The 144,179-nt window shown below is 39.7% G+C and overlaps 4 protein-coding genes and 1 long non-coding RNA gene across 8 annotated transcripts; 2 read left to right on the top strand and 3 right to left on the bottom strand.

Annotated features, from left to right (window-relative positions):
* Positions 1 to 21,845: 21,845 nt before the first annotated feature.
* On the bottom strand, positions 21,846 to 26,287 carry DEFB108B (defensin beta 108B). Its single transcript, XM_037983508.2, has 2 exons — positions 26,230 to 26,287; positions 21,846 to 22,209 (listed from the first exon to the last, which is right to left on the bottom strand). Exons 1-2 carry the CDS (start codon positions 26,285 to 26,287, stop codon positions 22,046 to 22,048), a joined length of 222 nt encoding a protein of 73 aa, XP_037839436.2. The 3' UTR covers positions 21,846 to 22,045.
* A 10,320-nt stretch (positions 26,288 to 36,607) lies between these two features.
* ZNF705D (zinc finger protein 705D) lies at positions 36,608 to 42,076 on the top strand. Its single transcript, XM_073018629.1, has 5 exons — positions 36,608 to 36,941; positions 38,635 to 38,761; positions 39,546 to 39,641; positions 40,174 to 40,253; positions 41,310 to 42,076. The coding sequence occupies exons 1-5, from the start codon at positions 36,930 to 36,932 to the stop codon at positions 41,892 to 41,894; spliced, it is 900 nt and encodes a 299-aa protein (XP_072874730.1). The 5' UTR covers positions 36,608 to 36,929; the 3' UTR covers positions 41,895 to 42,076.
* A 2,813-nt stretch (positions 42,077 to 44,889) lies between these two features.
* LOC119618921 (uncharacterized) lies at positions 44,890 to 118,302 on the top strand. Of its 4 annotated transcripts, XR_012093641.1 has the most exons (6): positions 44,890 to 45,024; positions 50,637 to 50,810; positions 58,454 to 58,519; positions 77,287 to 77,361; positions 97,103 to 97,243; positions 116,332 to 118,302. It is a non-coding gene; the product is annotated as an uncharacterized lncRNA (long non-coding RNA). The 4 variants fall into 4 exon arrangements; XR_012093642.1 differs by lacking the exon at positions 97,103 to 97,243 and having other exon boundaries at positions 116,332 to 118,276; XR_012093644.1 differs by lacking the exons at positions 58,454 to 58,519; positions 97,103 to 97,243 and having other exon boundaries at positions 116,332 to 118,258.
* Positions 94,964 to 97,754, bottom strand: LOC103215312 (proline-rich protein 23D1-like). Its single transcript, XM_007961626.3, has 4 exons — positions 97,678 to 97,754; positions 96,847 to 96,908; positions 96,536 to 96,603; positions 94,964 to 96,307 (listed from the first exon to the last, which is right to left on the bottom strand). The coding sequence occupies exons 1-4, from the start codon at positions 97,752 to 97,754 to the stop codon at positions 95,675 to 95,677; spliced, it is 840 nt and encodes a 279-aa protein (XP_007959817.2). The 3' UTR covers positions 94,964 to 95,674.
* A 130-nt stretch (positions 118,303 to 118,432) lies between the features above and the next one.
* On the bottom strand, positions 118,433 to 132,861 carry LOC140712175 (putative zinc finger protein 705G). The gene is made up of 4 exons (XM_073017929.1): positions 128,070 to 132,861; positions 126,245 to 126,371; positions 124,878 to 124,970; positions 118,433 to 124,387 (listed from the first exon to the last, which is right to left on the bottom strand). Exons 2-4 carry the CDS (start codon positions 126,321 to 126,323, stop codon positions 124,281 to 124,283), a joined length of 279 nt encoding a protein of 92 aa, XP_072874030.1. The 5' UTR covers positions 126,324 to 126,371; positions 128,070 to 132,861; the 3' UTR covers positions 118,433 to 124,280.
* Between the last annotated feature and the right edge of the window lie 11,318 nt (positions 132,862 to 144,179).

Genomic DNA, 144,179 nt, shown 5'->3' with positions numbered 1-144,179 from the left:
AAAGTCCTAGGGCTTGTAAGGAAACATTTCCATAATACACACTTTTTTTTTTTTTTTTTTGCAAGAGGGACAAGAGTATTGCCTAAGGTCCATTTATGAAAAGCTATTTTTTTTTTATTAAGTTAGTCCTTAAAAGAGAGGCTGTCACTTGTGTGAGGTGTTCTTAATCACATCTGAAAGGTGGATACACTTAATTCACATTGAAAACAAATATTTTTAATTGTTATTGATCCACTGTATAATTATCTCATACAACAGGACAAGTAAGATCAGGAGACTTGAAAGATAAAAGACAGAGTAAAGTGCGCAGCTCCTGTCAAAAGACTCTGAGCCTATAGCTTAAAGAGATTCCCTAATCTTTCACCCTAACCCACCACATAGCAACAAAACATTGAAAGCTTAACAGCATGCCTTTAATCAAGAATCAATTGACCAAAATCCAACTTACCCAAAACAAATTTACCTTCTGATCAATTCCTTATTGGCACATTTCCCTGAATTGAAATTTTTTTAAATTTGTAAACTTTCATATATGGTGTCAATCTTTTTTGAAAAATTCTATATACATAGATAAATAACTTGTATATAACTTTTATTTGACTACTTTTGATCATTTTCATGTTAGCTGATGTATTTTCGAGCATTTACTAATTTATTTCTTTATTAATAATTTATGCCTTAATAATTTTAGGTTTGCATAAATATTCCAAAAGACTAATATTCAAAATAATTTTTCAAAAGTAGAATAAAGACAGAGAATTTAGACTACCTTGTTTCAAGACAAAGCTACAATAATGAAGACATTGTGATACTGGTATAAGGAGAAACATACAGTTCAACAGAACATAATAGAGAGTGAAGGATAAGACCATCATATGAATGGTCTGTGTATATGAATGGTCTACATATATATATACACACACACACACACACACACACACACACATATATATATATATATTTTTTTTTTGAGACAGAGTCTCACTCTGCCACCCAGGCTGTCATGCAGTGGCACTCAATCTCCTGACCTCGTGATCTGCCTGCCTCAGCCTCCCAATAGCTTCCACTTTTAAGTAAGAGCATGTGGTATTTGGTTTTCTGTTTCTGTGCTAATTTGCTTAGAATAATGGCCTCCAGCTGCATCCATGCTGCTGCAAAGGACATGATTTTTTCTTTTTTATGGCTGCATAGTATTCCACGGTGCCTATGTGCGACATTTTCTTTATCTAGTCCACTGTTGATGGGCATCTAGGTTGATTCTATGTCTTTACTATTGTGAATAATGCTGCAATGAACATACACATGCATGTATCTTTATGGTGAAATAATTGATATTCCTTTGGATATATACTAAGTAATGGGATTGCTGTGTCAAATAGCACTTCTATTTTAAGTTTTTTGAGAAATCTTCAGACTACTCTCCACTGTAGCTGAACTAATCTATATTTCCACCAGCAGTGTATAAGCATTCCCTTTCCTCCAAAGTCTCACCAGGGTCTGTTATTTTTTGACTTTTAATAATAGCTATTCTGACTGGTGTGAGAGGGGATCTCATTGTGGTTTTGGTTTGCATTTCTCTAGTTATTAGTGATATTGGGCATTTAAAAAAATATGTTGGCTGTCTTTCTGTATGTCTGCTTTTGAGAACTGTCCATGTTTTCCAAATTTTTAAATAAAGGTTTTTGTTTTTGCTTGTTGATTTAAATTCCTTATACATCTGGATGTTATACTTTTGTCAGATGCATGGTTTGCAAATATTTTCTCCCATTCTGTAGTTTGCTGTTTACTCTGTTAATAGTTTTTTTTTTTTTTTTTTCTCTGCAGAAGCTCTTTAGTTTAATTTGGCTCCACTTGTCAATTTTTGTTTTTGTTGCAGTTGCTTTTGAGGACTTAGTCATGCATTATTTCCCAAGGCCAATGTCTAACATGACGTTTCCTAGATTTTCTCCTAGAATTCTTATAGTTTGAGGTCTTACATTGAAATCTTTAATCCATCTTGAGTTAGTTTTTTGTATATGGTGAAAGGTAGGCATTCAATTTCATCCTTCTACATATGGCTAGTCAGCTATCCCAGCACCATTTATTGAACAGGGAGTCTTTTCCCCATTGTTTATTTTTGTCAACTTTGTCAAACAGCAGATGGTTATAGGTGTGCAGCTTTATTTCTGTGTTACAGCAATCTTTATCTCTGGACTAGAGATTCTGTTCCAACGGTCCATGTGTCTGCTTTTGTACCAGTCCCATGTTGTTTTGGTTTCTGCAGCTTTGTCATATAGTTTGAAGTCAGGTAGTGTGAGGCCTCCAGTGTTGTTCTTTTTGCTTAGGATTACGTTCACTCATCAGACTCTTTTTTTTTTTTGGACTCATATGATTTTTAGAATAGTTTTTTCTAATTCTGTAAAAATGTTATTGATAAGTTTGATAGGAATAACACTGAATCTGTAAATTGCTTTGAGCAGTATGGCCATTTTAACAATATTGATTCTTCCTATCCATGAGCATGGAATGTTTTTTCATTTGTTTGTGTCGTCTCTGATTTCTTTCAGCAGTGTTTTATAATTCTTATTTAGAGATCTTTCATCCTCCTGGTTAGCTGTATTCTTAGGTATTTTTTTTTTTTTTTCCAACAATTATGAATTGGATTTTGTTCTTGGTGTGGCTCACAGCTTGGTGTATAGAAATGATATTGGTTTTTAATACAGTGATTTTGCATCCTGAAACTTTACTGAAGTTGTTTATCAGCTCTTTGGGCAGAGATTATGGAGTTTTCTCATTATAGAGTCATATCATCTGTGAAGAGAGATAGTTTGACTTCCTCTCTTTCTATTTGGATGGCTTTTATTTCTTTCTCTTACCTGATTGCTCTGGCTAAGATTTCCAGTCTTTCAACTAGTGGTTCTGGAGAGGAAGATACAAACAGAAGTCATATAACCTTTTATTATGTAGCCTGAGAAATCAGAAAGCGTTATCTGCATTGTATTTATTAGTTAAGGCAGTTACAAAGGTTTGCCTCAGATCAAGCAGAGGGAACATAGACTTCAACTCTCCGTGGAGGCGTATCAATGTTACATTATAAAAAGATCTTGTGGGATGGAATATATATTTTCAGAAACCTACAATTTTTAGAAATGCATTTTTGAAAAATACAATGTGCCACTGTAGCTATAATTTTTTTCAGTTTCAAAAATGTCAGTTTTAGATGGTTCAATCCATTATCCTCTTGACTAAAATTACGAGAATTTTATTGTCCTTCATTTTCAATATTGGGAATTGTTGTGACTAATAAGTAGTAATAATAGTACAATGAATAAATTATATGGTATAAATAGTGTAATAAAAAGGTTGTGGTGTAGTGACATCAGCAAAAATGGAATAAAAATTTTCAAAATTTTATCTTTATAAAATATGCTAAAACACTCGCAACAACTGTTAAAATAAAGCTTTTTAGAACTCTGAAAACTAACCTAAGGTTTTCAGCAATCTAGGGAGTGCTAATTCAAGCAAAATATCTGGTTTCAGTAAGAACATCGATTTGTGGTTTTTAACTTACCCTGTTTCCATTCTTCACTCCGTAGATAAGCGGTAGGCTTGAAAATAATGCCCAGATTCTTAATATCAATGCCAGAAGAAACAGCATGGACCTCATTTGTGAAAAATTGATCTGTCTGTGGACTCCCTGGAATATATTCTTAAAAGCCTTGTTTTTTCACCTAATCTGGACCTCACTCACTGGTAAAGCTGCTACTTGGTGGGGTGGGGAGGTGAAAACATTTACAGAATACAGGATGAAAACATTTACAGAAAAACATTATAAATGCTGCTGCCTGAGCACTAGGGAAAACAATAGACTAAACAAAAAACTTGAGAGAAAGTACTGGGAATGAGATGCTTTGGGGAATATGGGCTTTGAAAAGTTTCAACATATTTCTGAGAATTTGAAAAAACTATGTATGTCAGGGCTGTGTGCATGTTCAGTAAAAACCTGGGAAATTTCTACCTTCCCTGCACAAGCAGAAAGTGTAGGCTAAGGCACAGTTGTAAACTCTCTGGCTGAGTGTTGAAAGCAAGTCCCAACACATATACAAAGCCCTTCTGCAAGGACTAGATTTTCAGTTCCAAACATGTATGGAAATCTTTGTCAAATTATTAGCTGACCTCTAAGTTAATGAAAAAATATTTTAATGAACATAGGTGACAAAAAATAGAGACCACAAAGTTTATTCAGAAAAGACACTAAATGAACAAACAAATAACTACAACAAGGAATACAATGTGGAAAGGAGGGAGACTCTTGTTTCTAGAGTGGCCACATTATTATGTTTAACATGTCTGGTATCCAAAAAAATTATGAGACATACAAAAAGAAAAAACTCAAGAAAGTATGGCACATGGAAAAGAAAAAATCCAGTTAATAAAAACTACCCCTTAGGAGATCCAGACATTGGTCTTAACAGAAACAAGCTTCAAATCAACTATTTTAGATATGTTAAACAGCTAAAGGAAACGATGTCTAAGGAACTAAAGAAAAACATGAGAATGATGTCTCACGAAACAGAGAATATCAATAAAAGACAATTTTAAGAAAACATGAGAATGATATCTCACAAAATAGAGATTATCAATACTTTTTTTTTAAAAAAACATTATTTATTTTATAATATATTTTTTAAAAGAACCAAATAGAAATTCTAGAGTTGAAAGGTAAAATAACGGAAATGAAAAATGCTTTAGAGGGCTCAACAGCAGATTTGAGGAGGTACAAAAAATTAGTGAACTTGAAAATAAGTCAGTTGAGATTACCCAGTTAGAGAAAATCTCAGTTAGAGAAAAGAATGAAGAATAATAAATGGAGCCTAATAGACCTGTGGAACACCATCAAGATGTCAACATATGCATAAATGGAAGTTCCAAAAAGAAAACAGAGAGAGAAAAGTACAGAAAACATATTTGAAGATATAATTGTCTAATACTTACCAATTTTATGATAAATTTAATCTACATGCACAAGAAGCTCAATGTACTCTAGATGGATAAAACCAAAGAGGCCACCCGAAGACATATCATAACCACATGGTTCAAATCCAAAGCCAAAGAGTAAATCTTGAAAACAGTAGGAGAGAAGACACTTGTCATTTACAGTAGTTCCTTCTTATCCATGAGGTATACATTTCAAAACTCCTAGTGAATGCCTGAAACCATGGATAGTATTAAATCATATACATATTATGTTCTTTAATACATACTTACAATGACATTTAATCAACGTTTAAAATTTGATAATTTTAACATATAAATTAGGGGGAGTACTCTTGCATTTTGGGGCCATTAGTAAATAAAAGAAGGGTTACTTGAATACAGGACTGTGATAGTGTGACAGTCAATCTGGTAATCAGGACCGGTGCTAACTGACTAAAGGGTGGGTAGCATATACAGGATGAAAATGGTGAACAAAGGAATGGTTCACATTCCAAGTGGGATGAAGACAGATAGCGTGAGATTTCATCATGCTACTCGAATGGCATGCAACTGAAAATTGTTTATTTCTGAAATTTTCCATTTAATATTTTCAGGCCAAAGTTGACCGTAGGTAACTGAAGCCAGGGAAAGTAAAACTGCAGATAAGGGAGGACTAGTTATTAATGATTCACAATAAATTTACAGCTGACTTCTTTTAAGAATGCAGTGGGATAAAAAATTCTACGAGCAGTTATTTGGGCTGAAATGAAAGAACATTATATAGTAATTTCAAACACATAAAGGAATAAAAATGCTGGTGTGTGTGTGTGTGTGTGTGTGTGTATCTTTAATAAAGGTAACTGTAGTACATATAAGAAATATCCTCTTTTCTTCTGATTTAAAAACAACTGCACACTGCAGTATTACTCACAATACCCAAGATGTTGAAACAACCTAAGTGTTTATGAACAGATGGATAAAGGAATTATATACGTAATAAAATATCACTCAGTTTTATAAAGAAGTTTCTGTCATTTGCATCAACATGGATGAACCTAGAAGACATTATGCTGATAAATCAGGCACAGAAAGAAAAATACTGCATTATCTTATTTATAGGTAGACCCTAAACAAAAAAGCCCACAAAAGCCCTAAGAATTAGAAAGGTTAGAAAGAGGTGGGAGGTGTGTGGAAGATGGAAGATGAAAGCCAAAGAATATAAGTTTCAGCTATATAAAATAAATAAGTCTAGAGATCTCATGTACAACACAAGAGCTGTAGCTAATAATGTATTACATGCAAGAAATTTGCCCAGAGTAGATTTTAGATACTTCTATCACAAAAAGGTAACTATGTGAGATGATGGATATGTTGATTTGCTTGATTATGGCAATCATTGTACTACATAAATATGTATATATACACAAACATAATACTGTATGTCTTAAATACAATAAAAAGAAAGTCAATGCATAAAGCAATAAATATAAACCTATGCTGATGATCATACAATGTATAAATATGTGATTTAGGCTGGGCCCGGTGGTTCACGCCTGTAATCCCAGCACTTTGGGAGGCCAAAGCGGGCGGATCACCAGAGGTCAGGAGTTCCAGAGCAGCCTGATCAACATGGAGAAACTTTTCTGTGTCTACCAAAAATACAAAATTAGCTGGGTGTGGTGACCCATGCCTGTAATCCCAGCTACTCTGGAGGCTGAGGCAGAAGCAGCACTGGAACCCCGGGTGGCAGAGGTTGCAGTGAGCCAAGATCGCACCATTGCACTCCAGCCTGGGCAACAAGAGTGAAACTCTGTCTCAAAAAAAAAAAAAAAAAAAAAAAAGATGTGCTTTATGACAATAACAGCATAACGGAGGGGGCAGAACTATATAGGAACAAAGTTTTATATACTATGAAAATTAAGCTGGACTAGACTGTTGTAAACTAATACGTTAATTTTAATACCCAAAGCAACCACTAAGAAGACAACTAAAAAATATGTAGTACAGCGGGGGCAGGGCCAGGATGGCTGACCAGAAATGCAGCAATGGGAGGCTCCCATCAAAAAGAACCATAACAGCTTGGGAATCCCGCACCAGCAACCGAGGCATCCAGGTTCTGTCATCAGAACTGACTAGGTATCTGGCCTGACCTACAGAGAGAAAGGAAAAGCAGTGTGGTGTGGCGACCCATCTGAGAGCCACACAGGACAGGGGAGCCCCTACACCCATCAAGGGAGGCAGTGAGTGAATATGCTACCCAGCCTGAGAAAATGTGCTTTTTCCACGGAACCGTGTAAACCATGGATGGGAAGATTCAACTCGTGAGCCCATGCCACCGGGGCCTAGGGTCCCAACCACGGAATTGTGACGATCCTAAACAGCCACTAAGCTAGAATCTGCTTAAGCCTGCTGAGCTCCCAGGGGGTGGAGCGACCAGCACTACAGCTGTGGCTGCCTGCTGACTAAGCAGGTTGAACCCCTTGGGGGAGGGGCGACAGCCAACGCTGGGACTGGTAGCTGCCTAACACACTAAGCTCCCAGGGCGGGGGAAGGGCAGCAGCTATCTCTATAGATCCAGGCCACACTTTTCCCCTGCTGGAGCCAGCGAAGCTGGATAGCTTGGTCCTAAGAGGTATTCTTCACAGCCCAACACACTGACTGTGGCCTCTTCAGGCCCCACCCTGACCCATCCCTCCTCACTGGGTGAGGCCTCCCTGTAGGAATTCTGACAACTCCAACCACAGGCTCAGGGACAGAATTCTGATCTCCCTGGGCCTGAGCCCCTAAAAGGAGGGGTGGCTGCAGTCTCTGTGGACCAGTAGACTTGGTTTTTCCCCTGCTACTTCTAAGGAATCCAGGCAGCTCAGACAAGTGGGTTTTCCCCTAGTGAAGCACACCCCCTCCACCAAGGGACAAAGTGCTTTATTAAATGGGTCCTGCTCCCCCTGCCATCCAACTGGGTGAGACCCTCCAACAGGGGTTGTCAGACACCCTATACAGAAGTGTTCCTACAGGCATCAGGTCAGTGCCCCTCAAGGTCAGAGATCCCAGAGGAAGGAGCAGGCACCCATCTTTGCTGTTCTCCAGCCTCCACAAGTGACATCTCCAGGTGCAGGAGTGAACCAGATGAATAGGGCCTGATGTGAAATTGCCAGCAAATCGCAACAGCCCTACAGAAGAGGTACCTGACCATTGCAAGAAAAACAAACGAACAAACAACAACAAGAGCATTAGCAAAAAATGTCCCCACGAAAACCCCATCCAAGAGTCAGCAGCCTCAAAGACTGATACTAGACGAACTCACGAAGATGAAAAAGAATCAATGAAAAAACACTGAAAACCCAAAAGACCAGAGTGCTTCTTCTCCTCAAAATGATTGCAATGCCTTTCCATCAAGGGTGCAGAACTGGATGAGGATGAGATGGATGACTTGACAGAAGTAGGCTTCAGAAGGTGGGTAATAACAAACTCCACTGAGCCAACGCATGTTCTAACCCAAAGCAAAGAAGCTAAGAACCTTGTTAAAAGGTTACAGGAGCTGCTAACTAGAATAACCAGTTTAGAGAGAAACATAAGTGACCTGATGGAGCTGAAAAACACAGCACAAGAACTTCATGAAGCGTACACAAATATCAATAACTGAATTGACCAAGTGGAAGAAAGAATATCAGAATTTGAAGACCATCTTGTTGAAATAAGGCAGACAAGATGAGAGAAAAAAGAATGAAACAAACAAACAAAAACAAACAAAACCTCTGAGAAATATGGGACTATGTAAAAAGACTGAACCTATGATTGATTGGAGTACCTGAAAGAGAGGGGAAGAATGGAGCCAAGTTGGAAAATACACTTCAGGATATTATCCATGAGAATCTCCATAACCTAGCAAGACAGGCCAACATTCAAATCCAGAAAATACAGAGAACACCACTAAGATACTTCACGAGAAGAGCAACCCTGAGACACATAATCACCTGATTCTCCAAGGTTGAAATGAAGGGAAAAATGTTAAGGGCAGCCAGAGAGAAAGGCCAGGTCACCTACAAAGGGAAGCCCATCAGACTAACAGCAGACCTTTCAGCAAAAACCCTACAAGCCAGAAGAGAGTGGGGGCCAATATTCAGCATTCTTAAAGAAAAGAATTTTCAACCCAGAATTTCATATCCAGCCAAACTAAGCTTCATAGGTGAAGGAGAAATAAAATCCTTTCCAGACAAGCAAATGCTAAGGGATTTCATCACCACCAGGACTGCCTTGCAAAAGCTCCTGAAGGAAGCACTCAATATGGAAAGGAAAAACTGGCATCAGCCACTGCAAAAACACACCAAAATATAAAGACCAATGACACTATGAAAAAACTGCAACTAGTGTGCAAAATAACTAGACAGCACCATGATGGCAGGATTGAATTCACACATAACAATATTAACCTTAAATGTAAATGGGCTAAATGCCCCAATTAAAAGACACAGACTGGCAAATTGGATAAAGAGTCAAGATCCATCCATATCCTGTATTCAGGAGACCCAGCTCATGTGCAAAGACACACACAGGCTCAAAATAAAGCGATGGAGGAAAATTTATCAAGCAAATGGAAAGCAAAAAAAAAAAAAAAAAAAAAAAAAAGCAGGGGCTGCAATCCTAGTCCCTGACAAAACAGAGTTTAAACCAACAAAGATAAAAAAGACAAAGAAGAGCATTACATAATCATAAAGGGATCAACGAACTCTCCTGAATATATATGCACCCAATACAGGAGCACCTAGATTCATAAAACAAATTCTTAGACACCACAAAGAGACATAGATTCCCACAGAATTAACTTCGTGAAGCATACACAAGTATCAACAACTGAATTGACCAAGTGGAAGAAAGAATATCAGAGTTTGAAGACCATCTTGTTGAAATAAGGCAGACAAGATTAGAGAAAAAAGAATGAAACAAACAAACAAACAAACAAAAACGGACTTGAACTCAGCTCTGGATAAAGTGGACTTAATAGACATCTACAGAACTCTCCACCCCAAATCAACAGAATATATATTCTTATCAGTGCCACATAACACATATTCTAAAATCGACTATGTAGTTGGAAGTAAAACACTCCTCAGAAAATGCAAAAGAACTGAAATTGTAACAAACAGTCTCTCGGACCACGGTGCAATCAAATTAGAACTCAGGATTAAGAAACTCACTCAAAACCACACAGCTCCATGGAATTTGAACAACCCGCTCCTGAATGACTCCTGGGTAAATAATGAAATTAAGGCAGAAATCAAGAAGTTCTTTGAAACCAATGAGAACAAAGACAACGTACCAGAATCTCTGGGACACAGCTAAAGCAGTGTTAAGAGGGAAGTTTATAGCACTAAATGCCCACATCAGAAAGCTAGAAAGATCTCAAAATGACACCCTAACACCACAATTAGAAGAGCTAGAGGAGCAAGAGCAAACAAATTCAAAAGCTGGCAGAAGACAGGAAATAACTAAGATCAGAGCAGAACTGAAGGAGATAGAGATACGGAAAATCCTTAAAGAAATCAATTAATCCACAAACTAGTTTCCTGAAGAAATTAACAAAATAGATCACTAGCTAGAATAATGAAGAAGAAAAGAGAGAAGAATCAAATAGACACAATAAAAATGATAAAGGAGGTATCACCACTGACCCTACAGAAATATAAACCATCACCAGAGAATACTATAAACACCTCTATGCAAGTAAACTAGAAAACCTAGAAGAAATGGATACATTCCTGGACACATACACTCTCCCAAGACTAAACCAGGAATAAGCTGAATCCCTGAATAGACCAATAACAAGCTCTGAAATTGAGGCAGTAATTAATAGCCTACCAACCAAAAAAAGTCCAGGACCAGACTGATTCACAGCTGAATTCTACCAGAGATACAAAGTGAAGCTGGTACCATTCCTTCTGAAACTATTCCAAACAATTGAAAAGGAGGGACTCCTCCCTAACTCATTTTATAAGGCCAGCATCATCCCGATACCAAAACCTGGCAGAGACACAACAACAACAAAAGAAACTTCAGGCCAGTCTCCCCAATGAACATGGATGTGAAAATCCTCAACAAAATACTGGCACTGGCAAACTGAATCCAGCAGCACATCAAAAAGCTTATCCACCACGATCCAGTTGGCTTCATCCCTGGGATGCTAGACTGGTTCAACATATGCAAATCAATGAATGTAATCCATCACATAAGCAGAACCAATGGCAAAAATCACATGATCATCTCAATAGATGCAGGAAAGGCGTTTGATGAGTCAACATCCCTTCATGTTAAAAACTCTCATGAAACTAAGTACTGATGGAATGTATCTCAAAATAATAAGAGCTATTTATGACAAATCCACAGTCAATGTCATACTAAATGGGCAAATGCTAGAAGCATTCCCTTTGAAAACTGGCACAAGACAAGGATGCCCTCTCTCACCACTCCTATTCAACATAGTATTAGAATTTCTGGCAAGGGCAATCAGGCAAGAGAAAGAAATAAAGGTATTCAAACAGGAAGAGAGGAAGTCAAATTGTCTCTGTTTGCAGACGATGTGATTCCATATCTAGAAAATTCATTTTCTCAGCCCTAAAACTCCTTAAGCTGATAAGCAACTTCAGCAAAGTCTCAGGATACAAAATCAATATGCAGAAGTCACATGCATTCCTATACACCAACAAAAGGCAAGCAGACAGCCAAATCATGAATGAACTCCCATTCGCAATTGCTACAAAGAGAATAAAATACCTAGGAATACAGTTAACAAGGTAAGTGAAGGACCTCTTCAAGGAGAACTACAAGCCTCGGCTCAAGGAAACCAGAGAGGACACAAACAAATGGAAAAATATTGCATGCTCATGTATAGGAAGAATCAGTATCATGAAAATGGCCATACTGCCCAAAGTAATTTATAGATTCAATGCTATTCCCATTAAACTACCATTGACATTATTCACAGAACTAGAAAACACTATTTTAAAATTCATATGGAACCAAAATGAGCTCCTATAGCCAAGACTAATCGTAAGCAAGGAAAGAAAAAAACAAAAAACAAAGCTGGAGGCATCATGCTACCTGACTTCACACTATACTACAAGGCTACAGTAACCCAAACAGCATGGTACTGGTATCAAAACAGATATGTAGACTAATGGAACAGAACAGAGACCTCAGAAATAACACCACACATCTACAACCATCTGATCTTTGAGGAACTGGACAAAAACAAGCAATGGGGAAAGGATTCCCTATTTAATAAATGGTGCTGGGAAAACTGGCTAGCCATATTCAGAAAATTAAAACTGGATCCCTTCCTTACACCTTATACAAAAATTAACTCACAATGGATTAAATACTTAAATGTAAAACCCAAAACCATAAAAAACTCTAGGAGAAAACTAGTCAATACCATTCAGGACATAGGCATGGGCAAAGACTTCATGAAGAAAATGCCAAAAGCATTTGACAAAAGCCAAAATTGACAAATGGGATCTAATCAAACTAAAGAGCTTCTGCACAGCAAAAGAAACTATCGTCAGAGTGAACAGGCAACCTACAGAATGGGAAAAAATTTTTGCAATCTACCCATCTGACAAAGGTCTAATATCCAGAATCTACAAGGAACTCAAATAAATTTACAAGAAAAAACAACCCCGTTAAAAAGTGGGCAAAGAATATGAACAGACACTTCTCAAAAGAAGACATTTATGCAACCAACAAACATATAAAAAAAGCTCAACATCACTGATTATTAAAGAAATGCAAATCAAAACCACAATGAGATACCATCTCCTGCTAGTCAGAATGGTGATTATTAAAAAGTCAAGAAGCAATAGATGCTGGCGAGGCTGTGGAGAAATAGGAAAAGCTTTTACACTGTTGGTGGGAATGTAATTTAGTTCAACCATTGTGGAAGACAGTGTGGTGATTCCTCAAGGATCTAAAACCAGAAATACCATTTGTCTCAGCAATTCCATTACTGGGCATATACCTAAAGGAATATAAATAATTCTACTATAAACACATGCACATGTATGTTTATTACAACCCTATTTACAATAGCAAAGACATGTAACCAACTCAAATGCCTGTCAGTGATAGACTGGATAGAGAAAATGTGGTACATATATAACATGGAATACTATGCAGCCATAAAAAGGAATGAGATCGTAATCCCAGCACTTTGGGAGGCCGAAGCGGGCGGATCACAAGGTCAGGGGATCAAGACCATCCTGGCTAACACTGTGAAACCCCGTCTCTACTAAAAATACAAAAAATTAGCTGGGCATAGTGGTGGGCACCTGTAGTCCCAGCTACTCGGGAGGCTGAGGCGAGAATGGTGTGAACCTGGGAGATGGAGCTTGCAGTGAGCCAAGATGGTGCCACTGCACTCCAGCCTGGGCAAGAGTGTGAGACTCTGCCTCAAAAAAAAAAAAAAAAAAAAAAGGAATGAGATCATGTCCTTTGCAGGGACATGGATGAAGCTGGAAGCCATCATCCTCAGCAAACTGACACAGGAACAGAAAAACTAACACCACGTGTTCTCACTCGTAAGTGACAGTTGAACGATGAGAACACATGGACACAAGAAAGGGAACAACACACACTGGGGCCAGTCAGGGTGTGGGAGGGGCAAGGGGAGGGAGAGTATTGGGATAAATAGCTAATGCATGTGGAGCTTAAAACCGAGATGAGGGGTTGACAGGTGCAGCACACCACCATGGCACACGTAAACCTATGCAACAAACCTACATGTTTTGCACTTGTATCCTGGAACTTAAAGTAAAATAAAAATTTTTTAAAAATGTAGTACAAGAACAAGATAATTAAAATGATACACTACAAATATTAAATACAAAGGAAGGCAGTAATGGAGGAATGAAAGAAGTGAAGAACAAAAAAGATATAAGATATATAGACAACAAATAGAAAAATGGCAGAAATCCTTCCTTATTAGTAATGATATTCCATGTAAATGAATTAAATTCTACAATTAAAGGCAGAGATTGAGAGGATATATTTACAAACATGATCCAATTATATGTTACCTATGAGACTCATTTTAGATTAAAATACACAAATAGTTTGAAAATAAAAGAATGGAAAATAATATTTCCTGCAAATTGTGACCAAAAAAGAGCAGAAGTAACTATATTAATATCAGACAAAAAAGACTTTGAAACAAAATTTTGTAAAACCAAAAGGATATTACATAATGTTAAAAGGGTCAATCCATTAATAAGATGTTACAATTATAAATATATATGCACCTAATAAGACAGCCCTCAAATATGTATATGCTAATATAACTGAAGAGAGAATAGCTAAAAAGTAATGGATATTTTGATACATTAAATTTAATAATACAGAATAACTAGATAGAAGAGAGAATAGCTAAAAAGTAATGGATATTTTGATACACTAAATTTAATAGTACGGAATAACTAGATTGAAGATGAGTAAAAAAATAGAAAATTTGAACAACACTATAAACCAGTAGACTAACAGACATCTGTACAACATTACAATTAACAACAAGGGAATACATATTTTTTCTTAAGTAAACACAAAACAGTCTCCAGAATAGTCCATGTTAGGCCATAAAATAAGTATCAGAAAATTTTAAAATATTAAAATCATACAAAATACTTTCTCCAACCACTGTGGGGCAAAACTAAAAATCAATAAGAGAAAAAAAATTCACAAATATGTGAGAATTAAATACCATACCTCTACACAACCAATGGGTCCAAGAAGAAATCACAAAGGAAATCGAAAAATACTTTGAGAAGAATCAAAATGAAAATACAATAAGGGATGCAGCAAAAGCTAAGTATAAGCTCAGATAAAAATTTATAGATGTAAGCTCTTACCTTAAAAAGGAATGAATTAAATAGATAGCTAACACTCTAAATTCAGAACCTAGGAAAAGAAGAACTGACTAAATCCATAGCAAGCAGGAAAAATAAAATAATATTAGAACAAAGTGAAATAGAGAATAACAAAACAGTAGAGAAATCAACAAAACCAAAAGTTGATTATTTGAAAAGATCAAGAAACTTGACTTGCCTTTTGCTATACTGACCAAAGAAAACAGGAAGAACACTTAAATTACTAAAATCAAAAATAAAGGCCGGGCGCAGTGGCTCACGCCTGTAATCCCAGCACTTTGGGAGGCCGAGGCAGATGGATCACGAGATCAGGAGATGGAGACCATCCTGGCTAATACAGTGAAACCCCATCTCTACTAAAAATCATACAAAAAGTAGCCGGGCGTGGTGGCGGCGCCTGTAGCCCCAGCTACTCGGGAGGCTGAGGCAGGAGAATGGCGTGAACCTGGGAGGCAGAGCTTGTAGTGAGAGGAGATCACGCCACTGCACTCCAGCCTGCGCGACAGAGCGAGACTCTGTCTCAAAAAAAAAAAAAAAAAAAAAAAAAAAAAAGAGTGGGGATACTATTACCAAACTTACACAGATAAAAGGAATTATAAGTGAACACTATGAATAATTGTATGTCAACAAATTAGGCACCCTAAATAAAATGATGGACAGTTTCTACAAATAAACTACCAAAACTGAGTCAAAAAGAAATAAAAAATAGAGATAGACATATAACAAGTGATGGTAGTGAGACTGTGATTAAAAAAAATGCAGGACCAGATGGCTGTACTAGTGAATTTTATCACGTTTAAAGAATAATGAAGGCTAATCTTTCTTACAGTCTTCAAAAACTTATAAGACACATTTCCAAACTAATTTTATGTGACCAGTATTATCCTGATAGGAAAACAAGACAAAGACATTACCAGAAATGAAAACTAGTCCAGTATTCTTTATAAATAAAGATACAAAAATTCTTAACAAAATACTTTAAAATGGAATCTAGCAATATATTAAGAGGATTATACACCACAACCAAGTGCAATTTATTTTGAGAATCGACTGTTGGCGATGGCTCCTGCCTGTAATCCCAGCACTTTGGGAGGCTAAGGCAGGCAGCTCCCTTGAGGCCAGGAGTTCAAGACCAGCCTGGCCAACATGGCAAAACTCCGTCTCCACTAAAATATGCTTTGTTCACATTTTCTTATTCTTTTCTCTTTGTCTTTGTGGGATTGGGTTAATTTGAGGACCTTGTCTTCAAGCTCTGAGTTTCTTTCTTCTACTTGTCCAATTATATTGCTGAGACTTTCCAGAGCATTTCACATTTCTAAAAGTGTGTCAAAGTTTCCTGAGTTTTTGATGTTTTCTTTAAGCTAGCTATTTTGTTGAATATTTGTCCCTTCTCTTCTTGTATTATTTTTTAGATTTCCTGGCGTTTGAGTTTGCCTTTCTCTGGTCCCTCCCTGATTAGCTTAATAACTAACCTCCTGAATTCTTTTTCAGATAAATCAGGGATTTCTTTTTGGTTTGGATCCATTCCTGGTGAACTAGTGTGAGTTTTGAGGGGTGCTGATGAACTTGTTTTGTCATATTACCTGGGTTGGTTTTCTGGTTCCTTCTTACTTGGGTAGGCTCTGTCAGAGGGAAGGTCTAGGGCTAAAGGTTGTTGTTCAGATTTTTTGTCCCAAAGGGTATTCCCTTGATGTAGTACTCTCCCCCTTTTCCTGTGGGTGTGGCTTTGTGTAAACTGAAGTGATTGTTGTCTCTCTTCTGGGGTCTAGTCTAGCTGGCTCCAGGCTGGTACTGGGGGTTGCCTGCACAGAATCCTGTGATGTGAACCATCTATGGGTCTCTCAGCCGTAGATATCAGCACCACCTGTTCCAGTGGAGGTGCAGCGGACTCCATGGGGGTCCTTAGCTTTGGTGGTTTAATGCTCTATTTTTTGTGCTGGTGGGCCTCCTGCTGGAAGGTGGCGCTTTCCAGAAAGCATCAGCTGTAGTAGTGTGGAGAGGGACCAGTGGTGGGCAAGGCTCTAGAACTCCCAAGATAATATATTCTTTGTCTTCTGTTACCAGAGTGGATATGGAAGGACCATCAGGTGGGGGCGGGGCTAGGCGTGTCTGAGCTCAGACTCTCCTTGGGTGGGTCTTGCTTTGGCTTCTGTGGGGGATGGAGGTGTGATTCCCAGGTCACTGGAGTTGTGTACCTAGGAGGATTATGGCTGCCGCTGCTGAGTCATGCAGGTTGTCAGGGAAGTGGGGGAAAGCCGGCAGTCTCAGGTCTCACCCAGCTTCCACACACACTCAAAGGCTTCTCTCACTCCTACTGTGCCCCCTGCAATTGCCCAGAGTCCGTTTCCTGGCCGAGGGCGAATCTTGGCTTGATAACTTACCTGGGGCTTTCTGCCTCCCAACTGTCAAAGAAATGGGCTTTAGTTCTTACCCCGCCTGTGAAGTCTGCAAGCCAGATTCACGCTCTCCCCTGAGCTCTGGCCAGGAGGCTTCTCACCCTGTTCAATTTTTTACAAAGTTCAGCTAGAGAAGTCCTTCTCCCTGTGAAGTTTTATCCCCTGCTCCTCTGGCCACTCTCCTGATGGATGACGGTGGTGCCAGGCGGGAACGGACTACCTGGGGATCCAGCAACCTCCCAGTGCCTTTCTGCTACTTCCTCTACTCCTGTATGTCACTCAGCTCTGCTCTCTAACTTGACTCAGCTCCAGGTAAGGTCAGGAACTTCTCCCACAAACAGACCTTCAGCTTCTCCAGTGGGGGTGTGTGTTCAGGAGCTGAGGGTCTCCCTTTCCCATTTCCGCGGTTGGGGGACTTACAGTATTTGGGGTGTCTCCCAGGTCCTGCAAGAGCAATCTGCTTCCTTCGGAGGGTCTGTGGGTCCTGCCAGGATTGTGGTCTGTTCTTGCAGTCCGTCTGGGGCTAAAATTCACAATGCAAGCCTCCGCGTGCTGCTCTGTCCGGAGCTGCAATCTAGTTCTGCCTCCTGTCTGTCATAATCCCTTATGACCCTTGAGCTTTTTTTTTCATACGATTGTTGACAGCATGTATGTCTTCTTTTGAGAAGTGTCTGTTCATGTCCTTTGTCTACTTTTTAAAGGTTTTTTTTTGTAAATTTAAGTTCCTTGTAGATGCTGTATATTGGATCTTTGTCAATTGCACAGTTTGCAAACATTTTCTCCCCTTCTGCAGGTTGTCTTTTTACTCTGTTAATAGTTTCTTTGTTGCACAGACGTTCTTTAGTTTAATTACATCCCATTTGTCAATTTTTGCTTTTGTCACAATTGCTTTTGGTGTCATTCCTATAAAATCTTTGCCCTTGCTTATGTCCTGAATGGTATTGCCTAGGCTGTCTTCCAGGGTTTTTCTAGTTTTAAGTTTCACATTTAAGTCTTTAATCCATTTTGAGTTAATGTTTGTATATGAAGACCGATCTTTATGTTTAGAAATTCTTTCATCTTCTTCATCTAGTCTGTTGTTGAGGTTCTCAAATTGTATTATTTATTTTATTTATTGAATTCTTCAATTTCAGCTGTTAAATTCCTTTTCATTCGTTTTATGGAATCTGTTGCTGGAGAATTATTGTTTTTCCTTCAGAGATGCTATGCTTCCTTGCTCTTTAATGTTTCTTATGTCCTTACATTGATATTTGAATATGTGGTAAAACAGTTGCTTCTTCTAATTTTATAGATTGGCTTTGGTAGTGAAAGACTGACTACTGTAGCTGTATCTATACTGTTGAATCAGTAAGACACTTTGCCTTTAGTTCTGGGTTGGTTCAGTAGTTTAGATTCCTATGATTTCTTCAGCTCTGATCAGCATCACCGATGTCTGTGAGCTCCTCAGTGGCTTAGCCTTTGTTGCTAATGGAGGCTGTGGTGAGATTTTGCTGGGGAAAGACATGCCAGGCAGTCTGGTCTTTGGGCACCAGTTGCATTGGTCTTTGAACTTGTGGGTGATGTATGTGGGCACTAGTGGTTGAAGTTTCAGGCAGGCCATCCTTGGGCCTTCAGGTGACTTTCTTTTTTTTTTTTTTGAGACGGAGTTTTGCTCTTGTTGCCCAGGCTGGAGTGCAATGGCTTGATGTTGGCTCACAGCAACCTCCGCCTCCCGGGTTCAAGCAATTTTCCTGCCTCAGCCTCGAGAGTAGCTGGGATTATAGGCATGCGCCTCCACGCCTGGCTAATTTTGTATTTTGTATTTTTTTTTTTTCTTTAGTAGAGATGGGGTTTCTCCGTGTTGGTCAGGCTGGTCTCGAACTCCTGACTTCAGGTGATCTGCCCGCTTCAGCTTCCCAAAGTGCTAGGATTACAGACGTGAGTCAGGTGGTTTTCTCAGGTGCCAGCAGTGACAGTGGTGGGCTAGGTAGACAGGCATGCCCTCAAGACCTTGGGTGGCATGTGTAGCCTCAGCAATTGCAGTAGTCATAGCAGGTCAACTCTTGTGACCCCAGATGGCACGTGCAGACACCAACAGTTGTGACAACATGATGGACAGAGTAGTCCCTAGGCTTTCACCTGGTGCAACTATGTGGGTGCTGGTGGCAGCGGTGATGGCAAGCTGGGAAGTCCTATCCTTAGGCTCTCAGGAGACACACAGGTATTTGATGGTGATAAGCACGGTGGATTAATCCCCAGGGTCTCAGACAATGTGCACAGGCACCACCAGGCTGGGTGGGCTCATACTCAGGTCACAAGAAGGCATGCACAGGTGCCAATGACAGACAGCAGTGTGGGTTGATCCCCAGGCCCCTGGACAACGAGCTTGGATAGTGGTAGTGACAGCAATGGGTGGGATGGGCCTGTGCTCTGGCCGTGGAATAGTGCCCAGGCAGGTGAGTCCCCAGGTCCCCTGAGGATGCCTGCAGGTGTGCAGTGGCCCTGCTCCTGGGAGTCAGGATTGCTGTCAGTGTCAGTGGCCCCGGGAAGGTGACTCTCCACCTGTGAAGAGTGCCTGCTTCAGCTCCCTTGGTTCTGGTGGCCGCCTCCCTAGTGAATTGCACTGCCAGTTCCCTGGAGTATAAGACACTGTGTAGGCTAGAGTGATGGGGACCAGGCTACACTGGTGAGTTCAGCTGGTGTTGTGACTCTGCAGGCCTCTGGATGGACATGAGGGAATGTTACTGGGGGTCCAGAGATGTGGAGATGCAGAGGCTGTTGGGCCCCAGAGCATGATATAGTCTGTTGGGGGCTGGGCTCTCAAAATGACACTGTGCCACAGCTGCCTGTGTCTGGGGGCAGGTGCAAACGATCCAGTGCTAACTCCTTCTCTGGGACAATGCCCATCACGTGCACCCCAGGCAGCTCCCTAGAGTAGTCTCAGGGCCTGCGAGGGCCGAGAGACTCTCCCATGGCTAGGATTGCAGGTGTCCATGGTGGGAATATGGACCACTGGAGCTCTCTTTCTTACCTTTACACCACACTGGAGAGTTTGTCCTGGCTTTAAGCTGATTCTGGCTGGGCTGCTGCTTCACTTTCCTTTCCTTCCATACCTCAGAGATTCCTTGTCACTGTGCTGCTGAATTCTAGTGCCGTCTTTCATGCCCCATTCAAGGTATGATTATCTACTTGCTGTTTTGGTCTTTCTTTGTGGAGGACATAGTGCTTGGTGCCTCTAGTCAGCCATCTTGAAGGCCACCTCCTAGCAATGAGAGGATAATATTCTCTGTGATGGCTTTAATATATGTGTCCAAACTGCTTCTTTTCTAGGGAAGCACTTACTCCAAGAAGTAAGTGTTATATTGTGCAAAAATGTTTTAAAGGGTCAGTTGGTGATGTAATTTCAAGAGTAGCACTGAGGAAAACTTGGCAGTTCCACAGGGCTGAGTTGGTTGGAATATATATCAGTCTCTGAGATTTTGAACCCAATGTTTTGAACTTTTTGAGATTTCAAGTAGCCCATGTATCGTAACTTAACATTCTTTCTTGGTCAAATCAGGCATAGTGAAAAATAAAATCCAGCTTATATACTTTTAAATATCTTGATTCTATACTCTTTCAGTGACCAAGGGGGAGGCCTCCACTACTTTACACAAAAACGAAAACTCTATGAATGAGAATCTCTTCACACAAAGCAACTAAAATTGTGTCTAGATGGAGCAAAATGGTGACAGGTGGGAAAAGCACTCGGTGGCTGTGGTAGGCAGAATAATGTCAGATAATACATCTGTGTTGCTTTAAGCCACTAAGCTTGTTGTAATTTGTGATAGCAGCCTTAGGAAGCCAATGCAGTGTTTTAAAAGATGGAAGAAAATGCTGAATGATTATGTCCAGTGAAAGTTGGGAACTAAAGGAATTCCCTGAATCTCGGCCAGGCATACATGTACAAACCCAGGGAATTGGCCTTTGAAAAGGGTGTGGAAGAAATTGCCTTTAATCTGAGTGCAACTCTTTTTTTTGTAATTTAGATTTCTGATGAAGTCTGGTTGATGTGGGAATACGTGATTGTGCAAGTTTCCCATGTGCTGCACTTTTATCTGGGAGAGACAAACCCCTGCAAGGTTGCATGGAATAGGACAGTGCATTTTCCCGGTAAAAAAGGGAAGTAGTCTTCCCAGACGCAGGATGAAGGGTTGCAGTGCTAGACGAAAGCAATGGGTATGGTGAAAATTCCCCGACCCTGCTGTAGGTCATTTTCGACTAAGAGCTCATCTAGATCGGATAGAAGGATACTGGAAACCAAACAGTAATCAAGTCACAACATGTAATATAAACTTCTTTCTTTCTTTTTTTTTTTTTTTGAGACAGAGTCTTGCTCTGTTGCCCAGGCTGGAGTGCAGTATTGTGATCACGGCTCACTGCAGCCTCCACCTTGTGGGTTCAAGCGATTCTCCTGCTTCAGCCTCCTGAGTAGCTGGGATTACAGGAGCCCGCCACGACGCCTGGCTAAATTTTTGTATTTTTAGAAGAGACAGGGTTTCACCATGTTGGCCAGAATGGTCTTGATCTCCTGACCTCATGATCCGCCCACCTTGGCCTCCCAAAGTGCTGGGATTACAGGTGTGAGTCACCGTGCCCAGCCGGTAATATAAACTTTTAAAAGAGGTTTTGTGCTTGTTGGTTTTGCTTTATTCTTTATTGAGGATTCAATAAAAATCCCTGTGAGAAAAAGGGAGAGAGGGAAAGGGAGACAGGGAGAGGGAGCGAGAAAAAGAACACAAAACATCCAGCAAACAACAGGCTTCAGTCCATTTTGGGTGTAGTGCTCTCAATTCGTGGTTGATGCCCCAGAGGCAGGCAGCAGGGTCGGCTATTTAAACATCTCCCAACATGGATTTCTGTTTTGAGGCAAAAGTCCCGACAGGAGCCATTTGGACGTTCACAGATCTCCTTGAATTTGCCGCTGGCTGCACGCAGAAGAGCATTATTGTAACCATTCATCAGTCTTTCTTACTTTGTATTGAATTACTTGGACGTAGGGGGCAGTGCCTGAGGATAATCTTGTGTGGATTTTTTTTTGTGTGTATGTGTGTTGTTATTTGATTTCTTAAACACTTAAAAATCTGCTGTCCTACAAAAATTTGGATTTTTTGGTGTTCTTGAAAAATCTGAGAATATTGGGTGCACCTACATGACAAAAGACTGGAGGCGAATAGCCTGCCCCCCTTTACAAGTTCTAGAGCATGCACATTTCAGTTTATTTATTCCTTATTATCTCCTAACACTGATGGGAGATATCAGCCTTTTAAAAAATATAATGTCTTATGCTATGGATTTTCCTGGAGTGAAAGAGAAGAAAATCTCTTTTGGCTGCTCTCTTTTTATTTCTACACACACACATACACATACTATATGATGGGTTACAATAGGTGTATCTTTCAAAAGTAGAACTGAAATATAGACCTAAAAGATCATATACTTTAAGGAAATTGTTAGAGAGGATATTTTTTTCTGTGGAAGGGAACAATATTCCTATGTGTTTAACACACAAATTTATATGTGCCAGTACTTGTTACACCCTGTGACTTCACTCACTTCTTATAGCTCTGGCACTGGTCTTTGAGGTTGCAATTTTTCTCTAGAAACCATTGCACATATGAGGGGTGAAACATTCAAGGTCTTCTTAGAGGCTCAAAAACTATACTTGTTGAAAACATTTAATAGTATTTCCTTTATGTCCCAAGATATCACTGCCCTGGGGATAGGCCACCCACATTGAGATGTTTAGTTTGAAAAGTGTTTTAATTCTGAGCAGTCTTTGTATGTAACACAGAGCACTTCTCCATGACAACTTCTTGACAATAAGAGAGGTATAAAAACCAGCACTTTTTTTTTTCTATTCTGGAACACAAAAACCAATTCTAGAATAGCTTTCAATCAGTACAGCGATTTTAATATACATTCAGTAAATGCCTATTGAGTTACACTGAAATCCAAATGCATTAGATTCAATTTAACTTTTCAATGGTCACAAAGCAATTAGTGGATTGATGTGAAGACCAAATACATGCAACATTGTATTTCTATCTATAAGGTAAATTGCAAAATAATTAAACGTGATGCTTTTTTAAAGACAATGATAATTCTAAGTGTTGAGCACTTGGTAGAAACAAGCTGAAATCTGAGTTTTTGGATCCCTGAACTTTCCGTCTTTTCCTTTCATCTGTAACTAGTCAACTACTATGTATGTAGAGCCCATTGGCCTTGGGCTAAAATTGGCGCTTTGCAGCTGGAAGAGTCATGAGAGATTAGTATAGTGTAGAGGATGAACCACTGACCTGTCTTGTGATATGTGATAAATCACTCTTGAACATCCCTCTGTTGTAGTACTTCCAGAATCTGATTCAAGTCTTGGCTTATAATAGGTATTCAGTAAATGATTGTGGAATAATTGATTAAAATACAGCTAGGTTCTATCTTGTAACATGTTTGTGTGGAAATTTGTTGTTACACTTAGTTCACAGGTCTTTGAATCATGTGTACTATTTTACTATACTGGACTCTATTGAGCATTTTATTTTCAAAAAACTTAATACAGAACTACCATTTGACCCAGTAATCTCATTACTGGGTATATACCCAAAGGAAAATAAATTAGTCTTGTAAAAAGACATAAATTTGTATGTTCATCACAGCAGTATTCCCAATAGCAAATGTATGGAATCAAACTAGGTGTTCATCAACAGTGGACTGAATAAAGAAAATGTAGTATATATATATCATGGAATACTATGCAGCCATAAAAAGAACAAAATTGTGTCCTGTGCAGCAACATGGATGCAGCTGGAGGCCTTTATTCTAAGCAAATTAGCTCAGGAACAACAACCCAAATACCACACATTCTTAGTGATAAGTGGGAGCTCAGCAATGAGTGCACATGGACATAAAAATGGGAACAACAGAGATTGGGTCCTACCAGGAGCGGAGGGAGAGGGAGTAAGGTCTGAAAAGCTACCCTTTGGGTACACCCTACCTGGGTGACAGAGTTATTCATACCCCAAACCTCAATATCACACAATATACCCATGTAACAAATCTGCACATGCACTCCCTGAATCTAAAATAAAAGTTGAAATTATTTTAAAATGTTCAAATTACAAAGGACTTTGTAAAATTATGATGTACCATTGTTCATTTGCAAGAATTCAGGTAACATTAGGGATTTAAAAAATATTTTGTTTTTATTTGTTCTTTGCTTGTAAACCTTGTGTCTTGCATATTGTGGACACAATGTCTTTTCCAGCTATTTGCTTTAGGAACAAAAGTTAGAGTTACAATGAACATCAAAGCCTGTCTTGTCTAGTCCCTTACCTTAAAGATGAGGAAATGAGCTGAGGGAAAGGAAGAAACTTGCCCAAGATCACCCAATGATCGAGTGAGGAAGGTGATAGGGACGGCACTAACGCTTGGTATTCTGAGCTTCATTCTGTTTTCCACTCTTGCCCCCTCTCTGTGTCCTCCTTTCCTCTCTAGCCTTCTATAAAAAGTTTGCAGTTCTGCTGCAAAGTCTACTTAAGGACATCCAGAGGAGACACCACCTTTCATCAGACTGCGTTCTTTAGTACCGTCCTGCGTGTTCCTCCCCAGTCTTGTTGTATCCCATTTTTGACTGTAAGTAGTGCTTCTGCCTGTGCCGTTCTATCCAATTAGTCTCTTCTATTTCGATTGAGTGACAGTGAAAACAAACAAACAAAAATTTGTTTATCCAAATTTGGAACTTTTAAACCTTGATTAAAAGCATTGATTTTCTGGGGCTATAGAAGTAAGACACATATTTTAAAATATTTTTAACTGATTAAAAAAAATCAAACCCACGTATTTAACCAGGGTGACTGTTTAACAAGTACCAGTCAGATAGGTCTTCAGTAATGCCACAAGGATAACAATCTCATAAGTCAGTCCCCGATGTCGTGTGCTACTGAGCTCATATAATTGGATATAATTGGAGCTCACCTATTATCAGGCTTTAGAAAGTCTCACAAAGAAACAGCACAACAGAACCCTAAGGTGGGATGTACAGGGAAAGCCAGGATATTAAAACAAAGCATTGACTCTGACATTTACCCCACTGTTGGGAAAAACCTTCAGTTTCCAGGGCCTTAATTTTTTCCTCTATAAAACAGCAAAAATAGAAGCAATAAGTTGCTTATTCATCCTTGAATACACATGTTCAGGATTTTCCAGAAAATTTTCGGATCTACTTTGGTTGTCTAGTAACCTCCTTGGGCAAATCCAAGAAGCCCTATACACACTTCTCCAAAGCATGTCTGTGCAAGGGGCCTTATACCTGCGATTAATGTTTGCTTGCTGAATGCAGTAGGCTATGCTCTGGTGTGGGGTCATCCCTGGTCCCTGTGTTTAAGTTCTACATTACAAGACTAGATGCTGAGAAGGAAGAGGGAAAGCTAGGGATTGAGATGGAGCCTTAAGAGGAAAAGTCAAGCCCCAGGGACCAACAGTACTGGGGAACAATAAGTTAAAGATTTCTTCGACTATAGTAATATTTTCAAAGAGACTTCTTCCACCAATCCCTTCTGTCTGAGCCTACCACAGCTTTGGAATAGCTCTTATGCCAGTGTCTTAGGATAAATAACTTCTGCTGAAAGAAACTGGAGGAGTTTTGGAGACTAAGATTTAGTAGAATAATGCCTGATTTTTAATTTCTGAGGTCTAGTAACTGCTAGTAAACTTGCCTAATTTAGAGATGGAATAAGAGGGTTTCAAAGACTTGAAACACGATTGACTTCATCTAAGTGAGTTGCTATGGAGAATTAATGAATTAGGTGGCTGCAGGCTCCTCAGCCAATGTGTCTTCCAGATTTCCTATGAGATCCCCTATCTGGTCATAGATAATGGTGATTTCTCTTTGAGTACTGAATCCCCGTAAGGTGTTAGGCACTCCATTCTTACCAAGTTTATTTTGTTACCTGGTAGAACTTGGCTCATAAAGAAGAAAATGGTGGAGAGGAGGACAGGAATCCTCATGGCTGAAGAAAGAAGAAAGTTTGGCTTCATTTCCAGGAGGCAGAGAAAACTTCCGTCTGTGGCTCTCTAGCACCAGTGGAATGTCTCTGTTTGGATAATAAGAGCCTTTCTGTACCTCATTAGGGATGTTCATAGATTGAGGTGTTCTATGCCTGCAAAACTGCTTCTATGGGAGGACTGAGAGTCCTTTTTTTATTGGACAGCCAGTTCATTAGAATGATGTGGGTGCACAGTTTTGGCCAGAAAACCTTGTTCAATGGGAACATAAGCTACAAACATTTTGGCAAAAGATGAAAGTTTATGAACAAACAACCATTTATATTGTTACAATAAATTAGACTGTGTTAAAAAACCAGTTGCTTTCGTTAATTTTGTTAGTGAACACTTCCCAGACTTTACTAGCCCTGCGAAGAATTAATCACCCCACTTGCTCCTGGTCTGAAACCCCTAAGTGCTTTGTTGATGTTACAGTGCTTACTGCCTTGTATGTTAGATTAGTGAATGTATATTTGCCTCTTCCACTACTGTATGAGCTTCTTGCTTGCTAGGACAAGGCTATATTCCTCAGAGCAGAGGAGGGAGTTGAATCATGTGGCCATTTATTCTGAAATCCTCTTCACCAAGTGGAACAAAACAGAACAGCGAAAGACCACTGCACATGGAAGCAGGAGGTCTGGATTTGGGTTCTAGATCTCTAGATCTATTACTAACTGGAGGTATGGATATAGTCAGGAAAATTGTCTTCCTTAGGTGCTTCCTTAATACCACCTATAAAGGTTGAGATCCGTTGGATCTAGATCAAGGGATTCTCAATCATTACTATGCATAAAATCACCTGGGAGAGTTGCTTTGCAATACAGATGCTTAGTTCCATCTCATGATGTTTTTACTATTTTTTAAAATTGATCTGGTATTTTTCATTAAATAATGTAAACTTTCTTAGTCTACATCTAATAAAACTCCCACCGGCATACAAATACATTGAATGATATTAGCAGCAGAATCTTTAAATAAAGTAAACACATACAACTATTAAACCACTTTTTTTCATTACTTATTATTTCATGCTGTTTGTCACCATTGTCATCATAATCAGCATCATCCTACATTGCAGAACACCCATTACGAACCATATGGCATAAACATGTTTCCTACTCGTAAGGAGCATATATTCTCTATACGCATACGAAATTAATGTCTGAACAAAGTGGCTTAAACAAGGCAGAAGTTTGTTTCTTTCTCACTTAAATCTATAGTTACACCTATCGTGGCTGGTACAGATGCTTGCCAAATTCATTAGGGACGCAGGCCCCTTCCAGCTGTGTGCTCTGCTGTGCTTTAGAAGAGGCTCCAGTTTGGCTGTGAAATCCCCAGCTATCATTTTTTAATTCCAGGCAGCAGGAAAGAAAATAGCCAAGAGAGAAAAACAAGGGAACCTCTACCCCTCCTTTTAAATTTTTTAACCAATCCCCTCTTTTTTTTTTGTAACCCAATTTGTTGAGCTATGATTACATTTAAAAAGCTGTCCATGTTTAAGGTATGCATCTCAGTGAGTCTGGGGATAAGTATACATCGTGAACACAACTACCCTTAAGGTTATAGACATATCCTTCACCTCCCAAAGTCCCCCCCATTATTATTATTATTATTATTACTGGTAAGAAATTTTGGTAAGAACACAAAACCACCCTTTTAGCGAATTTTAAGTATGCAATACAGTATTCTTAGCTATAAGCACTATGCTGTATGTGAGACCTCCAGAACTGACTTATATGGTATATCTGAAACTTTGTGCTCTAACCACATCTACCCATTTCCCCTGCACCACGGCCCCTGGCAACCACCATTCTCCTCTCTGCTTTTGTGAGTTTGTCTATTTTAGATTTCAAATGCAAGTGAAATCATATAGTAATTGTCATTCTGTGGCTGGCCTATTTCATATAACGTAATGCCCTCGAAGTCCACCCATGTTGTCACAAATGACAGGGTTTCATTATTATGTAACACTGAACAATATTCCAATGCATATACGTATTACCCATTTATCCTGATACTCTCCCTCCACCTGCCTCCCAACAGGCCCCAGTGTGTGTTGTTCCCCTCTCAGTATCCATGTGTTCTCATTGTTCTGCTTCCACTTGTCAGTGAGAACATGCAGTGTTTGGTTTTCTGTTCCCGGGTTAGTTTGCTGAAGATAATGGCTTCCAGCTCCATCTATGTCCCTGCAAAGGACATGATCTCATTCCCTTTTATGGCTGCATAGTATTTCATGGTGTATGTACCACATTTTCTTTATCCAGTCTATCATTGATGGACATTTGGGTTGATTCCATATCTTTGCTATTGTGACTAGTGCTGCAGTGAACATGTGTGTGCATGTATTTTTATAACAGAATGATTTATATTCCTTTGGGTTTATACACAGTAATGAGATTGCTGGGTCAAGTGATATTTCTGGTTCTAGGTCTTTGAGGAATCACCATACTGTCTTCCACAATGGTTGAACTAATTTACACTCCACCAACAGTGTAAAAGTGTTCCTATATCTCAACAGCCTCATCAGCAGGTAGTTTTATGTAAAATTTTTTTTGAGAAACCTTCATACTATTATCCAAAATGGCCATAGTAGTTTGTATTTCCACCACGAGTATACAAGGATTATCTTTTATCCACATCCTCACTAATACTTGCTATTCATCTTTTCGATAACAGCTATTCTAAGAGGTGTCAGGTGACATTTCATGGTGGTTTTTATTTGCATCCCCCTGACAATTAGAGATGGTAAGAATTTTATCACATATTTGTTGGCCATTTGTATCTCTTCTTCTAGGAAATGTCTATTCAGATCTTCACCTATTTAAAAAAAAATTTCAACTTTTATTTTAGATTCAGTGAATGCATGTGCAGGGTTTTACATGGGCACATTGTGTGATGCTGAGGCTTGGAGTATGAATGATCTTGTAACCCAGGTAGAAAACATAGTATTTCATGGTGTATATGTTTTTCAGGTCTTGGTCCCCACCTTCCCTTCCCCTTCTAGTAGTCCCCAGGATCTGTTGTTCCCATCTTTACATCCATGTGTAATCAGTGCTTTGTTCTTACTTATAACTAAGAACATATGGTATTTGGTTTTTTCTTCCTGCATTATTTTAGAATAATGGCCTCTAGCTGCATCCATGTTGGTGCAAAGGACATAATTTTTTTAATGGTTGCATAGTATTCCATGGTGTACATACACTATATTTTCTCTATCATTGGATAGAGAAAATGATAGAGAAAATATTAGATAGATATAAATAATAGATAATCCAATGATAGAGAAAATATTCATGTCTTTGCTATTGCAAATAATGCTATAATAAATATATGAGTGCACATGTCTTTATGGTAGAACAATTTATTTGCTTTTGGATACAAGGGTCAGTCCCCATGGCTGCTGTCAAGGGCTAGCGTTGAGTGCCTGCAGCTTTTCCAGGCTCAGGGTGCAAGCTGTCAGTGGATCTACCATTCTGGGGTCTGGAGGATGGTGGCCGTCTTCTCAGAGCTCCACTAGGTAGTGCCCCAGTGGGGACTCTGTGGGGGCTCCTACCCCATATTCTCCCTCTGCACTGCTGTAGTAGACATTTGCCATGAGGTCTCCACCCCAGCAGGCTTCTACTGGACATACAGGCTTCTCCATACATTTTTTGAAATCCAGGTGAAGGCTTCTGGATTTGGATATGGTTTGGCTCTGTGTTGCCACCCAAATCTCACCTCAAATTGTACTCCCACAATTCCCACATGTTGTGGGGGGACCCAGTGGGAAATAATTGAATCATGGGGGCAGTTTCTCCCATATCGTTCTCGTGGTAGTGAATAAGTCTTACGAGTTCTGATGGTTTGATGAGGTGAAACCAGTTTTGCTTGGCTCTCATTCTCTCACTTGCCTGCTGTGATGTAAGAAATTCCTTTCGCCTTCTGCCTCCCCCCAGCCATGTGAAACTGTAAGTCCAATGAAACTTCTTTCTTTTGTAAATTGCCTAGTCTTGGGTATGTCTTTATCAGCAGCGCGCTCCTGTACTTTGTGCAACTGCAGGTTTAATATCCCATGGAAATTGCCAAGGCTTATGGCTTGCACCCTCAAAGCAGTGACCCAAACTGTGTCTGGGGCCTTTTTAGCTGTGGCTGGAGCTGGAGTGGTTGGGAGGTAGAATGCTGTGAGCACTGTCCTGCGCTTGCCATGGGTGGTGCAGCCCTAGGCCCAGCCCACAAAACCAGTCTTCCCTTATAGGCCTCCAGGCCTTTGAAGGGAGGGGCTGCCACCAGCCAAGGTCTCTGAAATGCCTTTGAGGCCCTTTCTTCATTGTCTTTATTAGCGTCTGCTTTCCTTTTAGTTATGCAAATGTCTTCAGCCTGCTGGAGTTTCAGAGGATACCAATGGCCTTACAAGTACCATATGACCCCTAACACTTCCTGACTTCATTTCTGCAATATATTTTATTTTTTTACATCATCATGAACATTGAAACTTTTTATATCTATTCACTTTCCATTTGTTTTCAAGTCCAGTTTACTTCCAAATAATTTTAGAATATAGAGTCTCCATAAGACTCTAGTTTGTCTGATTTCTTGCTGTACCCCATGACTGCGAATGCTTTCTAGTACGTATAATGCACTCGAAAGTACTTATGAGGCCGGATGCGGTGCCACGCCTGTAATCCCAGCAGTTTGGGAGGCCGAGGTGGGCGGATCACGAGGTCAGGAGATCGAGACCACCCTGGCTAACACGGGTGAAACCCCGTCTCTACTAAAAAAAATACAAAAAAATAGCCGGACGTGGTGTCGGGCACCTGTAGTCCCAGCTACTCGGGAGGCTGAGGCAGGAGAATGGCGTGAATCCGGGAGATGGAGCTTGCAGAGAGCAGAGATAGTACCACTGAGCTCTAGCCTGGGAGACAGAGCAACACTCCATCTCAAAAAAAAAAAAAAAAAAAGGTACTTATGAATGAAAAAAGGAATGAATCTTCCTATTTTTCCTTCAAAATAGCCTTAACTCTTTGGTTTCCAAGTTGATGTGGGGTTTTTAGTAGTTGTCTCAAAAATCCAATCAAATTGAACCGGGTGTGTCTCCAGAATGCAGTTTTGATGAGGTTCAGTATCTGTGCGATCAGGGCACGTCTCTTGGAATGTAGTGCTGATTAGGTTTATTAATTGTTTTTTCCTATATAAGGGGAAGCCAATCAGAGGATGCGTTTTCCCAGAGAAGGAGCATCAGAAGAGTTTAAGACCTCGGGGGAAGAGAGTCTTGCTGCTTGCTTGTGGGACTTGCCTTGGAAGGTAGATAAGTTCACAGCATCCTCCAACTTTTTATTTTTGGTGAGTTCTCCGAGCACTGAGATGTGAACTGGCCTCATTCCCTTACAATGATACTGTTACCAGTAGAAGAGATTCGAGTTACTGGCAGCATATCTGCATGGGTCCATAAGCAACTTCAGTCCTTGCCTCCTCAGAAGAAAGAGTTCGACTGAGGGGCATACAGCAGAAAAAGAGACTAAGTTTCAGAGCAGGAGTGGAAGTTTATTTAAAAAGGCTTTAGAACAGAAAGGAAAGGAAAATTATCTTGGAAGAGACCCAAGTGGATGCCTGAAGGTCCAAGAGAGAAAAGAGAAGGGCCTTTAACCTTGATCCTGGGTTGGGCTTGCCTCTTTCCCATGATTCTTCCTTTAGGGAGAGCTTCCGGCATGCACAGTGCTTTCCTTACCCTTTGGAATTGAGCCTGCACGGTGTGTTTAGGGAGTTATATGCATGTCCATCTGAGGCTTTCTTTCCTTTTCCAGTGGAGTGTGTCCCCGGAAGATTATACTTTGCCATTTTTGTCTCTTAACATACATGCCCAAGAAGTTGCTTCTTCCTGGGGTCTGCATTTAATTAACATTTTTGATGTTAACAGGTGTAGACCGTCAGGAAATGGCCTCTCTCTGGTGCTGCCTAATTATCGTTTTTAGAGAGGCAAAGTGATAATGAACAGACCATCACCTGACATTTCTAGTGGTTAGGGGAAGAGCCCTCTCCTGCCCTGCTCCTGCTCTTCTACCTGTAACAAGACAAGTCTTGAATATCATCAGACATGTGTCCTATCAAGGCAGCATCTCATTATTAAATTTTACTGTGTGGATTGTTACTTCACATTCTCATATTCTGTGTTCACTATTTGTGCGCCTTTTCCATTTTTGTTTTGACCATATCTCATTATTTTAACTGCCTTCTCCAAGATTCTAGATCTGCATTGGCCAATAGAGTAACTACTAGTCACATGTGGCTATAAACTGTAAATTAATTATAATTAAATAACTAAATGGCATATCCTTAGTAGTAATAGCCAAATTTGTGGCCAAACTAGAAATTCTGTAACTACATATGTGTGGTAGTTACTGCATTGGACAATGTAGATATAGAGTATTTCTTTCATCACAGAAAATCATGTTGGGCATGTTGGCTGCCACTTATTTTTATTTTATTTTTATTTTTTATTTCTTTGAGACAGAGTTTTGCTCTTGTTGCCCAGGCTGGAGTGCAATGGCGTGATCTCAGCTCACCGCAACCTCCGCCTCCCAGGTTCAAGCGATTCTCCTGCCTAAGCTTCCCTAGTAGCTAGGATTACAGGCATGTGCCACCATGCCTGGCTATTTTTTTTTTTTTTTCTATTTTTAGTAGAGATGGGATTTCTCCATGTTGGTCAGGCTGGTCTCAAACTCCTGACCTCAGGTGATCCGCCTGCCTCTGCCTCCCAAAGTGCTGGGATTACAGGTATGAGCCACTGCGCCCGGCCTTATTTTTAAATTCTATTTGTGTGGTTTATAGTTAAATTATATTCTGCTTCTCTATATTCATTTCCTTTCACAGATATTCTCAAGCAATTTTTAAATTTCATTCATTTACCTTCTTGAGGAAAGTACTTAGATCATTTTTTAAAAATAATGTACAGCAAATAATTTTTCCACGGATATTGTTTTAGCTTTATTGTGTTGGTACTTTTACATACTGTATTCAGGTATTATTATTTTTCATAACTTACTTTAAAAATTGTGCCAAGTTTATTTAAAAGAGATTTCTCCCTTGATTTTCAGAGGTCAGATTGTGTCTTCCATTGTTGTTATTTTAGTTTAATTTTATTTTATTATATGTAAATATGTTGCATATTCCTTTTTTAAAAATGTGAGATTTTTTTCTCTCTCTTGTTACACAAACTTTGTATGCAGTGTTCATTATGCACTTTAAAAATAAATATTTTGTTTCAGGGCATGGTGCTTTCACACATGCAACCTTAGAATAATTTGAAATTCCATTCCACTTCCACCATTCCTGAACTGCTTTGAATATATTGGATGTTGGAAGCCATGAGAGGTTTTGACTTGCAATCCAGTCAACATAATAGGATTTTCCATTTATAGTGTAATCTGATATATATTTGTTTTGGTTTCATACTTTTAAAAAACCTATTCTCTTTTACTCTGTGGTGATCTTTGCTTTTCTATTTGTGCATTGCTAGAATGTCAGCTGCTGTTTCCCTAGCACCTGAGATGTTACTCAACACTGTATAGCGCTGGTGTTGAGAATTGAGAGAATCTACTAAATAATAGCACTTTTCGAGACCGCAGTTCTGAATTAAAAGGAAGGGAAAGGACAGGCAAAAGAATATAGACATCAGCTATTTTTACTGAAGATCTGTTTGAGAACATGGTTTTGGTGTCCAGGAACTTGAGACCTAATACTGCATTCCTAATACTTCACTAAGGTGTGCCTAAATAGCCCTCAAAGGGCTAGGAAGTCACAAGTCAGCCTCTTAATTGTTATGGGTGTCCTTAAAATATTAAGGGAATATTGAGGATGCAGAATGGCTCCTTCCTCATGACTTTTTAAGAGATCTGGGCCGGGCACTGTGGCTCACGCCTATAATCCCAGCACTTTGAGAGGCTGAGGTGGGTGGATCACCTGAGGTCAGGAGTTCCAGACCAGCCTGACCAAAATGGAGAAACCCCGTCTCGACTGAAAATACAAAATTAGCCAAGCGTGGTGGCGCATGCCTGTCATCCCAGCTACTTGGAAGGCTGAGGCAGGATAATAGCTTGAACCTGGGAGGTGGAGGTTGCAGTGAGCTGAGATTTCACCATTGCACTCCAGCCTGGGCAACAAGAGTGAAACTCTGTCAAAAAAACAAAAAAGAGAGAGAGAGAGAGATCTGGAGGGAGATACTAAGCTGTGCAGGCTCTCATCTTGAAGTCACCAAATACGTAAGTTGTTATTCCTGCTCTGGTGAGAAGTTTGTCAATACATTTTTTCCATGAATTAATGAAAATTTTAGACCCATAACATAAGTTTTAAAAAATTTATCCTAAAGATTGCTTGTGTATGTGTGTGTTTTGAAATATATTTAATCTCTATATCTTGAAATAGTTTTTATAGATTCCACACAAGAGTCCTTTAGGAAATAAGTGTGCTTTAATTTTCTTATAGTATTTGTCCTTTTTTGTCCCTGGCACAGTCTGTATATGACCACTTAAATTACTTTTAGTTCATGTTTGGGTTATAATCACACACAAATATTCTCTAAAATCCAAATCTTATTTTGATATTCGAGGAAGAGTTTACATGGTAATAATATTAAGGGTTACAGCTGGTTTCACTGGAGCTTTGTAGGCATTCTCTAATACCTTATTTTTTTGAAGGAATATCTGTTCTGCTTGAATTATAGACTACATAATACATGTACTGTCAGGTACATTCAAGGAAGGGACAGGCAGATGGAGTCATATGTTACTGGAGCCTTGATGAACAGATGTAGGAAATAGTCCAAGGAATAAGAAAAAAGTTGATATTGAAAAGTGCTTGTTGAAGTCTGTAAATGTGCATTAAAATGTGGCCGTAAAAATAGACACAGTGAAGTTTGGGAACTGGGGTCTAAATCCTGGAGTCCCCAGAATCGTAGAGAACCTTGGTTAGGGGAGTAATTTTGTAAAAAAGCAAGAAGAGGCAGTGACAAGGCAGAATATAATTAAAAGTATTGCTGTGTCATTTTCTAGTTTTGTAGTTTTGTCATATTTTTCAAACTCTGTTGATCATTTATTAAACTGGTAAATAAACTATAATCAGCAGGGTTATTATAAGGGTTAAATAAGGAAATTTATGTATATCTGTAAGCACAATGTCACAATTAATACAAAGTTACCCTTTTTATTTTTCCTGGACTTCATGTACAAATGGGTCAGTTAATTTTTTGTTTATGACACATAATTATCATTTGTACATGAAATATATTTAACTATTTTTATATTTTTAGCAGGGAAATAATACATGCATGTTTTCCCCCTGTCTCAAACACATGCATTCATAGAAACATATGCATCTATATACCTACATATCTATGTATGAATATACACATGGACATCAGTATTTCTCAGCAAATATGTATCATGATAATCAGAGATATTGCAACTAACGAAGACTAATATAAACCATGATTGCAAGAATTTTAGATACCACCTTAGTAAAATATCAGATTGAGCTGCTAAATTTCTCTCAGTCCTAAGTCATTTTGTATTTTCTGAGCATCCCAGAGGATTGTGACTGTATACACAGGACAGAAACACCATGACCCAGGGTACTGCTGCGAATTTCTGATGCGGGGGATTTTAAGGGCTAGATCAGCAGGATGGGAGTGTTGACCCTCCAAGTGAAATAAATTTCTGAATTGATTATCCCCATCCTAAAACAGATTTTTTTTTTTTTTTGGATACAGAGTCTCGCTCTGTCGCCCTGGCTGGAGTGCAGTGCTAGGATCTCGGCTCACTGTAATTGCCTCCTGGGTTCAAGCGATTCTCCTGCTTCAGCCTCCTGAGTGGCTGGGATTACAGGCAAGCACCACCATGCCCAGCTAATTTGTGTATTTTTAGTAGAAATGGGGTTTCACCATTTTGGCCAGGCTGGTCTTGAACTCCTGACCTCAGGTGATCCACCTGCCTTGGCCTCCCAAAGTGCTGGGATTACAGGTGAGAGCAAACGCACTTGACCCTAAAACAGATTCTTACTTGATTGATTTCCGAGTTCCAAGGGGAAATACAAAAGTCGAAATTGAGAGAAAGTAAAAGTGGAGTGAGGCTTCAGAAGGCTGTGATTGGTGTTGGAGAAACATTGCTACGGCATAAAGCTGGGATAATAAAATCTGAGAAATCCCACAGTGTTTATCTGCAGGTGGAAATCATATTCCACATGTGAGCGGAGTCAGGGATCCCTGTGTTTTAAAATCAGTGAGGGAATTGAATATCTGGACTTGTGTCAATTGACATACAAAACTCAGTGCTTTTGATGTTCTCATTCACAAGATATCTGTGTTCCTTCTTTGTCAGAAACCATAGTCATAGGCTTCCTAATTTTGACCGTGGGAAAAGAGGAGAGGCCTCTGCGTGTTTGTGTCTGTTGGTCAGGCTGTGGTGCAGGTGGTGTCACACTTCAGTGAAGGTCTGGCTTTTCATCACAGGTTGGTCTGAAAATTATGTACAAGGCTGGTGTCTCACGTGTTCTTTCTCCAACCTCAGCTTTTCTTAGTGCCTGAAGTGTCTGCAAGTGGAAATCCAGAAGAAGACAGAGAGAAACTGAGTTCTTGACAATGCATTCACTAGTGAGTAGGGGATGCCTCTTTCTACTGAAATTATACCCATATTGCTGGCAAATGGGCAGTTTTCTCCAGTTTGCATGGGTGTTTCATTTTTATTCTTTTTGTTTGTTTGTTTTTATGATGCAAAATCCACCCAGCCTGGGTGTTCCAAATGCAATCAGGAGACTTTCAAGTATCTGGCCTCCAATTAAGTTTTCTCAGGACTCTGGGTTGGGTATCATGTGTCAAAGATTCCTAAATTATCAATATAATTTCTAATATTACACTACTTTATTCCAGCCCCTATGCAGGCTATTTACAAAAAAAGACATGAGAGGTCTCATTTATGTATTTCTTTTTCTTCTATCCATCCTATAACCTCATAGGGAAATAATTGACCCATTAACTATACCGTTGGCTGAAATAGACAGAATTGTGATGAATGTAGGCAATAGAGATGCGTGAAGAGCAGAAGATCACAGCCCAATAATGAGGCTGAGGTTCTAGGAGCTGAGTTCAATAAATCCCGTGTGATAGGCCTTGGGCAAGAGCTACGCAGTGTTGAGGAAAAAGGAGAGTTTGATAAAATATATTTGCGCTTTTAAAAATGTTGCAGAAGGACAACTAAAGAAGTCATTATTATGCTTATCTCCATTTGTTTTACCTTTTGATAATTAACCTTTTTGCCTTCTGGTAACTGAAAGTAGCATATAAAAAATACAATTACTTAATTATGGTTGCACACTCGGAGAAGGAATATAGTAGATAGAGTACAATTTAGGGTTCTGTGGAAATGCTCTATAAGGGCTGGTTAGAAAAAAACAAAACAGTAAAGAGGCCTTTTTATCCTTGAACAAGCCAAGTGACAAGGGAAAGTTAAAAGAGAGGCAGTGATAACTGATGTTTGGGTTGCCCAGAGAAAGTTGAGAACAGGAGGCTTCATATGACAGGAATCATCAGACTAAGACTTCCTCAGTATAGCAGCCTCAGCGGGCTTGTCTTGTGCGGCTGGACTGTCTTTAAGCCTTGTCATGAACACCTGAATTACATAACATTAGAGTGACTATATGTATGAATTGAGTCCTATATTCTGCATAAAACTTATTCAGTTCTGAAGAATGCTGGAGTCTGGTTCATTACTTTCTAACTTTTTAATGAATAAGGGACCAATGACCTGTATTTCATAAATATTTGCTAGATAGGAAACATGTTTTCTATTACTTCTTTAGATTTTTCAAAGCACATAATAGGTCTTTTAACCATTTGATTGGTGAGAAACCTGTGGTTTATCTAGAGAAATAATTCATTTAATCACAGTCATGTTTAAAAGTAGTAAATCATGGTTATTTGCCTTGTGACAAATCTGTAATTTACTTGAAATTCATGGTAAATTTGTTTTATTTATGAAGGTTCAAGTGAAAATTTTATAATCAGTTATGTACAGGTGATTAACACGTTACTGAAAAATATCTGGGCTATATTATGCCCCACCTCATGTGATATTTCTTTATAGTAAAGTTTAATGGATTAAGAGTGGGTATGTCTCTGTGAGTGGATCTGAAAGGCAGATACCAGCTTAGTATTGAGAATGAACTGGCTGGAACCTAAAACCCTAAGTGTTCTGCATACCCAGATCCTACCTATGTCATCTCAGCCTTCCTCCTCTGGACATTAAAAGGGATTCTCTGTCTAAACTAAAATGTCTGTGATGTTTTAGAACAAAGTGACTTTTGAAGATGTAGCTATTGACTTCACCCAGGAAGAGTGGGCCATGATGGACACATCCAAGAGAAAGCTGTACAGAGATGTAATGCTGGAAAACGTCAGTCACCTGGTGTCCCTCGGTGAGTCCCTCCACCTTCACATACGTATGTAGACACACATTGACTCATTCATTCAATAAGTGTTGGAACAGCTTCCCTATATCTCACTCTAATCTCTTCTCTGATTCTCTCACAGATCTTATCTGAAAAAAGTTTGAGCTCTCTAAATCTGTCTGAAAGAAATATCTTTATTTTATTTTATTTTGTTTTATTTAGTTTGTCACTCAATTAGAATGTAATCTTGACAAGGATTTCATGGTTTCTTTGGTACTCAGTGTCTAATACTCAGAACAGACCTGGGAACTTAATGAATATTTTCAATGTATTAAATTAAATATTTTCTAAATAACTCTTCTGCTTTAGTCGCTGTGCTTAGGCTGAGACCAATTAGTGAAAACAATAGCAATATCTTTTCTGTATAGAACACCAATTATTTTTGTAAATTGAATGTTCTTTTTTTGTTCTGTGTGAGAATAATAATAAACATACTGTGCAGAGATTTAATTAATCTGTTTCTGAAAAGACTGTGTATTATGCATTGTGTCTTGGAACTTAGGCATGGACTCAGCATTCATAGGTCCTGACTGTTTTGAATTTCCTTTTCCTGATGGACCTTTCGTTTGGATTTATTTTCTAGTCTCACATTGGGTCAGAAAAATCCTGGGGAGTTTTCTGTGTTCTAGGTCTTGTGGCCTGAGCTGACCTTCACTGTTTTTATTCTTCCTTGATAGCCTGCCTCACAGTTGGTGATAATGCACATTTATTGACAGTGAACTCAAAACACATGTACTGTTTCCACTAACAGGGTACCAGATAAGCAAATCCTATATAACTTTGCAGCTGGAGCAAGGAAAAGAGCTCTGGCGGGAAGGAAGAGAATTTCTCCAAGGCCAGAATCTGGGTAAGCAACAGGGTCCTGTGCTCTAATAGGAGGAGGTGCTTTGTCAATGAATAATATCAGTCAAATATTAATTAGCGGTTTTATGAAATGAGTGGTAATTTCTAAAATGTAGGTTAAGCTACTGGAGCAGAATTCCTTGGATGTTATTATCATTTTGTTCATATGTCAGATGCTACTCTTATGTCCTCTTGCCTTTTCTTTTACTTTTGGGAAAAGGATAATTCATTTACTTTTTGGAGTGAAACTGTCACATGCTGACTCTTTTCCCGATACCCCTGTGAAGACTATCCCTCTATTTACCTGCCTGATATCTCATGTCCATTTTAACTCTTTTCACATTTTAATTTTAAAACTCTTTTCCAATTGCTGACGCTGTACAATCTGTTTCTTCTATTGAAGTATTTTCTTCATTTGACACATTTGCCACATCTAAGTGGCAATTTTTGAAAAAAAAGTAAATGGGCCTTGGGGTTTTTCAAACAATTTTATTACCATAATACCAAGATAACAATTTATTTTTCAATTATTTCAGACAAGGAAAGTTCCCTTAAGAAAAAACACACGATATCCATGCATCCTATCAGAAAAGACGCATCCACCGGTATGACAATGGTGAGTTTTATAGCTGTGTACACCAGTCATCTAAGTTAAAGACCTGGTAATGGGTTAAGTTAGTAATGACGCACAGTCACCTGAGTGTAATTAGGCTGGCATTAAGTGCTTTCTAAGCAAAAAAAAAATTTGATACTTTGAATTTAGTGAATAAAGTGACCTGTGTTCTAAACCATAACATGAGATCTGTAAAATAGAACAAGTGCATACACATTGCTCATGCTCAGACTTTGAAAGATATTGATATCATCACAATTAATGGAATAACTCTGCAGTTGGGATCTTACAAAAGAGAAAATATCTGTGTCTGCAGGAGATAATGTGTACACAAGTGTCAATCGAGAAAAATGATGAGACAAGTCTCAATCATTTTAGGAGATTTATTTGCCAGAGTTAAGGACATGCACCTGGGGGACAGGTGTATACCTTTCTCCAAAGATGATTTTCTTTAAATTTAAAGGGGGAAAGGATGGGATATTGAGAAGTACACAATTTTCATGTAAAAGGTGGGTAGAAAAAAATAGTCATTCATGCATTTTTCTGGCTCAGTGAATCTGGATTTTTTTACATAAGATGACATAAGCAAATGAGGCAGAGGAATAATGCAGGAAAGCTGCATTTTATATAAGACAACATAGGCAAAGTGGGGCAGGGAAACAATTGGATATGCATTTGTGTCTGGTGAACTGGGGCTGACTGCGCCTGTAAAGACAAGCTATCAGTTGGCATTGCCATGGTGTAATTTTAACAGCTCATCAGGAATTTCCTTGTGGGCAAAATATGGGGGAGGCATGTAGCTTTTCATCTTGTAGCCATATTATTTAGGAACCAGAAGGGGGAGGCAGGTTTGTGTGACCCTGTTCCTAGCTTGATTTTTCCCTTTGGTTAAATGAGTTTGGGGTGCCAAAATTTAATTTCCTTTCACACAAGTAACATTGGAAAGATTTCAACTGAGCTCTACCACTGAATGGTTGGTCTGGGATTCAAAGGTGGTGAAATGAATGTATAGATGTATGTCAATAAATCATTAAGAGCTTTTAATCTTTGTCCCTAAAGGAGAACTCTCTCATTCTGGAGGATCCCTTTGAATGTAATGATTTGGGAGAAGATTGCACTCACAGTTCCACAATGACTCAGTGTTTGTTAACTCAGAGTGGAAAGAAACCCTACGTCAGCAAACAGTGTGGAAAATCCCTTAGTAATCAGTTGTCCCCTAAACCACACAAACAAATTCACACTAAAGGTAAATCATATCAATGTAATATATGTGAAAAGGCCTATACTAATTGCTTTCACCTTAGACGGCACAAGATGACTCACACTGGAGAGAGGCCATATGCATGTCATCTATGTGGAAAATCCTTCACTCAGTGTTCTCACCTTAGAAGACATGAGAAAACTCACACGGGAGAGAGACCGTATAAGTGTCATCAGTGTGGGAAAGGCTTTATTCAATCCTTTAACCTTCGAAGACATGAGAGAACTCACCTTGGAAAAGTGTGTTATGAATGTGATAAAAGTGGGAAAGTCTTTAGTCAAAGCTCTGGCTTTAGAGGACACACAAGAATTCACATTGAAGAGAAACCACATGCTTGTCTTTTATGTGGGAAAGCCTTCAGTGTAACTTCTGACCTTAGATGATATGAGAGAACATGCACTGGAGAAAAGCCATATGAATGCCATTTATGTGGGAAAGCCTTCAGTCAATGTACTAATCTTAAATAACATCAGAAAATTCACCCTGGAGAGAAAATTATAAAAGTCTTCAGAACATATTCTGACTTTAGATGACACGGTGTTAGGAATGACAAATGTAAGGAATACGGAAGAGACTTCAGCTGTAGTTGTAACATGTAAACATGCCAAAGGACTCACATTTTGAAGAATTACTATAACCAACATGGATGTTACTTCAGTTACCTTTATTCTTCAGTCCTCATCAATAAATTCATATGGAAGAGAAATTGTACGACATGTGTGTACCAAAGACTTGTTAGTGATCTGATCATAAATGACATGAGAGAGCTGAAACTGTCAACATAATAAACTAAAAGTCTTCAGCGACAGTTTTAATAACTTAAAACGTGTGGGACTTTCAGGTAGAGAATCTCTAGTTCTGCGTTCAGTGTGAAAATGTTTTTATGTGCAATTTGTTGTCAAATAACATAAGAAAACTTTACTTGGATGAACCCTTTATTTGTATTTTCTGTGAATAAACATTCAGCCAAGCACTAGGCTTGATGTTCACAAGAAAACACAGTGATAAAATGCTGCTAAAACGGAAAATAAGAGAGGAAATCCTTTATACGCTAAATAAGAAGGGAAAGTCTTTCCAAGGGCAATGAATTCTCTTGGAATGCCAAACACTTCTTACTGGAGAAGTTATGCCTTGAAAAATCATGAGAAATCCTTTCTTCACAGAGTAACACTTGTGGCACATGTGAGATTTCACACTGGACAAAACACAGTTAGCATCTTGAAAGGAGAAGATTCTTTAGTGGTAATTCATTTCTTAGTTGACATTAAGTTTCTCACATCGAGGAGCTATCAAACTTGAAAATCACTGTGGAGAAACCTGATAGATTTCTCATCAGAAAAGTGAGTCAAGAAGGTGGACCTCTAGAAAAAACTCTTAACACATAGTTTAGCAAAATAATTCAGAAATTTGAGAAAATGTCTATTCATAAAAATGCAGCACGTAAATGTATAATAGCAAAGTGACCTGAGCATAAATTGAATGCAGAATTATATAAGAAATCTCATTAAATGTTTCCAAAAGATCAATACTTACAAATATTGAAAGAAAACTATTGGTTGTTGAAAAAACTTAGTGTGTTGGCGAAGTCCTTCTTTCATTTATGCAGCCCTAACAAATCGGTTTGCATCTGCACTCCTTGGCTTATGGGTCGAGATTCTACCCCAACTTCTGAGTCTCCCCAGTCTTCAATGGCTCTTTCCTCACAGCTCACCTCCCTTTACTTCAGTGTCCACTAAAACCACTTGTTTCCATCCAACCCTGGAACTGACACATCAGGGATCTTCAGCCCCACTTGCCAGATTTCTCAGTGTGTCATTGCATAGATTTAGCAAGCAAATGGAGGCGGTATCAAAGACACCTAGTATATGCATGTGGGTGTCCCCAGCCCTTGCCTCTGTCTCTGAGTAGTTACCTGGGATCAGAGAATAAGGCAGCCCTGCTCTTCTATCCCTCAGAAATCTCTTGAAATTTTGTCCCTGAAGCCTCTCTAAGTGGAGGTAGCAGTTCATCTTATGACATTCCAGAGTTTATTCAGGTAAGTCCTGAGTTATTACACAGAGACAGACACAGCTGTGCTCCTTTTACTTCTGTCCAGAAGATAAAACACCAGCATGATAAAACAGCCGAACCTGTCAGCCGCCATGCAAGCCTTTCCTATATTTGATTCAATGTACTTTTCCAGAAGCAAAATGAAAGTTCTCACAGAGGGGCCTCCTCTGCCTTGTCCTCAGAATTGGAAAATGTATTGTCCATCGAGGAGCCTCAGTACTGAACCTAAAACTCAAGAGAAAACGTTTCCTGAATAACAGGTGGGATGATGACTTGAAATTTTGCAAAACAGGCACAATCTTAATACGATAGGCCTTACTAAGGCTAAATGGCCTTATCCATGGTTGAAATTGACACATCATTATATTAAAAAATCTCCACAAGTGATTGATTCTACTCCGCAGCCAGGGTTTACGTCAAGTGTGAGGATAACGAGCAAGAAATTCGAGCCCTTGGCAAACTGGTTGGAGAGGCAAGGATTGTGTCCAGGCAGAGCTCATAACATTATTTATTGTTTAATCTATTTAAATAATATGTCATTTACCCTCAAACTGTGGCTGACATTATATGTAGTCCTGAGCCACATAAAGATGTACTATTTGTGCTGTGAAATTCTACGGGATTTGACAAATGCATGATGGCAGATCTCCAGCATTAAAGCATAACACAGAATGCTTCTGTTATTCAAGCTCTTCTTCCCTTCACATAGAAGGAATCAATCGACTTTTGTACACTAACTTTCGAATCTGTTTCTTTATTCCCATCTTCTTTAATTAAAGCACAAGATATCGTACTCAATTTCCATTTGATCTTCCAAAAGAAAGGTACTGAATAATCCATACCTGAATTTCAGTGATTCAGACTCAGGTCCACCGCTAAAGGCCAAACGTCGTGTGCTGCCACCTCATGGCCGGCAGAGGGCAATGAAACCCATCGTTCCGGCCATGCAGGGCGCATGCTCGATCTGCTTCCCGCGGGGAGCCGAGTCTCCACGGAGGATCCTCCAGGGTGAGGGAGGCGCCGCCGCCCTGGCTTTGGGGCTGGGGCCTCCGGGGAGGTTCCGGGAGGGGGCTTTGAAGAGGCCGCTCTTTTTGCAGGGCCCAAGATGGCGGGCCCTGCGCAGGCCGCGCTGTTCCGAGCCCTCAGGGCGTCAGTATCCCGTTGGGGTCGGATGCCCCCCTGGGCCCGGAGCATCCTTGGCGCTGCCCTCGCAGAGCGGCGCTGAGGCTGAGATGGCGCGGGGGCCCGGGCTCCGCGAGGAGCGGTGGCAGCGAGGGCTGGAGGACCCGGGCTCCGGGGCTCCGGGGTGTCTGGCCTGGGTGGGGCTGAGCCCATCCAGGGACTGGGACTCCCGGGTTCTGGTGCGGGTGGATCCTGGGCAGGCTCAGGACCAAGTCCCTCTCCTTCCACCAAGGAGCATCCAGAGGCCGGCGGGAGCTCCAGGTTCACCTCCTCCTCCTTCAGGTGTTTACTTTTCCTTGATTTCTGTAAGGCCAGAAATTGGCGCCATCCTTCACATTGGTGAATCGGGACCCTAACAGCCATTACCTCAGGTTTATTGTTATTGCCATTAGCAGTGTTGGTGGCATTATCACTAAGATCATCATTGTTGTTATTGTCATTCATGATTATTAGCAGGTGTGTTCATCATTTTGTCTCACTATGCATTTTTTTTTTTTTTTTTTTTTTTTGTGATTGGTTTTGTATGACGTTGAATTGAACTTCTCTAATCTTGACTAGTGTTGTCAGATTCCTGAAGCGCATTCTGGAGGACAACTCCTGCCTTTAGTGCGGCCACAGAATTTCGTGGGCACAGGAGAGCACCTAGAATATTCCCCTTTCATTGCACAGCAGCTTTGGGAAATGGTGGCTGCCTGGCTCTGAGATGAGGTGGAAAAGACCGGATACTGGGGCAAGTGACAGCACCTCCACTGGTGTTTTGATGAAGCCAAGTGCACTGTCTCCCACGTAGACTTAGAATAAAATCTGATGGCTCTAAAAGGCCATGTTTGCCCTTCCTGGGAGCCTTTAAACCTTGTGTGGTTCCTAGAGTGGCTAGGTTGCCATATCTGTGCCTCGTATGGCAGCTCCAGTCTTTCTGGGCCAACAAGGGCACTTAGAATGTTTCCAGAAGCTCAGGCATGCTGTCTCTGTTCCTCCCTTTTGTTCAATGGCAATTCACTGGGTCCTTGGCTGACATAGAACATCCTACAGAGGGATGGGCTTGGGTGACTTCCTGGCCAGCCTTTCCAGGCAGTTATCTTTGAAAAACTTGAAGAGACTCACAGAGGCCATTCACTGGTATTTCGTGACTGCAAGTGGGGTTTCTGGTTCCTTGAGTTTACTTAGAATATTTGAATGGCTCTGAATGGCCAAGAAACCCTCCCTGGTCTTAGAAGCTGCCAAAAGCTATTACTGGGCCTCTGAAGAGTCTTTAAAATTGTTCCAGGTACAGCTGAGAATAGGAAACTTTTCCAGGTCTAGCCCAACCAGCTCAGGTCGAGTCCTGAAAAACTGGTGGGTATTGGGGGAGCTCATCTTATGAAAGAGCGATTGGTGGCAAAGCTGGGTCTCCAGGACAGCTGTGTGTATATATGTCTGCAGAGCATGCCTTGTAGTCGTCTTTAGTAACTGAACACCATTTGTGAATGGATAAACTATATTCCTTGCTGTACAATAATGAAAAATCAATATTAACAATGGTAGTCATAAAAATATTGATGAATATTAACAGGAATGATGATCATCATGATACTAGTACTAGTGATTATAATACTGATAATAATACTAACCCCATGGACTTGGGACATACGAGTTTTCCCTAAGTGGATAATAGGCATAAATATTTGGCAGTGTAGGGTTATTTCAAGTCCCAGAAAGCAAGGATGAACATCTAGAACGAGAAGAAAAACAATCTGGACGTTGGCATGTGCACACCTGGAAACTCCTGTGTTAACTTCTGGTGTTTCAGCCTAAGAGGGAATGTTAATATAACCCTGGTCCTGCAACACCATGCTGACCAACACCTACCAGCTTTCAGGAGATAAGATAGCTGGCTGATGGGGCAGGGATCCAGAGAAGGCACAGGTCCAGACCAGTACATGTTGCCCAGTGGCAGAGTTCATGACAAGCAATAAACCCCAGGACAATGTCATTCCCAGCCACCTGGCTGTCATCTGCTCTTTCATGGCCCCTCTCTACTGGTACCTCTAGGCACTGGCATGTCCTCCAGAGGCTGCAGGAGGGCATCATACTCAGTACTCTCCCACCTGCAGGAGGCAAGAAAGATGGAAAGAGCTAAATACCATGGCTTCTGGATTTTTTTTGGTGGGCATGGCATATTTTGTATTTGCTTTAATAATGGTGGAACCCAGTCAGTAGTTTGCAATACAGCTCTGGATGACTCTGGACACCTGTAGAGATTTTGACAATTTCCAGAAGGTCACAAGTTCTTGGGGGACTTTTTCATGAGTTCTTTGACTGAAAAGGTGGTTCAAAGAACTACTGTACTGACTTAGAAAATGTTGCAGAGGCTGGGCGCAGTGGCTCATGCCTGTAATACCAGCACTTTGGGAGGCTGAGGCGGGCAGATCTCGAGGCCAGGAGTTTGAGACCAGCCTGAAACCCCGTCTCTACTAAAAATACAAAAATTAGGCGGGCGTGGTGGCGGGCACCTGTAACCCAGCTACTCAGGAGGCTGAGGCAGGAGAATCACTTGAACCTGGGAGTCGGAGGTTGCAGTGAGCCAAGATTGTGCCACTGGACTCCAGCCTGGGCGACAGTGCGAGACTCTATCACAAAAAAAAAAAAAAAAAAAAAAAAAGAAGAAGAAAAAGAAAGTGTTGCAGAGACTCTGGTGAACAGGTAGTCCCTCTCCTGCCACTCCAGGTAAACGTTTCTTGGCCACAAACCTGATTTAGCAGTATCCCTTCATCTTAGGTGGGTAACAGAAAGCCATTCATGACCTATCCAAGCATGGAGGGGGAATTTGACTTAGAAAACTTTTAGGTGGACTAGTTGGTGAAAGAAAGTGCATTCTAGGGCTCACAGGCCTACTCATAGAGTTGCTAGCACATAAAGCATATGTATGAATTCTTTCTGAGCCCATGGCAAGATCAGGGTGCACTTCATCTGTCTCCTATGCTGGTATGAATAGGTACTTGCCCGAAAAATAAAAGAATAACTCAGGAAGCCCATTCTTCTACAGGACACCAGGTGGTACAGTAGGAGTCTTGGGGTTACTGTGGTATGTATGTTTTAAGGTTGTCTTTTAATCATCTTCAGCAAATTCAACAGTCTTCAGAGCATAAAAAAAATTATTAAACATTGCATAACTACCACAAATATATCCGTGATAAAGAACTGTACCCACGTAATAATAACATTTATAACAATCACAATGGTGATGATATAAATGTCATTTTAATGAAGAGAATAATAAAAAAGCATGTATTTAAGAGCATATTCCTGTAAGCCTGTGACATTGTTCCCATATGAGCCCTCATGTTATTGATTACAGGGAGAGGCTTGGGGCTGCATCTTGAAATATCTTCTGTGATGACAAAGAAGAGTGGCAGTAGGGAGAATAATTCTGAGCCACACGAGGGCTTGGGCAAAAGTGGAGATGCCTGTGCCACGTGGAAATACATTACAAATGGACTATGGAAAAGGGTCTGGCCAGAGTCCTGCCTGACACAGGTCATACAAAAGCTTTCAGTAGTTCACCCCAAGAAATGGCTGGTCCAGGCTGTAGATGAGAAACACTGGGCGGACAGATCCACACCTGCTTCCTGAGTCTCAGAAGTCTGGTGTGCATTGAACATTAAGCCCCCAAGCCTACTGAGACTTCACCTCCTGGCTGGTCTTCTACCATCTGATTCTTGAGCCCCATCACGTCAGTGCCATCTCCATACTGGAATTGCTGACAATGTCTGATGGAGGGTTTCACCCTGGGTACTCAGTACCAGCAATGGATGAAATACCAGAAGGGAGGCTCCAGGGCTTCCATAGAAGACACATTCTAAAGTTGCTTGGGTGATCAAATGGTCATCTCATAGATTTTCAGCAGAACTGCAGCATTTTGTGAATACCTGAGTGAATGCAGAAAGTATCCATTCTAGGAAGCTCCCTGTGTAAATCAAATACAAGGAATATCTACCTCTGGGCTCAAAATCTAACTTAGAAAATAAAAAAGTGAGATGCTGGCAGAAGGCAAATAACTCCACTTCAGTTCCTGAGAGAAAAATGGTTCTGTAACCTTTGAGTTTATTTAGAAAAAGTTTGGAGCCTCAGGAAGACCAAGTATATCATTCCTGATGTTTCCAGGGAAGATTGGACTGCTTAGGCCTCTGGGAATATTCTAAGTCCTCTCAGGTTTCCATGGGAGACTGTAACTCTACTCCTAGAGCTCACACCACCCCTGAGCAAGCTCATTGTTTTCTAAATATCCCAAGGAAGTCCATGCAGGGTATGCCTGTATTGGTGAGTTTCACCTTGGACTGGCAGGAGAACACTGAGAATGATACATCCTGACTTCACTTGATAAAGGTAGGGGAGCCAAGAAGTCCAGATCTGGAGAGCACCTGAAACACCAGATGACAGAGGGACAGTAAGGAGGTGAAGTCAGCTATGGAGGTGGAGCTTCATGTTTACTGCATGTAGGAGTCTGAGTTCCAGGACTGATGGGCTGGTGGGGATGAGATCCATGTCTTCTTTGCAGGGAGCCAGGCCAAACCAGCCATCTGGTTGCACTACTGAAAGCTTTTGTGTGCCCAGTGGTAGGCAAGACACAAGCCAAACTCTCTTCACCTCTGGCTGGTAGTCCTTGACTAGAGAGGTTTGCACACAAGTGGTCCTGTTAGCCCGTGCTCTCCTGTGGCTTGCTTTCCTTTCACCTCCTGTTTCTCATGTTTGCCATCATGGAACACATTTCATAGTGAAATTCTTTGACTCTGACTCCAAATTACACAAGGAGGACCCAATTTGTGAACTTTTCGTATATTTAGGAGAATCTCCACATTGATTTTTGTATCCTTATGTTCATATTGTCACCAGTATTAAAATTCTTACTATTTAGGTCATTGTGTTCATTACCATAATTATTATTTTTCATTTATCATTTATTTTTATTGGTTAATTTTTGTGGCAGCTGTTATATAACAATCACTAGAGTTTCTCTATTCATGAAAGATGTCCAAGTTAATGGAGGTAACTAGGAGTGTTACTTTACAGATATGTAAACACAGATAATCTTGGCTGAACCGTGGCTATATTGTCTGGTGTCCCTTTGAAGGTGAAGCCTCTTGTGTTATTCTAAGTGACCTCTGGAGACAGAAACTGTCTCATAATTGCAGGGACGACTTGAGAAGGCATCCTGAGCCTATGCAGAAATGCAGAAACACTTCCATGATCTAAGCAACCTATGTGAAGGCCTGAAAGCCAAAGCAAAGCTGTCCAACAAAAAGTTTTCCTAGTAACACTGGAGGTCCATCAGTCACTCCTCCTGGTCTGGAAATGCCAGAAATGTCCTCCATGGTCCTTGTGAGAGTCAAGATCTTTTCAAAATCACCTCAGGAGCCACAGAACCACTCCATCCTACCTGAAATTGCAGAATGACTCTTCTTTTGACCAGAGTCTCAAAAATATATTCATTGATAGTTTTGATTCCTGGGAGCCACCACTGCTTGCAAAAGATGTGCGAGAGACTAGACATTTTCTGTCTCCTCACTTGTCCGGAGAAGACTGAAGTTTTTCTGAAACACAGAAATGGGAATCTGACCCTCTGAGCAGCCTCAGGATTTTCTAAGTCTTCCAAGCAGAGTGGAAGTTCTGGTGAGGACCCATTGTACCCCCTGATGGTCTGGAATCACATAGGATGATGCGTTTAAACAACTCTAGGTGGAGATATATTTTCTGAGATATTCCAAGGAGGAGGGACACAACTGGACCAGATGTTAAAAGGGCAGCTGAGCATTAAGTGCCTATGTAGTGTTTGCAGCTTAATGTCCCATGCAGAAGGGGAATCTGGGCTCTTGTGTTACAGTCAGTGTAATTCTGGGGTCCTGCTTTTCTTCCAGGAAATCCCACTTCCATCTGGATGTCTGGATGAACTACTGAAAGCCACTGAGTATCCTGCAGCAGGTGAACTGTGGCCACAGCCCAAGGATGAAGGGGGCTCCCTCTGTCTGTGACTGTGAAGAGGAAGCCTGAGATGTAGCAGACCCAGGCCCCAGAAGGATGGAAAAAATGAGGTAGGGAGTGAGGGGACCTCAGAGGAAGACTGAGGTCTGCAGAATCCCAGGGTCAAGGAGACAGTGCGGTGTCCTGGTGGTGTCCTTGGTGTTCCAAGAGGGGCGATAATCCATCTCCTGAGTAAAAGCTTCATATGGGGTGAGAAGGGGAGAAGTGAACAGAGAGGAAGCAGGGAAGGCCAAGACAGCGACCAGCCTTAGAGCAATTTTAACCAGAAATGGACACAGACCCTGGACCCCATCGCGGGGTTGCAGGCCAAGGACGGTCTCTAGGCGATGATAGCTCCCTTGTCAGGTTAGTGGGAGTAGGGATTGTGATGTCTGCAGGGGTGTGGAAGGCTGGGCGACGGGAGCAGCTTACTGGGCTGGACCAGAAATACTGAACTTCTTTTCCATCAGTGAAATCCACTTCCGGGTCAGAAAAAACTGCAAGTTCTGGAGGGGCAGGGCCTAGGAGGAGGTCAGGGCCTGAGCCTTCCTGGTTTGACCCCCCTACCCCCCGTGTTTCTGGGTCTGTCCTCACTTCCACCCAGCGGATCTTGAGTATCCTCCTTTGAGTCCCCACGAGTGTGTTGTGTGCAGTGGGGCCAGGCTGCTTCATCCACTGCACGTTAAATGTTTCCAATACTTTCTGGCTAAAGCTTAGAGTTGTCAGACCACTGACTTTGAATGTTGACCTGGTTCCTTTTGAACAGAGTAAAATCTATTGAAGTTTAAGGTCACCTCTTTTCATGCATGGTGAAGAGGCAGGCTGTTCAGGCGCAACTGCCCTCAGGTCTGGAGGGCGGCAGAGGTCACTGTGGGTGGTGGGTGAATCCGGAACCTCTGTGGCTCTAGAATTTCAAATATTTCATTTTTTCTTTTGTAGTTTTTGTTTGTTGCTTGCTTTTTTTTTTTTTACAATGGGAACTGGAATGTAAGATGCCAAACTAGCCTGTGGGGGACATGGATTTTCACAACAGTAACCACAGAGTGTAGTTTCCATTTCTATTCCCTGTTCATGTGGGAGGCAGAGAAGGAAATCAGGTGCTCAGTTCCAGGGACATCACAGGACTAGGAAATGTACAGTGAGGGTGGAAGGCAGAGGCATTGCTTTAGGAGAATAAAATTACTGCATGCACACACATATGTATGTATATGGATGTATGTACACAAACATGCATATTTATAGGTTCTGTTCTCCCTCTCTCTATATAATTTTCTTTATTTCACACTTGATATGATTTTTTTTATTATACTTTATGTTCTGGGGTACATGTGCACAACGTGTAGGTTTATTACATATGTGTACATGTGCCATGTTGGTGTGCTGCACCCATTAACTCATCATTTACATTAGGTATATTTCCTAATGCTATCCCTCCGCCTCCCCCCACCCCACATCAGGCCCCAGTGTGTGATGTTCCCCTTACTGTGTCCAAGTGATCTCATTGTTCAGTTACCACCTATGAGTGAGAACATGCAGTGTTTGATTTTCTGTTCTTGTGATAGTTTGCTGAGAATGATGGTTTCCAGCTGCATCCATGTCCCTACAAAGGACATGAACTCATCCTTTTTTATGGCTGCATACTATTCCATGGTGTATATGTGCCACATTTTCTTAATCCAGTCTGTCATTGATGAACATTTGGGTTGGTTCCAAGTCTTTGCTATTGTGAATAGTGCTGCAGTAAACATACATGTGCATGTGTCTTTATAGCAGCATGATTTATAATCCTTTGGGGATATACCCAGTAATAGGAAGGCTGGGTCAAATGATATTTCTGGTTCTACATCCTTGAGGAATCACTACACTGTCTTCCACAGTGGTTGAACTAGTTTACAGTCCCACCAACAGTGTAAAAGTGTTCCTATTTCTCCACATCCTCTCCAGCACCTGTTGTTTCCTGACTTTTTAATGATTGCCATTCTAACTGGTGTGAGATGGTATCTTATTTTGGTTTTCATTTGCATTTCTCTGATGGCTAGTGATGATGAGCATTTTTTCACATGTCTGTTGGCTGCATAAATGTCTTCTTTTGAGAAGTGTCTGTTCTTATCCTTTGCCCACTTTTTGATGGGGTTGTTTGTTTTTTTCTTGTAAATTTGTTTGAGTTCTTTCTAGGTTCTGGATATTAGCCCTTTGTCAGATGAGTAGATTGCCAAAATTTTCTTCCATTCTGTAGGTTGCCTGTTCACTCTGATGATAGTTTCTTTTGCTGTGCAGAAGCTCTTTAGTTTAATTAGATCCCATTTCTCAATTTTGGCTTTTGTTGCCATTGCTTTTGATGTTGTAGACATGAAGTCCTTGCCCATGCCTATGCCCTGAATGGTATCGCCTAGGTTTTCTTCTAGGGTTTTTATGGTTTTAGGTCTAACATTTAAGTCTCTAATCCATCTTGAATTAATTTTTGTGTAAGGAGTAAGGAAGGGATCCAGTTTCAGCTTTTTATTTATGGCTAGCCAGTTTTCCCAGCAGCATTTGTTAAATAGAAAATCCTTTCCCCATTTCTTGTTTTTGTCAGATTTGTCAAAGATCAGATGGTTGTAGATGTGTGGTATTATTTCTGAGGGCTCTGTTCTGTTCCATTGGTCTATAGCTCTGTTTTCGTACCAGTACCATGCTGTTTTGTTTACTGTAGCCTTGTAGTATAGTTTGAAGTCAGGTAGCGTGGTGCCTCCAGCTTTGTTCTTTTGACTTAGGATTGTCTTGGCAATACGGGCTCTTTTTTCGTTCCATATCAACTTTAAAGTAGTTTTTTCCAATTCTGTGAAGAAAGTCATTGGTAGCTTAATGGGGATGGCATTGAATCTATAAATTACCTTGCACAGTATGGCCATTTTCACGATATTGATTATTCCTGTTCATGAGCATGGAATGTTCTTCCATTTGTTTGTGTCCTCCTTTATTTCATTGAGCAGTGGTTTGTAGTTCTCCTTGAAGAGGTCCTTCACATCTGTTGTGAGTTGGATTCCTAGGTATTTTATTCTCTTTGAAGCAATTGTGAATGTGAGTTCATTCATGATTTGGTTCTCTGTTTGTCTGTTATTGGTGTATAAGAATGCTTGTGATTTTTGCACATTAATTTTGTATCCTGAGACTTTGCTAAAGTTGCTTATCAGTTTGAGGAGATTTTGGGCTGAGACGATGGGGTTTTCTAAATAGACAATCATGTTATCTGCAAACAGGGACAATTTGACTTCTTCTTCTCCTAATCGAATACCCTTTATTTCTTTCTCTTGCCTGATTGCCATGGCCAGAACTTCCAACACTATGTTGAATAGGAGTGGTGAGAGAGGGCATCCCTGTCTTGTGCCAGTTTTTAAGGGGAATGCTTCCAGTTTTTGCCCATTCAGTATGATACTGGCTGTGGGTTTGTCATGAATACCTCTTATTATTTTGAGATACATTCCATCAATACTGAATTTATTGAGAGTTTTTAGCATGAAGGGTTGTTGAATTTTGTCAAAGGCCTTTTCTGCATCTGTTGAGATAATCATGTGGTTTTTGTCTTTGGTTCTGTTTATATGCTGGATTACGTTTATTGATTTGTGTATGTTGAACCAGCCTTGTATCCCAGGGATGAAGCCCACTTGATCATGGTGGATAAGCTTTTGATGTGCTGCTGGATTCAGTTAGCCAGTATTTTATTGAGGATTTTTGCGTCAATGTTCATCAGGGATATTGGTCTAAAATTCTCTTGTTTTGGTGTGTCTCTGCCAGGCTTTGGTATCGGGATGATGTTGGCCTCATAAAATGAGTTAGGGAGGATTCCGTCTTTTTCTATTGATTGGAATAGTTTCAGAAGGAATGGTACCAGCTCCTCTTTGTACCTCTGGTAGAATTCAGCTGTGAATCTGTCTGGTCCTGGACTTTTTTTGGTTAGTAGGCTATTAATTATTGCCTCAATTTCAGAGCCTGCTATTGGTCTCTTCAGGGATTCAACTTCTTCCTGGTTTAGTCTTGGGAGAGTGTATGTGTCCAGGAATTTATCCATTTCTTCTACATTTTCTAGTTTATTTGCATAGAAGTGTTTATAGTATTCTCTGATGGTAGTTTGTATTTCTGTGGGGTCAGTGGTGATATCCCCTTTATCATTTTTTATTGCATCTATTTGATTCTTCTCTCTTTTCTTTATTAGTCTTGCTAGTGGTCTATCAATTTTGTTGATCTTTTCAAAAAACCAACTTCTGGATTCATTGATTTTTTGAAGGGATTTTTGTGTCTCTCCTTCAGTTCTGCTCTGATCTTAGTTATTTCTTCCCTTCTGCTGGCTTTTGAATGTGTTTGCTCTTGCTTCTCTAGTTCTTTTAATTGTGATGGTAGGGTGTCAATTTTAGATCTTTCCTCCTTTCTCTTGTGAAAATTTAGTGCTATAAATTTCCCTCTACACACTGCTTTAGATGTGTCCCAGAGATTCTGGTATGTTGTATCTTTGTTTTCATTGATTTCGAAGAACATCTGTATTTCTGCCTTCATTTCGTTATGTACCCAGTAGTCATTCAAGAGCAAGTTGTTCAGTTTCCATGTAGTTGAGTGGTTTGATTGAGTTTCTTAGTCCTGAGTTCTAGTTTGATTGTACTGTGGTCTGAGAGATAGTTTGTTATAATTTATGTTGTTTTACACTTGCTGAGGGGTGCTTTACTTCCAACTATGTGGTCAATTTTGGAATAAGTGCAATGTGGTGCTGAGAAGAATGTGTATTCTGTTGATTTGGGGTGAAGAGTTCTGTAGAAGTCCATTAGGTCCGCTTGGTGCAGAGTTGAGTTCAATTCCTGGATATCCTTGTTAACTTTCTGTCTTGTTGATCTGTCCAATGTTGACAGTGGGGTGTTAAATTCTCCCACTATTATTGTGTGGGAGTCTAAGTCTCTTTGTAAGTCTCTAAGGCCTTGTTTTATGAATCTGGATGCTCCTGTATTGGGTGCATATATATTTAGGATAGTTAACTCTTCTTGTTGAATTGATCCCTTTATCATTATGTAATGACCTTCTTTGTCTCTTTTGATCTTCATTGTTTAATGTCTGTTTTATCAGAGACTAGGATTGCAACCCCTGCCATTTTTTTGTTTTCCATTTGCTTGGTAGATCTTCCTCCATCCCTTTATTCATGTGGCTCTTTTCAGGTATGTTAAAACAGGGCCGGGCATGGTGGCTCACTCCTGTAATCCCTGCACTTTGGGAGGTTGGGCAACATGGCAAAATCCTGCCTCGACAGAAAATACAAAAATTAGCCTCTACAAAAAATACAAAAATTAGCCAGACAAGGTCCCGGCTACTTGGAAGGCTGAGGCAGGAGAATCGCTTCAGCCTGGGAAGCAGAGGTTACTTTGAGCCAAGATTACTCCACTGCACTGCAACCTCAGTGAGGGGAGTGAAACCCTGTCTCAAAAAAAAAAAATAAGTTAAAATAAACTAGTATATGTGTGTTTTGATGCAAAAGCTAAAAGTTCATACATAGTTTTTTCATAATTGTTATTTTGCATGAACTTACTGAAGCCCCCTATTATTTGCCATAATTTTCTCATCTTATTAATTTCTTTATACATACAGAATTTCCAATTTGTGTAAACCTTTCTTCCCAGTTGCTGAACAATTATTTTAAATTTGAAAAATATGAACTATTTTAATCTATATTTTTGTTTTCTACTTCTGAATATTTTAGAGAAAATATGGATAATGAGACTTGTAAAATGGAGATGTTTGGAAGTTTCTGTTACCAATGACAAGTTAATTTTTAAATAATTTCGGGAAAATTTAGGTGAATGTCTGTACTTTCATATGAACATTCATAGTAAAACAGATTTTTGAATTTCTACCCTTGATAAACTTTAATGTAAAATATGTGAGTAAATGTATACTTTTCTATTCCTCATGAACATTCTCAAGTTTATGCTGTCTGGATTTTCTCAGGATGAATTACAAGCTGTATATGCTGCTGAAGTGTCTCAAAGATTATGTACCAAAGAGAGTGCCCTACTGTTTTTCCAATATTAATTTCTAAGTTTTACCAAGTTACAAGTTTTTTTTTCATAAAATATAAAACGTTTTGCCTCCAGCAGAAATACATTTTGGAAGATAATTTTCCTGTGGGTAAGGGGTATAAAGGAAGCTTGGATTTGTTCTGAGAAAGGGAGAGGGTACTTCTGCCCATTGCCATGCACATCTGATTTTAGGGCTGAATGCCTTTCTGAGCTTGGCTCACTCCTCTCAAACTTGCTGGTAAATGGACACAAATTAAAGAGAAATAATTGTACACCATTTGGGATCAAGGAATCCAGATATCTGAACCATTGTTTATTATTTGCCCCTCCCACCTTCTCACCCTTCCAGATCTCTAGTGTCTATCATTCCACTTCTATGTTCAGGTGTACAATTATTTAACTCACACTTACAAATGAGAACTTCATGTGTTCATTTGTTCATTTGTTCATTAAAGGAATGTTGAATTTTATCAAAGACGTTTTCTGAGTCAACTGAAATAATCATGGAGTTTTTGTCTTTAGTTCTGTTTATGTGGTGAATTACATTTATTGATTTGCATATGTTGAACCAGCCTTGCACCCAAGGGATGAGGCCGACTTGATCTTGGTGGATAAGCTTTTTGATGTATTACTGGATTTGGTTTGCCACTATTATATTGAGAATTTTGCATCAAATTTTATCAGAAACATTAAGCTAAAGTGTAGTAAATACATTGAAAATAATAACAGACTGATTAAAAGTCTAAACAATATGAATCCTAAGTGTTTTCACAACTGATTTATAGAGTAAAAGCATTGCCAAACTAAATGAGCTTGGCCAAAAACTGTACAGGGTCTGAGATGTTGTCTCAACTTCCATTACTCATTGTGAGGTGGACCTGCAGTAACTATATTTGATGCAAAATTTCATGCTGATGGAAGCTGAGATGTCCTGCAGTCTCAGAGGGACAGAATTCTGGTGTATCTCTCTTTGCCCTGTCAGGAATAAAGATCTAGACTCTACAGGTTTTGTCAAAATTTATAAGATGTAGGAAATGGGGCAGGATTTAGGCTGTGAGGCAAAGCCTAGAAGTATAAAGAAACAGCTTCTGGCCCAGGGCTCATGAAGTCAGGATAGTTTCAGAGAGGATGGTGGAGTGAGCATAGTACAGTCTTTAGAACCATTCCTTCCCCTTATTTGTTCATAGGCCAGATGTGCTCAACCGGGGGGCATCTCGGGTCTGATGAACAGAGTCTTGGAGAGACAAAGGGACAATCCTGAGGAAGAGGCTCAAAAGGGAGGAAGAAGCCACCATTTTCTCTCCTGAGAAAAATCCTTCTCCCTAGGAAACCATAGGATTTTCCTTGGTCCCAGTGAGAGTTTTCCTGAGTGAAGAGAACAGAGAGAGCAAGGGACTGATGTGTTATCTGTTTCCACCACCTGCAGTGATTCTGAAACCATGGGGGACAGAATTATCTTCAGAATCATGAGCAATCCAGATGCCTTGGTTTCACACAAGACACTGGAAGTTCTTATCTCTGGGGGGTAGGCACTGGTCATTGATCCTCTTTAAAGCTCATTCACTGATTACAAAGTGAGCCAAATTAATAAGCTACTGCAAGTTTTACTAATCTCACTTTACTTCACACACAATTCACACAGACACATTGTTAATATACACATTTTGATGCTTGGATAGGGTTGGACCCAAGATTCTGTACTTCTATGGAGCCCTGTGTTCTGCCCAGGTGTCATTTACTCTCAGGTAAGTAAACTGATCACCATAACTAACAAGAGATTGATCTGTGATGATTAGAAATGAAAAGACCTGTTGGTTATGTTTTATTGGGATGGATTCTATTAACATTTAAATACAGTTTAAAAACACAGATTTACAATGAAAAGTAACAAGCAAATATAAAAAGTGAAGGGGCTATTCCCCAAACTAGTTTCCACTGAAATACCACCAGAGAAAAACAACTCTCAGGACAGGGATACTGCTTCAAAGACACAGATTTCACAGCTGGATGGTTGATCTAGAATTTCTGAAAATTCCATCCTTTACTCATGAAATGCAGTTTATTTAAGAACTTTCTAATTTGACTGTAGTTTCATACTCACACACTTCAGTGTATTGTGTATTATTCCATTTATGGTAAGTACAACATGTTTGAAAATGAATTACATGCTGGTGAGAAAATTTTCCCTTTAAATTAAACTGACACCATAAAATTAGCAGCATCTGTTTGTCTGTTCCAAGAATTACCTAAGTTCTACCCAGGGCACCTGAGGTCGGTGAAAACAAATGCAAAAAAAGTTGGGGTAAAAAATAAGAACACCCTTCCAATGTTACAAATGCATCCCAGTTTCAATTATTCACATTCAGGAGAATGATTCACATATATCCCACATTAGCAAAATTTCACCTACTCTCTCCTACCAATTGACTAATCAAAACCAACCAAGACAGAATAATAAATTCAAATCCATGCAGTAAGGTGAGGGGGAAACCTACACCTCAAAATGTAGTATACAGATGTTCACACAGGATGTCATCTACTGTGAAAACATATGCACAGAGACAGTCCCTTCACATGATCAGAATACTCATAACGCCACAACAACTTATTAGATATGCGATCATCTTGAAATGCAGCTATTACTAACCAGTTGTCCCTTTTGCATAGACAAAAACCTGAGGACCACATTATGTTATGTAGGAATGACTGTACACCTGCGTGTGTGTGTGTGTGTGTGTGTGTGTGTAGGGATCCGTGGAATCCAATAGACATTCCGGCAATAACCTTTCCATGTTCAGCCTCTTGATTCTATATCTGAGTGAAATGACTTGCCAGTGGGGAACAAGACAAGTCTTTGCAGGAAATGCTCTTGTGGAAGCTAGATAGCTAAATCATAAAGCATCAAGTGCTGGAAACATGCATTGAAGTTAGATGAAATACTCAATGCACAAATTAGATTGTGAAAGACCTGCAGGAAATCATGCAATCACCGAGAGGCTGATTGATGACATTCCCCAAATTTATGATTGCAAGAAAAGAGAAATACTCATGACATTCTATTTCCAGTAGTTGCGGACGTACGAAGGCAATTCAAGAAATCATGAAATCAAGAAACCTGAGTAATCGAAAGCTATGCCAACTAAAACCTTCGGTTCATTTAACAAAGGATGAAAATAAAAACAACATATCACACAGCATGGGAGATGACATTTTCATATGTTTGTGATAATGGATCAACATTTGAGAGAGATGCAATAAAAAGTTCTAAATTTGACAAAAGCAAACAACCAGAATTAAACACTGGAAAAGCCTGGGTGACAGGAGTGAGACGCCCTGTCTCAAGAAGAAAGAAACAGAGAGATTTAAAAGCAGGGAGTGAAACAGAGGTTTGTACACCATTGTTACTACTGGCCCTTGTTTCAGTAGGAAAAGGCACAAAGAAGGCATTTATCTCATGGATTCTTGCATGGATTGTTCAGGATCTGCGATGTTGCCTCCGTTTCCAGTTAGGCATTGTGTGGTGGACGGGCATTTCCCACATTTGGTGCAAAATTTAAAGCTGATGAATGTAGACATGTTCCCCAAAGTAGGAGGGACAGAATTTGGGTGTGTCTTCAGGCCCTTTGACTTCCCAGGAATGAAGATCCTGGCTCCAGGGATTTTGTCAAAATGTCTTAGAGAGTGAGAAACGAGGCAGAATTTAGGCCTGGCGCCAAGGCCTCGAGGTGTAAAGAAACACCTTGGCCTCAGGGCCCATGAAATCAGGATGATTTTAGGGAGGATGGTGGAATGAGAGGACTGTGATCTTTGGCCCCATTTCTTTCCATTTTCTTTTCATGGGGCAGGTGTGTTCAATCAGAAGGCTTCCTGTGCCCGATGAAAAGAGTCCTGGGGGAGGAAAGAAGCGCTGCTTATAGAGTTGCTCCACAGGGAGAAAGGAGCCACCATTTTCAGGAGAATGATCCCCAGAAGCATGAGGAGTCCAGATGCCGTGGCTTCACACAAGACACTGGAGGGTGTTATGTCTGAAGCCGGGACCTGGGCATCGGTGTTCTTTCATGCTCATAACTGATTTTGAGGTGAGCCCAATGGATCACCTGTCTGCCAGTCATGCTCATCACACTGTAGTTTGCATACACGTCACAAAACAGAGACACTGTTAATACGCACATTTGTGTGCTTGAGCAGGGTTGCACCCAAGATTCTGTGATTGTATGGAGCCCTGAGTTATGCCCTGGACATCTTTACTCTCGGGTTGGTCAACTTGGATCACTGCACCGAACGAGAAATGGAGCCTGAAATCCGATCAGAGAACACACAAAAGGAAGGGGCCATTTCCCACAATCATTTCCACTGCAACACCACCTCGCATGAACAAGTCTCATTGCAGGTCAGGGACTGTGCTTCAGAGATGCACCTTTCGCAGCTGGACGATTGACCCAGAATCTCCCCAAATGCCGTTTTTATACACACCAAATGAGATTTATTTCAGTGCTTGCTGATTTTATTTTAGTTGAATACACACACGCTCCTGTGTTTGATTTCCTTTATTATCAGTACGACTTACTTCCAAATGACTCACATACCAGTGGGATGATTTTCCACTTCAGTTCATTGGAAATGGACACCATTCAATAGGCAAGTGTGTCTGTCTGTCTGTTTCCAGCATTCTGTGGGTTCTCGGGAAATCGTGATACACAACACCTGGAAAATTGGGTTACTCCCACCCTAACACTGCCCTTTACCAAGGGTCTCAGCAAACGTCACACCAGGAGATTATATCCCGCATCTGGCTTGGAGAGTCCCATGCCCACAGAACCTCCCTCATTGCTAGCACAGCAGTCCAAGATCTAACTGCAAGGAGGCTACAAGGCTGGGGGAGGAGTGCTCGCCATTGCTGAGGCTTGAGTAGGTAAACAAAGTGGCGGGGAAGCTCGAACTGGGTGGAGCCCACCACAGCTCAAAGAGGCCTGCCTGCCTCTGTAGACTCCACCTCTGGGGACAGAGCATAGCCAAACAAAAGGCAGCAGAAACCTCTGCAGATTTAAATGTCCCTGTCTGACAGCTTTGAAGAGAGTAGTGGTTCTCCCAACACGGAGTTTGAGATCTGAGAACAGACAGACTGCCTGCTCAAGTGGGTCCCTGACCCTGGAGTAGCCTAACTGGGAGACACCCCACTAGGGGCAGATTGACACCTCACACCTCACACAACCAGGTACCCCTTTGAGACGAAGCTTCCAGAGGAACGATCAGGCAGAAACATTTGCTGTTCAGCAATATTCACTCTTCTGCAGCCTCTGCTGCTGCCACCCAAGCAAACAGGGTCTGGAGTGGACCTCAAGCAGACTCCCACAGACCTGCAGCTGAGGGTCATGACTATTACAAAGAAAACTAACAAACAAACAGAAAGGACATCCACACCAAAACCCCATCTGTACATCAACATCATCAAAGACCAAACGTAGATAAAACCACAAAGATGGGGAAAAAGAAGTACAGAAAAACTGAAAATTCTAAAAATCTGAGCACCACTCCCCCTCCAAAGGAATGCAGCTCCTCTCTAGCAACGGAACAAAGCTGAACAGAGAATGACTTTGACGAGTTGAGAGAAGAAGGCTTCAGACGATCAAACTTCTCCGAGCTAAAGGAGGAAGTTCGAACCCATAGCAAAGAAGCTAAAAACCTTGAAAAAAGATTTCACGAATGGCTAACTAGAATAACCAATATAGAGAAGTCCTTAAATGACCTGATAGAGCTGAAAACCATGACATGAGAACTACATGACAAATGCACAAGCTTCAGTAACCGACTCGATCAACTGGAAGAAAGGGTGTCAGTGATTGAAGATCAAATGAATAAAATGAAGTGAGAAGAGAAGTTTAGAGTATAAAGAGTAAAAAGAAATGAACAAAGCCTCCAAGAAATATGGGACTATGGGAAAAGGCAAAATCTACGTCTGATTTGTGTACCTGAAAGTGATGGGGAGAATGGAACCAAGTTGGAAAACACTCTGCAGGATATTATCCAGGAGAACTCCCCCAACCTAGCAAGGCAGGCTGACATTCAAATTCAGGAAATACAGAGAACGCCACAAAGATACTCCCCTAGAAGAGCAACTCCAAGACACATAATTGTCAGATTCACCAAAGTTGAAATGAAGGAAAAAATGTTAAGGGCAGCCAGAGAGACACATCGGGTTACCCACAAAGGGAAGCCCATCAGACTAACAGTGGATCTCTCGGCAGAAACTCTACAAGCCAGAAGAAGGATGTGGGGGGGACAATATTCAATATTCTTTTTTTTTTTTTTTTTTTTGAGGCGGAGTCTTGCTCTGTCGCCCAGGCTGGAGTGCAGTGGCACTATCTCGGCTCACTGCAAGCTCCGCCTCCTGGGTTCACGCCATTCTCCTGCCTCAGCCTCCCGAGTAGCTGGGACTACAGGCGCCTGCCACCACGCCCGGCTAATTTTTTTGTATTTTTAGTAGAGATGGGGTTTCACCGTGTTAGCCAGGATGGTCTCGATCTCCTGACCTCGTGATCCACCCATCTCGGCCTCCCAAAGTGCTGGGATTACAGGCTTGAGCCACCGCGCCCGGCCAATATTCAATATTCTTAAAGAAAAGAATTTTCAACCCAGAATTTCATATCCAGCCAAATTAAGTTTCATAAGTGAGGGAGAAATAAAATCCTTACAGACAAGCAAACGCTGAGAGATTTTGTCACCACCAGGCCTGCCCTACAAGAGCTCCTAAAGGAAGCACTAAACATGGAAATGAACAACCGGTACCAGCCACTGCAAAAACATGCCAAAATGTAAAGACTGTTGATGCTAGGAAGAAACTGCATCAACTAATGAGCAAAATAACCAGCTAACATCATAATGACAGGATCAAGTTCACATGTAACAATATTAACCTAAATGTAAATGGGCTAAATGTTCCAATTAAAAGACACAGACTGGCAAGTTGGATAAAGGGTCAGGAGCTCTTGTAGGGCAGGCCTGGTGGTGACAAGACCCATCAGTTTGCTGTATTCAGGAGACCCATCTCACATGCATAGACACACATAGGCTCAAAATAAAGGGATGGAGAAAGATCTACCAAGCAAATGGAAAACAAAAAAAGGTAGGGGTTGCAATCCTAGTCACTGATAAAACAGAATTTAAACCAACAAAGATCAAAAGAGACAAAGAAGGCCATTACATAATCGTAAAGGGATCAATTCAACAAGAAGAGCTAACTGTCTAAAATATATATGCACCCAATTCATGAGCACCCAGATTCATAAAGCAAGTCCTTAGAGACTTACAAAGAGACTTAGACTCCCACACAATAATAATGGGAGACTTTAATACCCCACTGTCAACATTAGACAGATCAACGAGACAGAAAGTTAAGGATATACAGGAATTGAACCTAACTCTGCACCAAGCAGACCTAATAGACATCTACAGAACTCTCCACCCCAAATCAACAGAATATACATTCTTCTCAGCTCCACATCACACTTATTCCAAAATTGACCACATAGTTGGAAGTAAAGCACTCCTCAGGAAATATAAAAGAACAGAAATTATAACAAACTGACTGTCAGACCACAGTGCAATCAAACAAGAACTCAGGATTAAGAAACTCAATTAAAACTGCTCAACTAAGTGGAAACTAAACAACATGCTCCTGAATGACTACTGGTTACATAATGAAATGAAGGCAGAAATAAAGATGTTCTTTGAAACCAATGAGAACAAAGATACATCATACCAGAATCTCTGGACACATTTAAAGCAGTGTGTAGAGCAAAATTTATAGCAATAAATGCCCACAAGAGAAAGCAGGAAAGATCTAAAATTGACATCCTAATATCACAATTAAAAGAACTAGAGAAGCAAGAGCAAACACAGTCAAAAGCTAGCAGAAGGCAATAAATAACTAAGCTCAGAGCAGAACTGAAGGAGACAGAGACACGAAAAACCCTTCAAAAAATCAATGAATCCAGAAGTTGGTTTTTTGAAAAGATCAACAAAATTGATAGACTGCTAGCAAGACTAATAAAGAAGAAAAGAGAGAAGAATCAAATAGATGCAATAAAAAATGATAAAGGGGATATCACCACTGACCCCACAGAAATACAAACTACTATCAGAGAATACTATAAACACCTCTGTGTAGATAAGCTACAAACCTAGAAGAAATGGATAAATTCCTGGACACATACATTCTCCCAAGACTAAACCAGGAAGAAGTTGAATCCCTGAATAGACCAATAACAGGCTCTGAAATTGAGGCAATAATTAATAGCCTACCAACCAAAAAAGTCCAGGACCAGAAAGATTCATAGCCGAATTCTACCAGAGGTACAAGGAGGAGCTGGTACCATTCCTTCTGAAACTATTCCAATCAATAGAAAAAGAGAGAATCCTCCTTAACTCATTTTATAAGGTCAACATCATCCTGATACCAAAGCCTGGCAGAGACACAACAAAAGAGAATTTTAGACCAATATCCCTGATGAACATCCATGCAAAAATCGTCAATAAAATACTGGCAAACCAAATCCACAGCACATCAAAAAGCTTATCCACCATGTCAAGTGGGCTTCATCCCTGGGATGCAAGGGATGAAGCCCATGCATTGTGTATGGGATTCAACATACACAAATCAATAAACATAATCCAGCATATAAACAGAACCAAAGACAGAAACCACACGATTATCTCAATAGATGCAGAAAAGGCCTTTGACAAAATTCCACAGCTCTTCCAGCTAAAAACTTAATAAATTTGGTATTGATGGAACATATCTCAAGATAATAAGAGCTATTTATGACAAACCCACAGCTAATATCATATTGAATAGGCAAAAACTGGAAGCATTCGCCTTGAAAGCTAGCACAAGACAGAGATGCCCTCTCTCACCACTCCTATTCAACATAGTGTTGAACTTCTAGCCAGGGAAACCAGGCAAGAGAAAGAAATAAAGGGTATTCAATTAGGAAAAGAGGAAGTCAAATTGTCCCTGTTTGCAGATGACATGATTGTATATTTAGAAAACCTCATCATCTCAGCCCAAAGTCTCCTTAAGCTGATAAACAACTTCAGCAAAGTCTCAGGATACAAAATCAGTTTGCAAAAATCACAAGCATTCTTATACACCAATGACAGACAAACAGAGAGCCAAATCATGAGTGAACTCCCATTCACAATTGCTTCAAAGAGAATAAAATATGTAGGAATCCAACTTACAAGGGATGTGAAGGACCTCTTCAAGGAGAACTACAAACCACTGCTCAATGAAATAAAAGAGGACAGAAACAAATGGGAGAACATTCCATATATTCCATGCTCATGGATAGGAAGAATCAATATCGTGAAAATGGCCATACTGTGCAAGGTAATTTATAGATTCAATGCCATCCCCATTAAGCTACCAGTGACTTTCTTCACAGAATTGGAAAAAACTACTTTAAAGTTCATATGGAACAAAAAAAGAGCCCGCATTGCCAAGACAATCCTAAGCCAAAAGAACAAAGCTGGAGGCATCACGCTACCTGACTTCAAACTATACTACAAGGCTACAGTAACCAAAACAGCATGGTACTGGTATGAAAACAAAGCTATAGACCAATGGAACAGAACAGAGCCCTCAGAAATAATACCACACTTCTACAACCATCTGATCTTTGATAAACCTGACAAAAACAAGACATGGAGAAAGGATTCCCTATTTAATAAATGCTGCTGGGAAAAGTGGCTAGCCTTAAGTAGAAAGCTGAAACTGTATCCCTTCCTTACACCTTATACAAAAATTAATTCACGATGGATTAGAGGCTTAAATGTTAGACCTAAAACCATAAAAACCCTAGAAGAAAACCTACGTGATACCATTCAGGACATAAGCATGGGCAAGGACTTCATGTCTAAAACAGCAAAAGCAATGGCAACAAAAGCCAAAATTGACAAATGGGATCTAATTAAACTAAAGAGCTTCTGCACAGCAAAAGAAACTACCATCAGAATGAACAGGTAACCTACAGAATGGGAGAAAATTTTTGCAATCTACTCATCTGACAAAGGGCTAATATCCAAAACCTACAAAGAACTCAAACAAATTTACAAGAAAAAAACAAACAAACAACCCCATCAAAAAGTGGGCAAAGGATATGAACAGACACTTCTCAAAAGAAGACATTTATGCAGTCAACAGACACATGAAAAAATGCTCATCATCACTAGCCATCAAAGAAATGCAAATCAAGACCACAATGAGATACCATCTCACACCAGTTTAAATGGCGATCATTAAAAAGTCAGGAAACAGCAGGTGCTGGAGAGGATGTGGAGAAATAGGAACACTTTTACACTGTTGGTGGAACAGTCAACTAGTTTAACCATTGTGGAAAACAGTGTGGCGATTCCTCAAGGATGTAGAACTAGAAATACCATTTGACCCAGACATCCCATTACTGGCTATATCCCCAAAGGATTATAAATCATGCTACTATAAAGACACATGCACATGTATGTTTATTGCATCACTATTCACAATAGCAAAGACTTGGAACCAACTCAAATGTTCATCAATGATAGACTGGATTAAGAAAATGTGGCACATATACACCATGGAATACTATGCAGCCATAAAAGAGGATGAGTTCATGTCCTTTGTAGGGACATGGATGCAGCTGGAAACCATCATTCTCAGCAAACTATTGCAAGAACAGAAAACTAAACACCACATGTTCTCACTCATAGGTGGGAATTGAACAATGAGACCACCTGGACACAGGAAGGGGAATATCACACACCAGGGCCTGTTGTGGGGTGGGTGGAGGAGGGAACGATAGCATTAGGAGATACACCTAATGTATATGATGAGTTAATGGGTGCAGCACACCAACATGGCACACGTATACATATGTAACAAACCTGCACATTGTGCATATATACCCTAGAATATACACTATAATAAAATAAAATAATAAAAAAGGGACGATGAAAATAAATGAAATGTAACACGCAGCATGTGAGATAATGTTTTAATATATATCTAAAAATGCCTTAAAATTCAATAGAAATAAAATAAAATCTTCTATAACTTGACAAAAGGAAACAACAAAAATTACAGACTGGAAAAGCCTGGCTGACTGGAGTGATGTCCCGTCTCAAGAAGGAACAAACAAACACACAAACAAGCAAAGGATTCTGAAAGCAGAGAATCAAACAGATATTTGTACACCGTTCTTCCTACTAGCACTCTTCATAGTAGGAAAAGGCAAAAACAACCCAAATGTGTCACGAATTACTTCATCAGTTTTTTAGGATCTGAAATACTGCCTCAATTTTTAGTTACTCATTGTGGGGTGGACCTGCAGTTACATTTGGTCCAAAGTTTTATGCTGATGAAGGTAGACCTGTCCTGCATTTTCAGAGGGACAGAATTCTGGTGTTTCTCCAGGTTCCTTGGCTTACCAGGAATGAAGATACAGGAAGAATGTATGTGTGTATGTACATATGTATGTATGTACATATGTATTTCCTCTTTTTAAATTTAAAAAATATGAGATACATGTGCAGAACGTACAGGTTTGTTATGTAGGTATCCTTTGCCATGGTGGTTTGTTGCACCTATTGACTTATCCTCTAAGTTCTCTTCCCTCACCCCCAGCCCCCAGCGGGCCATGTTGTGTGTTGTTCCCCTCACTGTGTCCTTGTTTTCTCAATGTTCAACTTTCACTTATTAGTGAGAACATGTGGTGTTTGATTTTTTTGTTACTGTGTTAGTTTGCTCAGTATGATGGCTTCATCCATGTGCCTGCAAAAGATATGATCTCATTCCTTTTTATGACTGCATAGTATTTTATGGTGTATATGTACCACATTTTCTTTATCCAGTCTAGCACTGAAGGGCATTTGGGTTGGTTTCATGTCTTTGCTATTGTATATAGTGCTGCAATAAACATACATGTGCATGTGTCTTTGTAGTGGAATGATTTATATTCCTTTGGGTATATAGCCAGTAATGGGATTACTAGGTCAAATGGTGTTTCTGGTTCTAGATCCTTGAGGAATCACCATACTGTCTTCCACAATGGTTGAACTAATTTACAGTTTCCCCAACAGTGTAAAAGCGTTCCTCTTTCTTCTCAGCCTCACCAGCATCTATTGTTTCTTAACTTTTTAATAATCACCATTTTGATGGGCGTGAGATGGTATCTCATTGTAGTTTTGATTTTCACTTCTCTGATGATCAGTGTTGTTGAGCTTTTAAAAAATATATTTGTTGGTTAGATAAATGTCTTCTTTTGATAAGTTTCTGTTTATATCCTTTGCTCACTTTTGATGGGGTTGTTTGTTTTTTTGCTTGTAAATATGTTTAAGTTCCTTGTCAATTTTTGTTATTAAACCTTTGTCAGATGGGTAGGTTGCAATAATTTTCTCCCATCCTGTAGGTTGATTGCTCATGCTGATGATAGTTTCTTTGCTGTGCAGAAGGTCTTTAGTTTAATTAGATCTGATTTGTAAATTTTGGCTTTTGTTGCAATTGCTTTTGACATTTTTGTCATGAAGTCTTTGCCCTTGCCTGTGTCCTGAATGGTATTGCCTAGGTTTTCTTCTAGGGTTTTTATGGTTTTGGATTTTACATTTAAGTCTTTAATCCATCCTGAGTTAATTTTTGTGTAAGGTGTAAGGAAGGGGTCAAGTTTTGGTTTTCTGTATATGGCAGGCCAGTTTTCCCTGCATCATTTACTGAATAGGAGATCCTTTCTCCCTTGCTTGTTTTGGTCAGGTTTGTCAAGGTCAGGTGGTCATAGATGTGTGGCATTATTTCTGAGGTCTTTGTTCTGTTCCATTGGTCTGTATGTCTGTTTTGGCAGCAGTAGCCTGCTGTTGTGGTACCGTAGCCTTCTAGTACAGTTTGAAGTTAGCGTAATGCCTCCAGCTTTGTTATTTCTGCTTATGATTGTCTTGGCTATATGGGGTATTCTTTGATTCCATATGACATTTAAAATAGTTCTTTCTAATTCTGTGAAAAATGTCAATGGTATTTTGGTGGGTATAGCACTGAATCTATAATGTTTGGGCAGTATGACCATTTTCACAATATTGATTCTTCCTATTAATGAGGATGGAATGTTTTTCCATTCATCTGTGTCCTCTCATTACCGTGAGCAGTGGTTTGCAGTTGTCCTTGAAGAGGTCCTTCATATCCCTTGTACTCCTAGTTGTATTCCTAGGTATTTTACTCTCTTTGTAGCAATTGTGAATGGGAGTTCATTCTTGATTTGGCTCTCTGCTTGACTATTGTTGGTGTAATGGAATGCTTGTGATTTTTGCACAATGATTTTGTATCTTGAGACCTTGGTGAAGTTGCTTATCAGTTCAAGAAGTTTTTCAGTTGAGATGATGGGGTTTTCTAAATATGAAGTCATGTCATCTGCAAACAGAGACAAGTTGACTTTCTCTCTTCCAATTTGAATACCCTTTACTTCTTTCAATTGCCTGATTGCCCTGGCAAGAACTTCCAATACTATGTTGAATAGAAGTGGTTACAGAGGGCTTCCTTGTCTTGTACCAGTTTTCAAATGGAATGCTTCCAACTTTTGCCTATTCTATATGATATTGGCTGTATGAAATAGCTCTTATTATTTTGAGATATGTTCCATCAATACCTAGTTTATTGAGAGTTTTTAACATGAAGGGATGTTGAATTTTATCAGAGGTATTTTTGCATCTATTGAAATAATTGTCTGGTGTTTGCCTTTGGTTGTGTTTATGTGATCAATTACATTTATTGATTTGTGTATGTTGAACCAGCCTTTCATCCCAAAGATGCAGCCCACTTGATCGTGGTGGATAAGCTTTTTGATGTGCTGCTGAATTTGGTTTGCCAGTATTTTATTGAGAATTTTTGCATCGATGTTCATCAGGGATAATGGCCTGAATTGAGCAGGTTTGTGTGTGTGTGTGTGTGTGTGTGTTTTAACCTTGGTTTGCTAGTAGGTTGATGTGTGAGTGTGTGTGACTTGTGTGTGTGTGTGTGTGTGTGTGTGAATGTGTGATAGAGAGCCAAATTAGGGCAGAGGAGGCTCCCCGGCCTGCCATGACATTGAATGTTCTGAATTCAAGATGCTCTAATGGACTGTGTCAGTTGGCCTTCAGCCGGGAGGTGGTGCTTGCAAAAGACTGCCAGCTGTGGTGGTAGTGGTGAGATTTGGACTTGCCTTATGTTACCCATGGGAGGTACTCTGGCATCTCAGGGAACGGGTAGAGCCAAATTTATTTGTGTTAATCTACCAGGGTAGGTGGTTGAGCAAAACCAGGGGGGATCTAGGTCAGGTAAAGTGATGCTCTGGCTCTCTACATGTGGGACAAGCAGTGGCTCCAGTGGGAATTGGAAGGCAGTTCTTGGGCCACTGGGGTAATTTTCCAGGGAGAAGTGAAGCTGCCTCTGCCTCTGTACAAGGAGAGTCCATATGAAGAATGGGGAGTAGCAGCTTGGCAGTAAGCCCCATCCAGCTCCCACACCCTTGGCAAGGCAGGTCTCACACCCACAGTGTTCCACTGGGAGTAGCTAGCTAAGTTTCAAGAAGTCTGAACTCAGAACTCAAAACTGACCCATACCATAAGCCTCTCCTATTGAGACAGCAACTGCAGCCTGCAGGCCACACCCCTCCTGATCCACCTGCAGAGCAGGGGCATCCAGCTCCTGTGCTTGCTGCTGCGTCACACGTCCCACTCACCTCTCAGTTCTGGCCTGGGGAGTTTGTCCCCACACAAGATTATATCAGACATTTCAGTTGGGAGGTTCTCTCAACCTGGGACCACCATTTGAGTTAGCTGGCAGACTTCTGGGAGGTCCTCTCGGAGGTAGAATCAGAAATGGCTTCCCTCTATCCTGCCAGAAACTGGGAACGTGCTGGAGACTCAAAAAACATCCCGATGCCACTCCTCATATACTCGCCACTCTTCACTAAATCAACTCCAGCCCTGAGTAGGATTAAGGCCTTCCCCCATGGCCTAGATTGATAGGTTTCCCAATGGAAGTGTATATCTTACAGTCAGTTTATCCCCGTCTCACGCCCTGGAAACTCAAAATTTTCTGCCTAGCTTATGGTGTAAGCTGCATCCTGCTGCTTCTTTCAGATGATCTGTGGCTTATTTCAATTTTCCTGTTAAGTTTCTGTATTGCTTCTTGAAAGAAAGTTCAGTGTGAATCTCTACACACCATTTTGTCTTTCCAAGTGCAGGAGGCAGGCTAACAATGCCTTCAATCCACCATCTTGGAAAAATAACAATTTTCTCATTTTTAAAGGTTTTGTTAAGATCTGTTAAGGACTCACAAAGAAATAGTCTTGGGTATATTTGAAATTAGTATTTATTCATTTATGTTGATAAGTGAAAATACAAGATGGTTAACAAGATGGAAGTACTTAATATGTATATTTCAATATTCTTAGTTGCAAATAACTTCACTTTTGATGTATTTTTATTTTACATCAGTTTCATTTCAACTTAGGTTTAAGGGGCTCTTGATAATCTGACATGATAAGTGGTGTTGGAATTGGCATTAAAATCCACCATGCTCTACAGCACTTCATCCTTCTTCGGCAGGCACCAATTTGATCTTCTACTACTTTGCAGACATCTCTTCTGCAAACACCAGACAAATTGAGACAATGACCTTCAGCAGCACCCAAACCACCTCTTACTGCAGGAAAGAAGATCCAGTGAGATAGTCAGTCCACAAATGGAATGTAAATCCATAAACACTCTGAAGTAATAGAATAAATTTAGTATGAGCATTTTTATGTGGGAGCTTTTGAAATGGTTGCTGCTCATATGTCAGAGACACATGCAGATTAAGAAAGGTAGTAGTTCCAATCCTGGTTTGGCACAACAGTCACGGTATTTTTGGTGGGGGAAAAGGGATGTGGGAGAGAATGGTACATCTTCATCTTTTCCTCTGGGTTTTCGCTCAGAAATGGCTGTTGCTTACCGCAGGGCAAAAATGCCAGTGTCTTCTGCCAGAGTGGGTTACTGAGGGCCATGGTGGTTCCATCTTGTGGCTGATACTGATAGTCCCTTTCTGCTTTTTGCGTTCCTAGCCAAAAAAGATGTTTCTGCTGTCTCAGGTATGCTGATTTCAGCAGTTGTTTTTTTCTATATGACTATTCGTTTTTGTTTTTTTTTTTTTTCACTCTCTCTCTCTTTTTTTTTTCTTTTTTTTGGCTTCACTGTGTTGCCGTAGTTTCTTAAGTGGTCCCTTGAACCCTCCCAGGGCTATTTTGGTTTGTACATAGCTGTCTATAAATTTTTTCTTGGGGGAAGTGTAGAGTTAAAGGCTGGTATATCCTGCTTTTGCTCCCCCGAGTGATTTTATTCCCCCAAGCTAATATTTCAAGCTTTCAATTTATTCGTGCTTTCATCTGTTCAAACATAAGTGAAAATTACTTTTTCTCTCCACATTTAGATTTGCTCTATCTAATTTAATTGCTAATAGTGTCTTAGTAATAGGATAGATTAGTTAGAAAAAAGTATATTTTTGCCATTATAAATGATCCTTTCAATTTATGTCTATAAGTGGAAAATATTAGAAAGCTTTACATTTATTATTGTGTCCAGACCAGTATTTCCTCCAGATGACCTTTATTACAACAAAGATAATTTAATGAAGATCTCTCTAATGGTAAAGCTGGTGGCTTTGTGCTATTATAATATCCTTAAAATAAAGTGACAGTCTGGTGGAAAGACCAACTAAAGCAAGGGTTAGGAAAAAAACAGTTATTACCTTCATTTTGGTCTCACTCTGCATTAAGAGTTTTCATTGTGTCAGAGATTTATTATTCATTAAGTAACCTAATGTTCTTTTAATAATAAATGGATCTTATTAAATATGATTTTTAAAATTATAATCACATTACTTTTATTCACATCTGTCTACTGATGCCATTCACAGATGAGAATGGTATAACGTTATTTTATTTTTTTCATTTTGCCACATCTTTATTTACTTAGGTTTATGCTGTATCAAACAATGTATGTGTGGGAGTAATGGGTGATTCAGGAATGCATGAGGGGGAGGTTTAAGCTCTTTAACTTTGAACAATTAAAATTAGCAACATAATATTGAAATACATGCATAACACTCAAGTGGTACTTTCAAAATAGTGTATATTTCCTCTGTTTATTTGTAGCTTTTAAACCCAGCTAGAAGTATTCTATTTCTTTTAGGCACCATAAGTCTGAAAGTCTGTAGTGAAAGCTACAAGTAGTAAATGATGCTAATTCATGTGCTCCCACCTGTGGAAGAATTGAATGTCTTAGATAAAAAAAGATGGTGCAATTGGTGTACAAAGTATCTTAGAATATAATTTGGTGGTGGTTTTTCTGTTTCTGTAGCAGAGTAACATATATACTATATCCAAGTCATCAAGTTATTTAAATATGCCTTTAAACAGGGAGAACTGAAAATAATACTGTGATTCCTGGTAAGCATTTAAAAATAATGAGGAGAATATTGCCTTTATAAAGTCAAAATTTGTCTGAATACAACCCATATAGCAATTTCATAGCAAAACACTTCCTTCAATCCTATTAAAGTCAGAAGGAAAAGAAGAATGCCCACTGTCAATGCTATATTAATATAGTTCTAAAAGTTTTGAACAATGAAACATATTGTAAGAAGAGAAGTCAGGGGAGACTTGAGCCCATTGTTTTTCCTCTCCTTTTATACCTCCCAAAATACCATTGGAATGTTGTAAGATTTTGAAGAATCTATAGTAGTGTCCCAAATCATAGAATACTATGAATGCATCTGAATCTGAGATATCCCCAAAAGATATAAAATAGGTGTGACTAGAATGAAAGAAAGATTTAGGCTTTTGGCCCTGACTGCAAGTTAGCTGCTCTCAAGTGACTGCTGCTATACAACAAATATATAGTAGAGGATCTCTTTGAAACATTTCTATCCCTGAAAATGGTTAGGCAAGTTCTTAAAATATCTCCTCTTTCAAACACAAAAATAGTCTGTGAACTGGAGCTTGAACAGTGGGCACTTTGTATTGGATAGCTGATGGAGGGGGGTGAGCGTTTCCCAGATTTTCTGGGAAGATCTGCTATGATCAGTAATGCTAATGATGGTACTACTGACCCTTGGGCCATCAGAAGTTCCAGTTTGTTAATGCTGAAACTTCTATATTGAGTTAAAGCATTGAGTCAGCTTCCCAGAGGAAGTCTGGATAATAGCATTCTCATTTCAGACCATAAAATGATGTCAGGTTAAGGATGAACAATGAGTTCAGTATTAAAAATGATCAGGTAAGCAAGACACCATGAATAAAAGTTAATGAAATGAATAGCATATCTAGACCCTTTAAAACTAAATGTATTGAAATCATCAATGTGGAGAAATAATTAAGCAGGTATGTATCAATTGTTTAAAGAAACAATCTACTATTACAAAGATGTAAAAACAATAGTAAAACAATATAGATGATAGAAAAAATGGGCAGGTCTGGCTGGGCGTGGTGGCTCATGCCTGTAATCCCAGCACTTTGGGAGGCCAAGATGGGTGGATCACGAGGTCAGAAGTTCAAGACCAGCATGCCCAAGATGGTGAAACCTTGTCTCTACTAAAAATATATATATATAAAAATTAGCCGAGCATGGTGGTGGGTGCCTGTTGTCCCAGCTACTCAGAAGGCTGAGATAGAAGAATCGCTTGAACCCGGGAGGTGGAGGTTGCAGTGAGCCAAGATCGCACCACTGCACTCCAGCCTGGGCAACAGAGTAAGTCATGAGTCTCCATCTCCAAAAAAAAAAAAAAAAAAAAAAGCAGGTCTGAAACAAAAAATAATTTAAAAATAAATGCAAGTTATCAATGATGTATCAGACACAGGTAAGAGGATAACTAGTGAAGAAAAAAAATGTTTAAATGATATACCCAGAATGTATGTAGCATGGAAACACAAGGTCTAACATTTATTTAATTCAAATATGGGGGGAGAGAAGTGTAAAAGGATTCACCATTTCAAGGGATTCTCAAAAAGAAATTAATAAAAGGTATAAATCCATTGATTCAAAGAATATATTTCTAACAGATGATATAAAAATAAACTCACTTTAGTTAAATTATAAAACATTAAAACCAAACAGCAGACCATACAAACATTGAAAAAAGAACAATTCATAATGAAATAATATTTATCTGATTATTATAGTAAGGCAAAAACTAAAAATGAGTAAACTAGTATCAACAAATGTTGAGAGAAAATAACTGTTAATATAGAATTGGGTACTCAGTAATGCTGTCTTTCAAGATCAAAAATAACAATATGAAATTGATAGATAAAAATTAAAATTGTTCACTACCAAGAGATCTGCAGCAAATAAAATTTCAAAGGCTACATATCACAAAGAAAGAATTTAACCCAAAAGCTGATATTAGAGTCAACTTGGAATTCCATAAATATCACTAAACCGATGATAATAGTAACACTTTCTGACACGTAGGGATTCTGAAAAGAAGTAAACTTTTACTTTTGTTTAGAATTTAGAAAGTTATAGAAAAATGCTCTTGCCCTGACAAAGAGAATAAGCTGGATAATCTATAGATCCTAGATTTCATTTTAAAACGCAGAACTGAGGTCTCAAAAAAAGCTAATTAACTTAAATTCAGAGTGATGAAGCCCTGCTGGAAAAAGAACGGATCCACAAATGCTTTGTGCCTAGCTGAGTTGCAGCAGCAGAAGCAGGAGAAAGCTGCCCTTGATGGAGATAACAAGGAAACAAGTGAATTTCCAGCAAATGTTGAAAGGCTGAGTGTGGGCTTGTGATAGTTTAGCATCATCAGTAGGGGCCCAAACACACTCACTCTCACTCACTCTCACTCACTCTCCCTCACTAATGCTTGCTTTCTTTCTTTCTTTCTTTCTTTCTTTCTTTCTTTCTTTCTTTCTTTCTTTCTTTCTTTCTTTCTTTCTTTCTTTCTTCTTTCTTTCTTTCTTTCTTTCTTTCTTTCTTTCTTTCTTTCTTTCTTTCTTTCTTTCTTTCTTTCTTTTTCTTTCTCTCTCTCTGTCTCTCTTTCTTTCTTTCTTTCTTTTTTTCTCTCTCTCTCTTTTCTTTCTTTCTTTCTCCTTCCATCCTTCCTTCTTTCCTTCCTTCTTTCCTTCCTTCTTTCCTTCCTTCTTTCCTTTCTCTCTCTCTCTCTCTTTCTTTGGAGTCTTACTCTGTCGCCCAGGCTGGAGTGCAATGGCGCGATCTCCTCTCACTGCAACCTCGCCTCCAGGGTTCAAGCGATTCTCCTGACTCAGCCTCCCGAGTAGCTGGGACTACAGGCGCATGCCACCATGCCCGGCTAATTTTTTGTATTTAGTAGAGACTGGGTTTCACCGTGTTAGCCACTGACCTCGTGATCTGCCCACCTCGGCCTCCCAAAGTGCTGGGATTACAAGCGTGAGCCACCGCGCCCGGCCCCACTAATGGTTTTTTCATGACCTATCTTGTGTGCTCCTAGGTAAGATCGGATGGAGAGCAGAACTACCTGAGACACTTTTGAGGGACAGGCATTTAGGAACTGCTGCAATTTGAGGTGAGAGCAAGCTAAAGGTCTTACTGTGAGAATCGGGTAAAATCCTCTGTTACTGGGGAGTGGGTGGGGAGCTGAGACAATGCCCCCTTCACTGGCTTTTCTCACAGGTGCATAAGCAGAGGAGCCTGATGAGGTCTGAAGGCAGGGCAGGGCAGGTAGATGAGAGAAGCAGATTCTCTGGTCTTTCACTGAGTGTGAGGCAGCTACTGCCCAAGGCTGGGCAAGGGATGGGAGCCCTGAGAGATTCTTGAGGTGCAGAGATAGAGGCTTGCTGAGGATGAAAGTGTACAGGAGAGCTAAGAGAGGCTCCAGTGCTGACCATGGCATTCAGCAAGAAGAGAAAATCTGTATGTAGTAGTTTATAAGGGAAAATCATGAGTTCAGTTTTGGATATCTATGACTTTTGAAATTAAGTGTCCAAGTAGATATACCAGTTATGCAGTTGGATAATTTATTATAAGCCTGCAGTTCAAAAGGAGGTCCAAAAGGAGAATTGAAAAGGATGAGACTTGCTGAGCCCCTCCAGAGAGTGTGGTGAGGGAGAAGAGAAGAAAATCAGGCACTGAGCTCTGGAGCTTTCCAATAGAAGTGTGATGGGAAAGGATGAGGAAGAAACAAAGGAAGCCGAAGTGGTAGCTCCAGTGAGATAGGCTGAGAATCAAGGGAATGTGCTGTCCTGGAAGCCAAGTGAAGAAAGTACACTATGAAGAAGGAAGTGATTATTTGTGTCAAATGCTGCTAATAGGCCAATTAAAGTTGTAGTGAAAAATGATCATTGGATCTAGCAATATGGAGATTATTGGTAACTTTGACAAAAGTGGTGTCAATAACATGATCGAAAAAGGGGGAGAGAGCCCGACTGGGATATATTTAAGAGACAATGAGAGGAGAGGAATTGAAGACAGAGAGTATGGACAACTATTTTAAGATGTTTTGCTGAAAACTAGAGCAAAAAATAGGATGATAGCTGGCATCAGAAGAAAAGCAAGGACATACTTAACAGCATATTTGTATGCTGATGGTAATAATTTACTAGCATAAAAATTGATAACACAGTCACAATTGATGACACATGATATAGTGAACTGCAACAGGAAAATCCCCAAGTACACAGCAAAGAGGGAATATAATACACAAATATATTTTTTTAAAAAATTATTTGAATCTCTGAAACATCTGTTTTGACATTAACCTTTCATTCCTGCAATAGTTACTTTAAGCATGTTCTCATTTGTCCAGTGTTGCCAGGTTATTATAAAGTATATGAGACTTTATGAAAAACATTTTTTAAAGTATTAGTTTTTTTCTCATTTGTTTCATTAATTTATATTTTATATTTATAACTTTCCCTTTATCTTCTTTAGGTTTATTATGCTGTTTTTTTTCCAAAAGCCCTAAAAATGCATGCTTAGCCCATTAAATTTTAGCCGTTTTAGTATTGAAAGTGATGTTACCCATTTCTGTGTGGTTACCTGTAATATACCATGAGCGGCACTTCTTGGCGTCTTTACTTATTATTAATTCGCTTGTCTGAACTTCCTTTAACTCTCCTTTCTAGTCTTAAGTTTCACTTTGCAAATCATTTTTTATTCATAGCCACGTAAAATATAATTTATTTTGAAAAGTCTCTCATATAATTTTCACTTATTCTAGGATTATAATTTTTCTGTTTGTCTCTTCAAATAAAACTTTCAGATTTGTCAACACTCATGTAGCAGTAGCTCCTGTTGATAGAATTCCATCCATCTCTTTTGACCTAGTGAGCAAATATAATAATAAATGCTGCTGAAATTCAATCCTATCAGATCTAACTGCCTGCATATAAATTTCCAGGTCCCACAAAGGCATCTCATTGAGGTCACATTCTGTTGTATACTTACTTTGTGTCTTGAGATGCCTTGGTGGGGCATGGAAATTTATATGTAGGCAGTTTGATCTGACAGGATTGAATTTCAGCAGCATCCATTATTATATCCACTCACTAGATCAAAAAACATGGATGGAATCTTATCAACAGGAGCTACTGCTAAATGAGTCTCTTTTCTATTTTTCCCTATTATAATCCTAGTGAAGTTGTAAATATTAGGTTCTTGAACCCACAGGACTGATTCTAGGATCTTGTCTGGCCAGGGATATAGCCTTCTAATCTGCAGAACCTTATAGTAATCAGCTACCAACTTACCTGGGGATAAAAGCATTGAAAAAAGAAGGAGAATAAGAAGAAGCAAATGGAGTCTCATGGCTGAAGGGCCAGCATCAACGTAGGTTGAGCCTGGAGTCTCTGGACATCGTGGGTCTGGGCCTTTTTATGATGCTGTCTGAGTCTGTGATGTGTTCTTGGTTAGTAGAGCCTAACGAAAAGAGAATAACTAAATCTCCCACAAGAAACTTCCAGGGACACACAAGTACATAAATGTGGTGATATCTCAATGGATGAGAAAGCAGGTGAATGCTATTTATTTCCAAAAGACTCAGGATGTCTTATTGTCACCTGCTTTCTTTATTATTTTTAACATGCACATGCAATAATCATTGCTCTTACTTTAAGTACAAAATATTGTTTGCCAGGCAATATAGTAGGAACTGAAGTAAAATTGTTATACAAAAACTGTACATAATTAATGGATATAGTTTGGCAAATTTGCACATATATATTACTCTTGTTACCACAACCAATATCCTGGTAATAATATATCCATCACCTCCAAATGTTTCCTACGTCCCTTTATTGTTGTTGTTGTTGTTGTTGTCAGAACCCCTAAGATCGACCCTCTTAACAGATTGTTAAATACAAAATACCTCATTATTAACTATAGGTACTATGTTTTAGAGCCTATCTCTGTAATTGACTCATTTTGCATAGCTTTAACCCTTGAACAATAACTCCCCATATTGCTCTTTCCCACCCAATAAAATACTCTTTTAAAGCACATTCTATATAATCCACTTTATGAAGCTTTTTCTAACATTCTTTTGTCTGCTCCCCCTCAGTAAAGGGAACTACTAATATAACAATTACCTATTTTGGAATTTTGTGTCTCTTACATATATTCCTGCATGAACCCATTTAACACTTTATCTCCCATTATCTTAATATGAAGTAAAATAAAACTTGAAATGATTTTAAAAATGAAATCACAAAAGGGCTTTGTAAAAGTATGATGTACCATTGCTTATTTGTAAGAATTCAAGTTACATTAGGGGTTTAAAAAAATCTTTTGATTTTATTTGTTCTTTGCTTGTGAACCTTGTGTCTTGCATATTGTGGGCAGTGTCTTTCCCAGCTATTTGCTTGGGGAAGATCAGTTAGAGTTACAATGAACATCAAAGGCTACCTTGTCTAGTAACTTACCTTCCAGATGAGGAAATGAGCTGAGGGAAAGGAAGAAACTTGCCCAAGATCACCCAGTGATCAAGTGAGGAAGGTGATAGGGACAGCACTAACGCTTGGTATTCTGAGCCTCATTCTGTTTTCCACTCTTGCCCCTTCTCTGCTTCCTCCTCTCTTCCCCAGCCTTCTAAAGAGAACTTTGCAGTTCTGCTGCAATGTCTACCTAAGGACATCCTGAGGAGACCCCACTTTTCATTAGACTGCTTTTTTAAGCACTGTCCTGCATTTTCTTCTTCAGTGTTGTTGCATCCCATTTTTGGCTATAAGTAATGCTTCTGCTGTGCTGTTCTATCCGATTAGTTTTTTTCTATTTTCATTGAGTGAAAATTAAAACAACAAAAAACATGGTTTATCTAAATTTGGAAGTTTTAAAACTTGATTAAAATTTCCTGTGGATATGGATGTAAGACATATATTTTAAAATATTTTTCATTTTCAAAATTAAAAATCAAACCCATATATTTAGCCAGGGTGACTACTTGATAACTACTAATCAGATGTGTCTTCAGTAATGCCACAAGGTTAATACTCTTATAAATCAATTCCCTGGTGTTTTGTGCTACTGAGTTAATACAATTTGATACGGTATCACCTTTAACCAGGCTTTGAGGAGTCACACAAAGGAACAGCACAACAGAACCATAGGGTGGGATATGTGGGGAAACCGAGATGTAAAACACAGCCTTGACTCTGACATTTACTCCACTGTTGGGAAAAGTACTTCAATTCCCAGGGCCTTAATATTTTCCTGTATAAAACAGGAAAAATAGAGCCATCTTTAAGGTTTTGTCAAATCTTGTTGCTGATGATTTTATAGTGTCTGCAGCTATCCTCTCTGCTAATCACAACAAGGTTAACTAACTGTTCTTTTGTTTAGTTAAAGATATTTTTGCATTTGTTTACAAATATTTATTCTTCCCTTCACAAGAAAGGAAACATTTTAAAGATAATTTGTAAGATGTTCAGAGTCTCTTACATATCAACTCTTCACAATGTGGTAGAGTAGCTTAACCCCGTTCCTAAGAGTACAGATTCAGATCAGCCTGTATGTAATTACCCCCAAACCTATGTGGAGTGTGGGATAGATAATGTATTTCAAACACATGAAAAGGCACACACACACGCACACGCACACACACTCACGCACGCACACACACACAGTATTACCAAGGGAGAGGTGCAGGTGAAAATATTGGATAGACAGCTCAAAACTCTTAGTACTAAAATAATCCTAATAATAACTTTCCTTCCAAAGTCATCACCGATAATCAGATCTCTTAAAGGTTGGTGCCTTAGGTTTTTGAACTTTGTGTAACTTTTGACTTTCTTATTTGGTTGTATGCTATTGATCTCATAGAAAGAAACTTCTTCTTCATCCTATGCCAGTGCTGTGTTGTAGGGGCTTGTGGACGTTTTTCTGGTCTACAGCAATCCAGGTTACTGGCCTCTGGCTTCTTAGGAGCAAGGCCATTACATGCTTTTGTTCTTTGCTTGCTTCCTTGTAAGGGCCCGACATACAGTGGGTGCTTAACAAATATTTGATCAACTGAACTCATTTTCCACCTCCATTCTCTCCCACTTCGATCTCTCCCTTTTACTTCTTCCAGATTAGTTTTCCTACAGCAAAATGGGAATTGTCCAAAAACTGCCCTTCATCTTTACAACTTGAAGGATTCATTACCCTAAGCAGTCCTTCGAAACTGACTATCACAGACTAGATAAAAAGTCTGGGTTCACCAAGAATAGGCATGTGTGCCATTATATTTTCTGTTGAAAGCTTTGGAAAGTGTCTTTTAGCAAATAACATAAAGCATAGAATTTAACCGTTCCTGACAAAGTAAAAGGATCATGCACATTCTCACATGTCCATGGCTACTTTCCCACTCCTTCCCCAACCTTGAAATCCTGAATTCAAAAGAAAACATAAGAAGATAGTATGCCTCATGTAAGGCAACAGGTTGCTTAATCTTTCTTGCCTCTACACATTCAAGAGCTCCAGAAAAATTTCTGAGCTACTTAGGATGCCTGATCCTCTTCTTGGGTAAAAGCAATAAGTCCTACATGTAGTCACCAAAACCATGTCTGTTCAAGGGACCTTATACCTGTGATTCATGATTGCATACTAAATGTAGAAGGATATGCTCTGTTGCAGGGCCATGTCTGGTCATTGTTTAAGTTCTACTTTGGAGGACTAGTTGCTGAGAAGGAAGAGGGAATGATAATGTTAGAAATTGGAATAAAACTTAAGGGGAAAAATCAAGTACAAGGGACCAACAGTACTGAGGGGCAATAGGTTGAAGATTTCTTCGATTATTGTAATATTTTCAAGGAGACCCCCATGAATCCTTCCTGGCTGACCCCAACATAGCTTTGGCATAGCCCTTATGCCAAATGTCTTAGGCTAACTAACTTTTCCTGAAGAAAATAGAGGAGTTATGGAGAACAATATTTAGTAGAATACTGCCTGATTATCTTGCTTTTGAGGTCTAGTAACTGCTAGTAAACTTGCCTAATTAATTCACATTTAGAGGTAGAGTAATGAGGGTTTCAAGCACTTGAAACACCACTGACTTCATTTCATGTGAGAGTTCTTATGGAGAGCTAATGAATTATGAGGCTGCAGGTCTCTTGGCCAATAAGTCTTCTAGATTTCCTGTGACTCCCTTTTCTGGTCATAGGTGATTTTGCTTTTGCTTTGAGTATTATAGTACCATAAGGTGTCAGACACTCTACTCTTACCAAGGCTTACACAAAGTTTATCTTGTTATTTGGTAGAGTTTGGCCCATTAAAAAAAAAGAGAGAGAGAGAGAATGATAAAGAGGAGGACAGCAATCCTCACTGCTGAAGGAAGAAGAAAGCTTGGCTTTATTTCCAGTAGGCAGAAAAAAACTTCCATCTGTGGTTCTCTAGCACCAGTGGAATGTCTTTGTTTGGATAATAAGTGTCCTTCCATACCTCATTAGGCATATTCACAGACAGAGATGTACTATGCACGCAAAATCACCTTCATGGGATGACTGGAAGTCCATGTTTTATTGGACACTAAGTTCATTAGAAAGATGTGGGTGCACAGTTTTGACCAGAAAACCTTGTTAAATGGGAACATAAGCTACAAATATTTTGGCAAAAGATTAAGGTTTATGAACAACCAACCATTTATATTGTTACAATTAATTAGGCCATGTTGAGAAACCATTTGGTTTAGTTAATGATTAGACATTTTGTTAGTGAACACTTCCCAGACTTTACTAGCCCTGCTAATCCCTGCTTTGCTCCTGGTCTGAACCCCCACAGTGCCTTGTTTATGGTACAGTGCCTACTGCTTGTATGCTAGATTAGTGAATGTCTATTTGCCTCCTCTACTACTGTGTGAGCTTCTTGTTTGCCAGGACAGGGCTCTATTCCTCAGAGATGAGGAGAGAGTTGAATCATGTGGTCATTTATTCTCAAATCCTCTTCAACAAGTGAAGCGAAACAGGACAGTGAAAGGCCACTGCACATAGAGGCAGGAGGTCTGGATTTGGGTTCTGAATCTCTAGATCTATTACTAGCTGGAGGTATGGATAGAGTCAGGAAAATTTTCTTCCTTAAGTCTTGATAGCACCTATGTAGGTCCAGAACTGTTGGATCTAGATAAGGGGATTCTCAATAATTACTGTGCATAAAATCAACTGAAAGTTATTTTGCAATGTAGATTCTTAGCCCCATTCTATGAAATGAAATGTTTACTGTTTTATAAATTGATAAATAATTTTTATTAGACAATGTAAATTTCCTTACTTGCACCAGCATACAAAGTTATTGAATAATATTAGCAGCAGAATCTTTCAACAAAATAACTATCTATAGCTATTAAACCATTTTGTTTCACTGCTTTTTATTTCCTTTTATTTATCACCATTGTTTTATTTATAAATATTGTTTCTGCTCATAAGGAGTATGTAGTCTCTACATGTTTATAAAATTAATGACTGAATGAAGTTGCTTAAACAAGGCAGAAGTTGATTTCTTTTTCACTTAAAATTCACCTGTAGTTACACCATTCAGGGCTAGTACAGATACTTTCTAATGTCATTAGGGATGCAGGTCCCTTCCAGGTATCTGCTCTGCTATACTTTAGAAAATACCCTAGTTTGGCTGCTAAATTCCCACCTATTATTTCTGAATTCTAGACAGCAGGGAGAAAAAAAGACATGGGAGAAGGGCAAAGGAACATCTACCCTTCCTTTTTAAATTTTTTAACCAACCCCCCTTAAAAACACTTTGTTGAGATATGATTACATTCAAAAAGCTGTACCTATTTAATGTGTATATCTCAGTGAGTTTGAGGATAAGGATACATTGTGAAAGCATCATTACCATCAAGATTATAAACATAATCATCACCTTCTGAAGTTCTCCCTCCCATTCTAATTATTATTTCTATTAGTAAGAACAATTAACATAAAATTCACCCTCCTATTATATTTTAGTATGCAATACAGCATTCATAGCTATAAGCATTATGCTGTAAATTAGACCTCCTGAACTTATTTATGTTTGTATATCTAAAACTTTGTACTATAATCACACCTACTCATTTACCTGCACCACAGCTCCTGGCAACCTCCAGTCTACTCTCTGCTTCTGAGTGTATTTGAGATTTCAAATACAAGTGAAATCATACAATATTTGTCATTCTGTGTTTGGTTTATTTCACATGACTTCATGCCCTTCAGATCCATCAATGCTGTCACAAATGACAGGGTTTCATTATTATATAATACTGAATAATATTCCATTGTGCATACATATATATATATAAAATGTTAATTCATCCATCCGTGAATGAATGATAACGTGTGTCTTCTTCATATATCTTGACTATTGTGAACAGTGCTGAAAGGAACATAGGAGTGCAGATATCTCTTTCACATACTGGTTTCAATGACTTCATATATATATTACATATATTATATATATATATATATATAAAATAAGTGGATTGCTGGAACAAAATGGTATTCTTATTGTTAATTTTTTGAGAAACCTCCATACTATTTTCCAAGATGGCCATACTAATTTACATTCCCCCCACCAGTATACAAAGGTTCCCTTTTCTCCACATCCTTACCAACACTTGTTATCATCCATCTTTTTGATAATAGCTATTCTAACAGGTATGAGGTGATATTTCATGGTAGTTTTCATTTGCATTCCCGTGATGACTAGAGAGGGTAAGAATTGTTTATATATATGTTGTCCATTTGTATCTTCTCTTTTGAGAAATTCCTACTCATATCTGTTTGTTCATTTTAGTTTTTTAATTTTAATTTTATACACAGAGGATACATGTGCAGGTTTGTTACATGGATGTGTTGTGTGACGCTGAGGTTTAGAGTATGAATGATTTCATCACACACATAGTGAACATAATACCCAATAGACAGTTTTTAAGGCCTTGTACCCAACCCTCCCTCCTCCTTCTAAGAATCTCCGGTGTCTATTGTTTCCATATAAGTGAGAGCTAAACAATGTATAACCCAATGTTTAGCTCTCACTTATAATGGAGAATATGTAGTATTTGGTTTTGTGTTCCTGCACACAATACCACACTGGGCTAATTTTTGTATTTTTGGTAAAGATGGAGTAGCTTCAGCATGTTGGCCAGGCTGGTCTCAAAATCCTGAGCTCATGCGATCCACCCACCTCACAAAGTGCTGGCATAACAGGCATGAGCCACTGCACCTGGCTTTTCTGAAATTTTTTTAGCTTACATTAGGTTTGTCTGTTCTAGAATTTTGTGTACATTTATTTATATTATAGGACACTTTTTAGCTTAGCTTTCCCCACTCAGGGTGAGAAAGATTATATTGATCCAAGATGTTGATTAATAGAGTTGATCATCCCCCTTTACTGCCCAATATTACTCTATAATATGCATATAATTTGTTTATCAATTTCCTCTCGATAGACATTTGAGTTGTTCCCAGGTTTTAGCTATTGTTAATAGAACTCAAGGACATATTTTAAAATAAAAAATTTCAATCCAAAATGTCCTTTCCTTTTGACTCTCCAATATTGTGTCAGGGTTACATTTTTGTTGTCATGAAAATCCAATTACATTGAACAAGGTGTGTTTCCAGAATCAAGATTCAGTATATGTGTGGTCTAGCTGTGTCCCTAGAATGCAGCCCTTATTAGTTTTATTAAGTATTTTCCTATATAAATTGAAATCAAGTAGAAGATGCATTTTTCCACAGTAGGAGAAATAGAACAGTTTAGGACTTTGGAGAGAGAGCAGCTTGCTGCTTGCCTGTGCAACCCACCTCAAAAGATATAACTCCTCCAACTTTTGGTTTCTGGTAACTTGTCCAAACAATGAGATGTGAACTGACCTTATTCCCTTACAATACTACAAGTCGATCTTCTGCACCTGGCCAAATACAGTATAAAATTGATGGGCATACATTTCTTTTGTTTTCATGCTTTCTATTTAAAGCTATTCTCTTTGGCTGGGCACTATGGCTCATGCTTATAATCCCAGCACTTTGGAAGGCCGAGGTGCATGGATCACTTGAGGCCAGGGGTTTGAGACCAGCCTGGCCAACATAATGAAAGGTGTCTTTCTGAAAAATACAAAAATTTTCTGGGCATGGTGGCACATGCCTGTAATCCCAGCTACTCAGGAGGCTAAGGCAGGAGAATTGCTTGAACCCAGGAGGCAGAGGTTGCAGTGAGCTGAGATCCTGCCTCTGCATTCCATCCTGGGTGACAGAATTAACCTTCATCTCAAAAAAATAAAAAGCTAATCTATACTTTTGTTTTGGTGCATTATTAGAATGTAGGAGGTAATAAGGCAAAACTATTGTGGGTATATTAATGTGTATCTATAGCACCTAGAATAGTGCCTAGCCCATCACTTGTGTTGAAAATTGAGAGAACCTTCTTAATATAACTTTTCCACACTCTAGTTCTGAATCTAAAGAAAGAAAAAGATAGGTTAGCAAATATAAGTATCAGTTATTTCTATTGACAGATCATTTGGAGAACATGTTTTTGGATGTGGGAGAATAAAGGTCCCTAACTCTCCACCCCAGAAATAATTTTTCTGATACAAAAATCAGTCAGACATGGTGGAACATGCTTATAATCCCAGCTACTTAGGAGGATGAGGTGGGAAAATCACTTGAACCCAGGAGGCAGAGATTGCAGTGAGCCAAGAGTGCCCCACTGCGCTCTAGCCTAGGCAACAGATACTCTGTCCGAAAGAAAAAAAAAGTTGTTACTATATAGCAGATAATTTTATTGTCATGTCATTTAAAATTGAATAGTACATTTGGGTTGAATTCTTATGCCTGCAGAGACATTTGCCTCTGGCTTAAAATCACTGGCTCCAGGAGGAAACTCCACCAGAGGGCATTGTAAGGATTTCATAGTGTCTAAGTCATCTTGGTAATTCTTCAAATAATTCCTGGCAATTCTGTTAGGTCTTGAACTTCACTTACTTCTTACATGTTTAATAAAAAGAAGTTCAAAGTGTTGCCATGGCTGTTGAATTCCCACAGGCTTGTCTTCCCTTTAAAATTCATTACATGGTTTGTACTCTTTTGCAAATATAATATATAAGTTTGGAGGTGGATGCTTTCAGCCATTAAGTTCAAAAGTACTGCTACATGGGCCGGGCATAATGGCTCATACCTCTAATCCCAACCCTTTGGGAGGCCAAGAAGGGCAGATCACAAGATCAGGAGATCGAGACCATCCTAGCCAACATGGTGAAACTCCATCTCTACTAAAAATACAAAAATTAGCTGAGTGTGGTGGTGCACACCGGTAGTCCCAGCTACTTGGGAGACTGAGGCAGGAGGATTTCTTGAACCAAGGAGGCAGAGGTTGCAGTGAGCTGAGATCACGCTATTGCACCCCAGCCTGGTTACAGATCAAGATTCCATCTCAAAAAAAAAAAAAAAAAAAAAAAAAGGACTATTACATGGACATCCATCATTCTGGCATCTCTGCCATAACAGCTGAGTATCAAGAATGTCTGTTAGTTTCTTTAACTCCAAATTTGTGTTGTGTTCCTTGGTCTCCTGTCATACCATAAAGTGTATTATTTACGAAAAGGACAATTTATCTATAGTTATTTCCTCTCAGTATGCTATATCCTTTTAGAATTTAAACATAGTGTCTCCCAATTTGAAATCTGATTTTTGAAAAACCAGAAAAATGTTTTTGGACACCTTTTATTTCCAGCTGTTTTCATCTTCATCTCCTCTCTTGAACTCAAGTTGAGGGTGAAGTTCATTCGTCAAAATTTCTCCTCAACTCACAACAACCTCATCCCACTCCAATATGATTTTTGTCCCCATGAATTGATGCACATAATTCTTGCTGGCAGTGGTAATGTCCTAATAAAAAAAGTCATGAGATGGCATCAGACTTTACCTTATTTTCTAGCTCAGCAGAATTTGATTCCTGTCTGATAAGGAAACCATATTTTCCCTAGAAACTTTTCACTTTTGTCACAGGTTTGGTTCCCAGGGAGCTGGAGATAGATGAAGTTTAGTGTGCAGGATGTTTGTTAGGAAGTAATGTCAGGATCCACATCTGTGGAAAGGATTGGAGGGAAGCCTTATGTGCAAAGGGGCAAGTCTAATGGCAATGCAGCCTGACTTTGTCAACTGGCCTCACAAACAGAGCTGTTCAGCTAAGAAGGCCTCCCCTATTTGTCCCAATTGAATCAAATGGCAAAGCCTATGCATCCCTTGCCTCCATTAATAATTGTGTGCTTGCCACTTGTGGAGGGTGAGACTTTGAAGCAGGTGGCTTTCTGTGGCTGAAGAAAACCTTAAATGTGCTGGCAAAGTTTTGCAAAGAGACAGAGAATGGCATCTGCCATGTATGTTGCCCCTTTCCAAAGAAGAAGCAACAAGGGTAATGTCCTCCAATGGCTCTGTATGCAGATAGGTGGACAGTAATGTCTGTCCCTCCTGTGACCTAAGAAGAACAGATGGCAGACATGCAGCCAGGCAGTTAGAGGTGACACAGTGTTAGGAGATAAACATCTGTCATAAGCAGTGCTTCTTTGAATCAGATGTGACAGAAGTCTTGCATCCCTTGCATGGACTCCTTCCCCGTTATCCTGCTGTCCTACCTCATGAAGGTGAGTGGGGGCTGGGTGGTGGGCAGTCCCAGGACGAGGTACACTTTGCCTGCAGTGGTCCCACATGAGTTCCAAGGTAGCCCAGGTGGTCATCCATGAACTTTGTATTTTCCTTATGCTTCTTGTCTTTGTCTTTGAGGAACATGTTTCATTGGACTCTGAGTCCAAACAACTCATGTATCCTTATATCTTCACATTGTCCTTCACTTAAGGGAATCTCTAATCTCTAATGCCTTTGTTTTATTTTTACTGTCAATATTATAATAACATTGTCGTTATTATCTTCATTGTTAGTTTTCAGTTATTTTTATCAATGGAGTTAATATGAATTATTCTTTTGTGGCTACTTACACCAAGATGAAGATAACTTATTAGTTCAGGAAGAATCTGCATTCTGAATGTGAATAGAAGTTCACACTACAGATGGGCAGACACATGCCCTGCCAATTCCTGATGGACCTCCTAGTGCCTCCTAGACCTAAGGGGTCTCCTGCAATTTTCCAAGATGCCACCAAGGCAGGGGTCCACTTGTGCATGCCTGAGAGCATCCAGGATGAAGGGAGGCTCTGGAAAAATGCACGAGTTTCCACATAATCCCCAAAAACCTTACAGGTGAACTGGATGCCACAGAAACAGGAGTGGTCATTGACACAACAAAGTCACCAAAATTGTTTTGAAGTCAATTAGGAAACCCAGGAATCACTCTTGCTGCCATTAAGTGGAAGAACAGGAGCCTGTGAATGGCATCCTTGTCCTGCCTGAGACTCCACAGATATTTCTGTGTGGCTTCAGGTACCAGGAATCTCCGTGATTTTCAGAAAGGCAGGGACAGCTTATGCCAGCCCATCCCTCTGCAGAATGTGCCCCAGCAGATCAGAGGCATGGAACCATCATGGACTGCACAAAGGCTCAAGGCCAGCTTCCCAGACCTGCCTGTGACTCTAGGTAAGTTCTGAGTCCATGTGGGTGCCCAGGAGAGGTTAATGATGACCTGGAAAGATGGGACAAGCTGACACCACCCCTAAACAATCTGCAGGATTCCAACTTCAGCAGGAAGCCAAGGACGAGCTCATGCCACACTAGTGCACCTTGAAAACCCCTGGATGCAATGCCGCTCTGCAGAGAGTTCAACAGAGAAGTGGCTGGGAATTTTGCATTCTAGGCTGCATTTTACAGTGCTTCTGGACACGTGATCAGAAATTGAACATTGGTATATCTAACTCTGACATTTTTCACGACATGGTTTTTTAAAATGAGGTAATATGGACAAAATGTAATATGACCATATGTATTATATGCCAAAATATGCTTCACTGGCATCAGGTAGACTCACTTGAAATCGAATCTAGGACAACCTCCATCTTCAGAATATTTTCTTTTCCAGAGTGAAACTCTCCCACCAAAAATCAACAACATCACAGGTTTTCGACTCGAACAAACCGACGGAAAACCAATATATTTATTCTACCACCGTGAAATGGACTGCGGTGAAACACAGATGAAGAAAGTCAACACCACTTTGTCCTTCAGTGCCTGGCTCCTTCTCCACCTCCTCCTGTGACTCCAGGCATTATGCCTGAAGAGTCTCCAGGACATCGGCGGGGCTGTATTTCCTTGGGTCCCGTTGCCATTTCTCTGGATTTGCGAAGATCCAGCAGACTTTCTGTGCAACTCTCATGTCGGGGAACTTTGGTTGCATCTGCTGAAACTCCATTCCCCTTGGAATTGCGCTTCATTAATTATTCATGATTCAGGTGGGAACACCTACTTAAAACCCCCTGTGGCCGTTCTCTTGAGAGAGCTTTCCGGTCACATCCTTTCCTGCCACGCTCTTTGGTTCATTTTGGTCATGCTCCTTTTGCTGTCAGAGGAGCAGAGAGTTGATCTTGTTGATTCTGGATACTGATACTTTCTAGGTGGTCTGGATAATCAAGGTTAGGACTCTCAATGGCGGCAGAAAGGGAGCAGCCATTTGGCGTCGCTCAGACAATCCCGCTCAGTGAGGCCTCCTACATGTGGAATCCTGGTCAGAATTGTTCCCAGGTCAGAGAACGGAGATAGCCTGTGCATGATGGGATACCTTTGCCTAGAGCTTTCAGTGAGTCTCGACCTCAGCTACTCTTAGGATCAGGGGGAGAAGCATGGAAAGGCCCGGTGCTCAGGCATCCGGAAAGAAGACGGGATGAATATTCTACCTCTGAAGTACATCCCAAATCTGGGAGTTTACTTCAGCTTTACTGGGTTCTACTTGGCGAATGAAACTGTGCCTCATTCATACGCACATCCGGAAACCACTTCATGGGGGCCGTCACAGTTTGAACCCCACGCGTGGCATCGTGGTGAGCCAAATGGGGACTCGTGGTGCAAGCGACGCTCCCCACGTGTTAGCGTGCGTGAGATTCACTTGGCGGAATTTGACTAGGTGCGTGTTGGTAGAGTGGGGCTGAGGTTCTCTTGCCCCTGTGGATGTTTAAGAAGTCAAAGGTCCTGCCAAGTCCTGCGGTCCCCTCAACCAACTCTGTTTCGGAGACATAATGACTTGGATTGCTAACAAGTCAAGAAATTTTCAAGCCCTTGGAAAATCAGTTCCACACAAACACGGAATGAAAGTCAAAAGAGAGTACGTCATCTTTTTGAGACTTTTATTCACTTCAAAACCAATTAAACAAACCTATTTCCAATGGCATTCCAGAGCTCAATTTTTGAGGCTGAGGAAACACCCCAAGAACGCTTTGCACAGAACGCTTCACAGCGTCCAGAACACTGCTGTGAGGGCGGGGCACAGCTGAAGGCCTGCACCTCTCAGGCTTCCCGAACTGTTCCCTGATTCAGTCGTCTAGAGAGCAAACACACAGTCATTCCCCAGTTTCCTACTGACATCACAGCGGAAGTCTGACTCCTGCGCTTCACTGTCACCCAGTTTCTGAGGCAACGCATCACTGGCACAGAAGCTTCTCGTGGCGGGTTTCCGGAGAGCCCTGCGAACTACAATGTCCCTCACCAGAATTCAATGAGGCAGAGTCTCTGCATGTGGTCCCTGCCTGGCCTGGGCTCCAACATCCACAGAAGCACCACAGCTGGGGTGCTTAGGAGTCACCACACACAGTCTGCTCTCTGCTCTGTGCTCCTCAGTCCCACGGTCCCTCCAAGTCATGGGAGCTGGAGGCCACGGAGCCCCTGCCACTTGCAGTCTCACTCCAGGTCAGAATCGCTGTCCTCTGAGGAGGAGGAAACCTGAAGATCCTCACAGAGGACACTCAGGGGGACAGGAACACAGGGAGCCTCAGACTTCTCTGAGACATGAGGGCTGTGAGCGAGGAAGGCTCCCGGCTTCTCAGGAGAGGGAAACGAGGGAGCTGTCAGGAGGCTGGAGCTCCACCATCCGTTTTCCAGTCTCCAGAAGAGCATTCTGAGAGGCTGGTCCCCATGGTGGCTGGCCACTGGGTGATGGGACATGGTGCAGGCCTGGGCAGTAGGCAGGCGAGGTCTGCTGTGCGGAGGCTGCAGGTCGCTGCTGGGCACCTGGGCGGGTGTCCTCCTGCTCATCTGGGGTGACGGACTTGGTCTGAGGTCGGCTGCAGCTGGCGGAGGTTGGAGAGTCTCCGGGGCCCCCACCTCACCTCCCTGGATGGCATTTTCGGGCATCTGGAAGGGACCCATTCTCGGTTTCTTGGGGAAGTTCAGGCAAGCCTGAGTTGGAGCCTCGGCAGGTCTCTTGGCTCCTGGCCTGAAACTGAGATTGGAGCCGAGGCCCAAGCTGTGTGTGTCGGCTGGTGGGCAGGGCTGTGAGGTCACCGCAGGACGTTTGTCTTGTGCCTGGGGGCTGATGACCCAGATCAGGCCGTGGGGCTTGGAGGCAGCCTGGGGAACTTCTTGGCAGCCACCCTGAGGGCTGCTGTGTGTCGGCTTCACCATGACCAGAGGCTCCGGGCCCTGCTGCCTGACTCCAGGCTGAGGGATGTCGGCCACAGCCCCTGTCTGTGGTTCCTTTGGTCGGAGACTTGACGAGGAGCTCGGACTGGCTTTTCTGAGGGGAGACAGTGAAGCCAAGACGGATACCATGTCAGACATTTTGGTAGCTGAGCCATCAGTGAGGGCAGGGTCCACGCGTGGCCTCTTATTGGTTGTGTGGACCGGCATTGGACTGCTTGCAGCCTGAAAGAAAGGAGACCACACACCTTAGAAGTTCCTCAGCATTGAGCCAACATGGAAATCAACCACATCCAAAGACAAGGTGCACACAGCAGGAAATTCTTAATACGGTATGGACAGGCGGTCCTTGGAAGTAGGGACAGATCCTCAACGTGAGTGCTGATCGGGACAAGACCCATGAAAAATGCACTCTGGAGCTATGATCTAAGAATACCAGTTTTCTAAAGACTGTCTTGGGTATTAACTGGATCAAAGCGCCTCCACTCAGCCTTCCATGAAGTGGGACGATGGACTAATGCCCTTCTGAAGGCATGTTGGTGGTTCAAGGGTTCTAGGGCATCTTTTCTGAAAACATGCATGTTCCTGAGGTTAGCGTCCTCCAGGTTTGGGGCCTCTGAGGGACTAATTTCCTCACGCCGCTAGGAAGGTGTTGTTGGCAGGCTTGCCATCATTGCACAAAAAGAAAGCAACAGGAAATACGGCATCTTCAGATGCCTTCACCTGGAATCAAATGGACCTGGAAGGATTGTGGAGTCCCTGACCCCAAGAAGGCAGGGAAGAGGGGTTCCCCGATCTCCTCACACACATGGAAAGCTGAAAGGAAATCAACCAGGGTGATCTAGAGGAGAAAAGGACCAGGGGCCCAGGGTGACACTCACTCTCAGATAATCACAAGATTCCGTGGATTCTTTTCGATTTGGACTGCTGGATTTCCTAGACAGAGAGAGCCTGGGAGCAGCCGTGAGCAAGCACAGGTGCCAATCCCAATCCACAGAGCCAAGCTCTGTCCAAACATTTGCTAAGCTAGACCAATCCCCAGGCCCAGAGGTGTAAACAGTGACTCCACTCAGGACTTGGAAGGAGGAGCACAGGAAAAGGCCCAAATTTGCCAAGAAAGCTCTCAGAAATGTGGCAGTTATTTCATAAGTACTTGAATAATAAACCCAAACAATGGAAAACAAAACTAAACAAATGCAAATGTGAATGGAAACATGATGAGTGAGAGCAGGAGAGTGTCTCAGTTGAAAGCAAGCACAGCAGTCACCACTACTTCATTCAATCACGTTGATATTTATTCAAAAGCATTGGCCTGGGGCGTGTAGGGAACCTGGACTAAGACAAGGAATGGGGCACAGCTTGGAGAAAAAGGGAAGAGTCTGAGGACAGAAATAGAGCACCAGTCTTAGGAATTATTTATCGTGGCATCAGACCAATGACTACAAGGACATCAGTATTCAAGGGGAGGTGTTAACCCTGGTAGTGAGCAGCTGTCTTCAGATGAATTTTCAGGCCACATCATGCTGGAAGCAGAACTCTCACATGGAGCAGTCAGGGATTCGATTGAGTGTGGTTGGATCCATGTAGTTAAATAAGAAGAGAAATTCTGAGGGATAGTGCGTGTGAAGTGAAATGTGAATGTTTTGTTTGAACTCCCTGCAGTTCTCCCCATCCCTGCAGCATCTGGGACCCTCTGCTGTTGAAGACAGTGGGTGATGATGGGAAACAGCAAAGGGGAAGAAAGTGGTCCCTGGAATTACTCTCTCTCCACATTTCAGGGAATGCACTGACTAAGGACTTGGACAATCTCTGACCCATCAATGCAGGGGGTGGCTCTTGGGTTAAATCACTTCCTAAAGAGACATCTCCGTGCCTTGCTGGGAGGCCTGTGGTGAACCCTACGATAGATCTGGGGATCAGGACTTGGTGAAGGGGGCATAGGTCTGAGGGACGAGGTGCACAAGAGCTCCATAGCATGCAGGCTGAAACTGGAATCGGCTGGTCTAGGGCATCCCACAGGACTAGGTGTGGGAGGTAGAGGGTAGCGTTGGGGGAAGGCTGCCAGACAGCGTGGAATGCACAATGGGGTTACTAGGAGACAAGGGCTGGTCCCAGTCATGTGGTTTGCTGGCGGCATCATCAAGGGCTGGTGATATAGGGGTGCTGCCTCCCCATCTTCTGCAGGTGAAAAAGGCACATTCTCTCCTTTCATATCTGAGATGACTCCATCTTGAACGTGGAACTCCAAGGTGAAGTCATCAACCGAAGGCAAGATGTCCTGGATCTGCATAGGGAACTGCAGGCCATCTTGTGACCTCAGGACATGCTCAGGGACAATCACAATGACTGTGTTCTCCAGGGTTAGTTGCAGCGCTGTTTCTGGGGCCAGGATGAAGACGCCCTCTTCCAGGCTCAGCCTCACTTCTGTCCCTTGTTCCAGGACTATGATGAGCTCCTCAGTGCCAGAATCCAGCTGCTCCTGTGGAAAGACAGTCCTCAGTATTCTGCCCTCCAAAAAGGCTGCAAATGATGATCATGGGGAGGAAGATGCCAGGAGCTTCACCCTTTACAACTTTAAAATACAAACTCCCTCCCAGAATTGGCTCTCATGCTGACCCACCTAAATGTACATCTACTGGATATCACTCGAGCCTGAAGACTGTGCAGCACTGTCCAATCTTTGCCATGCAAGGACATAGGAACTTACCTGGGGAGGTTCCAGGGACTGGCATGAATTCAGGTGTGGAGCTCCTGAAATTGAGAGTATTTTTGCACCTGTAGAGAGACCACAGTGAGGGAGGCTAAGGCTCTCTTCCAGCAAGAGTCTCCTGGATTTCAGAATGTGACCTTCAGAAATCCACAACCCAGCACTGGCTAGCCTCAGGACACCAGCCCCCAACAATCGAGCATTGCTTGCCACTCATCCTGCAGAAAACCCCCTACTCCATTTATGTCATGAGCCATGACACTGACCTCCAGGCATGGGGATCTTAAGAAATATTAGGGAACGTGCCTTACCTGTACAGGGACCCTGCTCCACTTGGCGGCGTTTGGGTGGATTCATTTGTGTGGTAGCCAAACTGCAGGACAGAAAGGGACCCATCAGTCTTCCACATAGTGACACAAAGTCTAATTCTCACAAGCCCCAAACTTCATTAGCCACCTGGCACACATTGTTGCTGTGGCCCAAAATCACATGCACTTGTGTTCAGCTCCAAATCCTATGTGCATCCAGAAAGTCCTAACACTTATCTCCCACCCTCTCCTTTTCTAGAGGCTTTTCCTGTTGGTGCATGTTTGTGATGAGAGATGGTGATCACAGGAAACAGTTTGCTTTTTCAGGAGCTCATCCACATGAGAAGGAGGGACATCTAATTTGGCCTGACGACTTTAGGAGAAGATGCTGATTTTTCAGGTATCTAACCTCTGTGTCTATGCAGTTACAGTGTGAATGGAGTGAGAGATGATGGGAAATGTTTCATTTTCTAGTGAGCACAAGGAAAACATTTAGATCATGCCCACAGTTTACCTGTCTCCACACAAGAGGCAACTTACATTTACCCAGAGGACAGAGATTAACAGTGAAAAGAAACATGAGATGAGCCCCCAACAGGTTGCTGAAACCCCTCATACTGGCCGCATCCTGTAGTCTCCACTGTGGGTCTCATATCTCCCCGATGTGTTCTAAATTTATAACATTCAATGTCATGGCAGGCCAGGGTGTCTTCTCTGCCCTAGTCTGGCCCTTTAGCATATATTCACACACACACACACACACGCGCACACACATAGTCACACACAGTCACATGTCAACCTGGCAACCCAGAGTAGCCACATACTCCAACATACCTGGTCTCCCCTTCATTGTCATTCAGCCGTTCTGTCTGGAAATCCCTGGGGCTTCTTGGGCGCCGGTAACCATACATAGTAAATGGTCTCTGGACTTGCTTGTGGCAAAAAAATCTCAATCTTTGGCCTATTTTCTGTAAATCTATACAGTTTACGCCTTGATATTTTACTTTACCTGAAGGAAAATTATCAGCCCCTAGCACAGCACAGCCAGAGCATGGGAGAGCGTGCCCTGGCCTGGGACCAGTCAAATGGTGCTTTGGTAGAGTCAGATCTTGGGGAAATATTCCAGGAGTCTTATAAGAGGTGGAGCCATGGGATTTGTCAAAATGGATGAATGTGATTGGCTAGTGGTGCTGATTAAACAACACAAGGGGCCTGCATGGGAGTGGTTTTATCAAAACTCAATCAATATGAGTGTGACCCTGTCAGAATTAGCCTAATTCAATCAAAATTAATTCAAGATCTCTACTCTGATTCACCATATAATTGTGATATAAAATAACAGTATTTTAAACTAGTGATATTTACTTTCTATTGTAGTTTGTTCATTAATGGAGTAGGACAATTATTTTTTGTAAAGTTCATGTGTACATCATTTCCCAGTAAACATAAAGGATTGCGTCTAGAAAACTTTGAAGATACCACAAATTGTATATACTCACGTCCCTTGTATAAAATGGTGTAGAATTTGGATATAACACATTCACATTAATTTATATAATTTAAATGATCTCTAGATTATTTTTAATACCTAATGCAATGCCCAGACATCACGTCACTTATGTGAACTCAAAAAGAACGTGGTGCATGGAAAATTTAAGATTTCTTTGAAGAAACTTGTGCAAATATTTTGTGAATATTTTCTATTCAAGATTAGTTGAATCCATGAAGATGGAACCTATGGATATGGAGGGCTAACAGTATTTTTAAATAATAAAATAATATGTATTTTAAGTGAATTAAGTTTTAAAACGAATCTCCTGGGGAAAGTTGTTCAAACATAATAAGCGAGTATTGTAAGATAACCGGGGGAAAATACAAAAAGAACCTTTACTTAATTTCGATATATCATCGTGTATTAATCTCTGTTAATTTATTTCTTGCCTGTATTCCCACTGGACTAATTTCAGAATTATAAGGCAAGTTTTGCTTCCAACATTACTTATTAATTACAAATCCATCGTTTTTATGGTCAAAGTCACCTAAACTTCTTGCAGGTGGCCGAACACCATATGCCTGAACTCAGAATTAGTCATTTTAAGATTAAAAATTATTTGGCAACATAAAGAATAATAGATGGTATTGGGGGAAAACAGTAATCCAGTAATTACCAGAATTGAACTAGAAGGAAAATCTTTGAGGGGGCACCATTACTAAGCATGCCATCTCTAACAGGCCCCTGAGCTCAGGGCTTCATTCTCTCTCTGGAACTTGTATAAATTTGTTTGTGGATTCTCTTTCCATTTAGCTGATAATTTCGTCAGTTTTATTAGGTGAAGTATAGATCGTGTTTCCTTTAAATGTTAAAAAAAAAAAAAAAAAAGAATCTAATTCGCAAATGCCTTTTGACTGAAGCTTTCCTCTCTAGTTAGATAAATCATTTAGAAGAATAAAAGGAAGACAGGAAGATTCCTTTAATTTTGCCAGTGTCTTAAAGGCCTCCAAGGGGAACATTAGTGCCTTTATCCAGAGAACTGTCTGCTTTGGGGATTTTGATCATTTCTGAGGAGAGCAGCAGATAATTGGCTGAAGATCAGATGTAGTTATAAAATTGGATTAATTGCCTACATTCTTTCTGGCTGCAGGGTTCAGGTTGAGATATTCAAGAAATAGCCTCTATTGACGGTTCTGGAGTATGTATATTTTACAGTCAAGAAAGAGAAAGGCCGCTCATTGTGAGCTTCTGTGTGTCTCTTCTAGCTGAAAACCTATGGACTGCAAACCAGTACACAAACAAAAATATGAAGGACTCGCCAAACAAATACTCTACCTTTATAATCACTTTGATTATAAACAAAGCAAGTTTTAATACATTTACACCATAAAAGTCTCAGGATATCTCCTGCAACACAGAATAGTAACTTACTTTTGAAGAAATATTTAAGCAATATGTTTTCATTTGGGTTGGAAACTATTTTTCACAAAAGTATACCTTTCCCCTTGCATATGTAATGAAAATCACTTTTAAATCTGCAGTGCTATGATAAAATTAAAGACGTCGCTCTTGCCGTTTTAATAGCAACAATTTAAGGATGTATTAGTGCCCCTGCCTTTCATTGTCTCACCATTTTTCAGTGACTTTGGCACTGTAGGAAAGATGAGCCCCTCACAATGTGAAAATGCAGGGATGCAGAAAGCTGGGTTTCCCTGCAGGGGCCCCTTCCTCGCGAGCTGCACTGAGACTGCACAGCCTTGCCCTGACCCCAGACTCCTTCCTCTGCAGGGTCCCCGTGTTCTGTAGATTTTCCTCACAATTCTTCATGTGTTTCTCCTCATAATCCATCTTGATAGAAGTCGCGAGGAAGACACATTACAGCCTGCTATGGTTATCAATGAAAATCCCTAAGGAATACGTATATTTGTAAAATAATTCTCGCTAATATAGCCCAACAGAGATAGTACAGAAGAAAACACGCAGGAACAGCCCAGAAAATGAAGTCTTTTGTGCTGTTTCAGAAAAATATCCGGGAGACGCGCAGGAAATCTCACTCCTCAGCGGGTAGGGCTGTGGACACGAGCGTTTTCCTTAAGATGGACACAGCGCGATTTGCCCCAAAGCCAGGGGAGCGCCGCCTCCTCCCTGGCCTGAGGAAAGGAAGTTCCCTCTTCCCTAAAGATCTGGCCCCGCCTCCGCAAGCAGAATGCGCATGCGCCCTGCACGACTGGAAAGCGGGTTCCAGTGCCCTCTGCCGGCTATGGGCTTGCAGGGCGGGACTCTTGGCCTTCATGGTTTAGCGGTTGCCCTGCGTCTGAATCACTGAAATTCCAGTTTTCTCCGTAGCTTCCTTTTGGAAGATAAATGCAAATGGAGCACGTTATCTTTTTTCTCTTTTTCTTTCTTTCTTTCTTTCCTTCTTTCCTTCTTTCCTTCTTTCCTTCTTTCTTTCTTTCTTTCTTTCTTCCTTCCTTTCTTCCTTTCTTCCTTTCTTCCTTCCTTCCTTCCTTCCTTCCTTCCTTCCTTTCTTTCTTTCTTTTCTTTCTTTCTTTTTGTTTTTTATGAAAGAGGATGGAAATAAAGAAGCAAAGTCCAAAGACCATATAGTCTATTGATTCCCTGTATGTGGAGGAAAGAGGAGCTTCAATAAGAGAAGCATTCTGTGTGATGCTTTAATGCCAAAGATCTGCCCCTGTGCATTTTTCAAATACAACACAATTTTACAGCACAAATAGTACATCTTAGTGGGTCAGGATTACAGCAAATGACATCTAAAATTTGGAGAACATTACATATTTAATTAAATAGGTTAAAGTAATAACAATGTGAGGCCTGCCTGGACACAGCCTCTGCCTCTCCTTCCAGATTGTCATGAGCTTGAATTGGTGTCTCCTCATCCGCACACAGGAATTGACATAAACCCTGGCTTTAAAGTAAAAACAGTTGGGCAGATTTTTAAACATTATGATGTTTCACTTTCACCCATGAATTAGCCCATTTAATTGGCCTCAGTAAAGTCTATGATTTTGCGATTGTGCAGTTTGGTAAAAGCTCAACGTCATCTCAGTATATTTCCTGGTACCACTTCTCCTTGATGTTTGGATTCAGTACTGAGGTTTGTTGAAGCACAATGCATATCCAAGCCCTAGAGTCAAAGCAGAGGATGCTCCCTGGTCAGAACATTCATTTTGCTTGTGGAAAAGTCCATTGAATCTGATATAAAAGGGCTTGCATGGTGACTGAGAATTTAGGGTGTTTAAGTTTGCTGGTGCTTTATGTGCTAGGCTATAGTAAGGGGAGCAAAGTTGTGTCCTTCTCTGTGTCATAACGCAATTACTCACTTGAATAAAAAGTGGGATGTCATGAGATGAATTCCTATTCCCACTTTGGTAGGCTTTAGGAGCAAACTCTCAAGAGTTTTCTGCGGGATACAATAGCAGGGCTGCCTGACTCTCTGCCTGGGAGCTGTTCATGGGCAGAGACAAAGGCTGGGGTCATCCAGTGGTTTATACAAGGTGTCTTTGATACTACCCCCATTTCCCTGCTAAATCTGTGTAATGGCTCATTGAGAAACCTGGCATGAAGATCCCTGTTTTGTCAACTCCAGGGGTGGATGGAGACAAATTTTTTTTTTGGAAGTTAGAATTAGGGGACATGGACTGTGAGACAAAAACAAAAAACTCTTGAAGAAGGCAGGGACTTGAAGAAAGGGTTGGAATTTCTACTCACATGCCAAAGAATGCAGAAGAAATTGTAAGTGTCAGAGCAGCATAAATAAAACTAGAACTTGTACAACATAATACATTTTTCAGCAACAGTTTCTATTGTTTCAATATTTGCAAGTATTGTTCTCTTAAAAAACTTGAGGTGCTTACACTTCTGGAGAGAAAAATAGAGACATGTAAAAGGGCAGCAGTGACACAGTGGTGACACACTCTGGAGTCCTGCCCACAAGCAGCACACTTTGACCCACTCCACAAAAGCTCTAGTCCACAGTTCAATTCCTCCTTAAAAAAAAGTGAGAAACAAATAATCTAAAATTTAGGAGAAAACAAGGAGAATGACCCACTTTCAAGCACTTTCTAGATTTTATGACACCTCTACTAGACAGACTTTATGTAAAATGGAAGTAACATAGTCTTTGAGCACGTTTACATTTTTAAAAAAAGAAGCCCTAAGGTCAACCTGCAAATTATAGATTTCCCAAGGTCTCTTTTTCTCTCTTTTCTGCCTGCTTTAAATCAGCTGTTACTTTATGACTGAGATAAAAAGCACTATTTGGATATAACAGGAGTTTTTTTATTTTGTTTTGTTTTGGTTTTTGCAAGTCAGTGTTATCTATTCCTAACGTCCTCAAGCAAAAGCTACAGGAATTTTTTTTCTGTGCAAATATGTGCATGTATATATTTAAAAGGCCTTTGTAATTTCTATAATTTTATGTTATGTAGCAATTGTATCCTTTTTAATTTCTCTCTAGCAGAACAGACTTTTTCTCTGTGTTCCTTAGATGTAAGTTTCCTATCTGATTTTCACCTATGAGTTGTTTCCTTTGATATGCAAAGTAAAGCTATTTAGTTGACAGCTACCTAAGGTAGTAAAACAGGTTATCAAGAATTTGAAAGCCTAAGACAGGAAAAATAGGATCTTATGAATCTATAAGATGTACATCTATTGGCATGCCTAATACATCTATGTGTTTATGTGTTGTGTATACAATGTTTCACTATTAAAAATATATGCAAGAGCTCTAATTGGCTTAAAAATAAAAGCACATAAATCAGATACTTAATCAAATAAAAGACTACATAAACGCTTTTTTAAGTTCACTTGACTTAAGTAAAATATTTAATAAATAAGCTGGCTTTAAAATTATGGGTAAAGTAAGATTAGAAATGTCATAAAAATTGTTAGCATTTTTGTTTTGTGTTTATTGATCAAGTAATTCCATACTTAATCCTACAGAATAATATAAAATTAGTCATAGGGTTATAAAATTATAAAACCCAGACCAAGACAAATGATCTTTGCTTGTGTAATTTTAGACAAGAAAGACATGGAATATCCTTTTAATGAAAGCAATTAAATTCTAAATTATTTGTAAAAATTCTCATATTTAACTTTAGATTTCATATGTAAGTAAATACCTAAAATTCACAGCTATAAAAATGTATAACAGGGAAGGAACTTACAGAAGGACTGTTACAGTTTTGGTCAATAATCTAGGTAAACTGTTGAATAATGTAATCAGGGAAATGTGATGGAATAAATGCTTGTAAACAAACTTCTCATATAATTTAGGATCTAAGGTTATTCATAAATATTGAGCATATGAGTAATTCACAACTTAAAAATTATTTAAAAATTTTAAATGTTCTTATTAAAATGTAAATATATTTGTGTAACTCAAAGCCTACTTAAGGGTTATGTATAAAGCAAGGTAAAAAGAACCAGAAAAGAAGAAATGTAAAAAAATTTAAAGATATAAAGTGGTATCTTTTTATAGAGAAGGGATAAAGGAAAGTTATTTTATATTAGAAAGAATCTTGTGTAGTAAATTTTTGTCCTAGAATAAAGTGACTGGGTCATTCAAGAAAGAGGAATATTTAGGAAAAAACAGAAAGTCTAAACATGTTTTGAATGGTCTATTTAAGTCATAACAAGGTTAGTTAAAAAAAAAAGGTTTTTTTTAAAAGGGCTTGCCTAATTCAGTTGGCTATCATTAAAAAGGAATTATAATAGTCTTTCTAGGGATGGGTCTTTGATATTTAAAAATATACACTAATGTAAAACTGAAATAATTGGTTAAAACAAGATTTGTATTAAAAATACTACCTTATTATTGCAAAAAGTTATTAAATTTTAAATTCTAGAATCTGTCTCTTTGAAATTCTTCAGATAAAATAGGTCAAAACTTCAGCTCTTCTTCTTTGAAAGGGCCTTGGATGATAGCTCTCTCCTTCACCTTTTGTTGGCTCCTGTAACTTTTATTAATTATCTAAAGTAAAAAAGGGATTTTTTTTTTTTTTTTTTTTTTTGAGCCAGAGTCTCGCGCTCTCTCTCCCAGTCTAGAGTGCAGTGGCACGATCTTGGCTCGCTGCAAGCTCATTCTCCCGGGTTCATGCCATTCTCCTGCCTCAGTCCCCTGAGTAGCTGGGACTACAGGTGCCCACCACCACACCCAGCTAATTTTTGTATTTTTAGTAGAGACGGGGTTTCACTGTGTTAGCCAGGATGGTCTTGATCTCCTGGCCTCGTGATCCACACACCTCGGCTTCCCAATGTGCTGGGATTACAGGTGTGGACCACTGCACCTGGCCAAGAAAGGGAATTGAAAAAACAAAAAAACAAAAAAAACAGGGAAATGAAATATCCTTTGGACCTGCCTTTTTATTCTACAGGCGTGTTAGACTAGTACAAGCTATCTCAAATGCACTTTTAATTCTCATAACCTTAATAATCTTTGGTAAAATTAATTTGGTAAATTCAATCTCAAAACTCTCCAGTAATTTAAAAGCTTCACGTCATGTTAAAATCTCAGGTTAGGCTATTTTTCACTGGAAATTTGGGTTATTGAAAGTTAAAATAGCAAGAGTGTAAAATTTATTTTTGGTGAATTTTATAAAGCATAAAAATGTTGACTTTGCTTAAAAAAGAAAATGTTTTTCTTGTAGCTAGAAAACTAAGAGTTGCTTTAAAATGAAGGAAAAATTATACAGATATAACTAAATAAAAAGAATAATTAGGCTAGGCCAAAAAAAGTTAACTCTGAGACCCGTGGCTACCAAAACAGCAGTCAATCAATGTAGGGGAAGAGCAAAACTATTTAAAACCAGAGGATATAATGTAAAGAATTGTTCCATTTTGCAGTTTAGTATCATCAGCTTCTTTAAAAATTCCTTACTATAATGGATTGAAAAAAAATTAACACTTTAAGGACAAGATTCTTAATTTTAAATGCTACACAATTTAAGAGCTTGTTTGGGTTAATGCAGGACCCACAGTTCAGTATTGAACAATCACTAACATGTGATCCAAATACACAGGAGGTTATTCCTAAGAGAATAATCGGCATAATATACCCAGAAAATGCCACCATAAAGTCTGTTTTCTCTGAATAGGGAACTACCTAACTCTCCCAATAAAATACTAAGTGGAACACCCCAGATGGAGCAGTTAATATGCTTCTTATGTGAACCATGTTAGACTGGCTTAATAATGACTGGGATATGCTCCCACCAAATTGTCTATTACCCAGGTTATGTTACATTTTGGTGTTAAGAGAGCCCCTTTTACATGGATGCCCCTCCCACAAAATCATGAGAGTGTTTGAGAAATCATATCAAATTTGTCGCCCCTCAGAGGTCTTACAGATGCAACTCCCTGCTGAGAACACAAACTCTTTCTCAACAGAAAAAGTAAAATGATTTGGGGGTATTAAAAATATTCTGGGACCAGAACACATAAACATACAGGTTAATAGAGTTATGAAATTTAAGATGTTTAAACAGGTTTTATGTAAGGTAGTTGTAACCTCCTTTATTACCTGAGAGATGTTTCCCCTTTCTAGTAGTATAAAACTGAAGGCATATAAATCAGCTCTTTTGAGAAATGTTAATTGGATATGCCAAATGGGAACTAGTAAGACTGGCTAAGCCCACAAACTATAGGGTAGAAACTGGAGTGCTAGTCGGGAAAAATCCTCCACTTCATAGCCCTTTGTGTAACATTTATTGGGGCTGACAGCAAAAAATTGAGTTCTTCCCGACGACAATGGTGGAGCAAGAGAATTTCTAGCTCAGGGACATTTAGTACCTTACCATGGAATGTTAACTGAACTGATAGTGGAAATAATGTTGCCCCAAAAGAGTTTCGTGATAAAATAAAAATGTTTTACATAGAATCTTGCTACCTGGGGATATAAGGAGGAGATACTAATAAGCAGGCAGCCTCTTTCCTAGGACTAATTCTAACTCTCTGAGGAGCTGCTAGATTCTTAATGTCTGATAGATGGCTCTCAGGAGCTGTTTGGTTTGTGCATGACATTTCCAAGATAAACAAACATCTTGTGTGAAAGTTGCTGCTCTTGTTAAAGGAGGGTCCAGACAATCTTTTTCTTTTAAGTTATTTTGATGAAGTTTGCTTTTGTAAGCAAATTTATCTTTATGAATTCTCCAAAATTCAGATCCTAATTTTATGACAATATAGTTGTTTGCATACGTTTCAATAAGAGTATTTAAAACAATTAGAGACACTGGTTATTTTACCAAGACTTGAACTAAAGTGGTATATTTTTAGGTAAGGTTCCAGCAAAGCCAACTTAAAATGAGTCTATATGGCCAATCACTTCTTGCTACATTTTATGCAAATAATCAAGTCAACCATGATAAGACTAAAACTTACTTTGCACACAAACTGATCTTACTATAATCTCTCTTTAGTAGAAAAAAAAAGTGCAGATAGAAAAATTGTTTCAAAGGAAAAGCTTAAGGCTTAATACTAGATTTCAGTCCTAACTCTCTTTAAGTGCAAATTAAATCATTATTTCTTTGTTACAATAATCCTCTGGAGAATACCAGATCATAATTTTTCTTCATATTTTTAGCTGGTTACCTAATGAAGTAGGTTCCTTTTTCTGTTCTGACACACAAGTACTCTTTTGATTGTGATACTATAAATGTTATTTACCTCTCCTTGTTTTACTTTCAAAGGAAATCAAAATTATGGTATTCTGAAGACCAGAGATGTGAATCCCCCTCATTTGGCATCCCACTGGGTCCAGATCTGTATTTTACTGTGAATCTTCTGCTGCTAATACTATACAAGCACCCTCTCTCTAGGCTCAGGGACTGTCTTGAAAGAGGTGGACACATGAGATTTTAAGAGCTAACTTAGGTCAAAGTCAAACTCTCCAAATCAAGGAGGGGTACAAAGATGGTACAGCTGGCAATACAAGGGACATTTCCTTCTAGACTATAGTGTGTCACTTTTGCATCTACCCAACCACAAATAATTTTCTGCTTCTCATAGATTTAAAAGTAAATATTTACGATAGGATAAAGATGCCTTATGACAAAGCCTCTTGGGTATAATATTACCAGGTATAAATTGCAAAGATAGTTTCAAATTGTACTAATGCCAGTAGTATACAATAGCAACAGCAATCTTAATGAATCCACCAAAATTTGCCACCCAGAAATGAAAACGTGACCTCACTGGAAAAGTTGGAGCTGGCCTAGGTATATTGGTGTAAGCTGAGTTCATAGCTAATGAAGAGAGGCATTTCTTAGAGAAAAGTTTTCTGTCAAAAATAGCCCACATAGAAGGTATGTTATTCCAGGAAGATGGAAAAGGATGGAAAGCTGCTTTAAAAAAATAATGCAGCCTCATCAAATGGATAGGAGAAACCAAACAAACCATAAAAACATACTCTCAAACCCAAAGGTGGGAATAAACACGTTCTGTAACCCAACAGGGGCTCATGTCTATTTTATTAGAAACAGAATCTAAGGTGGCTCTGAAGCAATGGCTACAATCATCAGTGCTGAGGCACAATCCAAACAGCTGTGGAAAATATAAGGTCCCGCAAACATATGGAAATTTTCGGATGGTAAATGTGACCTCAAACATTGTATTCTCAGAGCATAGGCACCAAAGTTAAATGAGGCTCAAAGGTACTCTGTGGTTCAACTGGTAGGCATGGAAAACAATACAGAACTATTCCCGTGGGGGAAATAGGCGGACTATTTTAGCTCATGATAACACATGACATCCCATCTCCCTTTCAGATTGCGAAAACAGAAAAAGGGAATGGTTATGCCCTCGTTCCAATTAGAGCCCTAATTTCCCCCAAACTTAGCTCCTAATATTCACTCCCATAGGACATAACATTTGTTATATGGGAAAGGGCCATTTCTGTTGGAAGGGACGACAAAATGCAACTGTAGAATCATATGACTTCTCCTTTAAAGAACATCGTTTTCTCTCCCAAATATATACCAGTATATAGTGCAATACAAGTGGTGTGAAAATAGATGTGTCTACTGTTAACAAGTCCTATAACAATTTGGATATAGAAGACCAGGCATTTCTTGCACTTGATTTATACCCTCGTCAGGATGTTATACCTATGGAGACCGATTGGCCAGAAGAAAACCAAGATGCGCCCCTACTACCTTGGGCGCATGTTTTGAGGACCTCCTGAGGGCTGTGTCACAGGCCATGGTCAGTCATATTTAGCTCAGAATTAAATCTCTTCAATATATTGCAGAGTTTGACTACTTTGCTCTACAAGGTAATGGGGATTGGGGTAGAAATGCACCGACGTGAAGGACGGCGCCATTTCTGGCCTCAGAGAAATAAAGCAGGTGAAAACATCTGGAGAAGGAGGAGAAGGGGGAGGGGAACAGAGAGAGGAGGGGGAAGGGAGGGGGAGGAGTGGAAGTGGAGGAGGAGGAGGAGGGGGAGGGGAACGGAGAGAGGAGGGGGAAGGGAGGGGGAGGAGTGGAAGAGGAGGAGGAGGAGGAGGAGGATGATGAGGAGGAGGAGGAGGAGGAGGAGCTGCTGAACCTGGAGCTCCCGCCAGCGCCTGGGTGAGTCCTTGAGGTGGAAGAAGAGAGACTTGGTGCTGAGCCTGCCCCAGATCCACCTGCACCAGAACCCTAGAATCCTAGTTTCTGGATGGGACCCAGTCCTACCCAGGCCAGACACTCCCTTGCCCAGGAGCCCGGGCCCTGCCTGGCCCTTGCTGCCACCTCTCATGAAAGAGTCCGGGGCCCCCCCAGCCGCCTCCGCATTAGCGGGGTTCTGGGAGGGCGGCGCCAAACACGCTCCTGGCCCAGTGGGACTTTCCATCCCCGGGGGATCCTGACGCCCTGAGGGCTGCAGAACAGCCCCGCCTGCACTGGGACGGCCATCTCCGGACTTGCAGACAAAGCGGCTTCTCCAGCGCCCAGACTCGGAACCTACCGGGGGGCACAGGCTGCCGAGGACACCCTGGCTGGGCCTCTCATGTGGATGAAGGCGGCCTCCGCCCCAACCGAGATGCAAAACTCTGAGGAGAATCAAACCTGAAAGGGCGCCTGTCCTCCTTCCCAGAGGGGAAAGAGAGTTCCTGAAACCTCAGTGGAAGAGGAAACGCTTTGAGGGCTCGGGGGACCAAGGACGCCCTTCCCAGGCCAGCAAGGCCAGAGTAGGAGGAAGCTGCACACACCTCCAGGGGACATATGAGGTTTTAGAGGCTCAGGCAAGTCAAGGGCAAACGCCCTCCACTGCCCCGGGGTCATGAGCACTCCGCGCCTATTGCGGTTGGGCTCAGGGAGGCCAGGACAGTATTCCCCTATCTCCCCTGCCTCCAGGACCCAGGCCTGGGCTCCCAGGTTGACCAGAAAAAGGTGGTGGTAGCTCTAGCTGGCCATGGATGTACAGGCTGGACATACTCAGCTGTGAGTAAGCACAGGTGCCCATCCCAACCAACAGAGCCAAGCTCTGTCCAAACACTTGCTGAGCCAGACCATTCCCAGGGCCCAGAGGTGCAAATAGTGACCTCATGGGGGACTTGGAAGGAGGAGCACAGGAAAAGCCCCAAATTTGCGAAGAAAACTCTCAGAAATGTGGCAGTTATTTCATAGGTACATGAATAATAAACCCAAACAATGGAAAACAAAACTAAACAAAGGCAAATGTGAATGGAAACATGATGAATGAGAGCAGGAGAATGTCTCAGTTGGACGCAAGCACAGGAGACACCACTACTTCAATCACGTCAATTCAAAAGCTTTGGTCTGGGAACCTGGACTAAGACAAGGAATGGGGCACAGCTTGGAGAAAAAGGGGAGAGTCTCAGGGCAGAAATAGAGCACCAGCCTTAGGAATTATTTATCGTGGCATCAGACCAACGACTGCAAGGACATCAGCATTCAAGGGGCAGTGTTAGTCCTGGGAGTGAGTAGCTGTCTTCAGATGAATTTTCAGGCCACGTCATGCTGGAAGCAGAACTCTCACATGGAGCAGTCAGGGATTCGACTGAGTGTGGTTGGATTTATGTGGTTAAATAAGGAGGAGAAATTCTAAGGGTCAGTGTGTGTGAAGTGAAATGTGAATGTTTTATTTGAACTCCCTGCAGTTCTCCCCCTCCCCGCAGCATCTGGGACCCTCTGCTGTTGAAGACAGCCGGTGATGATGGGAAACAGCAAAGGGGAAGAAAGCGGTCCAGCGCGAAATACGTCAGACGCCGGCGCGGGCTCCGCGGGCCCCACACTCAGACGGTCAGCGGGCGCTGCCGGCCCAGGGCAACGAAGGGGTTAGCACCCTGGTCAGCAGCTGCCGAGGTTGCGCAGGGTCCCCCAGCACTCCTGGCGCTGCACTCAAATTCTCGCCAGGCCTCAGCTGCCTCCCCGCGGGGCAGGGCTCAGGACCTGCAGCCCGCCATGCCCAAGCCCCCTCCGCTCCGCCATGGGCTCCCACGCGGCCCAAGCCTCCCCAACGGCCCCCGCCCCCTACTCCATGATGCCCAGTCATATCCACCGCCCAAGAGCTGAGGAGTGCAGGCGCGGCTCGGGACTGGCGGGCAACTCCGCCTGCAGCCCCGGTGAGGCCAGCTGGGTTCCTGAGTCTGGTGGGGACTTGGGGAATTTTTATGTCTAGCTAAGGAATGGTAAACGCACCAATCACCACTCTGTGTCTAGCTCAGGGTTTGTAAATACACCAATCAGTACTCTGTGTCTAGCTCAAGGTTTGTAAATACACCAATTAGTACTCTGTATCTAGCTAACTCTGTGTCTAGCTAACCTAGTGGAGACTTAGAGAACTTTTCCATCTAGCACTCTGCCTCTAGCTCAAGGATTGTAAACGCACCAATCAGCACTCTGTGTCTAGCTCAGGGTTTGTAAATACACCAATTGCTATTCTGTATCTAGCTAACCTAGTGAGGACTTGGAGAACTTTTCTGTCTAGCGCTCTGTTACTCTGTGTCTAGCTCAAGGATTGTAAACACACCAATCAGCACTCTGTCAAAATGGATCAATCAGCTCTCTGTAAAATGGAACAATCAGCTCTCTGTAAAATAGACCAACCAGCAGGATGTGGGTGGGGTCAGATAAGGGAATAAAAGCAGGCTGTCCCAGCCAGCAGTAGCAACCTGCTGGGGTCTCCTTGGGCACAGTGGAAGGTTTATTCTTTTGCTTTTTGCAATAAATCTTGCTGCTGCTCACTCTTGGGTCCACGCTGCCTTTAAAAGCTGTAACACTCACCACAAGGGTTCGCAGCTTCACTCCTGAAGCCAATGAGACCACGAACCCACCGGGAAGAAGGAACAAACTCCTTACACACCATCTTTAAGAACTGTAACACCGCAAGGGTCCGCGGCTTCATTCTTGAAGTCAGTGAGACCAAGAACCCACCAATTCTGGACACACCATGGGCTGCACTGAGACTGTATGGCCCTGACCTGGCCCGACTCCTTCCTCTGCAGGGTCCCTGTATTCTGTAGATTTTCCTCAAAATTCTTCTTGTTTCTTCTCACAATCAATCCTGAATGAGGTCACACGGAGGACATGTTACAGCCTGCTTCTATTATCTATCAGAAAGCCCTCCCCAACTCCAAATTTATACATTTGTAAAATTATGTTAAAATATCCCAACAAAGTACAGAATAAAACGCGGCAACAGCCCAGAAAATGAAGTCTTTATTTCTGTTTCAGAAAAATATCCAGGAGACTCTGCAGGGAATCTCCCATCTCAGCAGTTAGGACGGCGGACAGGAAGTTTTCCTCACGATGGACATTGCCTAAGTTGCCCCAAAGCCAGGGCGGCACCTCTTCCCTGACCAGAGGAAAGGAAGCTGAGGTACTTCCTGGAGACCCCGCCCCGCCTCCGCAGGCAGAAAGCGCATGCGCCCCGCAGGGCGGAAGGCGTGTTCCCGCGCCCTCTGCCGGCCATGGTGTTGCAGCGCAGGTGGCTTGGCCTTGACTGCTTAGCGGTGGGCCTAAGTCTCTGAATGGCTGAAATTCTGGTTTAGATTATTCAGTATGTTTCTTTTGGAAGGTCAAATGAAAATAGAGCACGGTATCATTTGCTTTGATGGAAGATAATTGAAATAAAGAAGCAACGTCAAAGGACCATATACAAAAGGCGATTGATTCCCTGTATGTGGATGGAAGAGGAGCTTGAATAATAGAAGGGTGCTGTGATAGTTTAATGCTGGAAACCTGCCACTATGCATTTGTCAAATTCCATACAATTTTACCGCATAAATAGTACATCTTAATGTGGCTCAGGACTACAGCTTATGTCATATACGATTTGGGGGAAAATTATGTATTTAATTAAATAGTTTAAACTGTGAACAATAATGTGGGCCCTGCCTGGACCAGATTGCCTGCCAAGCAGATTGCCACAGGCTTGGTGTCTCCTCATCCTCACACAGTACTTGACAAAAACCCTGGCTTCAGTGTAGAATCACGTGTGGAGAATATTTAGTTTTATGATGTAGCACTAGCCCATTTAATTGACTTCATTAAGGTCCATGGTTTCAGGATTTTGCAGTTTGCTAAAAGCTCAATGTCATCCCAATTTATTTCCTGGGACCATTTCTCCTTGAAGTTTACATTCAATACTGAGGTTTGCTGAAAGCCAATGCATTTCCAAGTTCTAGAGTCAAATCAGAGGACGCCTGTTTGGTCAGAAGTTTTATTTTGCTTGCAGAAAAGTACATTGAATCAAACATAAGAAGGGTTTGTATGGTGGCTGAGAGGTTAAGGTGCTTTACCTGCTAGGCCACAGTAAGGGGAGCACAACTGTGTCCTCTGTGTCATAACTCAGGACTCACATGAATAAAACGTGGAATGTCAGGAGATGAACTTCTATTCCCATTTAGGGGAGCTTCAAGGAGAATGTCCCAAGGGCTTTCTGAGGGAAAGAAGAGCAGGGATGCCTAATTCTCTGGCCCCAGGGAGCTGTTCATGGGCAGAGACAAGGGCTGGGGTAATTCAATGGTTTATACTGGGTGTTTTTGATACTGCCCCCATTTCCCTGCTAAATCTGTGTAATGGATCACCGAGAAACCTGGCACGTGGGGCTGAAGATCCGTGTTGTGTCAACTCCAGGGAGGGATCCAGATAAGTGGTTTTGGTGAAAGCTGGAATGAAGGGAGTTTGGCTGTGGAAAGAAAAAAAGGCTGTTGAAGATGGGGAAATGGGAACAGAAGGTTGAAATCTCTATTCACATGCCAAGGATAGCTTATGCAAATCTATGTGCCAGACCTGCATAAACAAAACTACAACTTTAACAACTATTAGATTTTTCAGCAACAGGTTTTAATGTTTCAATATTTGCAAGTATTTTTCTATTAAAAATAATAAAGTTGTTTACATAATTTTGTATTCAAAATTCCCAGGTCACATAACTATTATACATTTCACATTTTAATGAATAGACACATTCTCTAAATTATGAATTATTTGCTCAATTGTATGTTAGTTTTCTTTTCTTATTCTCCACGACTCAGTGTTCTGACCTGAAATCTGCAGTATTTGGTAATCCACAAGATGATCGGTTGTCCTTGTGAAGACTTTCCTTTCCTATTTCCTTCTCAAGAAGGTATTTTTTACTGATTTTTTTCTAACATACAAAGGGTGGCACCCGGCTGAATGTTGGTTCACAGTGAATAGAGACCAAGGTTTCTCTCGATTGGAGTCCCAAATTCCTTACAGAGCTAAGAATTCTCTACCCTGCAAATCCTGTGTGTTTTAAGTTAGAGCTTTTGCAAAATACTTATTATATTGACAGTTTTCATTCTCATGTCATTTATATTCAGACAAGTCTTTGCTACGTAGATGGCATACATATAGCTTCTCTTCTATATAAATTCACTCATGTAGACTGAGGAATAAGGATAACGGAATGATATTCTACATTGGTTACCATGTTTATTCAATGTGTGAGCCCTCTGGTGTGTTTAGTTGTTAAATAGATGGCCAACGTCTCTTCACATTCATTCCATTTATAGTATCATGTCATCTAAGGGCAGAATATTTTCAGATGATATTAATTTTCTCCCTAGTATAAGGATAGTACATCGACTGAAGGATGTAACCCATAGACAACATCCTTAAAGTTTCTTTCCATTGTTACTTTTCTCATGTCTAATGGCAGAACATTGACTGAAGGAAAACTCAGTGGAGAGAACTCACTGGAGACAAACCACATATATATATATGAATAATCAAAACTATTAAAGTGACAAACAGAACGGTGATTTCTACAGGACTATGGGAGGAAGAGGAGATTGAATAAGCCAAAATATTTGATGTGATACTTTAATTATAGATATCTGGTACTCTTCATTTGTCAAATCCCACACAATTTACAGTACAATAGTGAGTATTAATAAATACAAGCTTGAAAATGTTTTGGAGGTAAGGAGATCCAAGGATGGAATGAAGATATTACCAAAACATTAATTTTGTTAAAAAATATGGAACCAACAGACTGCAGGTGGTTGGTGGGAAAGGGATTGGTCAAAATGTCTTTGGAATGAGTAAAATCTTTAAAACCAGAAGCAAAAGGAACAAATAGTATGCTCTGTTTGATAAAGTTCTTTCCTATGGGAATACTAGTTAATAATTCTGAAACCACTATATATGTACACTGGAATTGAGTAAATCATAAAAAAGCATGGCAGATAGTAAGGCCCAGATATCTCACTGCCTTTGGGAATTTACAGATAAAGTTAAAGTACAGATAGGCAATTAAAAAAAGACTAGAATAGTGTGGGTAGTAATGAATTAGAGCTGGATGCACCACGATGAACTGATGTTTAGCGTGGTACACATGCAGATATTACTATTAAGCAAATGTCTGCAGTTAGGTTCATATACTGAACTTACTCCACATACATATATTCTCTTACATGATCAATTTAGAGAGCTGGGAAACAGCAATGTGCAATTTAATTCCATAATCTGTGTTTTTTAATACCAGTATCTAAGAGAATGAAACAGGGCTCTTTGGAGAAATAGCTGATATTAGAACTGGTGCAAAAAATGCACAAAAACATCCTGCAGAATCTAAATTTTCAAAAAGGATGTAGTGCAAAAACAAAAAACTAAGATGGGATTCTGATAAAAGGAAAGCAGGCACAAAAAAATAGACCTACCAATGGCTGATGTTAGAATATTTTAAGCAAAACAAACTGGAATTTGATTATAACTTAATCTCCAAAAGAAATATACATGAGTTGATACTTAGATGAATAAATTATTGAACACAAAATGAATAGGAAAAGATAATTTCTCATGCAGAAAAATTCCAAATAATTGCTTTAAGTACTCAGCCATCAAGGAGATGAATCACAAGTTCCAGTTCCTTATCTTTGAGCTGCACATAGTGATTTTCTTTTGAAGAATAGAGTCAATACAGACAGGAGAAAATGACTAAATTCACAGTGGAGAAATATCACTAACACTACATCAGGCAGTCATTTTTTGTTCATATCAATAGTTATAAGTCATCTTGAGCACATGTATGCTTTCAGGTGAACTGAGGAAATTAATATATCTCTGTGATTTTCCTCTTAAAAATGCAAACTCCCTAATTAAAAAGATATCAGATGAACTTGACTGGAAAACCTCAAAACTATAGAGTTCATCAAAAACAAGAAAAGTCTGAGAAAATGTCACAGTCAAGAAAAGCATGAAGAGTCATGAGGATTAAATGTGATGTAACATGCTGAATGAAATTCTGGAACAATGAAGGTTAACCCAGTGCGATCTGAGTAAAAACTGAATTTTAGTTCACAGTAATAAATCAATATTTGTACATAAATTTTGACAAATACGTCACAGTAATGTATAATAGTAATGAAACAGAAAGTAGAGTATGGAGTTTATGGGAAGTCTTTGCATAATGTTCACAAATTTTCTGCTAATTATTCTAAATATGATTGTTATAAAATAAAAATGTGTATTAAAACATAATTATATTTTTGTCCCTGATTGCAGATGACATGATTGTACATTTAGAAAACCCCATCGTCTCAGCCCAAAATCTCCTTAAGCTGATAAGCAACTTCAGCAAACTCTCAGGATACAAAATCGATGTGCAAAAATCACAAGCATTCCTATACACCAATAACAGACAAACAGAGAGTCAAATCATGAGTGAAGTCCCATTCACGATTGCTTCAAAGAATAAGATACCTAGGAATCCAACTTACAAGGAATGTGAAGGACCTCTTCAAGGAGTACTACAAACCACTGCTCAGTGAAATAAAAGAGGACACAAACAAATAGAAGAACATTCCATGCTCATGGATAGGAGGAATCAACATCGTGAAAATGACCATACTGCCCAAGGTAATTTATAGATTCAATGCCATCCCCATCAAGCTACCAATGACTTTCTTCATAGAATTGGAAAACATTAAAGTTCATATGGAACCAAAAAAAAAGCCCGCATTGTCAAGACAATCCTAAGTCAAAAGAACAAAGCTGGAGGCATCATGCTACCTGACTTCAAACTATGCTACAAGGCTACAGTAACCAAAACAGCATGGTACTGGTACCAAAACAGAGATATAGATCAATGGAACAGAATAGAGCCCTCAGAAATAATACCACACATCTAAAACCATCTCATCTTTGACAAACCTGACAAAAACAAGAAACGGGGAAAGGATTCCCTATTTAATAAATGGTGCTGGGAAAACTGGCTAACCATAAGTAGAAAGCTGAAACTGGATCCCTTCCTTACACCTTATACAAAAATTAATTCAAGATGGATTAGAGACTTAAATGTTAGACCTAAAACCATAAAAACCCTAGAAGAAAACCTAGGCAATACCATTCAGGACATAGGCGTGGGCAAGGACTTCATGTCTAAAACACCAAAAGCAATGACAACAAAAGCCAAAACTGACAAATGGGATCTAATTAAACTAAAGAGCTTCTGTACATCAAAACAAACTACCATCAGAGTGAACAGGCAACCTACAGAATGGGAGAAAATTTTTGCAATCTACCCATCTGACAAAGGGCTAATACCCAGAATCTATAAAGAACTTAAACAAATTTACAAGAAAAAACCAAACAACCCCATCAAAAATTGGGCAAAGGATATGAACAGACACTTCTCAAAAGAAGACATTTATGTAGCCAGCAGACACATGAAAAAATGCTCATCATCACTGGCCATCAGAGAAATGCAAATCAAAACCACAGTGAGATACCATCTCATGCCAGTTAGAATGGCGATCATTAAAAAGTCAGGAAACAATAGGTGCTGGAGAGGATGTGGAGAAATAGGAACACTTTTACACTGTTGGTGGGACTGTAAACTAGTTCAACCATTGTGGAAGACAGTGTGGCGATTCCTCAAGGATCTAGAACTAGAAATACCATTTGACCCAGCCATCCCATTACTGGGTATATACCCAAAGGATTATAAATCATGCTGCTATAAAGACACATGCAAATGTATGTTTATTGTGGCACTATGCACAATAGCAAAGACTTGGAACCAACCCAAATGCCCATCAATGATAGACTGGATTAAGAAAATGTGGCACATATACACCATGGAATACTATGCAGCCATAAAAAAGGATGAGTTCATGTCCTTTGTAGTGAAATGGATGAAGCTGGAAACCATCATTCTCAGCCAACTATTGCAAGGACAGAAAACCAAACACCGCATGTTCTCACTCACAGGTGGAAATTGAACAATGAGAACAGCTGGACACAGGAAGGGGAACATCGCATACCGGGGCCTGTTGTGGGGTGGGTGGAGGGGGAGGGATAGTATTAGGAGATATACCTAATGTAAATGACAAGTTAATGGGTGCAGCACCCCAACATGGCACATGTATACATATGTAACAAACTTACAAGTTGTTCATATGGACCCTAGAACTTAATGTATAATAAAAACTTATATATTTCTAACACATATATGAGTAATTAGTCCTATTAATTATAGTTCACATTGTTTACTTGTCTTTTTCATTTTTTTAAACAGATGTATTTATCACATGAACTAGTGAATATTACAAATAATATGCTTTCAAATAGTTGCCTATATTGTATATTTTAAATAAAATAATCCATTTACATACACTTGTGAGATACATATATATATGCATATAAAATTTGTTGTTGTTGTTCTGGTATGGTTGAGTCCATGTGTCCACTCTACAAAAGCTGGTCTCCCTGAATCAGGGACAACATTCAGAATTTAGAGATTCTTTATCACATCTTGGCTGAACATTTTCAAAAGACTACTTAATAAATAACTGTAACGGTGAGTTGACTCGGTGACTGCCTCACTTTCTCCAGAGTTCTTGTCTTTGATGTTTATGATAATATTTACTTAAAAACAGTTTTTTGTTTTTTGGGGGTTTTTTTGGAGACAGAATCTCACTCTGTTGTCCAGGCTGGAGTGTGGTGGCGCAATCTTGGCTCAATGCAACCTCTGCCTCCTGGGTTCAAGCAATTCTCCTGCTTCAGCCTTCTGGGTAGCTGGGACTATAGGTGCACACCACCATGCCCAGCTAATATTTTTGTATTTTAGTACAGACGAGGTTTCAGCCCTGTTGCTCAGGCTGGTCTTGAACTCCTGACCTCAGGCAATGCAGCAGCCTCGGCCTCCCAAAGTGCTAAGATTACAGGCACGAGCCACCGCGTCCAACCAAAAACAGTTTTAAAATATATTCAAACTGACAGTTTCATAGGTGATTTTTTTTCAGAGAATGACAAATACGTTTAAAAATGGAATGAGTAATTTTAGATCTTTCTGTTTTCTGAAAAAACAAAAAAACACCACTCAGAGTGGTACAAAGTGTTTAAACCCAATGCTAAGGACATCTATACATTAAGTTGACCTTGTGGGGCTTGATGTCAATATAGATAATAATATAGCTAATGATAAAAAAGGCATCCACGTGCTATCAATAATATTTAAATGGTATTGTGCATTTGACTGGGAAAATCATGTTGAACCTGAAATACCATGAAAAATAAACAAAGTAAAACATATTTTATACTTTTTGGTTGCACAGAAGTAGATAATCATGAACAAATGTATAAGCTTATAAAGTATGTCATAAAGTAGAATATTTATTAACTGTGTTGATGTAAACGGAAAAAACTGAATATAGGTTAGGATATTTTTAATAGACTGTAAAAAGGTGACAGTGACTTAAGTGCACATGTAACCTGAGACACACAAATGGAGCAATCATGGCAGGTATAGAAAAGGACAGAGGCCATTACCCTTCCTGCTCCCCATGATTATGCAAACATTTCTTTGCTAAGCTTAAAATTTTACTTAATATGCAAAATGTCTTCTTTGAATTCAAATATAATATGCTGTAAAAACATTGTGCAATGACACCCAATTTTTGTGAAATCAATGAGGAGATGGAATATCCTCATATCTTTTCTCAAAAACACCTTATAAATGCTCAAGAATAATTAATGGGCATCAAGTAAAATGCAATCAGGGTATATCCTAAACAAATTAACAATACTTATCAAATTAACTATATGTATCATAGTTTGTGCATATAACACATGTACATTATGTTATATGCTAAATATGGTAAATATAAATAATAAAGTAACACACTATGCTGAAATCAAAAGCATCTCCCTACTAACAGATGACAAATTTTTATGCTTCCAATCACTGTGGTGTATTTTGAACAATGTGGAAAAATAAAAAGATCTCACAGAAAATATTTTATTAGATTCGTGCTAATTAGAAGTCCTATCCTCTTGCTGAAAACAAAGAAAAATAAATAACTTTAAACAATGTTGATATATACATAGGTATTTCAAATTTGAAAATAAAAAAGAAATGGAAAATGTTTGACTTTTTAGATCAAAGTATATATTATCATAGTAAAGTCATAAACTGTAAGGGGGTTGGAAACATAATAATATCACCTTTGAAATGGCTGTATGCAAAACTATACTGAGGGGAATGATGTCACCAAAAATGTTAGCGTAAGGAACCTCAAAACCATTTTGCTCAACTAAAGCAATGATCGAGATGTCAAAAACAATCAGAATCAAGTTTTTTAAATTATAAAATATATTTTTAAAAAACTAGGATAATACTTAATGAAGAAACTGCTGAGGAAAAAAAAAGTATTCTGTTGTTTTAACTTTGCCAACAACAAACACACAGTGAATTACTAAATAAATGAGTACAACCCACAAAAATCAGCAACAACAACTCCTAGGAGAGTAGGGGTATTTTTCCAGATAAACCCCATTTATAATAATTCAAAATATCCAATATTCAAAAAAGTATATGAAGCATTCAGGGAACACAAATGAAAAGTATTCTCAAAAGCAAAAGAAAATTCACAGACATAGCCCCTGAGGAAACACAGACAATGAAATGACAAGTGACAAATATTTGCTTGACCAAACTTGAGTGAGTCTCTTAGACCTTCTCCTAGGCCTGTCTATGTTCTACAGCAATGTTTACTTTTAGCAAAGAATTGTGCTTTGTGGCTTAACTGTCCCCTTAGAAACTCATATTAAAATGTATTTGTCATTGTGATGACAGTAAGAAGTGGAACATTTAAGAGGTAATTATGTCAAAAGGAATCTGCCCTCATAAGTGGATTAAAGAAGTTACTGTGTAAGTGAAGTCAGTTATCACAGGAGTGGGCTCCTTGAAATAGACACAGCTGGATTTTGTGAGAGGTTAGAATGAGTGAAGCTAAGCTGTATGGAAAGCAATGAGGTCTGTAGGAAAACAGGGAGACTCAGAGTATAGGGATAAATCTCTTCTCCCATACCAAGGAGGGAAAATACAAGTTTATATGTGTAAAATTGCATAAATTAAACTAGAACTTCATTGATTACAATTTTCAGCAACAGGTTTCCCTCTATAAAGACCTGTATTAGTCTACTGGAAAGCTTAAAGTAGCTCATTTTAATTCTGCATTCAACATTCTCAGATCACCTCATTCTCAAATGTCATAATTATTTTTCATTATCAGTGAAAAATTTATGAAATTTTTCATCACTCTAAAAGTTCTGATTTGCTGAATTGTGTTAATTTTAATTCATTATGAGTTTTATTCCAAAGTCAATTTTATTTTTTAACTTTTATTGTGATGTAACAGGTGTACAAAAATTGAACACATTTAATCTTTCTATATATCTTGATGAGTTTGAATATATGAATACACCCTAGATAACACCTCTACATAACCAAGGTACCAAGTATGTGGTGTACGAAATGTTTTAGTGTTTTATACACACACACACACACACACACACGCACGCACGGGAGCAGGAGAGGGACATACCTAACATGGATTTTTTTTTTCATTGTTTTTCCTATTGTCAGTTGTCTGGTGTGAAATCTAATAGAAGGTTTCAGAACTTTAAGATTAACTAAAAATAAATATTATTCAACTTTCCCTCATTCTTGACACTGAGACAGTATTGCTAGTGTGGATTTTCACACTGCCATAACTGTAACTCCACAAATAAAGAATTTCTCATTGTTTTCACTAATAACTTCTCCATTGTAAAATATTTGGTGTTCATCAGAGGTTTCTCATCATATAAAAGACTTCCTCACTTACTGTTTAACAGGTTATTCCTTCAATGAGTTTTCTTGTGTACATCAAGGTTGGTGCTTGCCAAATGTTTGTTGAAAGTTATTCTAAACGTAGGGGTCGTGCCATGTTGCTTAACAACAGATTATGAATAAAGGCACTTTCACAGTGATTATAGAATTAGGAATATTCCTCTGCACGAGTCCTCTATTGCATTTAATGTTTTGATTGGTTGCTAAAGACTTACATTCATTGTTTTCATTCTCTCATTGTCATTTGTAATCAGACCACTTAGTAAAAGCTTTGGTACAAGGATGTCATACCTATGGATTATTTTCCATATAAATATTTTAGCTCAACTGAGTAATGAGTGAGGAGTTTTCCTAATCGATTGCTTTTTTTTATTGTATAGTTGGCTAGCGTGTTTACATATTAAAACTATGGCTGAATTATCTTCCACATTAATGTTTTTTAGAGATAGGGACTCACTCTGTCACCCAGGCTACAGTGGACTGGTGCAATCATAACTCACTGCAGCCTCAAATTCCTGGGCTATAGCAATTCTCATGCCCCAGACTCCTGAGTACTTCAGACCACAGGTACATGCCATCAAACCTGGCTATTTTTGCAAATATTTATAAACTGTGTCTTGTTACATTGTCTAGGTTGATCTCAAACTTCTGATCTCAAGCTATCTTCCTGCATCATCCTCCTAAAGTGCTGGGATTACAAGCATAAGCCACCATACCTAGCCCCACATTAATTACATTTCTAATGCTTTGTCATCCATGGTCCAAATATTTCCTAAAGACATTTCTAATTGTCTCTCTGGCGTACAGTTCCATCGTGTTGTCTAAGGGAGGAATGATGACTGAAGGACTTGAGACAGAAGACATTTTTATCACTGCCCTCCAGTGTGAGTTTTCTCATGCATTCTAAGAACATAACTTTGACTGAAGGCTTTCCCACATAAATGACATTCATATGGTTTCTCTCCAGTGTGAGTTCTCTCATGTCGCTTAATAATAGATGTTTGAATAAAGGTTTCCCCACATATATTTCACTCATATGGTTTCTCTCCAGTGTGAATTCTCTCTTGCTGTTTAAGCACAGAACTTTCAATGAAGGATTTCCCACAAAAATTACATTTATATTGTTTCTCTCCAGTGTGAGTTTTCTGATGTTGTCTAAGGTAAGAACATTGACTGAAGGCTTTCTCACATACACAACATTCATACGGTTTCTCTGAAGTGTGAGGTCTCTTATGTCATCTAAGGCCAGAGCTTTCAGTAAAAAATTTTCCACAATAATGGCATTTATATGGTTTCTCTCTCATATGACTTTTCTCATGCCTTCTAAAGTGAGAATATTGATGAAGGGCTTTCCCACATACGTGGCATTCATATGGTTTCTCTCCAGTGTGAGCTCTCTCATGTTCTCTAATGACAACTCTTTGACTGAAGGATTTTCCACATATGTGACATTCATATGGTTTCTCTCCACTGTGAATTCTTTTCATGTTATCTAAGATGAGAACACTGGATGAAGGCTTTCCGACATACGTGGCATTCATATGGTTTTTCTCCACTGTGAATTCTTTCATGTTGTCCACGATGAGAACACTGAAGGCTTTCCCACATACGTGGCATTCATATGGTTTCTCTCCACTGTGAATTCTTTCATATTGTCTACAGTTAGAGCAATTACTGAAGAATTTCCTACATAGAAGACACTCATATGATTTACCTCCAGTGTGAATTTGTTTATGTTGACTGATGCTTGACTGGTCACTAAAGGATTTTTCACACTGCTTGCTGGCATAGGATTTCTTTTGTGTGTGAGTTAACAAATATTGAAGAGTCACTACTGAGTTATTAGTGAAATCTTCTGCCAAACCATGAAATTCAAGAAGATCCTCTTAAGAATGAGATTTCTGATTTTGGGAAGGACATAAAAGACCATCAATGCTTTGTACACATACATCCATACATTATTTTATTTACATATGAAGCCTAGTTAATCATCCAGTTAAAATGTTTTCAATGTAAATTGAATACACATAAAGTATTACTTCTCAGCACATACAAATATTTTTTCTTTGCATTCTCTAGAATTTCAATCATAGAATAATCAGATCAATTGTGAAGAGATTAATGTTTTTCAAAAAATAGGGCATAAACAATTTTTCTCATATGTTTTTGTTTCATTTTTAAAGATCTCAGGTGATAATTTTAAGCTAAGATTAATTTCTTCACTAAATTTAAACTGTCCAAACATTTTGCTCAGAACTGTTAATAATATATTAATTGCAATCAGGTGGTTGTTCTCAGTTACTAACTTATCCTATTCCTACATCTCTAATTTGCATAACTAGTATTCATACACATGATACCTACCCATTAGGATGATGACAGTTATGCCTCTCCTGCCGACATGATGCGTGGATGTCATTTGGCTTTCAAGCGCACTTTCTCCACCTAAAATAATTGAGAAAATATATGTTAGAGTGATATTAAGGGATTAAAAATGTTGAAAATAACTAAGGCTCATTTAGTGTGTTTTAAAAATATATACATAAATTGAGCTAATGTGTCAAAGAATGGAAGACTCTAAATAGTAAAGATACATTATAAAGAACTGACAATTAGAAAAACTATAATAGGAATAAAGTAAAATGGAGATGAGATAAATGGAAAATTTTCAAAACGGTATATCAGGACAAGAATCACTATGTGAAAGTTTAACTTCAAGAGCATAAATATCCTTTCTTCTAAACTAAGATAATGGTAGTAGGACACATTACTAACAGTTGATATATGCCAGTAATGACATCTGAGTGATTTTGTGCCACTTTCTTCATCTTTATTTTAGAAAATATCACTCACTTAAGATCTTCAAAATTTTTGATATTTCAAAAAATCACTGATCAGGAACCTCCTCATTGAAGCACAGGTTTTTGCTGCTTACTTGTTCTCAGGTCGTGGAAAAATGTTCTTTCTTTACATAGCTCCTTTCCTTGCTCTGGTTGGAAAATCATACCTAATTTGTGGAGTGAATACCCTGTTCATGGAAAAAAGGCATACAGATTTAAAATTATGTGCTAATAAGCATGCATTTTCACCAAGTGTAGGCCAGGCTACAACAAAGGAATAGCCAAAATAAAGTTTAGCCAAGTTAACAACACCTTGAAGAAAGAAAGGTCTGTCATGAGATTTTAAAAATCTAGGTTGTGTACCCCAAAACAGTGAGGAACTACAGATCCTGATGCTTATGCCCAAGTTTGAGGACAGAATGCAGAAGCATTGGTCTTACCTAAATGAGAGAAATAAATGTCTCCAAAGTGGGGTAAATATTTTCAGACAGAAGCACATAATCATAAAGTTTCACAAAAGACGTATGTTCTATATGTATAAGAATATGCCCATTGGTTTCATTCATCTGGTTTCAAGCCTTAGAATAGTGGCTAGAACAGAAGCGTTACATAGAAGTTATGTAAACTATTTGTTACTTATTTTTTTATTTTTTTATTTTTTTATTTTTTTTATGTTAAAGGTTTTTTTTTTTTTTTTTTTATTATTATTAAACTTCAAGTTGTAGGGTACATGTGCACAACGTGCAGGTTTGCTACATATGTATACTTGTGCCATGTTGGTGTGCTGCACCCATCAACTCGTCATTTACATCAGGTATAACTCCCAATGCAATCCCTCCCCCCTCCCCCCTCCCCATGATAGGCCCCGGTGTGTGATGTTCCCTTATTTATGCACTCAAAAATATTCATGAACTTTCCAGATCTCCTCCAATGGCGATGAAGTAGCAAAAAGTACAGAAAATCATGTTCAAGATTATACTGTAGCAGAGTGAAACATCATAGGTAAGTAAGTAAAATGGAAAGAAAAATAATTCTTTCAGACCAAGCACAGTGGCTTATGTCTGTAATCCCAGGAATTTGGGAGGCCAAGGAAGGAGGATCCCTTGAGCTCAGGAGTTTGAGACAAGCCTAGGCAACACAGTGAGACCTTATCGCTATAGAAAATAAAATAATTTAGTCAATGGAGTGTGGGATGTGCCTGTAATCCCAACTACTCAGGAGGCTGAGGTAAAAGGGTCGCTGTAGTGACCCAAGATTGTATCATTACATTCCAGCCTGGGGAAACAGAATGAGACTCTGTATTAAAATATATTAATGAATTAAATTAAAATTTCATGTAATTATAAGGGCTATGAAAGAATCATGGCAGGGATTGAAGGTGCATGGCCAAAGATGTTTTAGATTCTTGCTGAATGAATACACACATATATAAAGAGACATACATAAATGTAGGCAGGCTCACCAATGCTGACCAGATGACTGGTAATTTCCAGCATCACATCTTTGTACAGCTTCTTCTGTGATGTGTTTAGCAAGGCCATTTCTTCCTGGGTGAAGTCTACAGCTACGTCTTCAAATGTCAACAATTCCTAAAATATCAGACATTCAGATTTAAACAAATTAATCTTTGCCAAAGTCCAGAGGAGGACAGTTGAGATGACAGCACTGAAGAAGAGGAAGTAACTGGGTCTATGGAAATATCAAAGCACAATTTGAGCTCCAGCCAGTTCATTCTCCATAGTGAGCTAGCATCTACCTTTTAAATACATTCTCAGAGACAAATGATCTAAATTCATAAAAGTTTATTGTAAAGGTATATAATATGAGTTGTAGCATAATATAACTTGTAAATTGTTCAACAAACTGGTAATTTTGACTTCCAAAAAGGTAATTATAAAATTTTCACTTGAAAATTCATAACTGCAACTCCTTTCCCATCAATGTCAAGTAACTTACAGAATCATCACAAGGCAAATAATACTTAGGATTCGTTGCTTTGTAACTATACTTACGGTCAAATTACTCTGCTAAATGAACCATAGGTTCCTCATTTATCAATTGATTTAATAACTTACTATGTGTGTTGGAAGAAAAAAACTTATGTATGAAGTGTTTTTTTTTTACTTAGAAAATAAGCATTAAATACAAACCATTAGTCTATTATTCATTAAAAATACAGACAGACTTGAAACAATCGTAAGTATTTTTCAGAACTCAATGAGTTTCTTACAGAAATTAGGATCTGTGGGCATGTCTCCCTCAACTCTACCTGACTCAAATGCACATAAAAAGGCTCAAAGACAATGCAGCAGAACAAGCCAGGAACCTCTAAGACTGCTGTTCCAAAGGGCAGTATTAGCCTGATCATTCTTGAGGTATGAGGCTTTCTAATCTGAATTTTCCCTGAAAATTTCAAGCACCAGTTATCAATTTATTTCTTTGAACTTCATCTTGTCTATTTGCTCAAGGTTTAAATAAATTTCTTTATTAGCTTATGGTCTATATTTCTGCAAAAATTTCCACAGGGCTTAAATTTTATTCCACCAATTACACTCCTTCTCATGAATCTATAGACTCAATTTAAAAAATATACCTATGCATTGCTTTCAATTATCAAATTTGGTAACAAGATAATTACATAGAGGAAAGTGGTGTGATTAGAGACAAGGATGATGAAGAGAATTTTAGGTATTGTCTTTAAATAGCTCAAAATTACAAATATATTTAATCAAAAATTTAAGAAATTTAAAAGAGAGAAATTAAATTATACCTCATGCTTTCTCTGGTCTAAAACCTTTTTATGTGCCTCTTAACACTGCACAGCGCTCACCCAGGACCTGTCGCACTAGATTCCTTAAACTCACATGAGAAAATATCTGGCTCCCTTTTGGACTATAACATTTCAAGTGCAAATGAGTGTTCTTCAATCATCTCTATGACCTGCATTCATCACAATCCTAAACCCATTACAGCCAATAACACTGTTAATGTGTCCACTATTTCACAGTTAGATCATGGGTTTCATGAAATAAACAAAATTTATCAACTCTTATTTAAATGCACATTTTTAATGGAGGCTAAAATAGATTTATATACTTATGGAAGAAGATTAATTATTGATGAATTCCTGACCAAGGATACTCATCCTAGAGTCTTGGTGAAGTATGACAAAAGCTCTGATCCCTAATACCTGTTGATTGCACTTAGAACATGCATGACAATGGAAGAAGACCCACACATTTTCTGAAAATATGTGTGTAACTTAAGTAAAAAGAGACATTTCATACTCATCTGTGGCTGCATTTTCAATGACTGTGATGCAAGGAGTCCACTTCCGGATTTTCACAGACAGCCCCAGCACTAAGAAGGCAAAGCTGAGGACAGGAAAGAAAACATGAGACTATAGTCTTGTGTACAATTTCCAGACCAACTTGTCATGAAACTTCAGACCTTAGCCTCATTGTGATCCTCAGGCCAAATGATGGAGCCATGCAGAGCACACTAAGACAAACACACAGAGGACTGTCCTCCTCACCCAGGGGCAAAAGTAAGAAGGCTGGGAGAAAATTCAAATGAATGAATAGGTTTGGATAGAAGTATGTGGCCCTGCTAAACCCCATTGACCTAGTAGTGACTTCAAAATGCCTCAGTGTGCTGCTAAAGGCTTCCTCATTCATACGTATCTGAGAAGCAGAACCTCTAGCCCTGCCCATGCCGAGTGTCTGAGTAGGAAGCCCAGAAACCTCACTTAAATTCAGAACCAAGTATATCTCCCTGTTCAACTACGGATTCTAAAGAATGGAAGTCAGCCTGTAACCCTGCCCAATGCCCTGTAACCCTGCCCAATCAGAGGAGATTACAGAGCACAGAGAGCAGTTTCACCTGACCACAGATTCCTGCTAGTGGTATCAACAGATAATAGAAAACAGCCAGCAGTTCCACTTGATCTCACAGAATAGTTTTCAGTTCACCTAACTGGAGAAACTAACAGCAAGGTCTCACTGTCTAGAGTTTCTGCTAGTTGGCTCATCAAGAATTCTAGACTACACTGAATAGTGAAGGTCAATCTAGACAGAATAATCAGCAAGCATGAAGAGAAGACATCTAAAATAATCCAGTCACAATAACAAAAAGACAAGAATGAAAAATAATAAAGAAGTCCTATGGGAATTATGGGACACGACAAAAAAAAGTAACCTTGACGTAATAGTAGTTCCAAAAGGAGAAGATAGAGGGAAAAAATCTCCAGAAGCAAATTTAAATAAAAATGGCTTAAAATTTCCCAAATCTGGGGAAAGACAACAAAATCCAGGTACAGAAAAGTTACAAATATCCAGTCATCCAAAAGGAGTTCACCAAGATATATCACGATCAAATTATCAAGAATCAAAACAAAAGGATTCTGAAAGCAGTAAGACATAAGAAACATATAACATTCAAGCGATTCTGGTTATGGCTTTGAGAAGATTTCTCAGCAGAAACAAAGCAGACCAGAAAGGTTGAACAATATATTCAAAAATGCTGAAAAAAAAAAGTCCAATCAAGAATACTTTACTCAGCAAAGGTGCTCTTCAGAAATGAGAGAGAAATACTTTTCCCAGACAGATAACAGTTAAGGTAGGTAATCATCATTAGGCCTACCTTACCAAAATTGCTAAAGCGAGTTTAAACTGAAACAAAAACCTGCAAATTAATGATATAAAATATATGAAGGTAAAATTACATGATATAAGCAATATATATTCATATTCAGAATACTCTAATCATGCAAGTGATGTTAAAGCAATTTATATGCACTCTGAGGGTAAAAAAAACTAGTTTAAAATCTAGCTATAATAAATTCTTAAGGGATACAAATTACAAAAGGAAATGTAAATTTAGACATCAATACCACAAACGGTGACAGGGAAAGTGAAAAGTGCAAAAGTTTTGCATGTAATTAACACTAAGTTGTCATCAGCTTAAAATAGCCTGTTACATAAGAGTCAAAGTATACCACGACAGAACATCATCAAAACACAAAAAAAGAAAAGAAAGGAAGGAACAAAACCCCCCCTACAAAACAACCAGAAAATAAATTATAAAATTGCAGTAGTAAGTCCTTAACTATCAATAATTACCTTAAATGTAAATGAATTAAATTTTCCTTTCAAAAAACATGAGTGGTTTGAAATGAAAAACAATTCCCAACTATATGCTGCCTAAAAGAAGCACACTTTGATAGTAAGGTCACATAGGCCAGGCATGGTGGCTCACGGCTGTAATACCAGCATTTTGGGAGTCCAAGGAAGAAGGATTACTTGAGGCCAGAAATCTTTGCAAAGTATGCATCTGATGAAGGACTTATATCCAGAATCTACAAGGAACTCATACAAATCAGCAAGAAAAAATACAAGTAATCCCATAAAAAAGTAGGCAAAGGACATGAATAGACAATTCTCAGAAGAAAATATAAAAATACCCAACAAACATATGGAAAAATGCTTGACATCACTAATTATCATGGAAATCCAAATCAAAACCACAATGAGATGCCACCTTACTCCCGCAAAAATGGCCATAATTATAAAATCAAAAAATAATAAATGTTTGCATGAATGAGGTGAAAAGGGAAAATACACTGCTGGTGAAAATGTCAATTGGTACAACCATTATAGAAAACTGTATAAAATGTATAGTGATTCCCTAAACAACAAAAAGTAGAACTACCATTCTATTAAAAACAAAAGAAGTCATTATATGAAAAAGACACTTGCATATGCATGTTTTTAGCTGCACAATTTGCAGCTGCAAAAATACGGAACCAGCCTAAATGACCATCAACCAACAAGTGGATAAAGAAAATGTGGTATATATACACCATGGAATACTGCTCAGCCATTAAAAACAAATGAAATAATGGCATTTCCAGCAACTTGGATGGAGCTGGAGACCATTATTCTAAGTGAAGTAACTCAGGAATGGGAAATCAAATATCGTATGTTCTCACTTGGAAGAAGGAGATAAGCTATGAGGACCCAAAGGTATAAGAATGATACAGTGGACTTTGAGGACTCATGGGGAAGGGTGAGAGAGTAGTGAGGGATAAAAGACAAACATTGAGTACAGTGTACACTGCTCAGGTGACAGGTGCACCAAAATCTCCAAAATCACCACTAAAGAACATATCCATGTAACCAAAAAACACCTGTTCCCCGAAAAACTATTGAAATAAAATAAAAGAGAAAAAAATATACCAATAAATGCCTGTATCAAAAAGAAGATAGATCTTAAATAAACAATCTAATGTTTCAACTCAAGGACCTAAAAAAAGAAAAAGAAAAATCTAAGCCCAAAGTTAGCAGAGGGAAAAAAATTGGAGGAGAAATAAATAAAATAAAAATTAGAGAAAGACTAAAAAGAAATTCATAAAACTAAAAGCTGTGTTTTAGAAAATGTAAACCAAATATACAAACCGTTAACCAGGCTAGAACAAAAAGAAGGCTCATATAAATAAAATGAAAAATACAAGAGAAGATATTACAGCAGATACCACAGAAATACAAATGATTATAGGAAATTTCTATGAAAAGTTACACACCAACAAATTAATCTATAAATGAAAATGTTCCCAGACACATACAACCAAATGGATACATTTCTAGACACATACAAACTACCAAGACTGAAGCACAACTAAATAAAAAATCTGAATAGACCAGTAATGACTAAGAAGATTGAAATATTAAGTAAAAATCTCTCACCAGAGAAAACCACAGGACCAAATGGCTTCACAGGTGAACTCTAACACATTGAAAGAATAACTAGTATGAATTTTTCTCAAACTCTTCCAAAAAATTGAAATGAAGAAAATACTTCCAAACTAATTTTACAAGGCCAGTATTACCCTGATACCAAAGCCAGACAAGGACACTATAAGAAAAAAAATGAATGCCAAAATTCCTGGTGAACATAGATGCAAAAGTCGTCAATGAAATATGAGTGAACTGAATATAACATCTTTCAAAAGTCATTCACCATGATCAAGAGAAATTTATCCCAAGAATGCAAGGATGGTTCAACATATGCATATCTACAAATGTGATCTACCACCTTAACAAAATAAAAGGATAAAAACATGTCTCAATAGATAAGGAAAAAGCATTTGATAAAATTCAACACCCCTTTATAATGAAAACTCTTAGATTAAATACAGAAGGTAGCTACCAAAACCCAATAAAGACCATATACGACAAACTCATAGCTAACATCATTGAAAGGTAAAAAGTTGAAAGCTTTTTGTCTAAGATAAGGGACAAGACACAGGTGTCCATTCTCAATGCTTCTCTTCACTGTAATGCTTGAAGTCCCAGCCAGAGCAATACAGCAAGAAAAGAAAAATAGCAACAAAATTTAAAAGGGGGAAGTCAAATTGTCCCTTTTTGCAGATGATATAATCTTATACCTTGAAAAGCCTAAAGACTTCATCAAAAATCTCTTAGATCTGATAAACAGACAAGTGGTAGGATATTAATCAACCTAGAAAAATCATCAGTGTTTCCATACACCAATAATTAACTAGCTGATAAAAAAAATAATAAGACAATACCATTTACAATAGTTACAAAAAATAACAAAATACCTAGAAATACATTTAACCAAGAAGATGAAAGATCTCTACAAGGAAAACAACAATACACTGATGAAATAAACACAAACAAATGGAAGAAACATAAACAAATGAGACACAATTAATAATACATAAACAAATGGAAAGACATACCACATTTGTGGATCAGAAGCATTAATATCATTAAAATTACCATAATGCCTAAAGCAGTCTACAGAATCAACATAATCTCTATCAAAGTACCAATGTCATTTTTCACAGAAATAGACAATTAATTCTAAAATTTATATAGAATAAAGAAAGAGTACACATTGTCAAAGCCATCCCAAGCAAAAAGTACAAAGCTGGAGGCATCATATTACCTGGCTTCAAAATATATCACAAAACAAAATATATCACAAAACAGCATGGTAGTGGTATAAAAAGAGCTACATAGACCAATGAAACAGAGTAATGAACTCAGACATAAATTCGTGTATTTATATATTTATAGTCAACTGATTTTCAACAAAGATGTCAAGACTACCACAGGGGAAAGGTAACTCTCTTCAATAAATTGTGCTGGGAAAGTCTGACATCCATATGCATAAAAAATGCCTAACTTTCACCATATGCAAAAATCAAAACAAGAGGAATTAAAACATAAATGTAGGACCTGAAACTGTAAAACTACAAAAATAAAACAGAGAACAAAAACTTCAGGACATTGATCTAGGCAAAAATTTTAGGGCTAAGACCTCAAACGCACAGGCAACAAAAACAAAACTAAAACAGTTTTCTAAAAACTAGACAAATTAAATTAAAAAGCTTCTGCACAACAAAGGAAAAAGTCACCAGAGTGAAGAGACAACCTGTGGAATGGAGGAATATGTTTGCAAACTATTCAACCAACAAGGGGCTAATATCTGGAATATACAAGAAACTTAATCTCAACAGTATGAAAACACATAGTTGGCCAGGAGCAGTGGCTCACACCCTGTAATCTCAGCACTTTGAGAGACCAAGGCATGGGACCACTTGAGGTCAGGAGTTCGGGACTAGCCAGACCTCTAATTGCAGTGCTCTGGGAGATAAAGGCAGGAGGACTGCATGAACCCAGGAATTCAAGGTTGCAATGAGCTGTAACACATTTATGTATTTATTAATCCTCTTTCCCGATGATGGTCTAAATACAGAAAAATCAACTTTTGTATGCTACGATTAGGCAAGTTTCCTCCATGGCAATTATATATGGATTATAAATACAAATAAAGTCTTTATTTCATAATAACCTAACCTGCTCTTGGATGGCCTGTTTTCAAATATCTGTGGTCAGATTAAGCAATCATTTTCTAATAACAAATTATTTTATAAAATAATCTATCGTTCCTAATAAAAATTTCCTCAAGTACTTATCAGGTCCCAAACATATTAAAAAGCCAAGAAAGTCAAGTTTTTCTTGAGGTTGCAGTCACCACACAAAGGAGCCCAGAGATTCATTCTTTCTATCACCAGAAAAATTGCTGTTTGGGCACAGATCTTCCCTTACATACTGATGATAACCTCATTAAACATACAATTCAAAAGAAACACCCTAATTATGTCAGATGGGAATCAATGTAAATCTAATCAAGACATGCCTTTTACAAAATATTTCCCCAATAATTAGGTAAATCACGTAGATATAATTGCAGAAAAAATACATTATGCCATTTGTTTTTTGATACTATTCTTAGTTTTAGGTTTATAGAAAAATTGAAAAGATGCAGAGTTTTCTCATATAACCCCTGACCCCACAAATTGATCATCTCTTCCATTATCAACATCCCCCAACAGAGTGGTACATTTGTCATAATTGATAAACCTACACTGACACATCTTAATCACCCTAAGTCATAGTTTACATTAGAGTTCACTCTTAGTGTTGTACATTCCATGAGTTTTGACAACGTATGTAGTGGTGTTTCCTCATCCACAGAGGATATATTCCAAGACCCAGTGGATGCCTGAAACTATGAATAGTACTGAATATATATATTCTCTTTTTCCTATAAATGCAGACCTATGATAAAGTTTAATTCATAAATTAGGCAGAGTAAAAGACTAACAACAATAACCAATCAAAACAGAACAATTATAACATTACACTGTAATAAAATTTTGTGAGTGTGGTCTCTCTGTATGTGTGTTGTGTATCTCAAAATATTTTGTACTGGGCTGGGCATGGTGAATCAAGCCTGTAATCCCAGTACTCCGGGAGGCCGAAGTAGGGGGATCACCTGAGGTCGGGAGTTCGAGACCAGCCTGGCCAACATGGTGAAGCCCCATCTCTACAAAAAATACAAAAATTAACCAGGTGTGGTGGCACACACCTGTAATCCCAGCTACTAGGGAGGCTGAGACAGGAGTTTTGCTTGAACCGGGGAGGCAGAGGTTGCAGTGAGCTGAGATCACACCACTGCACTCTAGCCTGGGTGACAGAGTGAGACTCCATCTCGAAAAAAAAAAAATTGTATTGTATTCACTCTTCTTCTTGTGATGATGTGAGATGCTAAAATACCTATGTGTTCATATGAAGTGAGATGAATGACACAGGCATTGTGACATAATATTACACTACTAGTGACCTAACAAAATGTCAGAAAGGACACAGGCATTATGATATAGTATTACACTACTACTGACCTTCTAACAAAATGTCAGGAGGAGGAGCGTCTGCTTCAGGTGACACTGGATCATACTGCCACAATGATGTCAATAGTTCAGACAGCAATTTCACCATCATGGTACAGAATAGCCCACAAATTAAAACTTTGAAACTATTTCTGGAATTCTTTTTACCTAAAATTTTTAGACTGTGGTTGACTACAGGTGACTGAAACTGTCAAAACTGAAACTTCAGATAAAGGGTGACATGTTTTCAGCAGTATTGTTCACAAATAACAGTTTAAATGGCCCAAAACCCTCTATGCTCTGCCTATTCACTCCCTTAACCCTAACACCAGGTAGCTGCTGATCTTTGTACTGCCTCCATAGTTTTGTCTTTTCCATGATGTCACATAGTTGCAATCACACAGTATGTAGCCCTTTCAGATTGGCTTCTTTTTCTTAATAATATGTATTATTGTTCTTCCATATCTTCTCAAGGGTTAACAACTTTTTTTTTTTTTTTTTTTTTTTTTTACCAACAAGGTCTCACTCTGTTGCCCAGGCTGGAATCTGGAGTGCGGTGGCATGATCAAGGCTAACTACAACCTTGACCTCCCAGGCTCAAGTGATTCTCCCACCTCAGTCTCCTGAGTAGCTGGAGCTACAAGACCATGCCACCATACCCAGCTAATGTTTTTGATTTCTAGTAGAGATGAGGTCTCACTTTGCCACCCAGGCTGGTCTCAAGTGCCTGAGCTCAAGCAATCCTCCCACCTTGCTCTCCAAAAGTGCTGAGATTACAGGCACGAGCCACTGTGCCTGGCCAATAGCTCACCTTTTTAATGCTAAGTAATATCCCATTATTTGGATGTAGCAGACTTTATCCTTTCACCTACTGAAGAAAATCTTTGTGCATTACATGTATTCACAGTTATGAATAAGGCTGGTACAAATATTTATGTGCATGTTTCTCCAGTGCAGTTTATTTGAGTAAACACAAAAAAGTGCAATTGCTGGATTATATGGTATGTTTAGGTTTTTATCTGTTTGTTTTTAATAGAGACAAGGTCTCACTCTGTTGCCCAGGCTGTAGTGCAGTGGTGCAATCATAGCTCACTGCAGTCTCAAACTCCTGGCCTCAAGCAATTTGGCCTTCCAAAGTGTTGGGATTATAGGCATGAAGCCTGGTGCCCATCCTGTTTAGCTTTTAAAGAAACTGCCAGCCAGACACAATGGCTCATGCCTGTAATCCCAGCACTTTGGGAGACTGAGGCTAGTGGATCACTTGAGGTCAGGAGTTCGAGACCAGCCTGGCAACATGGTGAACTGTCTCTACTAAAAATACAAAAAATTAGTGGGGTGGTGGCAGGCACCTGTAATCCCAGCTACTCAGGAGGCTGAGGCTGAGGCAGGAGAATCATTTGAACCCGGGAGACAGAGGTTGCAGTGAACCGAGATCACGCCACAGCCTGGGCAACAGAGCAAGACTGTTCAAAAAAAAAGGAAAGAAAGAAACCGCCAAACTGTTTTCCAAAGTAGCCATATCATTTTGCATTCCCAACTGCAATAAATGAGAGTTCCTTTTGTTATACATCCTAGCCAGCATTTGATGTTGTCAATGTTTTAGGCTTCCACCACACCACTTTAATGCAGAGGTATCTCATTGTTGTTTTAATTTTCAATTACTTGATAATATACAATATTGAGTATCCCATCTTATGCTTATTGCAATCTGTATATTTACTGTGGTGAGGTATCCTTTCAGGTATTTTGCACATTTTTAAATCAGGTCGTTGATTTCTTATTGTTCAATCTTTGGAATTCTTTGTATATTTTGAGTAACAGTCATTTATCAGATATGCCTTTTGCAAATGATTTCCCTATAGTATGTGGCTTCTCTTCTCATGATCTAGGCAGTGCCTTTGGCAGAGTAGAAGATTTTAATTTTGATAAATTATTTCTTTGATCAATTATTTATCTCCTAGATCTTGCCTTGGAGTTGAATCTAAAAACTTATCAATACACCCAAAACTTTGCTTGTATTAATACCAGCCTGTCAGGCAGCTGGCTGAAGTCCTTAAATCTGATAGGTGTCATTCTGCAGACAGGTCTCAGACGAGAAGCCCTCTCCCAGCACCCGTTGACCTCTCTGCTGGGTGTTTATGCAGAAGTTCCCGCATTCTCCCATCGCCCTTCTCCAAGCTGATTCTCTTTTCCCTCCTGTTCTTTTTTGCCTCTTGTGACATATTTCCTTGTGCACACCTAGGGCTTGGGCTCCAGTCTAGTCCATTAGGCCTGTTACAGATGCCTTATTCAGTTAGGGAAGACTGTACTATAATTTCTAAGCCCCTTGGGGTTTTCTAATCATTATCAATAGCATAATTAATACCATTAATGTAATAGCGGTCATTGTTGTAATTAGTCATTATTTTATTTGTGTTTTGTTTTTATAGTTTTTTGATTTTTTTTAAGTGGCAGCCTCAATTTCACAGCTATGCTAGTAGTAGTCTATTACCAGAGCAGAGTAGCACAGTCTCTGATGTAAGATGTGCAGCTACTGATCTAGTGAATGTGTTCTTTTCAATATCTGTCAAGAATGAGGATTGGATTAGAAGCAGTCTCCATTTACAAAGGACAAATATTAATAACAGATAAAATCATGGTCTTTCCCCAGAGCTATGTTAACACTCCAGTTCTCTGCCTCAATATAGTCTGGAGGGACTTGGATTCCCTAGAAAGTCCACAGAACATCACATTGGTCCACCACGTTAGTTACATCATGTTAATCAGACCTGATGAGCAAAAAGTACTAAGTCACCCTACACTGCTATAAAGCATTGGAACTTAATACCTCTTATCTGGCTATAGTTTTATATCATTTAACATTTTTTTTCCTTTCTGCCCCAGTCCCACTACCCTGCCCTGCCTCTAGTATCCCCTGTCCTACTTTCTATTTTATTTTCTAGCTTACTTCATTGTAAGAATAGAGTAGATAGTACATAAAACATAAAAATATGTATTAAATGGCTTTATATTATCTCTAAGGCTTCCAGTCAACAGTAGACTACTAGGGAAGTTTTGGGGGAGTCAAAAGCTATATGCAGATTTTTGGGGGATTGTTGAGTGCCTCTTTATTTTTATTTATTTATTTCAATAGGTTTTTGTGAACAAGTGGTGTCTGGTTACATGGATAAGTTCTTCAGTGGTGATTTTTGAGATTTTGGTGTGGTGTGTTCCCTGCACAATGTGTAGTCTTTTATCCCTCACCACCCAGCCACCCTTTCCGCAGAGTCCTCAAAGTCCATTTTACCATTCTTATTATGCCTTTGCATCCTCATAGCTTAGCTTCCACATATAAGTGAGAACATAAGATATTTGGTTGTCCCTCCAGATGGAAACCTAGGCAATACCACTCAGGACATAGGAATGGGCAAAGACTTCATAACTAAAACACTAAAAGCAACTGCAACAAAAGCCAAAATTGACAAATGGTATCTAATGAAACTAAAGACTTTCTGCACCGCAAAAGAAACTATCATTAGAATGAACAGGCAATGTACAGAACAGGAGAAAAATTTTGCAAGCTACCCATTTGACAAAAGTGTAACATCCAGAATCTACAAGGAACTTAAACAAATTTACAAAAAAAAAAAAAAAAAAAAAAAAAAACCATCAAAAAGTGGGTGAAAGATGTGAACAGACACTTCTCAAAAGAAGACATTCATGCGGCCACCAAACATATGAAAAAAAGCTTATCATCATTGCTCATTAGAAAAATGCAAATCAAAACGACAATGAGATACCATCTGATGCCGGTTAGAATGGTGATCATTAAAAAGTCAGGAAACAACAGATGCTGGCAAGGATGCGGAGAAATAGGAACACTTTTACACTATTGGTGGGAGTGTAAATTAGTTCAACCATAGTGGAAGACAGTGTGGTGATTCCTCAAGGATCTAGAACCAGAAATACCATTTGACCCAGCAATCCCACTACTGGGTATATACCTAAACAATTATAAATCGTTCTACTATAAAGACACATGCACACATATGTTTATTACAGCACTATTTACAATAGCAAAGACTTGCAACCAACCCAAATGCCCATCAATGATAGACTGGATAAAGAAAATGTGGCACATATATACTACGGAATGCTATGCAGCCATAAAAATATGAGTTCATGTCCTTTGCAGGGGCATGAATGAATTTTGAAGCCATCATTCTCAGCAAACGCAGGAACAGAAAACTAAACACCACATGTTCTCACTCATAAGTGGGACACATGGACACAGGGAAAGAACAGTGAGAACACACGGACACAGGGAAGGAAACATCACACACAAGGGCCTGTCGAGAGTTGGAGTAAGGGGAGGGAGAGCATTAGGACAAATACCTAATGCATGCAGGGCTTAAAACCTAGATGACAGATTGATAGGTGCAGCAAAACAGCATTGTACATGCATACCTATGTAACAAACCTGCACATTCTGCACATGTATCCCAGAACTTAAAGTAAAATAAAAAAAATTGAAAAGGTCTAAATATCAATTTTGATTTTCAGTAAGGACAAAGCCAAAATAACTGTGAAAAGAAATACAATGTAGAGATTTGTCAAATTAGATCTGCAAACTAAATTATTAAAAATAAATCAAACTGAACATCTACAACAAACAACTTTAAACAATATAATATCAGGGATGAAATGAACATAGTATTTTATAATAAATAAATACGGTAGACCTTCCAGAGGAGGACCAAAAAAAGCAGAGGGCATCAAGGAAAGTTGTATGTTTCACTGCAGAAAAATTATAACAAAAACACACAAAGTGCATATATATTTATACACATGCATAATTAAAACTATCTAAAAATATGATGAGAGGAGTCAAGTAGAAAATAAATTTACATGTACATGTCTAAAAATAAAATACTAATAGAATGTATTGTCTGCCATTAGTAATCAATTACATGGAAATAAATACAAAGAGTTGTCATTTTTCCATTTCTGCAAAAAAAAAGATTAAAGTATGTGGTATCAAGATAAAATAGGAGGAAAATCTCACAGGTTGCCAGTGGGTCAGAATGTAATTGCAGTTTTGGAGGGGGTGGGAAGATATTTTCCAAAATTATCAAAATATGAATGTACCATCTCTCGACCCAGCAAACTCCAACTTGCCCAAAGCATAGGAACCCTCAAGCCTTTACAGACAATTCAGTGATTTCATTGGTACCCTGGAATAACCACTAAAGCATTCTTTAAAATTCCATGAAAAGTAAGGTCTCCCTGGGATGGGTCTGTTGTGAATAATTTAATAAATTCCTACTGTTAGATGTTTAGGTTAGTCTCATTTTTTAAAAAGCAATTACAGAATATAACACTCTCTTTCGCGTCGACAAAATGTCATTTTAGTTTTTTAGTGGTGTCAGCTTCAGACTTCTCCTTTCTATTCCAAATCATTAATACTTTCAGGCTTGACACACACTGATTCACTTTGTTATGTTTCAAATCCATAACAACAACAAAAAAAATCAACTAGAGTAAGTTTCACTTTATCAATCTTCTTTTCCAGGATTATCCAACTATTACTGAACATTAATGTATTACTTATACATGCAGTTTCTCTAATCCTGGTCTACAGGTACCTGACAGTGCATGCAGCTGTGCGTGCTAAAAAATGGCAACTGCCCAACCTCACCGATAGTAAGGAGCATACTCCTCATTTCCCATACATGTCTGAGCAAGAAGCCCTTCCCATGATGACCCCATAAATAAAGTCACTTCACAATTTTCATGTTGCTCATTCACGGTGAGACAGAATCTGATTATAGATGGGAAGGGGCTTAGGAAAGGCCACTAGAGAGTGCTAGCAAACGTGTTAGGTAGGATATTTAAATAAGACATTAGCACATCCTAAAAACAGCATTTCAGGAATGGGAAGGCAGAACCATCAATTAAAAATACAACCTTTTCTTTTCTTTTTTTTTAAGAGCCGTTCCTGACTCCTTGATCCTTCTCTAAGTTTTCTCTCTGTTTCTCTCTGGCAAGATCCATCTTGGGAAATCACCTTGAGTATTGAGAATGTGACTTCCAGGGCTTGACATGAACATAACCCCTTCCTTTGCCACAACCATGCTCATGGGGAGGGATTTAACATGTAGATAAGATAGTGCTCTCCCATCAACCAAAACATCAATGATTCAGGGGCAATAACCTTCTAATGAAGACAAACAGGTGGAGTTTTCTGCCACTGCCTGTGGAAAACTCTTCTATCCTACTGAAACCCACACATTACATAGTAACAGTTGAGTATGTGAGCTAGACTGACCTTTCCTTGAAATCAGTCCCCATATTCTCTTCTTGTAGCTGCTAAGCACAGGGTCACCAGGTGAGGATGGGCAGAGATTTTCATGTTTCTTGTTGAACTTCCCAGTCTCTCTCCCATTCCTGGATCCTTACTCCAAGCTCACTTTACAGCACCAAGTGTCCCCTCCTAATTGGAGAGATACTTTTGTTCTGTACTTAGTTTAAAAAGTCTTGACTCTCCCCCCGTCAAACTGTCTTGACATTCTGTACTTGGGTCTTGGGGCAGGCAAGGTCAGTAGGAGAGGCCAGTAGAGAGTACTGTAGAGAACCAGTAGAGAACCTACTGTAGAGACCAGTAGAGAATCACCACTAGCTTCACAAGAATTATGTGCTGTGACGAACTGTGATAGGGTTTGTCCTTCTCCTTCCCCTAAAGATTCTATACCATATTTCATACTTTTGAGCAACTTCTTTCTCATGGTTTTAATCACAATAATCTGATTTCAAGCATTTAATTCCTTTTTTCCAGAACAACTCATTAATTATCAAAACTATGAAATTAAGGATACCTAATTATTGGATTGAAATAGCTCTGAGCAATTTAGTAATCAGGAACAGAATGGCTCTGTTAGAACAAAATTCCTGGTTACTTCATCCCATCCTTGCAAATTTTACAGAGAGAGGTCAAGGGAACATACACTTCACAGAAAATTGTATTTTACAGACCCAGTTAAAAGGTCATGTAAGGAAATAATGAAACCAGTAGAAGAACAGACTTACTGATTAAACTAGGTTTTCACTGTTAATATAAAAAAAATCAAGATCCTTTCCAAGAACACACTGAAATAGCATAAAATCCTTTTACTAAGTACTAAAAGATATTCCCAAAATATAGTAAAGACTGAAAAACTAAAAAGGCCTCATCATCTGAATTTGAAACAAAATTAAAAGAGTATATAATTAAGGCATTTTTTTTAAAAAACCCTAATGAATTAGGGATCTATCTTTACTCCTCCCTGCTATGGTTGGTCAGAATCCCCTTGCTATTCTATCCTCCACCTCTCTCCTGATTCTCTTTGTCTATGTCATCTATCCCACTACTTCTTGCCCACAAAACTTTCACTATTTTTTCAACACCTTCTACAAAGCTTCTAGAACTCTTTCATTATCACTGCTTTTCAAAATCCATCAGAGACAGCTTCCCAGTAGTCAATTTTACCTTCTTTTTCAACCTCACTCTCCCTGGCTCCCTTGCTCTCTGATTCTCTTTTGGCCTCTCTTTTCTCCTTATCCCCTGGCTTCACATCTACATTCACAAGAACAGAATGAAGAAGCCCCTTTCCCAATCAGAGCACACTTTACATTGGGACACCAAAAATCTAAGCACACCCTGACAGGCACAGTCAGTGGAATGAGATTTGGGACAGAAGATCACAGGGTGTCACAGGACTGTGGCCGGTGATGTCCAAGCCGAGGGTGTTCAGGGGCCTCTCGGAGTCTGCGACTAAGGAGAGGACTGAGGGCAGCAGGGCAGGGTCCCAAGAGACACGAGGATGAAGGAGGGGTGCGGACAGGGTGGAGGGCGTTAGGAGACTACTGATGTCTAAGATATCCCAAAGCCAGGGGGAGGTTGCGGTCTTCCTCCTCCTGGCATTGCCCACAAAGGGCCTCGAGGGGTGAGAATCCACTTCCGAGTGGGGACTTAGACGGGGCACTGGGTATGGAAGGGAGAGGGTGAAAAGACAAAAGGCAGAAAAACATGGCGGGGCACCAACCTCCCAGCGTCTGACAGCTACGTAGAGCTTCCGCAACTGAGACAAGTAGGTGCGGGGATTGTGACGTCGGCAGTGACGCCCGACGCCAGATCCTAGGTGTGGAGGGCGGCGACACGGAGTTGTGAACAGAAAATATCGGAGTCCACTCCAGGAAAGAGGCCTTTCGTCCGGAAAATCTGCATCCAGGTCCGCCGGAACCTGCGGTCTCAGGACGGGGTAGTGGGCCAGAAAGAGGGCAGAACCAGTGTGGTCCGGGCCTGAGCTTCCCTGCTGTGTCCCCAGGGCGTATCCGGATCTATCCCCACTTCCGGCCAGTGCAGCCTTGGTCTCCGTGTTTGCCACCACACGAGTGTTTTATGTGCAGTGGGGCTGGGCTGCTGCCACTCGCTGCAAGTTGAATGTTTCTGATACTTTATGGTCAGGGTAGTCAGACCACTTACATAGGTTGATGATCCGGTTCCTTCTGGACAAATTAAAAACTGTTTGGGAGTCTGGATGCAGCGGCTCTCACCTAGAATTCCAGCACTTTGGGAGGCTGAGGTGGGCGGAGTTCGAGACCAGCCTGGGCAACAGAGCAAGACCTTGTTTATACAAAAATACGAAAACTTAGCCAGGTGTGGTGGTGGGTGCCTGTGGTCCCAGCTCCTCCGGAGGCTGAAGCATGAGAATCACTTGAGCCCAGGAGGTCGAGGCTGCAGCGAGCCGTGATGAGGCCACTGCACTCCAGGCGGAGCAACAGAACGAGACCCTGTCGCAAACCAAACCAAACAAAACAATAACAACAAAAGTTTATGGCAGAAGTTCTTCCTCTCCAGCGTGAGTGGGTGGAGCTGCACGTCTTGAGTGGAGCAGGTGTGGTGCCTTCGCGACCCAGGGGCACCTGGCTGGAGGTGGCTGAACCAGGACCCCCACCAGCCCAGTCAGAATGGGCCATTTACTGTCAGAACTACAACTGAATTGCCACACTCGGTCTGTGGGGAGCATGCAAATTCACACCAAGGATGAGGAATGTAGGTTCCTTTTCTAGTCCTCATTCACCCAGGAGGCAGGGACAAAAGCAGGGGCTCTGTTCCAGG

The sequence above is a fragment of the Chlorocebus sabaeus genome, chromosome 8 (genome assembly GCF_047675955.1).
Source record: "Chlorocebus sabaeus isolate Y175 chromosome 8, mChlSab1.0.hap1, whole genome shotgun sequence".
NCBI lineage: Eukaryota > Metazoa > Chordata > Mammalia > Primates > Cercopithecidae > Chlorocebus > Chlorocebus sabaeus.
This window is presented reverse-complemented; position numbering and strand designations above follow the sequence as displayed.

Coding starts and splice junctions, on each gene's coding strand:
- LOC140712175 (XM_073017929.1), bottom strand. CDS start 126,323: ATGGCCTTGCTAAACACATCACAGAAGAAGCTGTACAAAGATGTGATG. Junction 124,971..126,244: donor CAGTCATCTGGTCAGCATTG/GTGAGCCTGCCT, acceptor TTCCATGAACAG/GGTATTCACTCCACAAATTA. Junction 124,388..124,877: donor TTTCCACGACCTGAGAACAA/GTAAGCAGCAAA, acceptor CAATTATTTTAG/GTGGAGAAAGTGCGCTTGAA.
- LOC103215312 (XM_007961626.3), bottom strand. CDS start 97,754: ATGTATGGTTACCGGCGCCCAAGAAGCCCCAGGGATTTCCAGACAGAA. Junction 96,909..97,677: donor GACAATGAAGGGGAGACCAG/GTATGTTGGAGT, acceptor TCTGTCCTGCAG/TTTGGCTACCACACAAATGA. Junction 96,308..96,535: donor AGTCCCTGGAACCTCCCCAG/GTAAGTTCCTAT, acceptor GTCTTTCCACAG/GAGCAGCTGGATTCTGGCAC.
- DEFB108B (XM_037983508.2), bottom strand. CDS start 26,287: ATGAGGATTCCTGTCCTCCTCTCCACCATTTTCTTCTTTATGAGCCAA. Junction 22,210..26,229: donor TATGAGCCAAGTTCTACCAG/GTAACAAAATAA, acceptor TTCTGCGTGCAG/CCAGCGGCAAATTCAAGGAG.
- ZNF705D (XM_073018629.1), top strand. Junction 38,762..39,545: donor CAGTCACCTGGTGTCCCTCG/GTGAGTCCCTCC, acceptor TTCCACTAACAG/GGTACCAGATAAGCAAATCC. Junction 40,254..41,309: donor CATCCACCGGTATGACAATG/GTGAGTTTTATA, acceptor TTGTCCCTAAAG/GAGAACTCTCTCATTCTGGA.